Below are 139,179 nucleotides of genomic sequence, written 5' to 3' on the forward strand. Positions count from 1 at the left end.
ATTTCAATTAAACGGGGACAGCTGTTCTCCTGTGTCCCGATTAGTCCCGCGTGGCAATTTACAGATCATCCAGCTTCATTTCAGGTACCAGCGACGACGAGGAAGGGATAATTGAATGGAATGTCAGTCAGTTCAGCATTGTGGTGGCCGTGGGTTTAGGCAGAGGGAGCTTCAGACAGGAACCGAGGAACCTGGATTTGCCAGCAAATAAAGGGTAGAATTTCAGGGACCGCCATGAGATTGCGGTTTGCCTGTAGATAAGTAAGAGTCCCTGCACAGCATGATAAACAGCGTTTCCTATATTTAGCTAGTCAATGTTCTTTCCATGTATTCACCCCTGACCCAAGCAATGATTCTTTATCCAGATCAAAGTTTCTTGGCTTTCTTCAGAGAAGATGAACTGGAGACGGACTCCCTTCGTTTTCTCTGCAGAGACGAACAGAAATGAAGACAGTGAATGGCAGTTTAACAGGTTAAAACAGGAGAATATAATAACCTTCTTTATTCAGCCTGCACTATGCATGCAAGAGATTTCTTTTGGTTTTTCTGGTGTTGCATACAAAGAGGGAACACAGTAACAGTGCATAGAGAGAGGACATGAAACATGCAGAGCAACACGAAGAATGAAAACAGGTACATGAGGGAATGGTGTGGCTAGCAAGGAAATATTCCTGTAAAAATACAGACAGATCAAAAGGAATGAATACAGACAGTCCCCAACTTACGACTGGGTTCTGTTCCGATGGAAGTTGTATGTCGTATGTTGGAATAGGATAATCGCACTGACCACATGTGAGAATGAGACTGGGAGATACGTGAGAGACTAAGATGGTCGTGCTGTCATAATGTACAGTACCTCCCACAGCAATTATTAATAACAACCATGATTATCATCACTATAATTATTATTGTTATTATTATTATTTGCATATCAGACTCTGATAGCAGTGAGATATAGTAGAGGATAAGATGAACGGAAAATATTTAGCAACAATTAGTTGAAAAGCTCAAAATGCAGCATCCAAATACCATGAGTTTACCATCAGGAAACCATCAGTAATGGATTTGCCATCCTGCAATTCACTCGCATAATGCATAGGATCAGCAGTCAGGACTGCACTGGGCTGCACTGTCCATGCTCTACGCGTTGTGAACACAGCACTGGAGTAAGATGCAGGAAAAATGACAGCTTTCATCCTCATATGGGGACAGCTTGTGCTTTTCAACTAATCTGAGGCTGTGACAGGACCTTCAGGGCAAAGCAGTAAGCAGTAAACGCTGCCCATAGCCAGGCTGTTCCCACAAGGTGAGGGACAAAGCTCACTGGACAGCAAAGCTGCACTCCAGCTATCCTGTGTGAGACTCTTAAACTCTTGCCGATTTCCTAAACTTCCACATATTGTTCTCTTCTGTACAAAGATGATATTCCTGCACCACATTTCATTTATATAAATGCTACTCTGGGCTAAAATAAGGAGGATGGGGAGGCCTAATTTTCCCAGCATTTCCCACAGCTTTCACACGGTATATGAGCAGGATAACAGACAGGAAGCATGCCCGTAAGGGACAACATGCACTGTACTCACAGAGTTGGGCGTGAGCGGCGCTCCTACCACGTCGATGACCTGCTCCTTGGCCTCCACCTTCAGGTCCTCACACCCGGGGCCGGCGGAGCCCTCTGCACCAGGCCCCTCGCCAAGGTGGCTGCCCTCACCACCGGCCTTCAGCAAGGCCTCGTAGCGATGCCGCAGCATCTGCTGCTCGTACTCGCAGTTGGCGTGCGCCTGCTTCAGCTCGTAGACCAGCACCAGGTCGCTGCGCAGCTCGTTGAACATCTGCACGATCTCCTCAGTGGGCATGGGGTTCAGATCTGCATGGTGGGGGAACGATAGCCGTTGGCTGGGAAGGCCGTTCTCGAACTCTGCGGCTCGGGCAGAACACTAGGCCAGCTAGTCATGGTGGGGTGATGCAGACACGGCTACTAAATGCTGTAAATAACATGAAACTGAACCTCTAATTAACCTCGTCCTTACAATCAACTTCTTATCAGCAAGACCTGCCAAAGTACTGCAACAAGCAAGCAGAGGAATAATATTGTATATTCTCTTCTAAAAAAGTTCTGATATATATTCTCTGAATGCCTCAAACTATACGCTGAGAACTGTTTCAGTCTAAACGTCCTTGGCCTTCAAAGTAACACATTCCAAGTAAGTTTAAGAAAAACTTAATGAATTTCATAATTTGTTCCTCACTCAACCCAATCTACCATATTGGACTTTTTCAAGGTCCATTGGCTTGTGGCTACCACCCATAAAATCTCCTCGCCTTTCAGATGGAGCAGCAGACCTGGACTTTACAGAATGCTTCAGTATCATCCACCATTCACTGTCTAGTGCCTTCAAGAACCTGTGTGTACCTCAACCCACTGATGGTACCATTTTCAAAATAAATGGGGATAATTGTTCAGGGAGTTGTGAGGCTTTTTCTCGAAGTACTGACAGCCACTGGAATACTAATACTAACAATGAAAACTAACAACAGGGTCGAGCACAGAGTATGTGCTTTAGCTGTATACGAGTAAAACTGAAGCAGACGCGAGTTAACAGGTGACAGTTCTGACTTTTCCCTACACCATTACCAGGAGGAGTCTGGCAGCTGTGAAATCTGAGGCGGACTTTGTTCTTCTGCACTCACCGACTCCCTGCTCCGTTAAGATCTGCTCGATGGCTTTAATCTTCTTCTGTCCCACTGAGCTTGGGAGCTTCATCTGAAATGGAGAGAAAAAAATGCCACAAAGCTGAAATACCCATGCACATGAAAAATGGGGTCAGGTTGTTAGCAACTGAGTTCTATACACTGCACAAACTCATTTTATAATGCTACTTTTCAAATACGTACAAGTAAGACATTGAAGGTTTTCTTTATGTGCCTAATAAAGTCGTTTGTGTTTTCACTGAAGAGTTATGCAGCAATGATCAGAAATACTGCTATGATAATTACAGCCAATCATCAATAAAAATACTCATCCAGGTCCTAATAATAATGATATAGAGTTTCCACAAATGGTCTGAAAAAGATTTTCCAGTGCCAAAGCATTTTTAAAACTTAAGACCATGAAAAACCTGCTGTCTTCCGTCAGCATTTCATGACCACATGCAATGTACAATGTTATGAATTGTTCAAGAAAATCACAATGCATCTTAACTGATTTTAATTACCAAGGTCGAGCCAAATCTCACGTTTTAAGAAAATATAGTTTAAAAAACACATATAAACAAATATAGTTAAAAAAAAACTAACACTCAGAAGATAATGATTGTTGGAACAAACTACATAATAGACTGAACACGCACAAAGTCATACATAACTCACTGAGCGTTTAATCCATCAACATAAGCAGGGGAAATCGGCAATAAAAAAAAAAAAAACCCACAAGGTTTATTCATTGAATCTTAAAATTAGTGGAAGGAAAATGAATCCTGCATTTAAGGCTGATGTCAGCAGCCTGTTTGTTAAGTTGAGTCTAACAGATTATCAGAGAGATTGGAGCAAGGCTCCTCATTTAGCTGTAATGCTTTTTTGTTTCGCACTGAGAGTAATCTGCCCCTGTCACCCTGAGCTATTTGCTTTGAGTTATATTGTAAAGATTAGCCTGACAGCATACACATAACTCAAAACATTCTGTTAATGAGAGCAAAGTAACAAATCTTTTGAATACACCTATTCTAATTCTGCACTATAGGTTTGTTTTATGGTGGCATAGTGGCTCAGTGTTTGGCTCCAGACCCCGCTGTGACTCTGAGAATGATAAGCAGCTAGAAGATAGATGAATGGATGCTTATTTGTATTTGCATTAAGTGCTAAGCTAACCATATTTCAGGAATAACAAATTTGTGCCCCTTAAAAAAAATGGAACCATAAAATATGATTAGATAAGAATTATTTGGCTATTAAAGACAAAAAAAATTGTAAAACTACAAGACAATTGCACTTGTGTATGATGACAGGATTTTGTCAACGTTGATATACTTGACATTAAAAATAAAAAATATTTCACTGAAAAGCAAAAATGACCTTTGCTTGAGGTGGAGCTTTACTTACTCTCTGGCTACGAAGCGTGACACCAGCGGATTTGAAGTCAGGGAACTTGATGCCTGCCGTCTCTGGTAGAGCCTACCACAGGAACCACGGGAACAAAACCAGGGGGTTAGACTGGCAAACCCACACAAACTGCCTACACTTTCATAACACAGTACAGCTACCACAAGTGCACATCCCCATGTATTTGTACCAAGCTTTGGTCCACAACACTCTGGTAAATCGATAGAAGAAATGCAAGTAAGTCACATCCAAACTAACTTCTCAAATTCTAACAGCCACCATTTTCAACCATTTGACTGGCTAATTGTGCAAATTTAAAGATACATTACAACAAACAGTGAAGAGTGGCACTGACTTAACTCCTACACTACTTGTGTCTGTTTTTTTATTGAGGTAGGCCAGATTTATTTAGAGTTTCCATACAGTAAAAAAATTAGGACTCATTTTCATGGAAGAGTCAGAAGAGTTACTCGTGTTCTGGATCATATAGTTTACTATAAAACAGAATTATGCTCAAATAAGAAAAATGTCAACAACCTTCTAATGATTTCAGATGGTCAGATACTTATTTATTTCTATCCTTCATAAAAAACAGCTAAATTAATTGGGAGGAGGGTTAATGACTTGTCTATTTATGGCAAAAACAAACTAACTTCCCAACAATGAATTTAGCCATTACATCCATACAACACCCATCCTACTGTTTTAACTAAATCCACCATATCAAGTGAAATATTCATAACAGATGGAAGCAGACCACTATTTAATTGACTTTTGGATAATGGACCTTTTTAAAATACTTTTCATTCTAGTAACGTGATGCTGACCTCTGACCAATTATAAATGACCAAATTAACACTGCCAGAGTTACTGCTGGCTGGACCTCTGCTCCAGCTCATTAGATCAAACCTGCCTCCTCTATCTTTATACCTCACACCATCTCCTATTTCCCTGGCACATGAAACATCACACCCACATGGAGTACAGGAAAACAACATCTAAAGGTGTGCATGGCTGGTAAACAAACACCTTCTCCTTGTACAAACGAGCCAGCCTGACAGGTGCTCAGGAGAAACCCAGATCAGCTGGAGGAGAGGACCGCTTTGAGGCGAGTTAGGAGAACCGCACATCGGGAAAACTCCACACTCTTACAAAATATGTACATTATTATTTTTGCTTTTCCTTCTGGTTTATGAGAACGTGTAACCAGTCCGAGCCCCAGCCTGGCCGTTTAATTAGTAGATAGAGTGTCATAAATCCAGGCTTCTCTAATCAAATTAGACGTCGTATGTAAATTGTATTGCATGAGTGGGAGATGAGATTTTTCCAATTGCTATGTTTTTGACCTGCCCCTTGTTAAACATTTCTGTCCCCAATAGCAGGCCTGGCTATGCTATTTCATGACAGCTTGTCTCTTGTGCCGGAAATAATGAAAACGGACTTTCCTTGTAAATACGCTGCACACTGTGCAGTTAGAATGTGGTAGACACGACATTTTTAACCAGGTCCATTATAAAGAATTATAATTACAATAATAACAATAATTAACCATTGTGTTGAATACTTATTGGAAAATGTTAGCAGTTCAAGAAAACAGGTTGCCCAAATTATTCAGAGATGCCCGAGAGTAACGGAGCATCCAGGTGTATATGCCATCTGTAGTGGTCAGAGCTCTTTAACTTGATTGATTGTAAGCACACTGAACTAGCTATGCTAAACTGGTGCCACTCATCCATAATGGCTCATGTCGACAAAATTACCACCAAAAAGTTATATCAATATATTTAACCTGGAAATATTACATTACTTTATACTGGGTAGAAAACTGTTGGTTAACAACACTAAACTCACTCAATTTGTGGCAATTAGGCTACTGCTGAACTACTGCTGCAGAGGCATATAGGCTTTAGAGACGAACTTACATTGGGCTTAAGGAGAAGTTCTCAATTTATACAACATTAGATTTCAGTTTTAAGTTTTTGTCCAATATTAACAACACAATGGGTATTCTTTCAATGTAAATGCAAAAATAAAAATGTAAAAACCTATGTTAAAGTCCTGAGAATAAAAACATACTATTTAAATCCATTTCCCCTTAAAAACGTTAGCACAAATTTGGGTGTCAGGAGTCACCGGCGATGCACGGAGTGGGTATAACAATAATGGTGCTGTGGGGGCTGCAGTACCCCAGCATGACGGGGGCGGCCCGTGCCGTTTCCCCAGGTGAGCTGCATGTTGCATCACCTACATGGGCAGCACAGGGAAAGGAGCCAGCAGCTCACCGGTTTCTCAGTCTCCCTCTTCTGGGGAAGCTTCTTCTTCGTGGCCTTCCGCTCTGCCCGCCGCATCTCCGTGGTGGTATCTGCGGCTGTTATGAGCTTCTGCAGGTCCTGAGCTTTCTTCTCTCTCTCCTTCTTCCGTGTCTCGATCTTACGGAGCTCCTGGATCAAGTACTCCTCTTCTGCCACCTGCGAATCAAGCAGAGGTTCAACTCCATGTGGGACTCGACTGTGAGGGCCAGTCATATTTCTTTAATTACACAGAAGAACATAAAATGCCATTTTGCATCACCGAAGAAATCATATCTTTATTAATTACACTAAAAACAAGTCTTCGCAAAAAACACTTTTTTTTATAAGGGCATTATAAAATATCAGCAAACATCAATTCAATTTCATTTTCTACACTGGAGAATTTTCACCTGAAACAACCAATAATCAACTCATTCATTCATCTTCTATGAATACCGGCTGTCCTTTACAGGGTGAAAGGGGCCCAGAACCAATCCCAGAAAAAACAGACACAGGCCAGGGAATAACCCAGGATGGGGCACCAATCCACTGCACATCAACCACACGGTTCGCACACACATTCGCACCTATGGACAATCTGGCAACTTTAATTCACATTTTTGGACTGAGGAACACCCATAGAAAACCCTGCGACAGCATTTTCATTTCTAGATTCGTTCCAGAACCAGTCAATTAATTGTTTAACTGTAGCTAATGAAGCCCTAATCCGAACGATTGCCCAGCATGCAAATGGAAAGCCTGGATCAGGAGCGAAATCCACTGTGTTACATGATTGGAGTAAATATCAGTTCATTCTACAGGTTACTGGCAGGCGGAGATTGCGGAGGATCAGCAAGACGGATACAGAATATAAGGGCTAGAAAAAAAATCAACAGGAAAAACTGCTCTGAATAAACTGGCAACTATTTGACAGTGTAACTGCTTTAAACTATTTTATATAAGGGGGAAAACTGCTATACATAAATAACAATGATATGTATCTGCCATGACCCTCTTATGTCAGTCTGAATTGTGGGTGGATCTACCAAAACGGTTAATGACGGCTGACAGACGCTGCTGAAATACCGTGGGAGGCCAGAGATAAGGCGACTGACAGGCTGTGCGCCGGTGAATCACGACGCTAAGCTGCCGGCTCACTTGCCAGACGTCTGAGTTAAGTGCTTACTGTCTTTCTTGGGAAAGAGATGCTCTCCAAGGCGCGTGAATGACATGAAAGATGATTAATCATTCGAAAATAAAGCGCAGCTATACAGCGCCACGGTCAAGACTTCAAAATATAGAGTACAGCTAACAAAGTAGCTTTTAAAAAGCTTTCCATAACATTTCAATTACTGAATTGATGCATTTCAAAGATCCCATGCATTCTGTACGTGTGATTTGAATTTGATCTCTTTAAAGTGGATTAAAACACTTTAAATAAAACAATTAATTATTAAAGTTCAAATATTAACTTGAAGAGCACATATTCATGATGATCTAAATTTATTCAATATAAACTGGTCTCATTTCTAGCAATGATTGTGAAGGACTAAATGAATTATGCAGAAATACTGCCATCTAGTGGTAAAATAGTCAAAGTAATTACCTACAAACTAATGTTTTTTTGAAATGATAGACTTAAATATCAGTTCATAGTGCTTGAAGAGAAATTTTGGAAAATCATTATTTATACTGCCTTAACATTTTTATTTCCCTATTGTTCAGAGCACAAGAAAGCATACCACTGCTCATTATACAGAGCTGCATAGACCAGCAAAAACTGCAGGCTACATTTTGTTACTGGCTGGTAGATTCACCTTTAGCATAAATAAGCATAAGCAATTGATTTCTGTAAGATCTCATCAGTCTTTCACGTTGCAGAGATTCTGATCCACCCTAATTTCAGTTCGTTGATGTTCGAGGCCACCCGTCTATGTGTGGATGATGTTACTGCAACTTCTGAATTTTGGCTGGACCACAGACAGGCAAACAACATCAGTTGTGAAAGCCCTTTAGGTGAGCCTAAGAGCATGAAATGGCAGGAGCTTACCTGTTCTGGGGTGCGATTGAACAATCTTTCCAGCTGCTCTTTTCTACGCCTCTCATGTCCTGCGTCAAAGACGTAGATTTTGGGCTCGCACCCAGTGGCAGCGCGGATCTTTGACAATTTGGCACAGATGTTGTAGTAGCGCTCTTTCAGGTCTTCAACTGACCGCTTCTGTATGAGTAAATACAGTCAGGATCAGTCGCACATTCACAGACAACCCATAGTCGCACATTGGCGGGTATTGTGAAAACCCAAACATAAGGTTGGAAAATGTGCATATGGTGAGAAAAACTGGGGGGTGGTGTGGGTCTGCACAGTAGGACTCTGTGCCAGTAAGGTGCCACTGGTTCAAATCCCATGACTTCACAACTGGGCCCTTCACTCTAGGGGCAGTAGGCTGTAATGCCAAAATTTGCTCTTGGGTCACATGCATAGCATGATGATGATGCGTGAAAACTACAGTTTTCCCATAAGCGTGAATAAAATATCATTACTCAATTAAGGCTCATCCTAAAGATGTAAAGAGAGCTCCACAGCAGAAGTGCCAGCTGTAGTGATCTCCCTGCCGCTGCCACCTTGGCTTTATCGTTTCACATGCATGGACATATTCCACACCCGCCTCAACCCGTAGGCCCATCAGCATTGCCTACGACTCCTCTCACCCCTTACTCTCTTTAGCCTCCTCCCCTCAGGGAAAAGGTACCGGAGCCTCCAGGTTCGCTCCACAACAACGCTGTCCAACAGCTTCAGGCACCAAGCTGTCAGGAAGCTGAACGCTGTCCACTACCACCACCCCCCCCTTGCCCCCTGCCCCTGGACAATAACTAGTCACTACCTACCAAGGAACTACCTGCCAACTTTTTTGCATTCAATAGCTGCTCTAGATCACTGTGACTGGTTTTAATGCTGTTTTCACACTACTGACTGTATATTGTATTGTATACTGTATAGAGGTTTGCTTATTTTAGTTTTATCGTATTTATCTTATGTCACATGTTTATACTTTTTTCTTTTTTATACTGTATTACAAAGTCAGCATTTCGATTCCCTTGTATGTTATGAACATATATGGAATTAACAATAAAAGCCTATTTGATTTGATTGGATGCCCAGAGACAAGCACAACAGTGGCTCATCTCTGACCCCTACAGTGTAAGTGCTGAACCGCGGCTCCCAGTGCCCATAAAGGACACACTAACCCTGAACTGCTGGTGGTCATAGCGGTCGTGGATCACGATAAAACGCAGATCGAAGCTCTTGCAGAGGTCGAACAGGTGATCTGTCTCTGCTTTGGTCCATCCGTCATCGTGAAGGTACATGAGATACTCCTGCTCTGAGTAGACGGGCACCTGAACGGTCTGGGAGCAGAGGGAGACAAATACAAAATGAGTCTCAATTGATCCAGGTAAACAAATACAAAACAACAAGCAACTCTGTATGTGAATTCATGTTTCAGAAAAATAATGTACACTTCTATAGCAGGGTTCCCCAATTCCGGTCTTGGAGGGCAAGAATCCAACACAGTTTGCAGATTTCCCCGTTCAAACACGTTAGTCAGCTATTACCAGGATTAGTATGTGTGTCTGAGCAGGAAAATCTGCAAATGGTGTTGCAAATTGCCCCCCCCCCCCCGGGACAGGAATTGGGGAATCCTGCTACATGGTTTCATATACCTGGGTATAAATAACAATCGCCTGGTCCTTCTAAAATTAGATACATTTTATATAATATATAATTATATAAATTTATATAAATAATATTGCAAGGGTGGGTCAAAACCCCTGTAATGTGATAGACTGATGAGTTCATACAGAAATCAGTTACACTTAATCTGCTAAAGGTGGTTGTACCAGCCACTGAAACAAAGGGCACGCTAACTTTTTCCACACATGGCTTCTGCAATTTTACATACTTTTATCAAAACGTGTTGTTTTTCACCCGTGGTTAGATTTACAACCTTAGGACCTAGTGAGGACCACATTTTTTAGATATCCTCTGATATACGAAACCATGGAAATGAAAGAGGGTGGATCATCACGCTATTTTCATTTGTACTGATGTGAACTATATTATTCGGTCGCACTTTTACTTGAGGGGCACAAGTAACTTAGTAGCTCAGTTACTACTCTAGTACAAACCACGAACAAACATAGTGACTGCATGAAATACATGACTGATTAATGATGAATGAACACGGGATCAGTACGTAACTAACACTTAGTTTCTGGTCAGTTAATTAATTTAGTAAGAGAGTACAAATACATTGTGCCCCCTCAAGCGAAGTGTTACAATATTAAATAAGAATATTAGCTATTTTTTGTGGCAATGTTAACAAACAAAAAAAAAATACATTTCACACTATACTATCAACACTGGCTGGAAGTTCAATCCCGCAAAACAATGCATACATAAAGCGTACAACAAATACACTGGAAATAAACAAATCAGAGCAGGCTGTCACTTTCTCCTGATATTTAAACAAGTTTCAAACCTTAAGATCCAGGCATTAATGAATAATTCTAACTCACAAGTGGTGTGTAGGCCCTTCCACTCTGACATGCAGCAGTCATTAAACCGTTTCTGTGTACTCCAACTCCATACAAACAACAAGGGAACTGAGAGTGTGACCTTATTAAAGCGGGCAAATGGGTAGTCTTTGCCTTCCTCTGTCAGGCGTCTCCAGTGGTGAAATATGGCGCCATCTCTCCTGGCGGGGTTAGTGAAAGGCATCCACTTCCAGGGACGTACTCTCTTACAGCCCGCTTGGCCTTCACTGTCCGATAGCCCTGCGTGGTGTCGCTAGGCAACAGTGGAGGAGCATCTCTGCGGGTTACAAAATATTTTGATACATGTAATTACTATTTAGGACGGGGAAATGTATAAACAAAGCAGCATTATGAAAATGATCAGGGACGTAATTCAACGCAAAAACAAAGTTCACTCACTTTTTATCTGAATAAAGGAGAGCATAAACCTCTCTGTGCATCCCTTCAGGCCGTTTGAACGTTAGTGTCTCTGTTGACTTCTTTGACTTTTTCTAGAAACATTAAAATACACTCAAAGCAGAGTTTGAACACATAACGTTTAATAGCTAAACATACGAACAATGGAAATAATTGTATGATTATTCTCCAACCTCTTATCTTGGTATTATAAAATATTTCAGTCAAGGTTGGGTGGATGGGCACATAATCCTAATCTGAATCCAAACTGTCTATAGCTACACAAACACCATGCACATACCTGAAAATATGGTTTCATTATAATGACAAGACTGAATATTATGTCTGTGGTTTAATGAGTTGCCATGCATTTTCCCCTAACAGCTGTATAACGGTAAATGACACTGATTAATGCAGGGATTTACGGTACAAAATTCCAAATGTACACAGCTTTAATAAAATAGGAATAGAGCATTTATCCTGCTACACTATTTTATTGCTTCTCCAATGAAGTGTATATTTATGGGAGTACCTATAGTAGGAATTATTGGGGGGGGGGGAATATAGTTTTAAAATTCCCAAGAGTCCCAAACTGAACATTAGATGATCACTTTAGGAAAGACGTTCTTAGTATGACCTGCATTGGCTGGTGTGACATGAAGTTAAATATATAATGGTAGATATATTAATAGCTCACAGAAGGTGAGATGAGTGGACATCATATTTTCCAAATGATTCATTTAATGATTCAGTATAATTTAACACCAAACAAACCCCTGTATGTATATAAGACATGAAACAAACATAAACAGAATAAGTATTTACATCACATCAAGATATTGAAGTAAATTTTTAACTTAAAAGTGATAACAGCACCATATACAATTATATATAGGTGGAAATCTTACTTTATCAGAATTAATGATGTCCTTCTTACTGATGGGTCCCGAGTCATTGTCACCGCCTCCCAGTTCCAGTATATCTCGTACATCTGCACCAGTCGCCATCGTGTACTGAAAGACAACGTTACTTAAATTGCAAGCAGAAATAAATACTGACACAAAACCCAAAATCCAGGCCAAAGTGTCATCAAAGGCTCTCATCACACAATGCGAGACATCTGACAGCTTTGCTACCACAGAAAACGCCCCAACCTCCCACAAACTACTAATTATTCCGAATTAACTAAGTCCTAACCTGTACTCGCTTGATAGCTTTTGAAGTGGCTATTACATTATTACTTTAGCTAATTGCCCAAGTTTTTAACAAACGTAACAGTGAATAAACCAGATTATCAGATATCCATAGCCGCGCTGCTCCAGCCGGGCGGTTAGCATGACGGCTACCAGCCGCGATAGCCTTTGATAAACTACCTCCACTACACGTTTTTCGCTCTAACAAAAAACAATCCTTAGTCCAAAATTATTTATACACATTTTGGTTACACGTGACGCCTTGTTGAAATTATTCTGAATGACCGTGTACACTTTTGTTCGTAACTAAACAGGTAGAGGAGTCACAGAAGCTAAGATGCTAACACGCGCGAGCCAAAACGGTGTGTTAACTTAAACAGAAGATAACTGCACTAGTTTACGTGCTTAAGGTACTTGCCGGTGAAACCAATGTGTGTTTATATACAGTATGTGTTTATATATTTACATGTTTACGGACCGCTCGCCGTCCCGTCCCACAAATGAATGAGCGGAGCACTCCGCCTTTGCTACATCCGCTTGAACAGAAGCCGCTCGATATAAACCAGCTTTCAATTCGTATTTATGTTCCTCTGAGAATGGATTCCGGAAAAACTCTTGCTTTGAAAAACTCAATGGCTTTGGATGTAAAACTCTGAGATTAAACGTTAGCTAGCGATCTGCCGCTTTCATAAGGCAATTTCTAGCTAAAATGCTACTTCAGCGGAGCGTCGGTTTGTCTATGCCAGAGCCCATAGCTTCCGGTTTTAAAATTTCAAAATAAATGTGTTTTAATATTATCTACTCTTATGTTTGTAAGTACAGTATTATGTAAAGTCAGTTGTAAAATCTCTAAAAATCTCTTTACGACTTGGATTTTAAGGGCCCACACTGATTAAGTTCTATATTGAATCCTTGGGCCCACAAGTATGCCTGCTTTAGCTAGTAAATACCGATATCGCTGCAATAAAGCTTACTAGGTAACATTTCACTTGGCAGGGCACAACTAATATAGTAACATGTTATTACTTATGTATTAATTACCCGCAAACTAAGTCTTAGTTACATATTGATCTCATGTAAATTCATCATCAATGAATAATGAGTGTTTTATCTAAATTTGTTACTATATGTTAGTTCTGTACATTCTGTGAACTAGTGAAGGAACTACTATATTTGTCCATGATTTGCTTATGCTTTGTACTTACGTAGTAACTGAATTATTATAAGTATTTGTGCCCCGTCAAGTAAAGCTTACTATCAGACAAAACGGAACACTTTACCTTTTAGATATTGCATTACTTTTTTGACAATATCGTACTCTAACATTATAAAGTAAAGGACTATGTAACACATGAACTAGAAAATATTTTTTATATTTTAAGAAGTATGGGGAGTGAGTAGAGTCTGGTAATTATATTTAACCAATTTTAGGGTTGTTTGATTAGAAGTAATCTTTTTCATTAAGACCCTTCAAATGGTTATCCCCATTACCAGTTGACTTTTATTATGGTAGAAAAATCCCCGAAGCTGTAACCGGAAAGAGGAAACCAGATATCTTTGCTGCTACAATTACTGACTTCTGGGAAATATTTCGAAACAGTTAGAAATAATTCACGCGCCCTCTCTTGACATGGAGTGTGTTATTAGACAACATTAGATACAATAAGTAGTAATATTGACAACCTGAAAAAAATAATATTATAGATGTTTTAATAGTATCAAATAATATGTAGTTTTAGAAGGTATTTAAACTTGTACAGAAATCCATGTTTATTTCCATGTTCTCCTGGATTTCATCACCTGGAATGTGGGTTCAAATCCCACATTTGTTCTGTATGTGAGTTCAGTTTATATGTTTTCTCCATGTCTGGTGGGGTTTCTCTGATTATTAGATTGCTCCTTGCTCCTGTGGTCCATAGACATGAAGTTAGGCTATCACGCATCTCTAAATTGCTCAATCGAGAAATGTCCCAAAGCGATCGAAAAATAAACTGTAATCTGGAAAACTGAAGTAGGAGTAGGCCTATGTCTTACGTAAATAATTAAATCCATGTAGTTAACTGGCTCAGTGGAACCTTTATTTTGGTAGATTCAGAAATGCGTGTAAAATGTATTTAACCAGGCATATTACTAAAATTATTTTACACTAGGATAAAAAGATTTATATAGCTAACAGCGCGGCATCTGTCTCCCGTAAATAACGTTACCAGAAAGGAACTAAGCCACATTTCCGCGTCACAGCAACACAAGAGCGTCTGTAGCAACGGTGAATAAGCCTGTTGCTGGGTTTGCACATTTTCCTTCACCGCTGGACCAGAACAATCGTTCTTAACATACCCCGCTGGTAACATTAACATCTACCTTAGTCTTGGTGCTTTTTAACCTATTTTTTTCAGCAACAGTTTCCGCTTAATTGCAGACAATTGTATGTATCTCATTCGCGTGCTCGACTGGCCATTGTAGGATTTTCCAGCAGTATTTCTGCAATTATACTTTGGAAAGTGGTAATGTGAGTGGAAATAGTACTACTACTTATATACTACATATACATGTATCCACTGGTTAGTAATGCACACCGGGTCACCATTCCAAAATTAATTTGAAGTTAGCAGAAAATGTTTAGTTCTTTCAACCGATAACCGAATAGGCAATTAATTAACCATACTGATAAAATGCAGTATTTAAAGACTATAATGATAAGCCTAACTTAATGAATGTCAATTGGAAATCCACAATATGCCAGGTAGGCTTGACCGTTTTTTTTTTCTTCGTAGACTTGTGACTAGTGTATTTGGTGAAGGTGATGTCCAGCAGAAACCAGCAGGTGGGGATTAAGCGGCTGCTGCAGTTTTTCCGCCAATGGGACCGCGGCAGCGCGGCGGCGCGGAGCCGCATGCTGGAAGCGTTCGTTGGCCGCAGCCTGGGGGACACCGGCCCGGAGCTGGAGCTGCGCTTCGCCCAATCGGCCAGTCTCTTTTTGGCCAGGATCACGGCGTGGATCAGGCTGCAGTATCCTTGCTGACACCCTGTTCTCCGTCTGCAGGGAAATTCGCGGCTATTACCATCTGGACCTTAAAGTGAACGACTCAGTACTTACACATACACATACAGCAGGTTTTACTGTGTAAATAACCATAAAAGACAGAAAGAAACCATGACCATAACTAATTTGTCCTTTGATTCCAGTAATCTACAATTTACGTCTTTTTTGTTATTTTTTTTAATTATTATTCGCATGCGTTTTATATACGTTTTGCAGAAGATCATGGGACACAGATAATGAAAGCCAGCGTCACCAAAAGAATGCCAGATAAAATTTAAGAATAGAAAAATTCGCAAAACTGGACACGCCTAAAATACGGAACATTTCAATGAATATGGCCGCCCAGATATTAAGTTTGAAACTTCTGGTTCAAGACCATAATAATTGCAATAAAATGCTGGAAATTACAGTCCTTTACAGGAATTTCTCAGCTATATGTTTGGGACATACTTGGGGCTGCAGCTTCGAGCTGTGGGTGTCTTTCTTTCGGCCTCAAACAGGTGATTAAAATCGTAACGTCTGTGAAAATGCTTCTTTTCAGAGCTGAAATGAATTTAATGTTGCTTTAATCTTATTCTATTTTTTTTCAACAGTCACCGTTACCTAACTGAGTTTCTTGAAGTGGGAGGGGTTCTCACTCTGTTGGAAATCTTAAATCAGAAACAGATAAAAGATGAGGATAAGACAGAAGCCCTCCGTCTATTGCAGATCATTTCCGACGCTGGTCGGAAGTACAAAGAGCTCATTTGTGAAAGCTTCGGTACTGACCTATGATCGTTTTTTGAAAGCCTTTCAAAAACCACTAAAACGTATTACGAATCACTTCCATATGGTATTTTTCTAACCCTAATCCCATCAGACAGCATTTCTACAATGTAGTGATATTCCCTCACTCAACTGTGTAGGACAAAGTTTGATATTGGGGGGGGGGGGGGGGGGGGGGTTTGGCACATGTTAGTAATTTAGATACAAAAGTGGTGGGGTTGTTTAATGCAAATTAAATTGGGGAGGGGGCTTACACAAGTTCGTTCGCCCCTGCCCTCACTCCCCAAATTCCATGTGATTTGCAGGAGTCCGAGTCATCGTAGAATGCCTGGCCAAGTCCACATCTGTGGACACCAAGGAGACAGCCAGTGTCCTGCTGGAGTCTCTGGCTCATGGAAACTATAAATACCAGGAGCAGGTCTACAAAGGGCTAGTGGCCTTGCTGCAGTGCACTTCCCCCAAGGCCCAGCAACTTGCTCTGCAGAACCTCCGTATTGTACATGTAGGCTCACTGTTGATTGAGTCTGAAGATCCAACTTTTCCATTTTTACTGCATGTCTGTATCTGATGGTTGTTTTTTTCCTGTTCATTTTTTCACAGAAAATTGTGAATTCTGCTCATCCTAACATTGTAGAGCCTTTGTTGAATATGCTGAAGTCATTGAACCTTGAAGTTCAATATGAAGGTAAGTTAACTAAAATAATTATATGGAATTCTATGAAAAATTAAATGTATCAGTGCATAAGCTTGCCAAACTCTTTTATCGGACATGATAGGAAATTATAGTATAAAGTGATGTTACACTGCTGTACAGATAACTTTACCATAGCAAGTCACGTAGAAGGCATTTTGTGTACTGTTATGTTTAAATTCATACCATCCTTCAATTTTATTTTACTTCAGTACAATTTAGCTTTTAAAATGTTCATCATGATCATTTATAGTTGCAACAGTGTATCGCTATTGCTGTCATATATCATTGTATTTGATTGACTTATTGTTGAAGACTGAGCAGTGTTTCTAGTAGTATCTATTGATTTATGTTTTGTTTTCTTTTATGTAACTAAACCCATAGCAGATACATCATACATATAACTAAATTCTGCCTGTGAGTAGCTAGTTAGATAATAATTATTGTGTTTTCACCTTTTTTTGTCTTTGATTCTTCCAGCTATAGAATTAATCAGAGATTTAATGTCATATGATGAAGTTAAACCAGCTCTTCTGAAGGGTCTAGTCGCTTTGTTGAAACCAGTGAAAAAAGAACCACAGCAATATCAAATCCTTAAAGGTCTTTATTTTTGCCTATTTTCTTCATACAGCCGTACTTATAGGAAATGGATACATATAATTCATGTAAATAGATTATACAGTTTTTGGTGTTTAACTACAGTAACTGTTGACCAGTATGTACAATTTACCATATGACTTAATATTGAACCCTGATTTTATACCTAATAATAAACCTGAAAATATTTTTTATATGATTTGTTAAAATATATACAATAGTTCAGCTTTACTGGCTGATATTAAAGTATTTCAAATATTTATTTATTGCTGACATATACTCGTAATAAGGTTATCAGTTTTGCTATAGTACATATACTACTTGATTTTATGTACTGATACATGTATGAACACATAGAGGGTAGAAACCTGGGGGGTGGGGGGAACGTATACCCCCCAACCGATATTTAAGTTGAGTTTATGCCCCCCCAAAAGAAATATATATTTACATTTAAATTAAGTTATGCCCTCTCTCCCAATATCAAACTGTCCCCTTTGCCATTGACTGTAAAGTATGTTTTATTTTAACCACCGTTGCATGTCTCTCCCTTCACCATTCTGTCACTTCTGTGCAAACAGTAAACCTTCTTCCTATTGCAAAATCACTAGGTTTGCTGCAGTCTTTGTGCTTTGACATGAAAGCCTTGTTACAGTAGGCTTTCTTTATTTGAGTACTGCCATGTGTCATGCATGTTGCAAGGTCCCTTAGGGGTCTCCAGCATGGTACAAAGCATAAGGAACTTTCTTAGATGCAACCATCTCTGAAAACATGGCACAAAATTAGATAAATTGATGTGTTTATTTTCTTCTATGCAATACGATGATTTTAGCAATTATACTTGTGTTTTATTGAGATGATATTTTTTTTAGATCCTGAAAGAATCAACATGACGACATCGTTGCCTGTTTCTATTCAACAAGCAGCTGCAGCAAAAGCTATAAGGTAAATGATATACAGTACCAGGGGCGCCGCTAAGGGGGGGAAAGTTGGGACAATTCTAAGGGCCCACGCCCTTTAGGGGCCCCCAGAGATCTGAATGGGTGTGGTAGGGGGGCCCAACCTCATATTTTGTCATAGGGCCCAAAATTGCTAGCGGCGCCCCTGTACAGTACTCTTACTTTGCTTCTTATGTGCTAGTTTGCATAAAACCATTTAGTAACACTTCACATTAAGTGCACCTTTATAATGCATTTATAATGCATTCATAGACCATTAATAAATAGTATGTAAGTAAACCTTAATATGAAGGTTCATTTAATGGTCTGTGAATGCATTATACATGTGTTATGAAAGTGCACTTAATGTAAATTGTTAATAATGTTTGTTATTAATGTATATTAGATCTGCATTGTCTTGATCATGTTGTATGACAAGTTAAGGTATATATACAAGCTTCCTACTGATGTTCATAAATACATTATGAAGCTGCATTCAAACTTCTATGAGTGCATTATAAATGCATCATGAAAGTGTGCTTAATATAATGTGCTACCAACCATTGCTGCTTTAGTCACTCTTTGCAGAACAGGAGCCTGATTGAATTGGAAATTGTGATGATTAAGAAATTACCCCAGTTAATGAAAGGTACGAAATAAATTGATTGTTTAAATATCACTGCACAGGATGCTGTCACAGGGCAGCAGTCAGCTGTCACACGATCTGCTTCACCATGATGTAATGCATTATCTGCTATATGCCATGGGTAACAGGGAGCATGCGGATTCCCAGAAGCAGGCCTGCCTGGCTCTGAAGGTATTGCCCCACTCTCAGTCCTCTGCATCTTACCATCTGCATCCTTAAAGCTAACTGGATTGGATTGTCTGTAGCATAATTTTGCAGTAATTCTTTGCTCTGTGCTGTTGAAGTGCTGTATCAAATATGTTTTCTTTTTCATTTTTAACGATAGCAATTTGTGCACACCCACCCAGTCCTGGTGGAGCATGTACAAGCAGCAATGGGGATCACGTTGTTTGACTTGTTCATGGTGAGTGCATTCTGTAAATTTAAGATTGATTAGATCTATGAAAGTGAAATGACAGATTGCATTGTATGTACAGTATAGTGCTCTCCACAATTATTGGCACCCCTTGTAAAGATTTGTTAAAAAAAAGGGTTAGAAAAATCCACGTTTTGGTGAAGTAACTTCATCTATTACTGAGAAAAATCCAACCTTTTCACCAAAATAAATTTATTCAAAGAAAACCAAATCCTTCATCAATAAATAATTGTTTTCAACAAAAACACGTGTCACAATTATTGGCACCTCTACATTTAATACTTTGTACAACCTCCCTTTGCCAGTATAACAGCACTGAGTCTCCTATAACATTTTATAAGGCTGGAGAATACCAAGCAGGACATACAGTATGAGTCCATTCCTCTTTACAGAATCTCTCTAGACCACCCAGGTGTCACGATCGGGGTGTAGCAGACGGGCGATCGTGCGGGTAAGGAGCAGGCAGGCAAGCGGGATACGGGGAAAACGGGGTTTTATTAGGGGAAACCGGAGCAGGACGGGAAACAGACATTGACAACATTAATGACGGACGAAGGACTCAGGTAAGACACGGACTGAAATAGACAGGACTGAGCAAATGAACTGGATACAGCTGGGTACAATCGGGAGAAAACACGTGGGTAATCAGGGGGCGTGGCACACAGGAGGAGCGGACGAGCCGGGCATGACAGAACCCCCCCCCAAAGGCGCGCTTCTCCGGGCGCGCCAAGGAAGGGGGCGACGGACGGGACACGGGAACCGGGACCTGGAGCAAAGAAACAGAACCATCAACGAGAGACGGGAAACAGGACCGAGGCACAGAACAGGGCAAGCGACAGGACATGAGACAGGAGCTGACAAAGGGCCGGGAAGGCAGAGAGACAGATCAGGAAGGGAGATACAGCGGGAACAGGAGGAACAAAAGGACCAGGAGTGAAGGAAGGGAACAGAGGAGGACGAGGAGCAGAGACGGGAGGAACAAAGCGAGGGGGAGCAGAGACAGGCGGGACCAAGAAAGGGGAAGCAAATGAAGGAGGGACCAGGGCAGGAGAGAAGGCGGGGGAACAAAGGGGAGCCCGTGGGAGCCCCAGCGGGCGACGGGCGGCAGCCGGAGGGGCCGCAGACGGCCGGGAGGCCGGAGCCGGAGGGGACCGAGAAGGGGCCGAGGAGACAGGGCGAGGGACCCGCGGAGGGGCCAGGGAGGGAGCAGGAGGGAGCACCGGGGAAGGGGACGAGGGAGCAGGAGGGGCCCACGGCGAAGGCCCGGAGGAGGGGGGAGCCGCAGCAGGCGGCGACGTCCGGTGGAGGGCCGGAGGTAGGGGCCCCGCAGGCAACCGAGGAGCCGCCGTCGGGGAGCCCGCCGGCGACCGACCAGGCACCGGAGGGGGGAGCGAGGCAGGGCGACGAGGTACTGGAGGGGAACCCGCAGGCGACAGCCGACCCGGAGGGCCAGGAACCGCAGGTGCCAACTGAGCCCCAGCGCAGGCGAGGCAGGGCGAGCCAGGGGGCAGGGCGGGCGGGACCCCAGCCCTGCGTCTGTGCCCCCTCCCCCTGCGGGACACAGACAGGCTGAACTTAGGTCGGGGTCGACGTCGCCGGGGCGAGGGACAAGGGGTCACAAGTTCTGTCCCCGAGGGGTCCCATTCCAGCTCCTCCACCTCCAGAGAGGGAGGAGCTGCGGTGGAGTCTTCGGGGACCTCCTCGGGAACCGGGGCCAAGGGACTTGGAGCGGGAGTAGGAACGGGGCCAGGAAGTAAAGTCACTCGGGGCGCCTCGGGAGCTGCTGCAGGCGGAGGGGGCGCCTCGGGAGCTGCTGCAGGCGCGCGGTCAGGAACAGGAGCGCGGTCAGGAACAGGAGCTGGCTGCAGTGGGGGCGCCTGCCCGGGAGCTGCAGGTTGCTGCAGTGGGGGCACCGGCCCGGGAGCTGCAGCAGGCGAAGGGGGCGCGACTGGAGCGCGGTCAGGGACTGGAGCTGCAGGCTGCTGCAGTGGGGGCGCCTGCCCTGGAGCTGCAGGCAGGGGGAGCTGCGCAGGCGGCTGCGCAGGCAGCGGCGGCCGCACGGGAGCGGGGTCCGCCGGCAATGGCGGCCGCACGGGAGCGGGGTCCGCCGGCAATGGCGGCCGCACGGGAGCGGGGTCCGCCGGCAATGGCGGCAGCGAAGGCGGCTGCGCAGGCAGCGGCGGCAGCGAAGGCGGCGGCGGCCGCACGGGAGCGGGGTCCGCCGGCAGCAACGGAGGGAGGTCCTCCGTACTGGCGATCGCCGGTCTCTTCCTCCTCCTCCGGCGCCTGGTGGTGGCGGGAGGTGGCGTTATGTCCGCAAAGACGGACGGCGGAAGAAAGGCTTCCGGCTCCGGGTAGAGGAAGGGATCCTCGTCCTCGTCCTCACTCGAGAGCCAGTACTTCCACACGGGATCGGGGTCGCGTGTGGTCAGCTTCCGGGCTGGAGGTAGGGCGGGTACCTCCCTCTCGTCCTCCGTCGGAAGCCAAAGCCTGGAGAGCGAGCAGGCGCCGAGATAGATCGGCTCTTCTGGGAGCCTCTTCCTCCCTCTCCGCTTCTTTTTGTGGTCCGTCATTCTGTCACGATCGGGGTGTAGCAGACGGGCGATCGTGCGGGTAAGGAGCAGGCAGGCAAGCGGGATACGGGGAAAACGGGGTTTTATTAGGGGAAACCGGAGCAGGACGGGAAACAGACATTGACAACATCAATGACGGACGAAGGACTCAGGTAAGACACGGACTGAAATAGACAGGACTGAGCAAATGAACTGGATACAGCTGGGTACAATCGGGAGAAAACACGTGGGTAATCAGGGGGCGTGGCACACAGGAGGAGCGGACGAGCCGGGCATGACACCAGGCTCCTAGGCCCTCTCTTTTGCACTCTTCTCTTTAGCTCCGCCCACAGGTTTTCAGTGGGGTTCAGGTCAGGGGACTGACATGACCATGGCAAGCTTGGATTTGTGGTCAGTTAACCATTGCAGGGTTAATTTGGACATGTGTTTCGGATCATTATCCTGCTGGAAGATCCAATGATGGCCCAGTTTGAGTTTCCTGGCAGCAGCAGCCAAATTTTGATTTAAAATCTCCTGGTATTTCATGGAGTCCATAGTGCCATGTGTCTTAGCAATGTTTCCAGGGCCTTTTGAGGATAAACAGCCCCACAACATCACAGAACCTCCACCATATTTTACAGTTGTGACAAGGTTCTTTTCATTGTAGCCATCTTCCTTTTTACGGCAAACCCACTTTGAGTGTTTACTGGCAAAAAGCTCCATTTTCGTTTCATCAGACCTTGAATTTAGATCCAGTCAAAGTTGTAGTAGTGTTTTTCAATTACGTTTGCGGTTAACTGACAGAAAAGGCTTTTTTAAATTCTATCATACCTTCCCAATTATCTGTTAGCATGAAGGTGGCATCTGATGGCTTTTTTGGAGATGTGTAACCCCAAGATTTTACTTTGTCTTGTAATTCACCAACACTGATACTTGGGGATTTTTGCCTCTCTTGCGATCCTCCTCACTGTTCGTGGGGGTAAAATAAACGTGGGTCCTCTTCCAGGCAGGTTTGTCACAGTTCCAGTTGTTGTCCACTTTTTTATTATTGCCCTAACAGTAGAAGTTTCAATTTTCAGGTGAGTACCTATTTTTTAATACCCATTCCCTGACTTATGAAGTTCAGTACACTTCTCCCTCAATTGGTTTGGATGTTCTGTTATCTTTCCCATGTTGATGGATGACTAAGGGAATTTGGGCTCTGTGTCACCTTATATTTGTTCCTCAGTTAATCATGGATGGATGGATGGATGGATGGATGTACGTACATGCTATTAAAAAATCTGAAAATGTAAAATTAATGTTTATGTAATTTTTTTAAGCATTGATTTTGAATTTATACACAATTGTGTAAATGTGCATTGCTTAAACAATTAAATCAACTGTTAATTTGAATTAAACAATTAAATCAACTCATTCTGACACCGTGAGTTTGAAATTCTTGTAATTGTCCTTAAAATCAATTCAACTTATTCTATTTTAGAATAATCCCGAGGCTTTGTACATGAAGATGAACGGCATTCAAGCAGATATACTGGTGTCAAACAAAATGAACATTTCTGAAGGTGAGAAGGTTGTGGGGTACACACTTGACCTTGTGGTGACATTCTTTAATATCATTAGTTTCATTGCTGCATCTGGGCCACGTAAGTAAATTCTGCAATTTAATTTCAATTCTTCAAAAAAAAAATATCAATTAGCCTCCGAGATGGTATACCTGTCAAAGCAAGGTGTACCCGGCAGTTGGGATCCGAGGGCTGGGCTAGACAGCTACACAGCTTCCTATCTGTCTGAGATACGGCAGCATATGAAGGGCGGATATGGAGTTGTAGGCCTGTGGAGTCATGACTGGACCTACCTCTTCAGGGGTCTTAGGCAAGCCTTTCATGGGAGCCCCCCTAATAACACAGGTAACACGGGTGCCCAAGGTGAATATGAATTCTCCCCATAACTAGAATTGGCCATGTTTTTGCATTTCACATAAACATTTGAATTTGATGTATACAAACGCTCCTCTACTTACGAACTTTCAGACATAAGAACGAAGAGGACTGTGAGTTCAAATTGTGTTCAGTGGCCCCCTGTTTCCTGTCAGCAACATCATTTTTTTTTGTGCACGGCACTAGTACGACTTCTGGCTGCTTCTCCCGCCACGCAGCAGCGTAGCGTGAAATTGTTCTTGTAACATAACCTGTGTAAGAGAGGCTGTGTGCTGGTGTGCTTCTTGGGGTGGGGTGTAAAATGTGGACATTTGTGGGTTACAATGCTGTGCTCATGATTGGAAGGTCAGTGGTTCAAATCCTGGAGTCAGCAGGGTGATTTCACTCTTGGGCCCTTGAACAAGGCCCTGAATCCCCAATTGTTCCAGGGAATTTCTGATCCTGCCTTCTAAAAAATATATAAATAAAATGCCTCATTCTGGATAAAAGTGTTTGCTAAATAACATGAATGGAAACAAAAATTTCCAGGGGAGGGAGGAATAATCAGAGCATGCTTGGATTTCTGTCAAAAAATGTTTAGCTAATTGTACTGATGCATTTGTTGAGGTAAAGAGTTGAGTAATTGTTTCCACATTTTCATTAATGTTTGAAAATTGAATAAATTATTGAAAGTAATAACTGCTAATTCTGATCATTGTCCCTTTCAGGTCTTGAAGAGTGTGCACGCTGACAGAACTCCTTTATGTGTTTGCGTGCATTGAAGTCTTGTCAGTAGACACACAACTGACACTTTGAAGGTTTGTTTTTTTAATCCTGGCATTACTTATATAAAGTATACATGAGATGTGTCAGTCAATCCGCATAGTTAACTGCTTATTCCAGCCCACCCAACACAAACAAAAGACACAAACACACAAAGAGCGCAGAAGTGGTTCAGACGCCACCCCCCAGGAGACATGAGGCAACACTGTTACGCATTAAGCCACTGTACTGTACTGCATCTCTCAGAAGGATGCTGTTCGTAGGTATTTTAAGGTGATTTACAGACATCTTGTATTTAAATATATACAGTGTAGCAGATGGCCGGGACAATGTGGTTTACCATAATGCCAAAAAACAGAACAAGTTAAATTAGTAGAAGGATCAGTAGTTTTATTATTTTTTTCTTCTCTTATCATAATAGAATAATGTGACCCAAAAAGTCACCTTAATTCCCCCAGGATGATCGACAGCAAGCTGGTAAAAAGCAGCATGACCTAAAAACTGGAAAAAACTCCTCTTGGACCTTTATGACCAGGCCCAAATACAACCAGTCATTCTTCATTCCATGCCAGTGGTTCTTTGCATCATCTCTACCAGAGGAAACTTTACATTCTCCCTGGTGAAACTCAAGTGAAGGATTACAAATGCAGTGCATTTCCCTGCATTTCCTTTTAATTGGAATTTAATACTCATTATAGTTTATCGTGTGACTTTTATAGAACATTTTATTTGGACCCCAGAAAGAAGTCATCTTAACCACTGATGTTATTAAAATGACAACAATGCTGCTGTACTTATAGTGACCTAAAGTATAAAAGATGTCCAGGCACTGGGGAAAATGAAACTATTCTCCATAACATAATATCATGTTCATTAAACATTCAAGAGAGGACAACATTAAATCAGAAAATAAAGCATATCCAAACACCCTTAAAATATTAGCAATTTATTTACAGTCAAAACATTGTTTGGTATTGTAAATTAACACCATTTAACAAGTTTTAATTAAGGTTTGTTCAGATTAAATATTCAGACAATTAAAACAAGGTAGCTTAAATGTCCAGAATAGGTACATCTGAATTTTACATTAAAAGCTGACAAGCCTGGGATTTTGAGCCACTTTCCACTCTATTCATCAGGCAATCGAAGATTACAATTGTAGTACATTATCTAAACAACAGACTAAAATCAGTTTAGAAAACTGTTTTTTAAAAAATATCAACTGGTATCAAAGTATGATACCCTTTCAGACAGTGAAGCTGATGTATTTTAGCTCCATTATTAACCGTGTAAATTAAGTCAAATTACGTATAAAACAATCATCAAACATGTTTTTGGACAGGTGTGTGAAATTCAGTCAGCTACTGAAATTTATTATCTGCTTTCCCCCCCACAAATACTTTAATAAACTCTACCAGTCTGACAACTCATTTAAATAACTTATTCTAATGGTAAGAAAAATACCAATATACTATAATGGTATGGAAATGAACAACTGTGAACAATTCTTGTTCACATATTTGTATCGAATGTCTTCTTAAGACATTGACATAAATACATGCACATCACTGGAAAAAACCTTTTCCTTTACGTATGAACAGATGTTGGTGTAATTGGGTGGGGTCTCATGCATGCATATATAATTTTGAGGTAACAGAAAGACTTCTGAACAAAAAGGTAAACAGTAATTTTTGGAAGCACTCATCTCACATGATGCCGTTTTGACCTTTGACCCTATACTTATGACCAGGACCACATATGTGTTACGGTCCATACGCCGGCGGCGAATCGGGATGAGGGCAGGAAGTCCGAAGAATTTGTAGCCCTTCCCTCAAAACTTACGGCACGTAACATATGTTTATGGTTGTAATTTTGCAAAGAAAAAGAATGAAGTTTCAGGTCTTAGAAATCCATGCAATTTGATCGGTAACATCCTTGTAAAGCAGTGTGCGTCTTCCTTTAAAGTCCATGACCCACGTCCTGCACAATTCACTAAACATGGCTTTTAGGTTATTTTAGGTGTTAAAAGGTTCAAACATGTCAGGATCGATCTTATTCAAGTTTCTAAAGTGCTTTTTAGAGTGATGTTATGCGAGGCGTATGCAGCAAACATGTTGGACGGATATCCTCAGGTGAAGTTTGTAAATCGTCCCTGTCGTATCTCCTCCTTCTGCATATGCTGGTAACATGACTGCAAAAGAGAACAAAGTCACACATGGATTATGTCTCTATGTATCTTACTCTGTATTGCTTACAGTTTACATTGTGTGCAATCAAAGAAATATATTATCATGATTACATCAATGCTTATAACTATGGAGTTTGATTGGCGCAGTCAGCAAATTAATGTATCTTAAGGAATGAGAATTAATACTGTCATTTGTGTATGGAAGCTTTTAAATTTCATTAAAAATTCAAAAGTACTGCCAAGAAAAGTTATACCTGTTAAAAATGTTAATTCTAGTAAGTCACCAGTGAATGCATGCACATTGAATTTGAAAAAATATTAAATGCCTGTGTCCATTGGATAAGGGAAAGGCCTGAAATTAACTAAAGCTGTATTTCAAAGTGTTTGTTTTCTGACCATTGATTTCCACTTATAAACTAGAATATGACAGAATTAGGACTGTGCATTAACTTTATTGTCTGTTAACACAATTAATTTAAACGGCTTGGCATTCATTAACAGGCTGTATAACATCGATGAAATGGTACGAAGGACAGAGGAAATCAAACTTTTTAAATGAACCTTGTTTGCTTTATTTAGTTTACACTAAAATATATAAGGATAACTGAATGAACCACGTGCTTCAGTGTATTTAATGTGGAAGATGTATATCAAATAAACAATAGAGTTGACTTGCTGTCTATTTTGTCTCCATTGCACATGCATTAATAGCTGGTAGCTAATCCTTTTGATGTTTTAAAGATGCAGCCACTTAACTCTACCTCAAAGGCCGTCAACAGATAGTCAACCATTCCTCCCTGCATTTGTGGGGCCATCATATCACGAATGAAATGCAGCTCTGCCCCGAGGTGCTGAATCCTGTAACAGGTGTGAGTTTAAATTATCTAAGATTTTTGCTAAAATCACAAAAAAAATTCTGAATTTGCCTAAGAAACCTATACATTATAGGTCTATATAAGGTTCATCTACATTAGCAGGAACACATTATTGATTAGATATGTTTTCTCTCAGGAATAAGAGTTTGTCTGTTAATAGTTACCTTGCTCTTGAAACAACATAGATCAGCAGAGGTAGGAGGTCATCCAAGGGCAGTTTGTATTCCCTGTTTAGTATCCGGTTCACTGTTGTCTCAATTTCATCCACAGTGTGAAAAAGGTTGTCTAGTTTCTCCTGAGGGTCTGCTGTTGTACTTTAAGAGAAATCAAAAGACATTGAAAAATGCATTATAAGATGTACAGTATATATAGTTATGTTCAGAAGTATTGACGCCAAGAATGATAACTCTATTCCCATATAGGGTGCAAGTACTTCGCAGGCAAACATCATTTGTTCATCAGACATCGTCATTAAGTCAACAAATAAAGTAACCAACAGGAATGTGGGTTTAAGCAGAAAAATGACAGACCCACCACCATGGGTTTGAAATGACTTCAAACAAACGACTTCAAACAAAGCATGTTGCAAAACTGCAATTCATCTCCAGACTATGTAACTGTAGCAATCCAATTTACCTGATCTTCTGAACGCATTCAATAGCAGAGAGGAAGCACTGATCGTGGACGATTGAATACCTCTAAAAGGACAGCAGAAGAAAGATCCTGCTCAGTGTCAGGAGCTTAGACTGATTACGAGTGAAATTACATACGTACGTATCTGAATTTATGCATAAAGAGAAAACAGCAACACTATTTTTCTTAAGCACTTGTAGAATTTAAGAAAAAGACACATACATTATAAAACTCAATAGAATTAAAAAAAGAAAACAATATATTTTGGTGTATCTATAGGTATAAATACCTATATACAGGAACATGGCAATTTCTTGTCCTAATAGTGCAAATGTGTAATTATTTTAGGTTCTGTATCAATTACCTCAATCCCTGGCTTTATATGCCTACAACATCCATCCATTCATTTTCTATAACCTCTTGTGCTACTCAGAGTAGCAGGGAATCTGATCTCCTGTAGTCTATGGGCACAGGGCAGGTAATAACCCGGGATGGGGCGCCAAGCCTTCACAGGGCAGGGAATAACCCGGGATGGGGCGCCAAGCCTTCACAGGGCAGGGAATAACCCGGGATGGGGCACCAAGCCTTCACAGGGCAGGGAATAACCCGGGATGGGGCACCAAGCCTTCACAGGGCAGGGAATTACCCGGGATGGGGCGCCAAGCCTTCACAGGACAGGGAACGACCCGGGATGGGGCGCCAAACCTTCACAGGCCAGGGAACGACCCGGGATGGGGCGCCAAGCCTTCACAGGACAGGGAATGACCCGGGATGGGGCGCCAAGCCTTCACAGGCCAGGGAACGACCTGGGATGGGGCGCCAAGCCTTCACAGGGCATGGAACAACCTGGGATGGGGCGCCAAGCCTTCACAGGACAGGGAATGACCCGGGATGGGGCGCCAAACCTTCACAGGCCAGGGAACGACCCGGGATGGGGCGCCAAGCCTTCACAGGACAGGGAATGACCCGGGATGGGGCGCCAAGCCTTCACAGGCCAGGGAATGACCTGGGATGGGGCGCCAAGCCTTCACAGGGCATGGAACAACCTGGGATGGGGCGCGAAGCCTTCACAGGCCAGGGAATAAACCGGGATGGGGCGCCAAGCCTTCACAGGGCATGGAACAACCTGGGATGGGGCACGAAGCCTTCACAGGCCAGGGAATAAACCGGGATGGGGCGCCAAGCCTTCACAGGCCAGGGAACGACCCGGGATGGGGCGCCAAGCCTTCACAGGACAGGGAATGACCCGGGATGGGGCTCCAAGCCTTCACAGGCCAGGGAACGACCCGGGATGGGGCTCCAAGCCTTCACAGGGCAGGGAACAACCTGGGATGGGGCGCGAAGCCTTCACAGGCCAGGGAATAAACCGGGATGGGGTGCCAAGCCTTCACAGGCCAGGGAATAAACCGGGATGGGGCGCCAAGCCTTCACAGGACAGGGAATAAACCGGGATGGGGCGCCAAGCCTTCACAGGGCAGGGAACAACCCGGGATGGGGCGCGAAGCCTTCACAGGCCAGGGAATAAACCGGGATGGGGCGCCAAGCCTTCACAGGCCAGGGAATAAACCGGGATGGGGCGCGAAGCCTTCACAGGACAGGGAATAAACCGGGATGGGGTGCCAAGCCTTCATAGGCCAGGGAATAAACCGGGATGGGGCGCCAAGCCTTCACAGGACAGGGAATAAACCGGGATGGGGCGCGAAGCCTTCACAGGGCAGGGAACAACCCGGGATGGGGCGCGAAGCCTTTACAGGCCAGGGAATAAACCGTGATGGGGCGCGAAGCCTTCACAGGGCAGGGAACGACCCGGGATGGGGCGCCAAGCCTTCACAGGACAGGGAATAAACCGGGATGGGGCGCGAAGCCTTCACAGGGCAGGGAACGACCCGGGATGGGGCGCCAAGCCTTCACAGGACAGGGAATAAACCGGGATGGGGCGCGAAGCCTTCACAGGGCAGGGAACGACCCAGGATGGGGCGCCAAGCCTTCACAGGACAGGGAATAAACCGGGATGGGGCGCCAAGCCTTCACAGGGCAGGGAACAACCCGGGATGGGGCGCGAAGCCTTCACAGGCCAGGGAATAAACCGGGATGGGGCGCCAAGCCTTCACAGGACAGGGAATAAACCGGGATGGGGCGCGAAGCCTTCACAGGGCAGGGAACAACCCGGGATGGGGCGCGAAGCCTTTACAGGCCAGGGAATAAACCGGGATGGGGCGCCAAGCCTTCACAGGCCAGGGAATAAACCGGGATGGGGCGCCAAGCCTTCACAGGGCAGGGAACAACCCGGGATGGGGCGCGAAGCCTTCACAGGCCAGGGAATAAACCGGGATGGGGCGCCAAGCCTTCACAGGACAGGGAATAAACCGGGATGGGGCGCGAAGCCTTCACAGGGCAGGGAACAACCCGGGATGGGGCGCCAAGCCTTCACAGGACAGGGAACAACCCGCGATGGGGCGCCAAGCCTTCACAGGGCACACACACACAATTCACACACAGACATGCACACCTAGGGGCAATTTGGAAATTGCAGTTCACCTTAGCATGATTTTGGACTGTGAGGGGAAGTTCCTGGAGGAAACCTCTCAACAACACAGGGAGAACATGCAAACTCAACACACATGGAGCCATATACCTATACCTTCATGTATAAACTATACAGTTCTTATGTCACATTTTAGGTTGCAGATGCACTGGGGTCGGCGATGACTGTAGGGAGCTCAGTTTATTTACCTGATTTGAAGTCAGATGTAGATCTTTCAGTGGCCATAAGTGTCTATAGAAAAGAGGTATGTGAATATGGGTGAGTACAATAATTTAGCTATATAGCATACTATATGGACTAAAGTACTGGGAAGCACCTAATCACTGAATTCAGGCCATTGGCATGGGTGTATAAAATCAAGCATCTAGTCTTGCAGTCAGGTTTGCAAACATTTGTGAAAGAATGGGTTGTTCAGAAAAGTAACTGTCATAAGATCCCACCTTTGCAATACGTCAGTTCATGAAATTTCTTCCCTGATACATATTCTACGGTCAGTTGTAAGTGGTATTATTGAAAAGTGGAAGTATTTAGGAACAACAGAAGCTCATTCATGAAGCGGCAGACCATGTAATGTAACACAGCAGGGTCGCCGAGTACTGAGGGGTACAGTACGTTAAAGTTGCCAACACTCAGTTGACTCAGTAACTCCAGAGTTCAACACTTCCTCTGGCATTAAGCCCAGCACACTGCACACTGGGAATTTCATGGGATGGGCTTCCATGGCCAAGCAGCTGCATGCAAGCCTCACATCTATGTGTCGCAGCCAGGTGTTAAGTGGGCGTCCCCTTGTTCTGGTCCAGTGACTTGGCCGTAGTGCTGTAACTGATGCTCCCTCACAATGCAGGTAATGTGCCTCATTCGGGACTCCCTGAGCAGCTGCTCATTTGACACAAAGTCAAACCAGCGGCACCCAGGGATTCTCAGAAGAGACACAATACCAATGGAGTCAAGTTGTCATCTCAGGTCATAGGATAGCGTCCATGTCTCAGAGCCATATAGCAAGACAGGGAGTACCAGGACTCCAAAGACTGGGACCTTCATCTCCTTACAAAGATATTGGGAGCAATACCCATGTTTTGTAAAACTGATCTTACTTCAAGTGCCCTCCAGTATAAAGACACCAATTTGTCTGTGCATTATGATGTAGCACAATGGCAGAAGGCAGAGGATGAAATCACAGCTATATTTTAAGGAACCCAGGAGCCAGAAAATTGAGGTTCCAGAGTTCATCCTCAGATTCCAACCTCGACAAGTAACAGCAAGATACCTGTACAGCTCCGCCTCTGCTCATATGAACTTTACTACATGTTTTGGATTCCATCAGTCTGGAGACAAACCAGTGCTGGTGCCAGGAGAAATCTGATGGCCAGGATTTACACGGCTGGTGTCCAGATGATGGTAAAAGTTGTCATAGTGGTGACGACGGTAAAAGTTGTCGAGCAACAGCACACCACGGAAAACAAAACACACAACATCTGCGCTTTCATCTGTGATATATTAATAATTATTTTTTAGAGTGTTTTTTTTGGAGTCATTTGAGGGGTGCTAGTACCCCCCCCCCCCCCCCCCCCCCGTGACATAGACACTGAGATAAACAAGCAGAAAAGCAGCATCACGGCTGACACTAATCTCATTGGTCAGCACAGTCTTGCGGTACCATCTGACTGGAAATAGGACACCGATCCCGGAGCACCACTAGTTGTCATGTTGTTTTCCAGTCTGATGAGCTAAAGGAGAACAAGGTCCGAGTGTTCCACTCCAGCTACGAGTACAGCAGATGCTGGCACTCTGAGGAGATGAGGACGGCCTGCTTCTCCCTTCCCTAGCTAAGCTCCTCAAAATATATACAGGTAGTTCTCAATTTATGTAAAACTGATCTACGTAATTCCAGATTAGGCAAAAAAAATCCAAGATACATAGAGTTTACAGAAGCACTAACACAAAACGTCTGTATGCAAATTTTATTAATTTATTTAATAAGTTCTTTAGTACATATGACCAGTACATTTATGGCATTTTGACATCTTGAATAGTATGGGAAGGTAATTCTGACTTATGTAAAATTTGTTTGTGGAATGGATTACATATTTCAGTGTAGTACCACCTGTTCTGTCCTTTTAGATCTGTCCTGTTCTGACTGTTAGATCTCATGTAAGGATAGCAATACTGACCGTTGGACATCGAGAAACTCCATGAGCTTCGTGTCAGACAGCAAGTTCAGGTGCAGGATGCCCTGCCAGTAGCACGCATTGTCCTCCTCATGATATAACATGTACAGCATGGACAGCTCAGGGTAGAACTCTGGCAGGACGACGGGCAGCACCAGCGAGCAGAAGTCCATTTCAGTCTCGCTATAAACAATGGCATGACATTTCATCATTAGTCTACAGAGCACAGCTAGTGCATTTCATTAAATTCTTGACCTGACCTAATATTTAGCTAAAGAAAACCTGGCCCATATCTCAGGGTTAATTCAGCTTTAATAAAATTTTATAAAATCATAAAAAGGCAGAGCCAGCCCAACCCTTTTCAGGGCCCTAAGGAGAATTTGATTGACCTGGTTGTCATTTGTCATTTTCCTTCCCAGTCTGACAGGCTGATCAGATATGGCCTCCCGGTGGCCGCTGGGCCCATAGCAGTCACTTAGTTCGCCCATGCCTTGGGCCGGCCCTGTACAAGGGCTCGCTCAAACTTAATTACCAAGCCATATCAGTTTTCGAGGCATGCACTGGTATGTAAATTAATACGCGTTTAGGGCTGTACACTGCTGTAGCAAATTAAGTTATTTTCAAATACACCATACAATCATCCCAGAAGCAGTGTGCCAGGGGTATGTGACTGGATTACATATTAAAGTATTTGAGAAAAGATGTGCCTCTTTTTTGTGTATAACATTATAGACCATTATACTTTTTAATATATTGTATATTTCTGTCGCATTTTTGGCCTGCTGCTAATAATTTTGCCTTTTTACGTAAACATTTGCGTAAGATTTAACAAAGAAATAAGCAGATTTTCAATTTACCTTGATTCTACGGGTTCAGAGCTTTTGTTAAAAAGCTGAGGAACATAATCCCTAAAACAGAAGAGAGGAAATTAAACGAGAAATATTATAAACATTTTGCATTGTTATTATTTCATTTAAAATGAATTATTTTTATTTTAAAATGGCGCTAACCCTTTAAGCACATTGCAGAATATATAACAGATAAATATGGTCCCTTTGTGTGGGTATGTATTACACTCGAATTAGGAGTATAAGACTCACATAATGATCTCCTGGATCTTCTCCGCGTGGTATTTGACCTCCTTCTGGGCCATCTCCAGTAAATGCTTGTTGGCTCCAATCCCAGAGTAGGCTGCCTGGAAGACCAGGATTTGTGTTTGAAGCAGCTTTCCCAAGGGGTGTCTGGAAGACTGCAGGGACTGCAAAGAAAAAAGACACTTTCATAGAAATGAATCAACGATTTGCTTAAAAGTCAAGCCATTAGAATGATTTAGAGGATTGTACAGCAATATCTGATATGTCATAATATTTCATTTTAAAAATTGTCGTATGCAGACATTTTGAATAGTAGATAGAAGTTGATAGATGTAAGTATGTAAATTGTTACCTTTTCCAAATACTGCTGAAGTTGATCTTTACTCTGCTGAAGTCTCAGTTCCTTTAAGAATTCAGTGTTTGTCACAGCTTCCCTGCTTAAAGTGACATGAGATTAAGGCCTCAGTGAAACCAACGTACTGACAGTATTTAGCCAACATCCTGTGCTGGAGTGCCCTCTCACTGTTGCTCACCAATTCAGAACATATCCTTGGCTAATAATAAAGGTGCCCCGCTCTGTATGGGCAGTGGTGGCCTAATGGTTAGGAAAGCGTGCTTGTGATCAAATCCCCAACCAGTAAGGTACTGTTCCCTGGACTCTAAATAATAGCTGCCCACTGCTATGTAACTTACGGACATATTTCATTGTGGCGTGTCAACAATGACAGTTTTTCACTTATGGCTCCTCTTATGCCGTAAGTGAAAACCCTACTGTCCTGCAGCGTACAGGAGAGAGGCACTTACCCAGTACAGGAATGGTGCTGAGTATAGCTCTGAGAGTCCAGTCCCTCAGAGCCCACCTTTCGCAGGGACCTGCCGCTCTCCGTGCGGAATCCCAGGAAAGCCTCCTCCATTTTCTCAGTGCAATCCGAGCGCAGGTACTCTATGAAGGGGGTAAAGACACCTGGCCATTGCCCCAGAACAAGGAAATCTTGTCCTAGCTGTCTGGGAGAAAATATCCGACAGGACCCTTTGTTTCTCGCCATGATCAAGAGGAGATGGGTTAACAGCCGAGGGAAACATTTTAAGGAGCCCCAATAAAAATAACATTAATTTGAATTTTGAATGAATTCATTTATTTCACTCGTGTTTACAGGTGGCTGCAAGGATTGCATAGAGTAACTGACTGTTACTGTGCATATGACAATAAATTCTTGAATCCCGAATCCTGAATATGAGATTGAATTCGGGATTTCTGAGTACATGTATGCTGGGCAGGTGCTCCAGTATCCTTCCAGAGTCCAAATACATGTCTTGAAATTGCCCATAGGGTGTCAGTACATATCAGTGTGCGTCCTGCTCCGAATTTCATCCAAGATGTGCCTGTTCTTGCTGGGATAGTTTCCAGGCTAGATAATACCTCATACTGGATAATCAGCATGGATATTCGATAGATGGTATAAAAAAAAAAATACATTCAGTATTTGCCTGTATATATCCCTGATTTAACATTCTGTTAGGTTACCATTGGCTGAAAAGGGCAGAGGTGACGCATTATTTAATAATACAGATTACACAACTTACAGATGAGTGGCTACATAGGACATCTCAGTATTGTTAGATGTGTTCATAACTCCACTTGCTTGCAGTCCGTTCCCAAACGTGCTGCTGAAAGTCCCTTCAACTGTAATGCCATCTGGAAAAGTTATCTTTCCCTAAGGACAAGGACACACAGAGCATTATTAACTATTTGGGCTTCACCTCACCATTTAGACCAGTGTTTCCCTATCCGATCCTTGGAACCCCACAGACAGTCCAGCTGGGAGCAAAAATGGAGACTGCCTGGAAGGATGCTCATAGAGAGCAAAAACATGGACCGGCTGCGGGTTCACGAGGACCGGACTGGGAAAAACTAATTTAGAATAATAAATAGTGCCAAAAGACAGAATACTACCTGTCAAATATAGAATCGTAGACAGATGACAGCGTCAAAGAAGAATGGAAATTGAGTCGCTGAAGCTTGTTTTTTAAAGGTTATTTTAAAGTAATTTATAAAAGAATGCAATAGGAAAGGAACTTTGTCCTGAGTTAAACATTCTTAGCATTCTTGTGAATAGACATTCTGAGTTCAGTTTCTCATTTTTTTGGTTAGCATAGCTACCAGAAGAAATTGCACCGAGACTGGAAGGATGACAGTTGTTGGAACAAATTTGAGGTTTAGTCACAAAGATGGCTCAGCTTGAGCATAACAGTCATTCTTCACGTAGAGGCGCACTCCCTATGGCATCTACAAGCTCGTGTGTTGGAGTCCTATATCAAAGGATCTTAACAGCCGTGTTACAGCTGGCAATTGAGATGCTGTATCCTGATAAATATGCCATCCTATAAAATATTATTTTTAATGTTCTGTTTTCTCTGTCACTCGCAGGAATCCGTGACAAATTACATGTAACTTAATTACTGTGACCAAAAACATTTTTTAAGCATTTTCTAACCTTAGATTAGCTGTGCAACATTACAACAGAACATTATTTTTAATCATTTTCTTTAGAAGAAGCTTTTGTCTAAAGTGACATACAGTAATTGTATTTCAACTACTTACTCACCTTCCACAAATCCCCAAACGCCCTTTAGCTAAACTGCTTCTACAATTAATATTGGGCTCTCAGTTTATGAATAAAACTTTTAAAAGTCTGATTCATTGTCTCATTCTTCTTGTCCCAATAAATATGAATAAATATGAGTAAATAAATATGATTAATTTTGAAAATCCACCTGAGCCTCTGTCCCTTGAAGGATTGGAACCTACTTGCACCATTCAACAGTTTCAATAAATAATACAGAACAACAATACATAATTTACTTGACAGGTTAGAGAGAGATGGATATGGATAAAGAGGTCACACCTTTCCTCTCAGCTGTAAGTCTTCAGTAAACTCTCCTTCATAAAGTGACTTATCCTCAGACAGCAAGACACCTTTACCCTTGCAAAAATATACAAAAAGTAATATTGAAAAATCACACAGCACAGAAATAACGCATAGCTTTTCCTTTTTGGTTATTAAAAAGTGTGTGTTTTAGGTTCATAGAATATAAACTTCATAATAATGTAACAACAGCAGTTTGCGTTATCCAGACATTAACTTTAAGCAAATTTCATTTTTATTCCGGGCCCTTAATAAATATAAAACACAGTGAATCCCACGTAAGGCACATGCTCACTATTAGCTTGCCCCCCTGGAAGTTGCCTTCGTAGCAGAGTCCTGACTGCGTCACCACGATACCCCTGCCTTCCCTTTGGTCATCCTTCCACATGCCGATGTAGCGATCGCCACTAGCAACAAATCAATAAACAAATAAAGGAAATGTACTGCTAGCTATTTAACATTATCTATCTATCTATCTATCTATCTATCTATCTATCTATCTATCTATCTATCCATCCATCCATCCATCCATCCATCCATCCATCCATCCACCATTTATGCATACACCACCTGTTAATTTATGTTCACAATATTCTGTTTGTGTACAGTGTACTGTTGCACTACATGTATTGACTTTGCACGTTTTTATTGTTTTGCACTATATTTTTAAATCTGAGCACTTCATGTATCTTGTTGTATGTAAAAAAAATCCCCCCTGGAATCAACAAAGTATTATCCTACCTTATCTTTTATCTAAAATTACAATAAAAGCTATTTAGTCGCCGCACAATATCACTTTCTGTATATTTTACCATGAATGTGAAACATAAAACAAATGACTTGTCTTACAAAATAAACATGTAAGCTTGGTTACCTGTCTGCAGTCTCCATGACGCCATACCCATGTTTCCTGTCATTCTCCCAGTGCCCGACATATCGGAAGAAGCTGCTCTCCCCCCGGGAGCTTTCCAAAATTCCAAATCCGTGCCGAAGGTCCCCCTTGAAGTACCCCCTGTATATGGTGTTGGTGCTGTACCTTCAAAAGATCATGAGATTACGTTAAACAGAACAGACATTAAACAAAGATGGAGAGCAGATCTTCTGCCTCTTAAATACTAGACTGATGTGCTATCTTGTGCATAAACCACGATGAGACAGTATTAATGAAAGACTGCACTATGCACACATTTTTTTCACTGGAGAAGATTTACGATGATGAGTAAATCTGTAGCTCTTTACTGTATGGAGTCACTTACTCACACATTCCGTATCTCTGCTTTTTCCCCTCGATCCAGTGGCATTTGTAACAGTTGTATCCTTCGGAATGGGGAACTAAATATACTCCAAACCTGTATGGATACAGAAGGAGATCCTCGACATTGGAGAGCTCTGTCATCCATCACTCATAGCTGCCAATTAAGTAAAGAGCTGTGATGAGCCTAGAGTCTTAGGAACCACTGGGACAATGGGGGTGGTATGTGGCTCTGTGTGCTAAGCCTCAGCACTTGCGATTAGAAGATCACTGGTTCAAATCCCATGGCGGACAGAATGATTTCATTATCGGGCCTCCAAGCAAGGCCCTTTACCCTAATGCCTAAGTACTCAACAGGCTTTATTTGTGACTTGCCTTGTCCTGAATGTATTCAGTTATAGCTTATAGCCTACAGGGTAACTGGTTTAAATTCTGTTGGAGGCAGAGTGATATCAATATTGAGCCTCAGAGCAAGGCCCTTAACCTTAATTACTTCAGGAACTGGATTACCATGCTTTATCAAAAAAAAACATCTTCTGAATAAGTAAATGTAAAACAACGGAGGGAATCCCCTAGATATCAGTCTACTGGAGGGCATAAAATGGCCCACAGTCACAAATTCAATGGGCAAAAATAGTTTGTTCTTAGGCTATAGTGGGGAAGTTACTGGAAGATACTGAAGCAAACCAGTGCAAACATGACTGATCATCCAAACTCTACACACGTTCAGCTGGAATCTATGCTGCAACCCGAGAGGTATGTGGTCACAATGCTAAAATGCAGAGACTAGCTCATACAACTACAGAGTGCTGGATATGGATCTGGTAAAGATCCGAGACACCAAGATGGCATCATAAGAAAATTAAACGTTAAACAGAGAGCATTCTGGATGTCTGGTTTTCTTTTTGAGATACAAATTTAAACATTTTAATTGAAACTGAACATGAAACAACATGCACTTATCCAGAGAAATGATGATTTTTTATTGTCCAGATGATTATTTATATAAATAAAATCCAAATTAACATTATAAAATAGTAAACATAACCTATAAATAGCCTAACCCATATAGAATCATCTATAAAGTTATAGAATAGTGAAAGTGAACCAATGAACTTTAAGGGCATTAGGCATGTATCCAGATAGACGTTTACTGTGCTCTGATTGCAGTATGTGGCTCTTACCCATGTTCAAGGCCATTCATGAAATCTCCAGTATAATTGCGTTCATCTTCCCATTTTAGTGTCCCTCTATAATGAAACAGACATTGATAATGTTACCTTATGATGTATGACTGTCCCCCATTTCTCTACAGCCATAATTCTATGAGGCAAGAATTCAACCACATTTTTGCATTTGCGGAATTCCTGCAGGTTTGAACCTGCTTGGCCATTCCCCACTTTCAGATATTAACTTATCATAGTTAAAGTACAAGCCCCTGCTGGACAACTTTTACCACTGCCACCAACCCCCCCCCCCCCACCCCACCCCACCCCTGATCTACCCTCATGCCCCCCTGAGAAAATCTTGGGCCTGGTCGTCTGATTTTTTCTGGTGCTGATATTTCCATGGTACGAAATATTAATTCAGCAGTCCCTATTTTGACCTATATTAAAACGTAAGACACTATATGTGGAGATAGCTTTTCTGTAGCTTACTTCCTTATAATGAAGAGCAACATGTGTTTGTAAGTATGTGTACCTCCCCAGAGCTTCACCCAAACGTTACACATCGATTATGATACTTCATGTATGCTAAACAGCATGCAGATATGAGTCCATAGAGGATCATGTTAAAAATCTGCCAAAACTCACTTGCCGTGTGGTTTCCCCTCTTTCCAGTCACCTTCATAGACAGCGTTCTTCAGTCTCCCTTCGTTTTTAAACATGTAAGTAGCCAATCGGCAATTGGGTGGGTTAGCTGGCCGTTGTCCTTTGTTCCCTTTTCCCCACAGGGGAAAGTCTCGCTTCTTGACCAGAGACTGGCGGACAGCCTGATTGAGCTTCCAGTACCACATCACCTTGAATCAATACAACCAGGCAGAAGTCATGAATAAGCCTATCCTACATTCAAACATCCAGCAAAGATGACCATTGCTGTATATTTACTTCTGCCACCTTGACTTACTTTCACTCTGTCTTGATCAATTCCAAATCAAAGCCAGCCCCCCCCCACCCCACCTCATCGGCTATCTCTGACTGCACATTAGCAGCTTTACTTGAGGTGGTCCTGAAGGTCGCTAAGCTGAGCAGTCAGGTCATAAGCAACACAAGTACATGCCTTATTTCCGAATTAAGGGTTAATGTTGTAACACCTTGGGAAAGCTCAAAGTTTATTGCTTATAGCAATGTCAAAATTATTAATCCCCCCCCCCCCCCCCCCAAAAAAAAAGGTATTCAAGGGGTCCATAGCCCTCGATTACTTATTTTATCATGCATTTTAATTTGAGCATCCTTGGTTTTCCAACTGCGTGCTTCTGGTTAGCAGAACAAGATGCTTTGGCATCTCATAAATAAGGAGCTTGCTTATTTCATATTCAGTGCAGTGACTGTTTGTGACTAACAAATAAACATGCAGCTTAAGTGACAGTAAACACCACCACTGTTCCTATCTTGCCACCCGATGACTAAAGCATAACGAAAAGCCAAGAATCTGACAGATTTTGTATTATCTCGTGCCAATCCATTTGAATGTTTCTATGATAATTATATAGTTATGTTAATTTTATCACTCTTACACTGAAAATGTGTAACTGATGACTTTGCAAGTCATGGTGGAATGGTCGAATGATCAAAGTAATCAGAATTACCTTTGATATCATTCCTGACCTCTGACCCATGACCTTTAACCCGAAAGGTATTCTCTACAATGTATGACAGAACAGTCAGACTGAAGGCCGTTTACATGAGAAACTGCTTTTCACTCAGATCATATTACCCGATTATGTGGTTCCATGGTGTGGAAGATCAGCTGGTCTTCAGGAGTTATGACCTTCAAAGATTTGCTACAAAAATACAACGATAAAAAATTCAGAGCATAAATGAAATCATTACAGTGGGGCAAAAAAGTATTTGGTCAGCCACCGATTGTGCAAGTTCTCCCACTGAAAATGATGGCAGAGGTCAGTAATTTTCATCATAGGTACACTTCAACTGTGAGAGACAGAATGTGAAAAAAAAATCCATGAATTCACATGGTAGGATTTTTAAAGAATTTATTTGTAAATTAGGGTGGAAAATAAGTATTTGGTCAATAACAAAAATTCAACTCAATACTTTGTAACATAACCTTTGTTGGCAATAACAGAGGTCAAACGATTACTATAGGTCTTTACCAGGTTTGCACACACAGTAGCTGGTATTTTGGCCCATTCCTCCATGCAGATCTTCTCGAGAGCAGTGATGTTTTGGGGCTGTCGCCGAGCAACACGGACTTTCAACTCCCTCCACAGATTTTCTATGGGGTTGAGGTCTGGAGACTGGCTAGGCCACTCCAGGACTTTCAAATGCTTCTTACGGAGCCACTCCTTTGTTGCCCGGGCAGTGTGTTTGGGATCATTGTCATGTTGGAAGACCCAGCCACGTTTCATCTTCAAAGCTCTCACTGATGGAAGGAGGTTTTGGCTCAAGATCTCACGATACATGGCCCCATTCATTCTGTCCTTAACACGGATCAGTCGTCCTGTCCCCTTAGCAGAAAAACAGCCCCAAAGCATGATGTTTCCCCCCCCATGCTTCACAGTAGGTATGGTGTTCTTGGGATGCAACTCAGTATTCTTCTTCCTCCAAACACGACGAGTTGAGTTTAGACCAAAAAGTTCTACTTTGGTTTCATCTGACCACATGACATTCTCCCAATCCTCTGCTGTATCATCCATGTGCTCTCTGGCAAACTTCAGACGGGCCTGGACATGCACTGGCTTCAGCAGCGGAACACGTCTGGCACTGCAGGATTTGATTCCCTGCCGTTGTAGTGTGTTACTGATGGTGACCTTTGTTACTTTGGTCCCAGCTCTCTGCAGGTCATTCACCAGGTCCCCCCGTGTGGTTCTGGGATTTTTGCTCACCGTTCTCATGATCATTTTGACCCCACGGGATGAGATCTTGCGTGGAGCCCCAGATCGAGGGAGATTATCAGTGGTCTTGTATGTCTTCCATTTTCTGATAATTGCTCCCACAGTTGATTTTTTCACACCGAGCTGCTTGCCTATTGTAGATTCACTCTTCCCAGTCTGGTGCAGGTCTACAATTCTTTTCCTGGTGTCCTTCGAAAGCTCTTTGGTCTTGGCCATAGTGGAGTTTGGAGTCTGACTGTTTGAGGCTGTGGACAGGTGTCTTTTATACAGATAATGAGTTCGAACAGGTGCCATTAAGACAGGTAACGAGTGGAGGACAGAAAAGCTTCTTAAAGAAGACGTTACAGGTCTGTGAGAGCCAGAGATTTTCCTTGTTTGAATTGACCAAATACTTATTTTCCACCCTAATTTACAAATAAATTCTTTAAAAATCCTACCATGTGAATTCATGGATTTTTTTTTCACATTCTGTCTCTCACAGTTGAAGTGTACCTATGATGAAAATTACTGACCTCTGCCATCATTTTCAGTGGGAGAACTTGCACAATCGGTGGCTGACCAAATACTTTTTTGCCCCACTGTATATTGGCACCAATGCATTTCTTAAAACAAATGGTATTTTAACAAATTTTAATTTCAATAATTAAAGACAATGGACATCTATAAGTCTATATGGTTAAAAAAAACACACACATTGCCAAAACAGACTGGAATTCCTTCATATTATCTGTAATTGTTAATCAGGGAAGTGCAGTCGGTAAAAGGTATACATGCTAAAAATGGAAAATAACTTGCCTGCTGTGCATCTCACCCACCTTTCTGAAATATCCATATCTATTGGCTCAATCCAAAGTGTAGTCAGATCATAGCAGCGAACATCAGATCCCTAGAATGCATTAAAAGAGAGAGATGCCGGGTTAACAAATGCACATGTGCCTCTGAGAGCAAGTTAGGGTTAGTGTCACAGGGAAGATCTTTGTGTCTTTTTGGGTTTAACAGCTACTCAACAAAGATGTGATAAAGTTATAATATTTTATTCTTCCTGTCGGTAAAGACATTCTTTTTGCAGTTTCTCTTTCGCATTTTTCATTTTCCTTTTTCTTTAAGTGTCATACTGAAGAAGGGAGCAAGATCAGACAGGTATCAACAGGAAGACAGGCTAGGCTGCTACACAGCTCTATGACATATCCTGATGTTATCATGTTTGAAAAACTGGAGCAGAAATGCGTGGGTATCATACTAATAGCAATTTGTAGAAAAAAATTGCCTGATAAAGATGTTTGGACCTACCTAGTGCATTTCTTTGAATCCCAGCTAACTGAAATTGACGTTAAGCCTAGCTGTACTTAAATTTTGCAGTATTACCAATATAACATTGCAAGTTTGTACCTAAAGCAGTGATGCTGAATATCGTCGCATAATCTTCATGATATAATGCTGGAAAAGCATTGCATCAATGTGTTTACTTGTGAGGAAGAAGTCTGACCTGTAGGTGGATTATAGCGTCATTGCAGAGAAGGATACGATCATGACCCAACCGTCCTGCTGATAAGGAGATGGGAGCATTTTTACTGTCCTCCTGTAAACGACGTTCCGGAGTGCATAAAATATCCTGGTAAAAAAAAAAAAAAAACATAAAATAAAAATTATAATACAGATATGGCAGATGAAGAGTTGATCAAAGGGAACATCGTTAATCTGAGTTTGTTGATCAAAAAACTGTTTTTTCCTGGTGCCTTTGGCAAAAAAAAAACTAAAAACTTGTTGACTGTTGAATTATTTTGTGTTAAGAATCAAAAGTGATGTACCGTCAGTTTCTGGCCCAGAGATTTCCACAGGTCTTTGGTGACAGTAGCTTCATCAAGAACTTGACTGATGTAGCTTTTGAGGTCCATAAATCCCCTTAGAGACACATCCAGTTGTTCATCACCCGCAATCTTGCATAAACATCAGAAAAATGCAATTGTTAATGGAACCTCAACAGAAAAGTCTATATTTCTGTAAACATGTAAAGCTCAAACATATCTCACTTAAAGTTCGTTGAGAGAAAAAAATTCTTTCGTTTCTGATACTGATTCCAGGTTGAATTTATTTCTCTATCACCACTATCAGATGTATGTACTAATTAACTTCTGTTTTCAATGAACACTTAATAACCTGATATCACCATAAATATTGAGAAAATCCTATTGGCCACTCATTCTCTCCACATTGGTCTAGGTATTATAGAAATATACCCACCCATCTTTCAACAGCTTATGCTAGCCAGGGCATTGAGGCCTGCAGACTATCCCAGACAGGTGTTCAGGTCCAGAAATTACAAATCTAGACCAAGGTTTTGTTTCAAACAACAAGTATAAAGTGTAAATCTGTGATCGTTACTCTTTATACTTAGCTAGTTGGTTGAAACAAAACCTTGGTCAGGATTTGTACTTTCTGGACCTGAACTTTCCATCTATGATCCCAGGCAGCATAAAGCACAAAGCTTGGTTCCACCCTGGACAAAAGAGTTGTCCACCCCCAGGGCACACACTCACATGTAGGGTTTACCTATCCTTATGGGGCCCGCTCATTCACTTCTATGGGAAAAATGCTAACGCTAATGACAACCCTAACCCCCACCCTGCCCTAACCATAACCATAAGTAATCAAACAAAATACAAGAGCATTTTTAGTTTTTTCATAGCAGTCACTGATTTTTATAAAATAGAAGAAACCGGTCCCCATAAGGGAAAAAAAGGATATTTATCACATTATGGGGACATTGTGTCCCCATAAGGATAGGTATACCCGCTCACACACACACACACACACACACACACACACACACACACACACACACACACACACACACACACACACACACACACACACACACACACACACACACACACACACACCTGTCGGCCATCCTCAGCGAGAAGAGTGAGTATGCGAGTGTACTGGCTGATCTGCTCCCGGAGACGTTCATGCAGAATCCTGTAGAGGTTTAGTGACACCGAGCTCTCGCATTTCTGCGCACTGATGAACCTCCAGAGGTTCACCTTGTTCTCCTTCCAATATGTACTGCATCAGAGGAACATGTGTGCAAAGAGGAAAAAAGGAGATAAGACACCAGTGCCTAAATAACTCCAGTTCCAGCCTTTTCTGGTGCCATTAAGCTTAATCCTTCTTTTAGACCAGTAACTCAGCCAAGGCATGTACATTATTGACTTATGTGTACTGGAAAGTAACATATGAGTATAATTACTAATTAGGCTGGGTAGTATTTTCCTAAAGCTGTTTATATATGTAGTATGCATAACGTGCAAATACAGTGTGTATGTATGTATGTGACACTTAACCTTTTTCACTTATAGATGGGAACTAATTCTAAAATAATTTTACCTTGTCTTTTTGCCAATGTAGTCAAAGCCTCCAACTACCACAAAATTTGTGAAGGATGAGAAGTACCTGAATAAAAGAGAATTCCATTAATATTTCTGCACATTTCTGAACGGTTTCCACCTTAAATAAAACACCTTCATTGGTGAAGGAGGGACCAAGGTCTCCACTGCAAGCCTGCTCCTCAGTCATGTCCACTACTGAGCAGAATTTATTTATACCTCAAGATTCAGTATCTGGAACAAGATTTCTGTTTCTGACAGACTTTTCATTTACATCTACAAACTGAAACTTCTTTCATTGTCTCCAATGTGGCAAATGACCACACTGCTGTTATTGCACCATAACCTATTGTGTATTTTACAATTCATCTTTTAATACAGAATCATTTCATGAAGTCCTATCTGCAATAAATGCTTTCTTCTAGGAGTAATAAGAGAAGAGAATTGTGTAACACAATAATGCACAGCAATAAGAAGGGTCTCAGCCTTAAAATATCTTAAATAAAAAGTATTCAATAGCCAGCAACTTAAATGTGCAAATTTGAAGGACTGAGTTGAAATTCTTAAAATCCTTAATTTGACAGTAATAAAACACTTTGTGTAAATCAGATACTCGCTATTCCCGTGATGTTGGTGACGTTAAACTGTGAATAATGTGAAGTGCTCCAAAAGGCTCCTTCCATACCGAGTTACCTTTATTTAATTACGGTCGAGGTTAATCTTACTTCCTCTTCCTCTAACCGTGCTGTTTATATGCAGCTACAGACCAAGCAGCATTTCTCAAATACAAAATAAAATAAACATCCATCCATTTTCCAAACCGCTTATCCTACTGGGCCGCGGGGGGTCTGGAGCCTATCCTGGAAGCAATGAAAAAATAAACACTCTTCCTTATTTAGTCTTTAATTTTTCTCAGTTCACCTGTCAAAATCAATGCAGATTTTGAAATAATACTAAATAGTAAAATGTGCATATTGGTTGTTTTTTAATTGCTGGGACTGACTTTCTACAGATTTCCTTTTCTGGTTTGACAGTTTGTGTCCTTTATTGCCATTTTATAGATCACGTTTTTCCTCGAGTGAGAGGCTACAGTGGCTCCTGGGCACACAAATGCCTCAGAAACTCAGCTTTGTTGCCGTCGATCTAATTTCCAATAGCTTGTCCTGTACAGGGTGGTGGTGGGGGGCTGGACAATATTGGGTGATAAAAAAATGGCTGGATAGAAGGACATAAGGAAGGAGGGATGGATGGATGGATGGAAGACAAATGGCTTATTGACTAAGGAATAATGGGGGTCCTGAAGTTATACTAGTTTAGAAACACTGATAAAGGGCAGGGGGACACCGCAGAGGGTCATTCATGACTGGGGGGGCAACTCACACAGAAAATGCAAACTCTGCCAACAGAGCAGGGGAGGGAATCAATAGCCCACCAGCACCGAAGCGCTGAGCCATTCCCCTACGTCCGGCACTTATTCTTGCAGTATAATGATTAAAATTGTTTGGCAGAAAAGACTTTTAGAAGTACCTAAACTGAGGAAGCAGTTGCGTTTTTTTTTTTGTGATAACTGACTACACTGCAGCCCTTTACTTGATACGCAGCACGGACGTTGGATGTATAACTCATTACGTCTTGTTTTTCACTTTATCCATTTTAGTAATCTCTCTCCATTAAGTTATTTTAATTCACAACAGTCTTCCGGGCTTTGTAACATCTCTAACTTATTACCTTATCTCTCCTAATAAAGACATTTCTTGTGTAGATATTACATAATAACGAGTGCAATAGCAGTGGTAGTTACTGTGTATAGAGCTGCTGGACGTTCTCCATCTGCGCGATGATGTACACGTCTCTGCTGCTCTGGACGGCGCCCTGGCCTGTCAGTGTCTGCAGCTGCTTGCACTTCACTTCTGTATAATCCCAGAGAGCTTGGAACTTCTCATTCAGCTGCAGTAACTCAGTCATCTGCATCTGCCTTTTACTTTCCACTGCATCTACAAGACAACATGATGGGTTACGTAAACACGCTTGGGAATATAGTACACATCTCAAAAATGCTAAGCTAAACTGATTCACGCACAACAGACAGTTATGTTATACAGTCATTTTAATGTAGACACGGGCTCCTAAATGAATCATTGGTTTCGTGTTCATCACTTACTGTGGTTGAGTAGGTGTTGGAGAACAGTGACATTCACGTCACTGAGGTACTCCAGAAAAGCTTTGTCAGTCTTTGCTAGATCCTGTCCTACTTTGATCCACTTGTCCTTCCATAACAGAAAACATATCGTATCCATAAGTTTTATTATTAACAGAAAATATAGTCAGAAAATGCTATATAGTAGTATACATATACTGAAATCATGCCAAAGCTAAACATTGAATTGTAAAATAACAATGCATCATGCTCCGTAACAGTGACAATGCTCCGTAACAGCTTGGCAGTTATTTGCTTCATATTTGTATTAACTGCACAGTATTGCCAACTAATGAGCTGATGTTGGTTGACGGACAGTTCCAGAACGTCCTACAAAGATTCAATGATGTTTCGTGGCTAGAGGTGTGTTTGATTTTATTCTGGTGTGATGATGTCATTCAGGAATTTCTTTAGCAATGCATATGGATGCTTTGTCATCTTGGAATACTGCTAGCGATGCCACTATTGATTAAATAATCGGATACTCTATTGATTAACATATAAGACTCACTCAATCACACACACACACACACACACACACACACACACACACACATACACACACACACACACGTAGGGTATACCTATCCGTATGGGGCCCGCTCATTCACTTCTATGGGAAAAATGGTAACGCTAACTATGACAACCTTAACTCCCACCCTGCCCTAACCATAACCATAAGTAACCAAGAAAATGTTTTAACATTTTTAGTTTTTTCATATCAGTCACTGATTTTTATAAAATAGAGTTTTCCCTTAGGGAAAAAAACGGATATTTATCACGTTATGGGGACATTGTGTATACCCATTCACCCACTATATATATGTGTGTGTGTGTGTGTGTGTGTGTGAGTGTGTGTGTGTGAGTGGGTATATATATATATGGTTTATACTCCTTGCCCAGCTTATGCATCTGGCCTTGAGTATGAACGTTTTCCATTTGACCTAATATGACTTGTAGCTCTGTTTGTAATTGTGATTTACTTATTTAAATGTTAATGTGATGTTCCTATTATTTTGGTAGCCCTTGCTCCCCATGAAAGTTTTCTGTGGCATATAGCTTGGCTTACGATATTGCATACAATTTTTAGTGACATTTACCTTCATTTGCACAAGTGACATGTTTGTCCCAGGTGTGAGTGTTGACAGGAGAGAGATTTCATTGGAAAGATTTGCAGAGATGAGGTGGCAGAGGCACGAGGACCAGCGATAAGAGCAGGAACCTCAACAGTCTTCATATGTCAGTAGTGTCTGTGCCTAGGAACACAAGGAACGTAATTCTCACAATCAATATTCTCTCATCTTCTCAATACTGAAGGATTTTATCAGAATATGATCAATATTCCACTAAATCCAACAACAAGAGAATCTCTGAATGCCTACTGTTCTACCTGCATAGCCTTGCATGCTAATCTATCAGCATAATCATGCCTACTAATCTGTCTGCATAACCTTGCACACCAGACTTGCATACCATAGCCTGCACGGAACTGGGAGGATTCTCGATTCCCGGTGCCCAGAGGTGTGAGGCAACAGTGTTAGGCAGAGTACCACTGGGTCACCCCCTCCCCAATAAACCAAAAACATTCTGGAATTGAGCAAAACTCACCCACATTTCCTACTTTTGTTCCTGTTTTGAAATAATTATTGAAATCTATGTTAAAAAAAAGAAGCGGGCTTTTCCTTATGGGGAACAGGTAGGTGGACCAGGCAACTTTTTCTCTAACTTTTGTATTACGTAAAACCCACAGGTGCTTACATATACTCACACCGAATGCCTGCAGAGTAACCTTGCTTAAAATTAATCCTTAATGACAGGTGTGTATGGGGCTTGTCGTTTGCATTCTCTAAGCCCTTCCATTTCACAATCAGTATCAAGTGGTAAAAGAAAAGCACATATTACTGCATAACCACTCCCCTTGATAACAGACAACTAAACAATGCCAGTATTGTCTTTTTATTTCGTATTAAGATACATGGTCATGATGTATTATTGGCTAATCTACTTAAAAAAAATAACAATATCTGGTATTGAAATTCCATATAGGTTTTTAAAATAGTGACAGAAAATGTGAAACTTATAGGAAGAAAATTCTGATTATTTCCCTTTTATTTTTAATTAAGTATATTCTTAAGTTTATATTTTTTCCATGCAAGCGTTTAATAATAATTCACCTACAATATCTGTCAAACCAAGCCTGGCACCGCGTTTCTTCATAGCAGGGGCCTCTGTACTGCTTACTTAAATGTAAAACAGTATTTCTCAAGATGTTTAAATAATTGTTCTCCTAACTTATTATTTATAAATCATCAACTCTAATAAATACAGAATGGACAAAATGGATGTCTTGCACACATACTGTACCGACATAACAGAACTTAACAGAACTAAACAGGAAGCATCATTTTGGTCCTGGGGATTATCAGATATCAGCCCCTTGGAATAATTTCAGTAGCTCAGTAAATGCAAAATGATAGCAAGTGAGCCTTCTGGTGCCATCTTCCATTTTAATGGCTCACTTTTCAAATTCCATATAGTTCTGGCAATAAGATATAGATCAACTATTCCAAAATTCCAACCAACAATGATTCTTTTTTTCCCCCCATAATATTCTCAATTTTCCTGAAGTTTACTTGGAATTTATTCATTTATTTAATTAAGTATTTTAAATGAATAGACTATTGATTTAATGAGGCCATAAAAACATATTCTGAAGCTAAACATTTCATTTCATTCATTTATTTTCCATAATTGTAAATTGACCAGTAATTGTGATTTTTTTTTCCCCCCAAATTCAAGCTTGGTGCAAAGGCATAAAGGTGCAGTTAGTGAACAGCACTATCTCTGCCTCCGAACATGAAATCCTACACTCCATCGAGATGAAGGTCAGGTCAGAATGTTCCTGTGAACATCCTAAACATCAACACTGCATCTTTCCTAGCCTTAGACTCCTAAAAGTATGATTCATTGCTTAACTCAAAACAGCACAGCCTGAAAAACCAACTCTTCAAATTTCACTTTGGATCAAGAATATCAGAAACCAACAGCTTTTATTTATATAATTGAGCATGTTGTTTGACTGACAAAGAAATCTGTGTTCTTGTACCAACTCCAGCATTTGTAAGTGCTTTTCTGATTAAAGTGTGATGTTATCACAAGATGTTTGCGTGTTAATTGAAGTGTTCCTTTGACTGTATACAAAGTCACTTTGCCCACTATTCAATTGAAGAACACTTTCGGACTTTAAGGGGTTAAATCCAAGCAGGTGTAAAGAAAATAAATAAATGAGTAAAAACTGCACAGTGTCATAAAAGCAAAGTAATGCTCAGAGGTGGATATTTCAACTCCAGAGAATAAGAATCCAGACCAGGATTTTGATTCAACCAACCAGTTGAACATAAAAAGTCACAGAATATCTGTCACAGAGTACTCAGCTGGTTGGTTGAAACAAAATCCTGGTATGGATTTTTACTTTCTGGACCTGAAATGTCCACCTCCGGTAATGCTGCATGTTTTTCCAATAACAATCCAGTCATCTAAGAGAAACATCACAATAAATGCCTTACATTCATATATTCTGAGCCTTTGTCGTGATATTAAGTTGCCAAAAAAAAAAAAAAAATCAGTTTTCCCAGCTTATGATTAAAGATGAGCAACGTAAATGCTGATGTATATTTGTGATGTCGACTTTCACTGTCCAGTACTAGTATTGCCTCATTTGCCTATGTCTGATTGCTTTCTCAATATTTAAAGACATCAGTTTCACCTGAAGAAAGTTAGAAATTCTCCAATCTCCAATAGGGGTGTTTTGAAAACAATAGCTGCCCATGCATTTCAACTGGACAACAGACAAATGAGGAGCAGCATCCCCCCCCCCACCCCCACCCCCACACACACACACAAACACGCACACAAACACACACTCATGCACATACACTCCAGGACAGGTGATACACTCCCTTCCCCTGTCCCCAGGAAAAGAACAAGACACATAAATATAACACAGGAACCAGTGAACATTGTGCCTAAGGTGTAAAAACCTAAGACACTTAAATGATCCAACTGGGAGCAGACAATAATCACCCCCCTTAGACCCTAAACAATTTGCGGGAGGAATGTCATGCACACAATGCTAATCATAACTATGCAGCAACTCCTAGTTTCCTTGCTGTTACTTATTATCCTGCCTTTCCAGTATTTTAGTTTATTCTGAGACACTGGATCACAAAGCATTCTTATATTTGATATACAATGACTACAGTTTTAGACGTATTAATGTATGTTTTTCTTCATGCCTGTGAATGGGAAATACAATGAATGAACACGTTTAACAGCTGGTTGACCTTACCATTGTGTACACGTAACGCACACATGTCCTGCCATGCTTGCCTATTGTATGCAGTCTCCCATCTAAAATTCTTAAATTAAGCACTTACGATCAATGATTTGTTGCCCATTCCAGAAGGAAAAGCCTGCGTAAGTCATCAGACACAGGACGTGTCAAGCTGTACTCATGCTGTGCCACGCTAATGGCAGGGTAGGGTAATGAATTTTTTAGGAAGGAAAGCCAGACGCAAGCAAGACCATGAAAGCCCTGCATTCAGATACACAGCTGTGGCTGGACACAAGCCTACAGAGGGAAATAATAACATGTCAAAGCAAGGAAAGAGGTGGGGCTCCGGTTTTTATGGCCGTTTCTCCATATGCTATTGTCTCCTATCCTTAGTCTTTTATAAAGAAAGGAAACGCAAACGACTTGTGTGTGATGTAGCCACTCAGTGTCCGAAAAGGCAGCATTATACTGCATAGTGTATATTCAAAATGTCTATGATTTGATACAAATGGATAATACCAAGGCCATGTGTGGGATGTAGTTTTGCTCCTGAGTGAGTTACTATGGCATCAAATAACAGATGTGTTAGTGCCAGGAAAAAAACAGTTTTTTTTTCGAGAAAAAGTAGAGTTAATTTCTTGAGTGATTGGGGGTTAAGGGCCTTGCTCAGTGGCTTAACACTGAAATCACTCTGCCGACCCAGAAATTTAAACCAGTGACCACTCATAGATACTGAATCACACACCTGTCAGTCTCAGAAAAAACACTGTTGTGCAGTATTCCCAAAGGTTTATTAGAGGATACAAAGAGATATCCTTCCTGAAATTACCCGATACTTAAACCATTCATGACTATAGATAACTAATTCAATTACTTGAGAAAAGTACACTTAATTGTCTTTATTTGTTTAAATATTGAAATACTTATTACTAAACTATGAATAATCCAATTGGGGCTGAGTAATTGCTCATGCAATCACTTTAGATATTGTACTGTAGTTTACATGCACTGCCTTTATTCATCTTTCATATTATTATGTCATATCACCACGATTATCAGGGCATTTATACATCGAGTGCCGTCTGAAGTGCAAAATTTACATTGCAAAGTCAGGAATTATGCACCCATTAAAAGCGAAAAAAGTTGGTGTAAAGAAAACAGTGCTGCAGGGAAAATACCATATTTTACTAGCACTTTAAATCTTTGCACACCAACCATCTATTATAAGGCCTCTTTTACGAGTGAAAAATGATTCCGACTGCGGACTGCCGTAATACACAGGATGTGTGGCCTCAGGAACCATAGAGCCAGTAAAATGAGATCTTTTATCTTTTTTCATTTTAAACTCATGTACAGTACACATTTTGCCACGGCATGTCTGGCATACTTTAAACTAGGCGGCTACTACGCACTTCCTAACAAGTGAATCTGCAAAATGTCCAGTTTATTGCTTCTGTCTTTCTTAAGCTAATTTATATTGCTTATCAGCATAACACTGAGAACCCATTGCACAGAGGGTCAAAAATCGTAAGGAAGCATCTGTAGTAGAGGCCTTTGCAGCAGGATCCCCACAAACACATGATATGGCTAATAGTGTGTGAATCAGCTTGTCCAACGACGGATATTAATATGACGTTTGTTGGTCCATTGTTCCCATAATAGCCTTTGCTGTTCTTGGAAGGCTTTCCATTAGATGTTTCTTCTGGTGGGACTTGCTGCCATTCAGGATGGGTATTGATGTTGGAGTATCAGGTCCCTTTCTGTGAGCTTATGTGACCAAACACTTCGTAACTGAACTCGTTCCCATGCATTTTGACCTTCATAGTCACTTCACTTATGATTGACCCAGATAGCTCCAGCAGTACAGCAATGTGGCAATTTGGCCTGCTGGAAAGATGGTGTAAAATGGAATATCGCCAAGCACTTCTGTATAACCACCCATTCTGCTGCTAATATTTGTTGCAGGAGATTGTGTGACTGGGTGCATAATTATGCACCTGCGTCAGCAACAGGTGTGGTGTAATTAGGCAAATCCTCTAATTAATACCAGCGTCCACATAGCTCTGACCATATGACAAATGCACTTTTTATTGATCACTGGGTGGAAATTCTCTTTACTGCTCCCCCATCTTGTTCACTATAGGTGAGGGCAAGTTGGCTGTGAAGGACCACAAAATAGCAGACCCGTAGCAGCGCCCAGGGTTAAGAACCTTGCTCGAGAGCCCACAGACATGCCAAGGCTGGACTTGAACCAGCAACCTTCTTATCACAGACAGAGAGGTTTAGCCGACAGAATCATGCTCTGCCCAGCACACAACACCCTGATTCTTTCGTTTCCTTTTTATTTCACAAATGGTTAAACTATAATGTAAGCCCATATATATCTTCCAATCACTCATCCAGTACAGGAGAGCCGGAAACCTAAGCAAGTTCAATAGATCCCAATGCAGGAGATACCCTGATCCAGAAACCAATCCATCACAAGACCTCTCACACTGTGGATAACTAACAGATGCTGTTCAATTCCCACTTTTTCTACAATTTGTAGGAGCTGAAATCTCTGAAGACAACTTTCACATCATATATGCACACGAGACAAAAAGGAAAGTGAGAGCAGACAGCCAGTGTATGACGTTGGTGCTGTTCATTATTGCACTCGGTTCTGCGAAGCCCTACCTTGTCCTACGCTGTCTAACCATGTCCCGTCTTGTCTTACTGCCTCTGTCTTGCCCGGAATTCATAGTTCTGTTTTATGCTGTTCAGTCACACATCCCATACTCTAACAACTAATACTACATCACAACTTGTACTTCTGACTATTGTCGTTGTTATTACCAAGGAATCACAATAAACAAATGAGTATTTTAACATTTAAAAAAGTAAAAGCTAGAGTATCCAGAGGAAACACATGAGACACAAGGAGGACATACAATCAAATTATCTGACACCCCAACCCAGGAGGCAGAATATCTGAGCCACTAAGCCAAAGTCCAGTCCACTGACTGGAGTAGCTTTACTTTAAATTTCAATTAAATTACAAAAAAAAAATCTGTCTTCTTAAACTTTTCATAATGCTGGAAATATGTTATCCCATATTTATTATAACCACCAATCTAATCATAGGGTCATATTGAACCTTGAGTCTGTTCCAAGAAGCTTAGTACACATTGCAAGAGACTCCAAATCCCTGTAGATGTGCACCACAAATACAGTAAGAAGGAAAAAGTACTCTACTGTCCCACAGATAAAACTGTACTATTACTGTACTATTACCACAGATGGTAAAAAAGCAGAGAGAATAGTAAACGATTTAGATCTGTCATATGATTATAGTTATCTGTTAATAGCAAAGTACTTGCAATGTTGGTTTTGTTTCCATAAGTGGAACCTTATTACGTCTTTCAGAGATTATCCTTTGACATCTTACGTTCAAGATAGGTTCTTTCTAGGACCTAACACCTTTATGAAAAAGCAGAACTGAAAAATCCCTGTCAGCACTACAGTAAGTAACACTTCCTGTGAAGTTCCCGACGTGACAGCTTCCTAAAGTCAGCATCGTAAGCAGCTTCACGGCTCCAGGCAAGCAGTCAAAAAGGCACCGCTGACAGAGAAGAGGTGAAACATTACTTTACATAGTGTTTCAGTCGCTGTATTATACCTCAAACCCCATTTCATTGATCACTTAAAATTAATAAACAAATTTATTTTTTAAAAGACAGCTAAATTTTACCAGTGATTTGTAAATATTACACTTCAAAATCCTTTTTGCTCATTCAATGCTTATGTGAACAGTGAGCACTGAGCATTAAGCTAAAATAAAGCTGCTTCTATACCACTGGTGACAAACAACACATTTCCCTGCTCCTCCGCATTACCTGAATATTTTGGTGTCAGATTTTGTCTGCGCGCCATCCTGTCCGTCTGAGGTGTTTACTTGTTCCACGTCTAACCGAACTAAATGGCCTGCTGCCCAGCTGAGTCGAGGAAGTCAGGTGCCTGGCTGACAGCGTATCCCAAGGTGCTTTGCACGCATTCTTTGTTGGCATGGCAACAACAGGCTAAACATTCTCAGCTGCTGCTGCTATTTGCCCGAGTCTTCCCTCTCGTTATAAGGTTACTCCCATTTCCGGAACGTTCTTAATGCTTTCTAAATGAACATACTCGCCTGACACAGCATGTAAAAACAACGTATAGTTCCCTGCATGCAGACTCAATTCCCCTTTTCACTTCATGCCTGGTCAGACCTTAAACGACGACTAAAAAAGTAAGAAACACAACAGGGCAAGAATTGTGTGGCTTCCTTCCTGCTAGAGCACTGAAGTGAAAATATTGGTTTGATAATTCCGAGATCTGGATATATTACTGCTTTGAAGATTAAATATCTCACTTATTCCAGTTCTTTTTCTGTCCATGGCATTCCAGTTATGAAACTACTATTTCTCTTGAAGACTAACCACTCAGCATTCACTACAGTGGTCTAACAGAAGGATTTCATACCACCTACAACATGTGTGTATCATGGGTCAAACCCCAGTTCTGTGTGGTCTAATGATAAGGTTGCTCCTCCCCTGTATAAATTATGGCCCCTCTTATCCTCTCCCCCATCTTAAAAAATTATAGATTCAGTGCAGTGCAGTTTCCCCAGTGCCAGTTTAAATTTTTTTCTTTTAAAATGTAAATAGCCTGCAGCCAGTGTAGCATGGCACTGCTACCCTGTTCAGCCCACTTGTAAACATCCTTCCAGTATCTGCTTATCATGTGGGCCAACAGAATAGCTTGGGCTCCGGTTTCCCTCCATATAAGGTATACGGCTGACCTCAGCTTGTGGCTCCTTATCAGAACAGGCGTGTGCGTTTGTCTCTCTGTCCGTCAGTGTGGTCGTGTATATATTACATTATGGGGACATTGGGAAAACAAAAACGGGTATTTTGATCTTATGGTGACATTTTTTCTGTCCCCATAAAGGGAAACTCAATTTTATAAAAATCTGTGAATGTAATCAAAAAACTAAAAAGTCCTGTATTTTGATTGGTTACATATGAATAAGGTGTTTGCGTGTGTGTGTGTGTGTGTGTGTGTGTGTGTGTGTATCTGCGTGCGTGCGTGTGTGTGCTCATTAATGCTATTCCACATACTGGCATCCAATCAAGGGTGTACCCAGCTTTATACCATGTGCTTCCCAAGAAGAGCCTGCAAGTTAACTCTGACTGAAAATATCTTGGAAGACACTCCCAGGCATTACACAGCATGATCTGCATTTCATTCAGCATTAGCTGTATATTCTCTTTTCTCCCCCTCCTTCCCCTTGGCAAAGAGATATCAGAGCTGTAGATCAAACTGCTGGTCACTTCCAAGCCGTATTCATCATAACTGCTCATTAGCAATGAATTTGTGCGTTATTTGCTTCTCCATCCATCTTTCTGCCATTTGTGCTGCTCGGGGTTGCAGGGGGTCCTGGAGCCAATCCCAGGCAGAAAACGCTCAAGGCGACCGAGAAACACCAATTACCTAAACTGTATGCTTTTGGAATGCGGAATGCAACCCATGAGACACAAAGAAAACATGAGAACATCACATAAACAAAGCAGGTGGAATATAAACCCCCCAACCCTTAACTTGTGAGGCAACAGCGCCACCAACTGAGCCATCCTCCACTTACACTTCCTCTTCGTATTCTTGTATGGTGATGTTTCTTCAAGATCTGTGAGGTTATTGTAACATGCACAGTAAACAGTTACACTACATGATGAAAATCTTACTCTGCATATCCTTCTGGTCACCACTAACTAAAATGAAATACAAATGCAAATTAAGGTGATTCAATAAGACAATAAATGTGAGTACAATTATGATAATAAATATATGAAAACAGTGCGATAAGATCATTCTCCTCTGTCTACTGATAGCATTTAACATCTAATTCACTAATCATCTGTTTCAGTAGTATTTATATTTGTACAAGTTAACATGTTGGATTATATTCATGATGTTCGTTTACATACACACACACACATACAGTATACAACTCAACATTAATAGCTATATAGCTGGCAAACTAACATCATTGTTAATTGTGAATACAAAGCGCGATTAATATGAATCTTGTTGGGATATATTTCTCTTGTTGAAAACAATCCACATAAGTCCATTTAAAACATTAAACCGTTCACTGACAGCTGTAAAAAGTAAGGTTTCTATTTGTGATGTGAAAGATGTCTCATTAAATTGTTTTAGGTTAATTAGCTTAAAGTTTGTTTCTGACAAACATGCTTTTTCGTGCTACTGAAACAATGGACTTTTGGTGACGCGTGACTTTCACGTGACTTTCATTGGACCGAGACAATATACTAATAAAACTGACCTTCAGCTGACATCATGTTGTATATATTATCCATTAAAACTAGCAGGTTAGTAATGGCCAGTAAATTCCTCTAGGCAGCGTCAGCCCAAGGCATGAGCCAAATCAGTGGCTGCTTATGCCCAGCAGTTACTTCCCCCATCCCCCACCCCCAAGGGGAAGGAAGGTAACAAATAGCCACTATGTTAATCAAAGATTTCATAGGAGCCAGAAAAGGGTTGGGTTGGCCCAGCCTCTAGCTAAACAACAAGGCTGAAAAGGAAAGGGTTCAGTAATAAATCAATATTACATTTTAGGTGCATCATTATGTAAGAACAGCTACTTAGTAAGAGCTACACTTTGATTATTTAGTTGAGGTATTTCATATTTATTTTTATTGTCATAAAGCCAGTTTAAGCTGCACCACCTACAGCATGTGACTAATCAGTTAGACAGTTTATTACGTTGGCAGTTTAAAAGAAAATGCAGGAGTAAGGAAGGCTACACCCCTGGGTGTGACCTAAGCTGTGACTGGTATAAAACAGCACACACGGATTTTACATCATACAGAACCAGTAAGAAGTTTGGACACGCCTGATTTTAATGCATTTGTCTCTACTTTAGCTATGTCATTCAACATATAGTTGCAGAACAGGCCTGAAGGGAATGAAATAATACAAATCATATATTGTAGCAACCAAAGGAAGTGTTCAACAACTCAAACATTTCTTAAATTTTAAACTCTTCAAAATAACCCCCTTTGACTTTTATGACAGTGTTGCAGACTCTCGGCATTCTCTCAACCAGCTTCCAGATGTAGCCACCTGGAATGCCTCTCCAACAGGCCTGAAGGAGTTTCCACAAGTTCTGGGCACAAACAGGCTACCTTGCACTTACTCTTCAATCCAACTCATCCCAAGCCAGCTCTATAGGGTTTACGTCAGGGGATTGGGGGGGCGGGGGGCAGGTCATATTTCATAGCACTCCATCTCTTTCCTTACTTCTTTACAAGACAATTCTTCCATAACCTCAAGGTGTGCTTAGAGGCATAGTCTTTTTGCAAAACAAATGCCAGTCCAAGTCCACGATTACCAGACGGGAAGGTGTGTCATTGCTAAATGCTGCGGTAGCCATGCTAGCTCAGTGTGCCTTCAACCAACAACGTCACGAGCAGAATAGCCCACAGCGCTCTTCATGCTGCATAGCGGGAACCAAACATGCCTGCAACTAGCGAAGGTTTTGGTATTTTTCTGATTGACTGGCCATCATTTCTGAAGGTAATTATGAACTGAAATTTCTCTTTGCGGGTTTGCAATCAGCTTTGTGAAATTAAGAATAAAACCACAAAATATCAATTTTGGATTAAAATAACTTTTTTTTCAATAAAAGCTTGTTTTTGAATATGAACTTGACTGTTTTTGTAAGAAAGAAAAATATCCATCCACTATGTGAAAGAAAGAGAAATGATTTTCAGTAGGCATGTCGAAACATTTGACTAGTACTACATGAAATTAAATGACACGTTAGTCACATCTACTGTCACTTTACACTGTCATTCAATAGTATGGCAAGAGAAGTGTAGGAAATAATCATGTAGTAATACTAAGGGGGTTACTCTTCTGAAGGTCTGAATTGGCTCTTCAGCAGCATTTATGATTAATGGTAGAAATGCTCTTTCTGTATAGACCATTAAGACAAGCTAAGGCAATTCTTAAAGACAATTTATTCCTATACCATACATACTTTCCTCAGTTTTTAAATAGTTTGCAGGTAAACAACAGACTTATTCAGTATTGTCAGCTCATTGTACAATCCAGGGTGTTTCCCAAGAACTATACAAACATTGGAAGGAAAATGAAAACTGAAAATGAGGTTTCTGAAAACAATTTAAACACCACCAACACTGAAACTGGCTGCATACTTTTGTTATGTAGAGTGTATTTATAGCCAACACCTCCTTAAACTTAGCAATGTTCAGCCAACACTCGATTACATTGGCTAACAGTATTTTCTTCTCATCCGCTATCAGGCCTTTTCCCTTTTGACGCTCCTCAATCACGCCCTTTCTACATTGCTGAAGAACTAGTGAAAGATCTTTTGTGTCTTGGGGGTTGAATCTCACTACCCTTGTCAAGGGCAGCCACATAAGCAGGCATGTTACCCTTATCAGTGAAATTTTCAAGCAGCACACCTCATCTGAAGATAACTGCATTTCAAATACCATACCTGGCTAATCACTGCTTCATCTCCACCAGGCTTCAGATTCGTGTGAAACACACCAGTATCTGGTTCTGCTTCAGCTACCAATAAAGGTGCTCAGGCAGAGAGTGGATAGACAGCCCTACGCCCATAAGGCATGTACATGTATGCATTTATGAGCTAGAGCTTTACATGTGCCACACATGTTCTTTCACATGTAGTGGTACAACAGTGGCAAAACCTTTTTTGCATCAGTATAGTTTTGAAATACTTTGCAGCTTGTCGCTAAGACCACAGCAATTCAGTTTATAGAGTACAGCTTCTGTATCTGTGGGCTACATAGCTCTTGGTATTTAAACATATACAGCCGAAAGTTAACAGCAAAGGAAACATTTAATGTTATGTTGCTGTTTCCTTGAAACCACATGAATGTGAAAATTTTGATTCCAAACAGATTTCAAATGTTAAATCCACTTTAACTAGTGTAGATGAACAAGGCAGGTGACAGAAGGGTAACAAGGCTTGAGAGCAATAAGGGAGAAAAGGCAATAAGGGACTGAGATGTTGCTGGATTTTTCAAGCTCTAGTGCTCCATATGTATCCGGAATAGTCCACCGTCAACACATCCAGCCAATGGCAGTCTAGGGGCTCATTGTTGGCGAAGAGGTGGATGGAAGAGAAAAAGTAACCTTGCTAACAAAACACTGATAAAATTAGCAGACAGGCCTTATACCAAAATACTGCCAGTACAATAAGATCACATATAGGCACAAAGTCATTAGTATGATCACAATCTGTACTGTTTTACTGACATTGGGGATTTCATCACAAACCCACTGGTCTCTTGAAACCCAGTTAAGCCATTTCATTACAACAATTATACAACTATTTAATAATTATTTATTATTACCTAATCAAGAAATACTTTACAAGTGTTCTATTGACACAGTATTTCTCTGCTTCCAGGGCTCTCAGTATTACTTGGTGTTGCTACTTACTGGTCCTGCTCTCTCAATAATTCGCCTTTGGCAACAGAACCTTCTCCAGTCACAAGTTCTGCTCTGTATAATCATAGTGATAATTACATATTCTGGCAGCTAATTAACAAATTGTCCTTTCTACAGGCCTGTTATCTGCCTGAGTGCATCTGAACTGGACTCTGTGAAGTGGGATAGAAAACAAAGATCCTCAACTACACCATCACATTCCACTAACAGAATAATACATCGGCTAATATGACTGGCATATATCCTACAAATGTTGTATTATTAAAAATAATATACGAATAATGTTTTGGTATAGAAAAACTGCAACTGCACTCCGACATTTAAATATGAAGCATGAAAGGATGACAAAAGGAAAAAAAAACATCTTTTTTTTTCCTCCTGAGGCAATTCTACCCTCAACCATTCATTGTTTTTACTGCTATTCAATGCAGCAAACCTTCCAATCGTTCTAGAAGAGAGGGCCAGTAATGGTCACTGAATTGGTTAATTAATAGGCTCTCGACATAAGGGCAGGCTCTGAGCTGGGGGGGAGTGGATCCAAGCAATGCTTCTGTCCCTTATGGAAGAAGAAAGGGGAGAGGATTGCGACAGATGCAAGGTTACTGCCCGGCCTCCAATAATAAATCTCCAGGTTCATTGTGGGTGCATCTCTCAGCAGACCGAGTCAGGAGGCTATAGAGAACGCTGAGACAAGAGAACATGGTGAGGCAGCGGCTCCCTTGTTCACCTCCTACGTTTCTACATTCACTGGCAATGCTACTATCACTCTACACATCCACTGTGGCCGCTCAAGTTCTGGATCCTGAGGTAAGAGAACAGACTAACTGCTCGTAAGGATCTAAGACACCATTGAGATGTAACAGATGGTGAACTGCAGTGGTGTCGTCCTTTATTCAGCTTTTTAATGCAATTTTAGCTACCTTTTCCACCGTCTCGCTGAAGACCACCTTTTAAAACATTTTCCTCCTTCTTCATGTATTTTTTTTTTGTATTTTTTCAGTTTGACCACTGAAGTGTTTTACATATTTATTCATTTTTACCGTCAATTTTTATGCATTTAGCTAACATGTAAAGAAATCAACGCCGCTTGGTTTAAAATATTATTTGTAAATACTAAAGAAAATAATTCATCTTCTGCAATTATGCATAATACCCACATAATATGAGATAATATTTTTATAAAATATTGGGAATTATCTTTGTCTTTGCTTGTGAATAAGCAGGTCTGTTAATTACAAAGCCATCTAGGTGCTCAAATGAGATTCAGCAATGATACAGATGCGGCGAACTGGACATTAAACCGCCATTCAGGTCTTAAAGGCATGTACTGCTCCACCCGTAATTCTATCGTAAGCTACAGCACTAATGTTAACATAAGCAGGAGGGTTTTTTTGCAATTAACAACAATAGTCATACACACTAAATATGCAGATATAAAACAAGAGTAACAAAACCAACTATAAACCAAGACAGCAAAGCTTGTAATATCTGAGAAATTGCAATACAGCATCTTATTAGGTACATCTAGCTATAACCGGGTCGGTCCCACTTTTGCCTCCTGAACCGTTTCAAATTGTGCATTCAGGGAAGCCTTTCGGCACACCACTGTCATACTAAGCTGTTATTGTCTCACTTGTGGCTTTCCCGTCTGGCCATTCTCCTTGGACCTCTCTCGTTAAAAGGGTATGTTTAGCCACAGAAATGCCATTGGATGCTGTTTCTTCATCACATCATTCAACGCAAACAAATGCATAGTGTCATTTGATGTTTCAGTAAGCAGGGGTGCTGAAATCAGGCTTTACAGTCGAAGGGTAAAATTGCGTCGGTGTTGAATTCTCAGGATGTTGACAGGATCCACCATATCTGGAAGAATTCAGGTTTCCAGTACATATTGATCCGTTTTTCCACAGCATTTTAGGACAAATTAAATTACGTAGCTGGACAACACTGGCATTGTACCCTCTTCAGTCTTCCTAACTTACACTACTGCTCAGGTTTGATGTCATTCTCCTAAAATATACAATCAAACAATGCTACTGTAATGCAGGACAATTGATTATTTTACTGTGGAGATACATTTTCTGCTTAGTGGAAGAGATCTAGCTGCTCTAATTGAGTTATTGTTGGACCACAATTTACGAAGCAATTGAATATTGTGACCCAGAAGTCACTGGATATGAGGATTTTTCTTTTATTTCATTGTTATCGGCATCTAGGATACCCTTCATAGCATTTTCTCTGGCATTCAACCTAGACTGATTCAGACACTATGTTTACATTTGTACAATAGAATAAAATACTGTAGGTTAGTATTGGTCAGCCCATCATCTTTAATAATGAAACTAGATACAAAAGATTGCTCTAGTATGAATGCTAGCATTTACAGGTCATTTCCGCCTTTGAATAGAATTGTCAGCTCATTAGGTAGCACTATTGCTTCTTCAGTTCACATCCAACATCTGCTCTGTGCTCACACAGTCTCCCTGTGTCACAAAGAGTCCCTTGGAGTACCTGAGATTCCTCTTGCTGTTCAGAGACAGTGTGTGCCAGTGGCATGCAGTGGGCTGGTATCCTGACTTACCCCTGAATTATACAATAATCTGACAGAAAATAGTACATAACCACTTACACTGCATACTGTAGCTCTGCTAAAAACTGTAAAATCTCTGCATTTTTATTTACTGCCGGTTTGCACGCCCTGTTACTGTGATGTTAAGTGTACGGTATGTCACTATACGTTGCCATGGAGGGCCCCATGCCAGGGCCATGGAGAAACGTTGTTTTATCACGCTTTATACATGTATGAAGCTGCTGATGACAATAAAGTACCCTTGAACCTAAAATCAATCTTGAATTTTCCTTAATATTTATGAAAAAGAATTAATTATTCATTTATTCATTCATCTTCCAACCACTTATCTTAAAGAGGGTCATGGGAAAAAAATGTATAGATTGTCCTAAATATCATTTTAAATAAATCTTATTTTTCCTGTAGCTACTTTTTTCTAATAGAAAAATGATATCATTCTATATAACACCTGTCATTTTTTTTCTTCTTCTAGTTTTTTACAACACGGCCAACAAAGAAGAGGACAGAGCCTGTTACATCAGAAACTGTTGTGTTTTGGGGTCTGCGCTTGTGGCAAGTCATTGGTGTCTTTTCAATATTCGTACTTTCAATCAGTAAGTCCATTTTAACAAACAATTACCAGTTATATTTAACAGCAGAGTGAAGCCATGGGTAGTACTGTTACCTCACACTTCCAGGTTAGAAAGTTCCTCGCTGGCCTTTGCATTTTCTCCCTGTGCTGTGTGGGTTTCAAACAGATACTTCAGTCCAGACGTGGAGTTTGGTTATCTGGCATTTCTAAATGATTCTGCCCTCTAGTGGATAAGCAGTTGAGAACTAGATAGATGTTCAGGGAGGCTGTCTTATTTTCATTATTAGATTAAACCATTTAAACATAAATACACTATTCTTTTCGTTTAATAAAAGCTTGTAAGCGTTTTCATTAGCAAGGCATGCAATTTTATTATAATATAAGAAGGTCATCAGTCGGCCCTGTAGACAGCATGGTTTCCACAGCCCCATTCTCAGTCTCAATCAGCATGTCTATGATAGCATGATTCCACCAGGATTATGGCTGAGTGCGCAGTCCTCCATTACTCAATAAGATACTCACCCAAACACACCTCAAAATAGTGCAAGAATTATCTGCTGAAGGCAAAAAAACGAAGAGCTACTCAGACCTTCCGGTCTCTAGACATCAACCCCATAGAACTTAATTAGGCCAGAAGAATCAAAACAAGGTAACTCATGAGTGATCCCCATCTCTGCAGAAGAGCCATGGGTTGATTTTCTGCTGAAACATGTTAACCGAATGCCTTGTGTTTGTGAAACTGTTATCGAGCTAACTGCTGACTGTTTTGCCAATAAACAGAATATCCTTGCTGACTTTACATTAAGTTTTAATACTAAAACAATGATTTGTTCAGAGGGGCGGCATGGTGGTGCAGTGGTTAGCACTATTGCCTCACACCTCTGGGACCCAGGTTCAAGTCTCCAGCTGGGTCACATGTGTGTGGAGTTTGCATGTTCTCCCCATGTCGTCGTGGGGTTTCCTCCGGGTACTCCGGTTTCCAAAAACTTCCACAGTCCAAAAACATGCGGAGGCTAATTGGAGTTACTAAATTGCCCTTAGGTGTGAGTGAATGGTGTGTGAGTGTGCCCTGCGATGGGCTGGCCCCCCATCCTGGGTTGTTCCCTGCCTCGTGCCCATTGCTTCTGGGATAGGCTCCGGATCCCCCGCAACCCAGTAGGATAAGCAGTTTGGAAAATGGATGGATGGATGATTTGTTCAGCTGCACAATTGTGGTGCAATACTGATACCAAAACAAACTCCGACAGACCAGCAGAAATGGCTATTTTCTTCTGAATGACACAGAAAAATCCTTAAGTGAATAGAATACTAGTTTGAATGCTTAAAATGTTAAAAACACTCTTCTGATTGAAAAAAGTATTTGAATTTTTCCATACTTTTGCAAATATGACTCAATCAATCTTGCCAGCTTAAAATGGGACACACCACACACATATTTCCATCTCATTAAGCCCACAGACAAATTTTGAAAATGTAAGTCATTTTTAAACTTGGTCTAGCTAAGTTTATGTCACTGCTTAAGCTGCTATGTTTCTGTTTTTCTTCACTAAGTAATAACACTGTGCTGCATCTTCAAGTGTCGAATACCGAGGACCAAAAAGGAGATTGAGGCCCGGCAGGCCAAGCGGCAGGCAGCAAAAAAGTATGCCAACACTCTAGAATCCGTGCCACCTCTCAGCGAAGTCACTGAGACTCCAGGGGGTAAATAATGTGCTTTATAATCTATCTCTACTAAAAACCCTATTTCTATGTTTGACTTGAACAATGGATTTATCGTGATTGTCATTTTGTATTCCTAACAAACTGAAACAGCATGTCATCACGTCATGATATATTCTTATTACATCGAATTAAATGTACAGACTTGGTTATAATGTAACTGTGCAATTAAACATGCAATGCATATTGTCTTTGTTTTTCATTGAAATTATAATATTAGCTGTGGCGTGTTTGAAAATGTTACAGTACATAAGAGCAATAGAAAGGAAACTCCGGTATACTTTCCTCTTCCCCTGATACTGACCCTCGCTTTCACCTGCTCGTCCAAGGTACAGTGGACAGTATCCCACTGCAGACAGTCTCTGGAGATGTGCAGGCCCGCAGCGGCAACCAGCTCCCTGTAGTTAGGGAGGAAGAAGAAGCGATTCCCACCAGCTAAGCGGAAGCACAAAGCCCTGTTCTCTGTTGCCCTCTGTAGTAGCCCTGATGGGAGTCTTTTAAGAAGGGCTGTCTTTACACATAAGCATAAAATAAAGAGTTTCGTTATGATAATATGCTGACAAACTACTATTTATATAAAGCAGTATCTTATATTTTACATCTGTGAATAAACTAGGTGCACAAAAAACTAATGGGGAGAAAATGGGGATTATACAGTACCACCGAATTTAGATTAAAGTGTTAAATTGTGATACATTGTACCCTACGTATTTGCTTGTACGGCTTGTATTTTCTTCGTCCCTCGATAATTTTTTTTTTTTAAATAAAACTGTTTGTTCTCCCAGTATTTTTATTTTACTGACTTCGGTCTTGGGGAGTGTACAGTCACGTTCTGCGGTTTCTTCCTCGCTCCTGCCTTTGCCAAGCTGTCTGTTTAAATGCACAGAAAACGAAAGAATAAGCAAATCTGCTTAAATTAGCTATATTATATAGCTATATATATTTTTTTATGCAATAAAGGCTTATACAACGCAGAGGCTGTTACACGAATTGAGCTGCAGACATTCGAATATAGCGATCATCCACTGATTTTAGCAAAGCAGTTGTCAGGAGAAATGACAACAGCGCCGGTCAGGAATACAGAGGGGTTTGAAAATAATAAAGAGCGCATAGCTTTCATTTTTTATGAATGCTGTCAAAGATGCTTGCCTTGGTTATTTCAGGACGCTGTCACATGCAGTGAGAGGATAAATGACGCCTTACAACACGCGGAAGCCGGTATAATCACGTGCTGTCAATCCCAGCTTGGTGTCACCCAATGGGATGCGGGCAGTATCATTCTCCCCAAAGATATTTTCCATTCTTTTTATCTCCCCAGTGCTTTTTTTCTCTCTCCCAGTACCACGACACATAAAAACATATTTATTGGCGTCATAATTACGTTGTTAGAAAAACAATCCAATCACAGCATTCATTTCTTTTCGGGCAGTAATGTGGACCAATGAAATTGTTCACGGGCTTTCGTGGGCGGACGGTGTCGTGTTTCCCTGGAAACGGCGGTGGCTGCCGTCGGATACCCCAAGACCTGGGAAGCGTTTTACCAAGGAAAGGCGGGACATCCTACCTTTTCTGCCGGCCAGTGACGGAGGGGGTTTAGTAATGTCTATATCACGGCTGGATAACTATTCTGCATTTCAGTTTTTTGATTAACTTTTAAAATGACCAAAGTCGTGGAGGAGGTGGCAGCATCCTTAGTAAGAGAGTATCTCAGCCGGAAGGTAACGACACTATGGTGTGGGAAGTAAATGCTAACTAACTGCTCTCTCGACGGGGGGGGGGGGGGGGGGGGGGGGGACACTTGGCTCTTGGTAATACGAAAAAAAGTCTTGTTTTAGTGTTTGGACTATATGCAGGTCATGCTAACTTCGGGTGACAACATGCTGAAAAGGCAGAAAATGATGCTGGTCAGCTTATCCTCTGGCATATGCTTGGAAATAAAACAGGCAGATTTCTCACTAATATGTATTTATCTGGTATGGATTTGGACAAGCATGCAGAGATGTAGTGTTTCTTGTAAAACTCATGTTTATGCAGTAACTGTCTGAATCACTTTACATGGAAAGTGATATTTTCATTGATCTCTTGCTTAAAATAAGTTATTATTATTATTATTATTATTATTATTATTACTACCACTAGTTTACTTAGTTGACACAAAAGAGGAAATTTACAAAATGGTGTCAGGTTCAAGGGTGAAGGTTGATTTGAATGCATGATGCTTTTGAAGGGTCTGAAGAGGACTCTAACCTGCATGGATGAAGAATTTCCCCGGACTGATTCAAGTATAAATAACAGGGGAGATCTTCGTCACACTCTGCACATTGAAGCCCTTTATAAGAAGAATAAGGTAGTAACAAAATTGGATAATGATAAAGTACATTGATCTGTGAGCACATGCAGTGCCATTATATTGTTATGTGGTTGTTCTGTATGTTTCATTGGAAGGCAGCACCATTATTTGATGGCTTATTGTTTTTTCTTTAATGTTTCAGTTGCAGGAATTTCCCCTAAAATCAATGTTGGAGATTGTTGTGAAAGAATGCATCAGGAAGAGTGGAGATAATTCTGCAGTGAATTGCTGCAGTGATGAACAGCTGTTTTTGAAAAAGTCAAACCCCAGTGTAATGTCACACAGCAAAGTGAAAGATGCTTCTGACGATGAAAAAAACAAACAGAGAACAGGGTAAGATAAACGTAGCGATAAAACAGCATCGTAACTCTGGGGGAGGGACACTGCTCAGACAATGTATTGCATGATTGATTAGCAAGAGGTGCCTGATTTTACTATTTGTCAGTGATTATAGATGAAGAATATGATACCTACAATTAAAATAGTTATTTCAGTTATTTTGTACATCGTTGTATATAGCAGCGGTGTCCAGGTCCAGTCCTGGAGAGCCCCCGCCCTGCACAGCTTAATTCTCTGCCTGTTCTACCACATCTGATTCAATTGGAAGAAATTTAGCAGAGAAGTATAATCGGGTGTGTGAAATGAGGAGACACCCCTACATGTGCAGGACTGGAGTTGGAGACCCCCGATATATAGTTTAAACATTCTAATTATGTTAATGTAGTGTTGCGTGAATTTATAGAGATATTTTAATCAGTTATTTTCCCTGATAGAAAAGCCAGCATGTAATTTGAATTGGTATTGATTTTTTTCTTCCTTTTTATACTGCTTAGGGATAATCCTAATCTCTGGCAACATAAAGGCCCTTTAAGTCAAACATCGGAGACTTGCAACACAAAGCAACAAAATCCTTCCCTGGGCTCCAGTTTCACACCAGAAAGTGACCAAATATACCACCCAGTGCCATTTAGTCAAGAAAGCTGCAATGTTAGCTGTAAGACTGCACCCTCAAAGAATGACATCACTGACGTGCGGAAAGGCAGAACCAGTCGCATAATGCGTGGGATGATGGCAGGCCCAACTGCCAGCTACGCACAGGTAAGCGGCCTGAAAACCGTAACGTATGAAACACTTTTTGTCCGTGTTTTGTAAACTCATATCTAAGTGAACCCCCCTCCCCCAATAGGAATGTCACAAAAAAAAAGAGACTCGCAGGTTCTGTGGTTCCAGTGTTGCTGGGGCAAAAGATGAAGGCAGCAGATTTGATATAATGAGCTTGAGTGCTCAGTCAAACAGTGCAGGAAGGAGGGAACGTCCTGGCCAGCTTCCTTTGGGAGCAGAACGTCAAACGCAAGAAAGCGTTCAAGAAAATGTAAAACCTTCCATTCTCCTGGGCGGCCACATGGACATCAGAGGTAGTTTTGAAAGATTAAAGATGGATGACAAAAACGGGGACAGAAGTGACAGACCAGAAGTGAACAGACGCCAGAATAAAAAGTAAGTCTTCAGTTTTATGTTGCAGGATAGCAGTAAAACTAGTGTTTTATCATTAGAAATAGATGAAATTAGGAATGTGGCATTCTGCAATGAAATCTTTTGTCTTTTCTTTTAAGAAAAAAATCAGCTACCAATTCCAAAGCACCCAGTCTTCATCTCCAAGCTGATATGACGCTGGGTATTCAATGATTTTTTTTTCCCTCTCTTCAGTTTTGGAGTTTTCCATTTTTCCTTGTGAACACAGTGTACACAGAGTCTCTTAGAATAATTCTTGTATTCCATCACTAGTCAAACACTCAGTAGTAATATTTTATCTATTGTCAATTACCTATTAATGCCAGTTAACAATAAAATGAGTCTTTGTAGAAAGTAAACTGTTGTTTGTTGCAATTTTTGCAAAAGATGCTTTATCTTAAATACTAAAATATCATGTCATATTACTGTCACATGATTTGATTAGATGTCCTGTGCTTTTGCAGATGATTTTAATTGCGAAGAGGACCTTCACAATTTATCTACTGGTCCTGTCGTCTCTTCTGGTCTTTGCACAAAGGCTGACTTGCATTCCATTGACCAGAAAATGGCTATCGTAAGTGTAGAGGTTATACATTGTCAATGGATAACGTTAAACGGCCTATCATCTATAGATCACGCATGTATTTATAAACAATGGTGCATTTGTCTATTGATCCACTATAGACCTTAAAGGAGCTTCTCTTCGGTTCTAAGATGAGCTGTTTTAATGAAGAATGGAAAGCTCAGAGTTTCATATTTTCAGATCTACCTGATCTTAGATATGGGATTGTACAGAAAAAGGTGAGTCATTCATTTCAGAATGTTATGCCTTTTTAATATTCACTTTTCATTGCTTTCATCCATGTTTGTATAGTCTGTGACGATTTATTTTTCTAGATGTGATCTAGTTGTATCGCAGCAAATGTTTAAGCTTCGTTATTTCAGCTCTATCCCTGAGCTCAAGTTAATGGACGAAGAGTCATCCATCTTAATTCTTAATACTTCTGATCATTATCTTTAAATAAAGTTAAACTATGTCATGTCTTTTTGGAAATCATTTTTATTAGCTAATGCTTGCTTTTTCCTACAACTACATTTCTGTCTGAATGATATATTAGTGCATAGTGCCTAATTATAAAATAAAAAAGTAAATACCTATATGATAGGATGTGTTTTCAAATTTAGCGTTTTTAGCATACATATATCATAACACGACTTTTAGAAAAGCTTGCCCTTTCCTTGAATCAGTTCCCGAATGAGTCCAGGTGAAGGCTCTGATTCCTGATTGATTTAGTATTTTAATTGCACTGTCACTGTAGATGAAGGGGGAGAAGATAGATTAAAGAATGATTTTTAAGGCCTGAGATATACCGTATATCAAGCAGGAAGAACATCAAACTATTGTTACAATGAGTTGAAGAATGTAACTTTTGACCAGTTAAGGTAGGGAAAAATGATTGCCTTTAGTGATGAATCCTGTTCTGTTGTCGTCAGCTTGTTGCCAGGAGGAATGCGGTATAGAGCAAACCATATGAAACATTGGTCAGGCTCGTGGTAGTTGGGTGGTGTGTTTTCATGGCATGCATCAGAATGGTTGATAAAAGCAGAGTGGCACTGAAATGTTGTAGGATATATGAAAATCATTCGCTTCTCTTCATGCTAGCTGTGCACCCTTCTGGATTTTTTCACCAGGCTAATGGCTGATACTTCACAAATAGAAATGGGTGTAGGAATCCAATACCAGCCAACTCAGCAAATCCTCAGATGGCACTGGAAATGGTGTGGGCCATTGAGCTCAGTCCCTGATGTACTAATGGTGTTCTGAGAGCAAAAGTGGACGCAGTGCGCCCCCTAATGTTTCTGACAGTCAGTGTACATGCCCATTCTGTGTTTCTAGTCTAGCGTTTTTATAATATACTTACTGCATGATAACATGATATATTATAATGTAATATTTAATATCATTAACATTGTAAAGTATATACTTAAAGGGAGAATATTAGTATATTGTTTGTCATACTTACGACTCTTAAAAAATAAGCATTTCAGCAGTATCTGAGTGCAGAATTTTGACAGATTTTTCCAAATGTCTAAATGGATCTGCAGCTTTGTGTTCAAAGGATCCCGGGGACCCTGAGCATGATACGTAGTTATAAGATGGATGGGTGAACGTGTGAAATGGATAAATGGATCTTTCAAAGAATGGAGGTAGAGACAATGTAGCAGCTAACATGGTCAAACGAAATATATGATTTTTAATCGTTTATTGTGCTTAGGGAGCACACCGTTTTTCTAAGACACTCATCTGTAGTAGGTTACACTGCAGCTCTTATGCAGCCCATAGCAGAAGCCTTACCGGCTGAGGATATATTCTGTTGCCGTTAGTCGAAATATTCCAGCCAATATTAATTATGACAGCCAAATTTGTTGCGCTGTGGTATAGTACAGTGTATTGCTAGTATATATGCTTAGTGTTGTATAGCAGTTGTGCATAAAATTCACAGTTATTTAATCTGTAATTTTAGGATTCAACTTCACCAGCCTTTACGCATGGGTGTAGAGAAGCTGACCTTTGGAAAGGCTTTACCATACCTAGTGACACACAGCATTTACACTGGGGTGCTGTGTACGTAGCCGCTATTAATAATTGTGTACACAAGCGATCAAATGATGAGCTGCCAAATATATTAAAATATGCAAAGAAGGTCACAACAGTCTCCCTCAGTTTTAATGCAAGCGGTGAGGAAAACTAAGCGCACTCATGTATCTCGGGACTTCCTCGAATTATGACAAAAAAGCTACCATTATAACGTATAGAGAATTGTCTTTTCTGTTTAATTTAACCACGTTAGTAATTCAGCAGGTCTGCAAATTGCTGGAAGTCTTGCAGTTCTGTGAAGGAACACTTGTAGTACGTGTCTTTTCCAGGGTGGTCCTTGTGGAGTGCTGGCTTCCATTCAGGCCTGTGTTCTGCAGAAGCTTTTGTTTGAAGACGCGAAAGATGACGTAGGCTATCAGTAAGTGTGCGGTTTTCCTGAGTTTGCTGCATTTCAATGAGCATGTACCCCAATCCAGGCTTAGAAACCTTAGCATCATATAAACAGTTGTGATGTTTTGGTCCATTACCAAAAAGAAAATAGGTGTCCTGTTAAGCCGAGATGCATATTTGATTAGTCATGTCATGTTTAGAAGACAAAGGTGAAGTGGAGCTAAAATATCAATGTGAATTTCCCTTCAACAGGAGGCTGCATCCTTCCAGTGCAGCCCGTAGCAAGAGTCTTCTTCTGGCTATAGCTGAAATCCTGTGGAGAGCAGGGAAGGGGAAAAGAGCAACTGTTGCAATGTATGTGGCATGAATGTGCAATTTCCGTTACATTCGCTGTCAAAAAAGTAATGAATGTAACTGTATGCTGGTACTGAACTATGCGGGAGCTATAATTAAATGAATATTCATACTTTTTGTGCAGAAAATTCCCAATAATTTTAAGATGATGTAATAGACAAAAGCAATATATAGATTTTAGTATAGTTTTATTTCATAAAATTACTCTTATTTCTATTAGTATGGGGTGAGTTTTAGTAGGTAGAAGTATGTTTTCGAAAAGAAAAAATATTTGAAATGGAAACCACGATATCTTTAGCTAGTGCTACAAAAATGTACAGTAGAATATCATATTAGCCTTATTAAAATGATTAACGTGTGCTTGTCTCCATTACAGATCTTCAGGAAGAAACCAGTTCATTCCCACAGGAAAGTATAAATCTGAGGGCGTTTTGGAAATGGTAGCGTAATTTAACCTTTCCTGTTCACGTTTTCACAGATTCCTCCAGCCAGTTAGCTAAGGACCACCTTACGCGCATTCATGCCCATTGAATTGACTTTTATGCAGTGTGAATTAAAGCAACCCTGCTTGGCTAGCTACCCAGATTAAATGTAAACTATATATTATTGTACATATTAATCAGTCTATTAACTAAAAGGTTGCCTTTAACATGGACTAAGATAAAGCAAGATCTAATCTTAATGGCCTTCGAATTTCATTGCATTGATTGGTGTAAAAAGGTCAGATGACATAGAAATATGCAGCTATCTGTATTGATGGTAGAGACCAGTTTGTGGGGAACTAAAAAGCATTAGTGAAATCAACACCTTATTTTATTTTACACCCATAATTATTTGCCAAAACAATACTAATTAATTCCAACAAACAGTGGGCTCTCTGTACTGGGCCCTTGTAATTATCTATCAGTTATATCATGTCTTTGGACTACCATAGATATCATAGATATGTTTCTCTACTGTTTTCTGCTGTAACTCCTCTGGGTTTTAGACTTTTTTTTAGAGTGTCACTAACTATTTGTTATAAATGAGCTCCGATCTGCTGATGATTGTCAATAGCTTGTCTCTTATGTTCCTTTAGATAACATTTATTAATGTAAACAGTTTTGAGGACTTAAGCTTATTCCTGGATCAGCACATACAACAGGTGAAGTAGAAAAGAACATTTATTATCTTTTTACAAATATTCATCTTTTCAACTCTGTATTTTTATGGGACTGAATTGAATGATAATCTAATAAAGCCTTTCTCTCTAGTTGTTACTGTAAGTTTTATTTCTGAATCTTTGTGACTGTTTAGTACTAATACTGTTATCTGCATTTGTAAATAACTATATGACTGAATAATGCAAAATGATTTTCTTTCAGTTTGAGTCTGGCCCCTATGGATGCGTTTTGCTTACTGTATCGGCCATTCTTTCCAGATCTGTTGAAACGTAAGTACAGTGTTTTATATTTTAATAGAGCTGAGAATTGCCAAAATTGCACCTTTTTGGATAAATGTTAGGGGGAGCACAGCGGCTCAGTGGGTGGCGCTGTTGCCTCACGCTCCCCATCGTCGGGGGTTTGCATCCTGTCATATATTGTAAGCACCTATGAATAGAAACGGTGGAAAGAATTTTGTCTTAATATGTGCAAACGTAATGGTTTCCAATTCTACAGCTTTTCTGCTAGACTGTAAAGGAGCTTTATATGATTTCCCTTTGCCCAAATCTGTATTATAAAATTATCCCACATCCATGCCTTTTTAAATAGTATATGCGATATATTTAGATACAGAGCTGGCCAGGAAACCACGAATGCTTGTTTGTTTAACCTTTGCTGAGCAAATGCTTACCTGGCCTGGATTCTGAGTGTCATGTCTGGTTTTTAGCGTCAGAGCAGATTTTGACATGCTGACCAACACCCTCATCGGAGCTCATGGCTACTGTACACAGGTTTGTGTCGATGTAAACACTTGTAGCATTAATGGTTAACAGGAGTAGTACAGAAGTCAAGAACTCTCTCGTACAATCTGCTATCTAATGATTGTGACAGGTTTTTCAAATTACCATCACAGGAAATACCATCACAGGAAATATTCTGACTGCACAGCTGTCACACATATGTACACATGCCTGTAGAATGAAATGAATTTGGAGGTGGGGGGCAAATTTCAAGAGGTGTTCTCTAATTTTATACCTAGCTACATGTCTGGTTGGGAGCAAAAAAAAATTGGCAGGGGTTCAGACCTGTAATTTTACTGTGTGGCTACGTGCCTGCATGTCCATACATTGGGTACTTTTGTAAAGATGACTGTGAGATTTCAAATTATAATTTGATTTCATATTTATAAGTCATTGTTTTATTTAGTGATTAGAACTGTTGCCGCACAGTGGTGGATTGGATTTCTGCCCAGAGCTGTGTGTGCACGCGCCATTTTCACATTCATGAATCTGCCTGGGTTTATCTCCCAGTACTCAGCTTTCCTTCCCGTAGTCCAAAACATGGCTCTGTCAGCCTAAAAATCTTGTAAGGCCATCGATTCAAATCCACAGAAGGTGATAATTTAGAAAGGAATGAGCTTAAAAACTCCATCAAATTGACACACTTGTCCTGTCATTACTACTGTGATATTTCTTCATGTTGAGATCGGCCTTAGCTAGAATCTCAGATTGTTTGAGTGTGAGGTGTACGCTGGACACTCTGCCGGTGCATTGCTAGTCACATGCAGACACACACAACAAGCGAGTTACAGATGCTATTTAGCATAACTGCATGTCATTGGGCTGTGGGAGGAACCTGCCTTACTAAGGAGAAACACACGCAGAAGGGCATCAGTGCACACATTCAAAAATTAAATGGGATTTGAACCCCCAGCTCTGGAGGTATGAGGCAGCTGTGCTAAAAACCATAACTGCTGTTCTCTGTGTGTCTCATCAGAAGGGTACCTGTGGCTTGTGGAATTTGCCATTTTTAAAAATATCAGTACATTGATTTTTTTTTTTTAATATTTGTTTTGTAACTCTTCTCTTTTTAATGATTATAAGCAGCTGCACAATGTATTATCGATTTTCTCTTTTGGCATGAAGAACACAGAACGATGTTTTATGCATTGTTTGTTCTCACAGGAGCTCGTCAATCTCTTGCTTTGCGGAGAAGCCGTTTCTAACGTTTTTGATGATAGTTTCGAACTTGACTCCGGTAATGGAAACACGACCGTTCTGAAGGGAATTAAAGAACCTTGTGACATTGGGTTTCTGTCTTTGTTCGAGCATCATAACATCTGCAGGGTAAGCAGTGCGCCGAGTGCAAATGCCAGAACTGCATTTGCAGCAGTGGTACCATAGATATGTGTAATTACTCTTCTGCTTAGCAGCCCATTCTTTAGCTGGTATAGAAGAATGTATTTGATCACCAAATATATGGGCATTATATATCAAGGAAAATCCACATGCATATCAAGAGAGCACACAGTATGTAGGATGGCTGTCGTCTTGGTTTAGGTCCCATGATGCACTGAATGTGGCATCAGATTTGTGCAGGTGACATTGTGAGAGTTTATTCGTTTATATAATCGATTTCTATTGTATAAAGTGTGGTGACCCATTAAATGCAAAAATCAATTTTCACTAACATCCTGATGAAATCTAGCTGTTAATGAATGTCCTGATGAATCACCCAGAATCTACTTTCATTTAACAGTTATATATTTTCAAAATATATAATTAAAAGGCAGTGTCTTCTGCTGGTTGAATATTCTTATGTTATGTAGTCTTGTAAACATTGACGCTCCCCTTATTTGTAAATGCAAGACAATTAAATATCCAGGAACTAAATGTTCTTTTGCTTCCTTGTAGTGTATAGTAGTGTTAAATTGTTAAGACATTGTAAAACACTTTACAATGGAATGCACTCCTTGCAGATTTTACCACCAGATTAACCATTCCTACAGGTTGGGACTTACATGAAGACTCCCAGATTCCCCATCTGGGTGGTATGTAGCGAAAGCCACTTCAGCGTGCTTTTCTGTACACGAAAGGAACTGCTAACTAACCCGACCATGGAGAGGAAGTTTGATCTGTATTACTATGATGGCCTAGCTAATCAGCAGGAAGAAATCCGGCTTACCATCTGTAAGGATGAATTATGTTTTTATTCTGAATAACTGCACTATACATTGATTTATATTCATTTTTGGCTTATCCTTAACTGGAATGAGTCTGCTGGAACAAGATATGGGGCAAAAAAAATATTTTTTTAAGGGCAGATACCCAGATCATGAGGCCACAAAGGAATGGTTTTCAGGAATAAGAAAATAATCCAGTCACAGCAAGTGGTCTTTATGAAATTGAATAAATAAAGGGACAAGACAATCAACCAGTCTGCTGGTAATTGCCATAATTGGTAGCTACTTGCATGAATAAAGGTGCAGGTTTATTTAGACTTGCATTTGACAAAATATATGTTTGCAAGACAGAGTGAAGACAATCATGTCACTACCATGAAACTTGTAACTGCCATGAAACTGTGGGAGGTTATGCTTTTAGATGACCATTGTTTGAAGACTTTTTCTTAAATTTCCTTCTCAAAATATGTTTTTGATGGTCTACTTTTGCCTAAATGTGTGTTATGATCCAACCATGGCAACAGATAAGGTCTACAGTACATTCAATTCATCACATTGCATCCTGTACTTAATTGTCATCTTTTTTTTTTAAATAAATAACTTATTCCTTCTGAAGTGTGTGACATTAACAGTACTGTAAATTTTAGTCACAGGGTCACCCAAGAGTGGCTCTGAAGATGCTGACGTGGATCTAATCCCACCTCTGGAACACTGCATTAGGACGAAGTGAGTAAAGCCAGTCCTGTTCTGTCGTCATTTTTAATGACTGCTCCTTACTAACCTAACTAACTCGCAGCACAGGCATTTTCACACTTTATCATTTCATGACTTTGAGACTTTGCATATGTTACTGTGGTTTAGTAAAGTCTAAATATCTTTGTTGATCATTAAAGATCTCAGTAATTCAAGAAAATCTGATATCACTTAAAAAATGGTCAAGCACAGTTTATTGAAGATAGTTGACTGTTTTATAAGTATATACTAACAGCTGATTTATACGATTAAGAGATTTATTTTTTGCCACAAGATGAACAAGGTGAATTTTAACCAGAAACTCTTTCTGCCCTTAGATGGAAAGATGCCATTGTCGACTGGAATGAGACAGAACCTATACTATAATTTTCTGCCGAATTAAACTCCAAGCTGCCATTGGTGTAATTGGAAAATTTTAAAGACTTAAATTATGTTTATGCTTTGCCATTTTTTGCAGTGGAATTGCCTCAATCTAATCATCTGAAATCTACTACCATGCAGCCCCTTTGTGTCCCATTATCCAAATGGTTTGTTGTCAAGATAGCAGCTAAGCTGTTAAGGACCACTGGCATTTCTAAGCATGGTTGTTACGTTTGGGATGTCCTAAGTGCTGGTCTTGTGCTCCATGGACAAATTACTACTGTGCTATTTGATAAAATTTATTATGTTTAGATTAAATTTCAACTGAACAGCTGTACAATAAAACCATTGAAATGATTCTTTTATGCATAACTGCGCTGCAATGTGTTGGTTTCTTAATTTCATAAATGTAAAATGTTTCTTCATTGTTTGCCTTAGAAAAAAAGAAAACAACTGAATTCTGATGAAAATTGTTCTGTGGTTCATATAAACTTTCAGTCAGTACCTTTATCCACCAGAGAGATTCATCCTAATTTCTGCATCTTGTTGACTTTGTTCCTGGTCTTGGCTACCTGTGTATTATAAATGTCATTTCTGCAGGCCAGTCAAGACTTATTTCATCTCAAATCCTGCCATGAACAGAAGTTCTAAAGTTTTTTGTTTCGTTTTAATTGACCATGAACGGAAAATCCCCATTCTATGTGCTGTTGCCCTGTGAAAACATGTAAAAAAAAAAACTGCCTATAATGTGTAAATGTGTTTTTGCAGTCTGTCAGTCTGTCTGTTAGTCTGTCATTCAGTCAGTCATATGATTTAAGTTTCTCTTTAAACCCCATCATAAGCAGAGGTCAGTGGCTGCCCTGAGTATCATTAGTTACCATATAAGTTGTGCTGTCCAGTGACTTATGAGTATGATACCCTGCGTTTTTACTTCTTTCCCTTTTTAATACGCCCCCTCCTCCCCCCCCCCCCCCCCCCCCCCCACCGCACCCTTCGGTATATAAATTCTCCTGGAGAGGATTACTCATTAGAGACAGTGGAGGCAATTCCCAAGGACAGTCATGAGTAAAGAGCTGAAGAGTAAGACGTTCTGGAGGGCTGCCTTTGCCGAGCTGCTGGGTACGACCCTGTTCATGTTCCTCAGCATCTCTGCTGCCGTAGGAAACCAAAACAAAGATGGTCCTGATCAGGAGGTCAAGGTGGCCTTCTCTTTCGGCCTGGCTATAGCAACCTTAAGTCACAGCCTGGGCCATGTGAGCGGCGCCCACTTCAATCCAGCCGTCACCTTGGGGCTGCTAACGAGCTGCCAGATTAGCATCCTGAGGGCCACGATGTACATCCTGGCACAGATGCTGGGGGCGACCGTGGCCAGTGGCCTTGTGTGCGAAGTTAAACCGAGCAACGTCAGTGGGCTGGGCGTCAACACCGTGAGTATGGCAGCTTTCCTCTTTATTCTTATGGAAGATTTTTATTCGTAAGAAGATTTAGCCAAGTATCAATTTAGAACCTTAAATTATACATTTCTTATGCATTATAAACTGAATGGCTCTCATAAAGGACATTTCATGTTGGCACTATGAGAATATATTAATATTAATCTTCAAAATACATATCTGCATCAGATTAAAATGAAATATGTTTTCGTATCTCTCATCTTGTTTTCTTGTGAGACACACATATACAGGTGAGAGCAAGGTTTGGGGTTAGAGCACAGGCCATTTAAACAGCAGCCCAGGAGCAGTTTTGGGGTTAAGTGCCTCACCAAAGGGCCCCAATGTGATTGGATCTCTGCTGCCCATGAGATTTGAACCAGCAACTTTCTGGAAACGGGCGCCAAGGCCTAACCCACAAAGCCAGCCACTGCCCCAAATGGAATCATGTTTCCTCTGTGCTAATGTGATAACCACTGTACTCTGAAAACCAAGAACAAGTATCAGAAAAAAAATCCATTCTAGCCTAGTAAATAATTTACTATTTTCTTTTTTTGCAGCTAAACAGAATCACCCCAATACAAGGCATTGGCATTGAGCTACTGGCCACCTTCCAGCTGGTCCTGTGTGTCATAGCGACTACCGATAAGAGGCAGCCTGGCACGAGGAGCTTGGCCCCGCTGGCGGTCGGCTTTTCAGTGTGCCTCGGGCACCTGGCTGCAGTACGTCTGTTATAAACCAGCAGAGAGTAATATTAGCTTGTTGATATTGGCCAAATATTATACCAAGCTTACATCATCAGTCTAATTTTCCAACAATCAGTACAATGCAAAATCAATCCACTGTAGGTCATAGCATAACACAAGTGCACATCTACACAATGACCTTATTTCAGGCAGGTACTGTAGCTGAGGTTGTGACCTTCCTGTTTCGCTCTTTCCCCAGGTCAGCTACACAGGTTGTGGGATAAATCCTGCTCGCTCCTTTGGCCCAGCTGTTGTTACGGGCAACTTTGAAAACCACTGGGTAGGTGACATTTTCCATAAATAAAAAAAACAAAGAAACACATAATTCAGATATTCGACCCCATATTGGTCACTTTTTCCCTTCAATAAAGGATCGTTAACAAACTAGTGCATATATATAACAACACGCTGTATGTTACATTTCTGTGAATGTCACATTAGAGCTTACTGATGTTTAATGTTGGCTCTTACAAACTTACAAACTCAAATTGAGTAGGAATTGGGCAGTGATACATTTACACTCTAGTTTATGGTACAATGGCCATTTTGGTTAAAAATACGAAGAATATATCCATGAATGATATGACCCCTTTGCAAGTACAGGTCCCGTTATGTGTGGTTCATCTCTTTTGGGTACCAAAAATAACTGAAACTACTGGCATTATGTATCATGTAACATATCCTTGACAATGTACCGAATCTCTCAAAAGACATAATCTAACAGTGAGTAGCTATCATCAGTTCCTGCTTATTTGCAGTCACTTTGACCTTCTGTTTTAATTATGCAGTGCACCAGTTATCCTGCATTGTAAATGTGTGCTAGCTATTCGTTGCGGCCTGTTTAAACCCAGCCATGCTGTTCTGGTCTCAGGTGTACTGGGTGGGGCCTCTGTGTGGAGGTGTGATGGCTGCCCTCGTTTATGACCTTGTCCTATGCCCCAAACAACATTTGTCTGACCGTGTGACGGTTCTGTTCAGTGGCCGAGGAGGGGAGTGCAGCATCAGCAAGCCAGAAAAAAGGGCTGAAATTGAAGTGCCAACCAAGGTCTGAAATATCGTTAAGTGCCGTATTATAATTTATGTATTAGCATCACGTGGTAGTCATGTTTCATTATGTGCTTTGGAATTGGGGGGTTAAGGGCCTTGCTGAAGGGCCCAACGGAAACGTGTCTATTCAGCTGAGGATGGGATTCAAACCAGCAACCTTCCAATAATGGGCACAGAAGCCTAATCACATAATCACACACAACAGTAAACAACAGTGAACTGGTTTAAGACAAATAAATGACTTAGCAGTATGTTTTTTATATATATATATATATATATATATATATATATATATATATATATATATATATATATATATATATATATATATATATATATATTTTTTTTTTTCTTTTTCTTTTAAGGTTGCTTTTAAAGTTTTCATTATGTAATGTATAGCTTCAGGATTAGTGCCCTCAGTGGATAATTTGTTACTGAAAATACTTTGGTTGCTAAAAATAAGGAATAATTCAATTTCTATGTTACACAGTAAATTTCTTTATGACCTGCAGATTTCTTATTGGTTTCTGTCAGTACACAGTATGTGTTAATGTATTATACTTTGGGAAACAACATTCTTGCGTTATGGTATATTTTACTTGAAAAAAAATGTCTCTGTGATCTGTTCCGGTTTCTAATTCACCGCTTGTGTTATACAAGGACATATGAAGTGTATATTGTGTACAATGAAATGATGAAATGATGCCACTTGAATAACTGATTTGAAATACAATGAAATGCAATCAAACACCCTTAATCAGTTTGAAATATAATAAGGAAAAACATAAGGTACATGCAAACAGACATTGTTCCTCATCAAGGTTATCATCTCGAGACAGTAGGGCCCACCAAATCCTTTGCCATCCAAAACTTATTACATAGATGTATTATTGCATCACAGGTGCTCTCAGTAAATGAGTAGCTTGGATAAATCAAACCAGCAAAGAATGACAAAGAATCAGGCTTAACACTTAATACTAATGTTCGTGAAACACACATTACGGCAACTTAGACTGATTTCCCTTAAGAAACCGTGTTTTCTCTGGGCTGCTTGTGGACGTTTGATTAGCAAAATGACCTTCCGGCTTGCAAAAGCATTTCACACCACTATACTACTGCAAAGACAATTGTGAGGTTCCAGCTTGAAGCAAATTACTTTTTGCTAACGTGCCGATTTACTCCGGGCTCTAGGGCTTTATGATAGCCAGATAGCCACATGCTAACAGCATCATCACAGCTCTCACCCTGGTATAAAACATTTCCACTGGAAATATAGCAGCCAGGTACACTTATAGGGTTTAGTGCACACACATTGTGTCTATAAAGGAGTTACTGTTACTGCTGTTTTTATCTAAAAATGCTGAGCAGGACTACCAGTATGTTTTCTAGTTTTGTTTTGTAGCTTTTTATAATTATTAGAAAAGTTGCTGTTTATAAACAATTTATAAAGAACCAACAAATTCACCTTTTCTGGTAATCTCTTTTTTATTTTGCCTATTTACTTGGTATTTTAGTAATTACTTTTTGTGCTGGGCAAATTTCTCACAAGAAAAATGGAAGCACGACTGTCTAATTGCATTCAATAATTAAACAATAAATGATTACACTGATACAACTCAGTCATGTGTAAATATTGTGCTACTTGCCAATGATTAACAGAGTTTCGATCCCCAATACAATAAACTGCATAGAATAAAGAATTATATAAATAATTAAGTAGTCAGTGTTAAGAAGGTTAAAAACCTCGCTTGAGCCATATTGAGTGCAGTTAGTTATAGTTATGTATATGACACAATTGGGAGGACGCCCCAAGGGTCCTTACAGGGGTGTGGGGGTGATGCACTACAACATCATGGAGAGAGAATTAAACAAAAACTGGGAATAGACAGAAAACAAAATGAAAGAAAGAAAGTCAGATGACAACGGAGGAGAGGAACCAAAAACTACCAAGTAGGGAGGAATAAACCCCTGGGGGTCCTAGGCCAACTGGCTGCCCCCCCCCCCCCCCCCAAACCTGCTAACGTTATAGGAAAAACAAAGGTGTAGACTGAAGAGAGGCTGGTAAACCATTCCACAATATAGGGGCCTGTAGCAGAATGCTTCACTGCCCACTCTCACTTTATTTATATGTGGAGTGACAATGAAACCTGCGTACTGTGATCTGAGTGGGTGATGCAGCTTGTAACCTAGAACTCCTTTCAGGTAGGCAGGTTCTAGACCTTTAAGTGCCTTATATGTAAGTAGGAGAACTATGAAGTCAGTCCTGAACCTAACAAGGAGCCAGTGCAGGGAACTAAGAGCAGGGGTCATGTGTTCCAACTTCCTGCCCCCGGCTGCTGCATTTTGAATGCGAATACTCTAACCTACTGTATACAAAAATCAAAACCAATTTCAGAAAAATAAACTTAAATTCTAATATTTTTATGCATTTAGACAATAATCACCCTAGAAATCATCAACAAACTCAAAAGAAGCTAAAAATGTTGTGATCTAAATACAGAGTTGACAGTTTTCATAAAAATATAAATAAAAATACATATAAAATACATATAAAACATCTGAATAAATAATTTTAAAAATCAGCTTTCCTGGCGAAAATGACCATGAGTATGATTACTTTACCATCTACTTTTCAGTATAAAGCGCACCTTTGTAATCAAGTAAGAACTGCATGCCATGTCCAATAAAAAAGACGCAATATTTCGATTTTATTCGTCTTTAGTTCCATCTGTCGGTCTTAAGACAAACTGCAACTGGTCGCCTTATTATCTAACTATGGGTGTTGCGCTCTAAACTGCACCCCCGCCACGGATTACCTTCCGTGACGTAATCGCTACATTGAATAGTGAAAATGATCTGATTTCGGATTACTTTTGGTGTTTGGGTTCGATGTCCTCATTTACATGTGTGACGGTGCCGAGTATGAAGCTAATCGCCGCATTTTAGGTCTGAAAAGATTATAGAATATAAAAAATATTGAAGCAGAATGACCAGTAAAGTGTCAAAAATATTATTCAAGTAAATGAATCGCTTATTGTGACTGGATTCGACTGTATGTATTTGCACAAACTAGCGCTGTCGAAAAGAAAAGCATTAATGTCGCGTTTGAATGAATAACTGCACATTTGTAGCATTTTACGGGTTATTAATCAATGTTTTATTGTAAAATAATTTAATAAAGTGATTTGAGTTTTTTTAGAACACAAAACCTGTTCACATATATATTTTAAAAAACTGTATTTGGTGGGATAAAAGATTACCAGCAGCCAGTGAATACTATTTCGTGGGATAGTAAACGGAAACGGTAACGACGCTCTCCCTTCATGATCATTTATTAGTAACTAGCAGAGGACACTCACTCTTAATTTCTGTTAATTAGCATTAGTGGGCACATAACGGTAAGACTGAAGTTAAATCGCTGAAGGTAAAATTCTCTTTAATAATTAACTCAAAAATATTTTTACATTTACTCTAATTTAATGAGAAATGACACTTCCATTATCACCTCGGATTATTTAATCCTAGTCTATCAGGAAAAAACGTTTACTTCATTTGTGATATTCGCTAAAGCTTCCTGTTCTACACATTGTGTTAATGTCCCCGGTACCTTATAAAAAGGAGGATTTATGTTTGTAACAGCGCCAGGAAACTGTCAACAGTTCATATACATGCTGTACGTTTTAAAATTGAACATATATACTGCAAAGTAGTGAAGTGCGTAATTGATAAGGAAACGTACGCGCACCTGGCTGTATATACATTACAAAATAATAATGCGATAAATGCATGCAGTATATTACGGTGATGTGTGACCCGATGCAGTTAATAATGTGTCATGATAAAGTTCCTTTAAAATGATTTTATTTTCAGTATTTTTAAGCCTATACGACACTGTAAAACAATAATAACAATAGCAGAAACAGGACTTCAGAGGGCATGCGATTTGTGTGCTACCGCGCATTAGTTAAATAATGACCTTAGAGCCGGCCAGTTTATCTAAAGGACAATACACATAGTTTACTAAACTTAAGAAATTCCATTGCTCCCTATCTCATTTACAGCAAACTGATATTTTTTCCCCAGCGTATTACATTTCCCTCCTATCCTCACATCTTACTCAAAACATCCACCTCTTCCCATTCCCTGAAATGTATAAATATTAACACATTTACAGCTAAGGTCGTGTAATTCATGCTCTGCAGATGTTCTCCCTGGATGCAGATGGCGTCCTGTCAAAGGGGAGAGAGAGGAAACATAGTCTGACACGACTGACACTGACAGCAGTGTAATTTAAATCTAGCTTTAACAGAGTAAAATTGTTGATCTTCAGTGTAGATATAAATACTGGGATCAATAATATCTTGTGCTGTGCCTCTTTTATCTGTTGCAACACAAAAGCACAAATCAGAATATATTTCCCTATCTGTCTCCCCATCCTTTATCGCACGGAACTGCTGAATACAGTGCAGCAGGCTCTCTTTCCTCTATTATGTGCTGTGTGTCTGCAGGGCACTGCTCTGCTCGTTATCCAGAAAGCTGTCAGCAGCTAATGAGCCTTTGTGGGCCTGTCAGGAGCCCCCTGTCAAGCAGATGTGAATCTGTAAGTAAATAAGTAAGTAATATAACAAAGGCCAAACTTGAACTGGGGGAGAGGAAATTTTGGAAAAGAGATAAATATATGTTTTGCATACAGGTGTTGCTAAAACATTATGAAATGTCATTTTTGATTTAATACCTTCCTAAAATGTAACAGAAGCACTATTTCTTTAATATATATTGACTAAATATCTGTAGATGATTGGATCGAGGAGTGTGCTGATGGTATAAATTGCCAGTGCTTTAAAAATAGTAATTTATTGCCCATGGACTGTTTTGTGGCTCAGCATTGATGTAGCCATGCACCTTTAGGTTGTGGGTTCATTTCCCCTGCTGTTTTTTGTGTTCCTCCAGCATTCACAATCTGAAGTGCACTGCTATAGTGAATTAGAGTCCCTAAAGTGTGTCTCAAATGGCGTTCTGTCTGGTACAAACTCTATGCCCAATCCATGCAGGGTAGTTAAATTTTCACCGTGGCCCTAAAGTGGATGAGTGTAGACATAGATTTACTTAACAGAGGGCCTATTCTGGCATCAGCGTGGACATTCAGGTGTTGCAGATGTAACTAACTCTTCCGTGTCCCCTGAGGCGGGGCCCCTGATGTTTGCCATGGCCCTAGGGTAAAGCCTAGGACAGCCTATGCATTAAGCCACACCTGGATGAGTGGCTGTGGGAAACCAATTAATTTGAAGTATTAGCAAGGGTTATGAACAGGGACCAGGTCATAGTTGGTGGCTGGCCCCCAGAGTGTCCCCTCCCTGTCACTGGTTCAAAACATATTATGGGCTAATGAGAAGGTTGTCACATCTGGATTACATATAACCCCTCTTATGCCCCCCCCCCTTATGAAATCCTAGAAGAGTATTTATGTATTCCATATAATAAATTAGAATTAAACTTCCCTTTAAGTATCAGTCCTATTCTCCGACTGATTTCCAGTCATGTACTTACCCTTTTCAAAACCAGCCAGAAAAGTAAAAGCCTTAATAATGCACAGCTTGTGCTCTGTAATTATTTATGATGTAATTATTTAGTCATTTCTATGTACTGATCCCTTTAAATACACTTACCATATTCACAGAATTTATTGAGTGCTCTCTTTTTTCTGCATGAAATGAGCTGCAATATACCTTGAGCATTAGTATTTCCTATCAAAACAACACACTTATTACCTGCTAAAAAAAAAGCATTAATTCGCCCCACGACTTCAGTATGACAAGCAAGGCGGCACTAGCTATTCTATGACTGACCACCCCATTCTGAAGAGGAATTCTGGGAGTTTTAATATAAAGTCACAGGGCTATACTCATCTGCAGAATCAAAGAGCTAAAAACATGTTGGAAAGTGATGTACTTTGTGCTCTTATTTGGAGAGCTGCATTTCTAATGACATACGTATTGAGTTGTACAGTCAAGCAATGAAACCTATCCATTCAACGGATATGGGTTAAACAGTTAAACAGGTGATCCACTCATTACCCTGCCACAACAGACTAGAATAGTGAGAAGAGGCGTGAAAGCTCTAGAAGGTTGATTTTATAAGTGTGATCTGCCACAGGGAGTCACAGCCCGTACTGTGTAAGGTCAGCTTGACTGGACAGCCTCTGCCTGCCATTTAACCTTACACAGTAGATTAGTTTGAAACAGATTATTAGACCCACAAAACCTGAGCCCTCAATCACAAAACATCAGTGTGGGTTCCCATCTTACGGACAGCGAAGAAGATCCATAAAGTTTCATTTGGAAGTGAATGAGATGGCTTTGGGGTCTACGAGTGGGCTGAGGAGCTTTCTGCCACCTGTCTGGGAGGTCATGGTCACTCTCATTCTTTCTCAGTTCCAGCACTGTCGTCTAATTCACACAGAGACTCTTTATAAATCATTTATGCTCTCTGTTTGGTCTGTGTCCTCTTGGCCACAGAGGAAACTTTGCAGAAGCTTTTGATAAGGAGACTAAATATTTACCTGGAATATGCAGGACTGCAAGTCTCAAGGTCCTTGCTCAGGGGCAATAAACACTTCTTTAGTTATTGGGATGTCAAAGAAAAAGGTTCTTGTGCCACAGCACCGAATAGACACTAATAACAGCCATAACATTTAATTATGTTTTGTAATGATTCAGCTCTTCCAAAGTATTTAAATTGCATTGTTTGCTTGGTCAAAATACATATCAATATAAATGAGCCAATCACGCCAGCATTAGTAATGGATTCTCCTTTTCTCTGAAGATAATTTTTACAGGCTTCTCATTCTTCAGGTAAGAACATGAAAATGTCTTTAATTTGTAACCATGCATTTTGTTTTATAAAACAGAAAAGAGCATTTGTGTTGCCTTAACATGTAGATTGTCTGATTAGTATTAATAATGATCAATGACGCACAATTAAGACACTTGCAGTTTGATTCCCATGTTAATATACAGTTATGTTCTTTATTATTTGATTGTATGTAGACTGAGAAGTGAATAATATGGAGAGCTTCCTCTATAGGTGGGTCCTACTGGAACAGTGAATGATGGATTAATGAACCGAATGAACCGTAAACGAAAGAGGGGTAATGAGGGAATGTATGGCAAATGCATTTTTAAAACGCCACTGCATTTTCCAAAAGCAAGTATTTGTTCATTCATTCATTCATTCATTCATTCATTCATTCATTCATTCAGAATCCGGAACTCACTTTATTAGCAATGTATAAGGACAAACCAGGATTGGTTATAGTCTGGTACTAAACATGAAGTACAGGGCAAAAATTACAGTGCTTGAGGAGAAACATTTCACAAGACATAACCAGTATGTGAAAAAAAAATACAATAGATATTACAGATTAACAAAAGATGACAAGATTAAAAGAGCATTCAACATTAACAGAGCACACAAGATTAACGGAGCATACTCTGCAAGACGTCTTCGAATAATAACATCAGAAGAAAAAAAACAGTTGGTCAATGTAGAAGTGCAAATTAAGCCAATAGAGGTGTTTAAACATGGGGTTAAAAAGTCCCTCAAAGGTAAAAGCGAATGGTCCCTGGGTGAGTGAATGTTGTCTGGGTGGTGGGATTTCTGAGGTACTAGATGAGATTATTTAGGAGCAGCATGACTGCAGGAAAGAAGTTATGGAGGTGTTTGCTAAGTCCAGATTGTGATGCACTTGTATCTCCTCAATGGTAGAAGTTTGGTGAAGAGAAGACTGCCTGAGTGGAATCAGCAGCAATCTTCCCAGCTCTACTTTTTGCCCTGGCAGTGAGAAGGTCTTCTAGTGTTGGCAGCCAACAGCCTGTGATTGTCTCAGATGAGTGGACCACATGTTGTGACCAGGTCTTGGAGAGGGCGGAGGCAGCAGACAGGTGATGAAGGACATCGCAGTACTCTCAGTGATGGCAAAGTAAAAGTTCAGTAGGATGCATTGCAGGATGTTGAGCTTCTTGAGTTGGTGTAGAAAGCTTTTTTGGTGATGGAGGTGATGGAGGTGACTTCCATGTCCCCATTGAATGTGTTTTTGGCGGTGGTCCCCAAGAATCTGAACGACTCAACCACAGAAATGGCCTGACCATTAATATCGTGGGGAAGGCAGGCATGGAACTGGTGCTGGAAGTGGACTCTCATTTCCACTGTCTTGACCACGTCGAGTTCCAGGTTGTTGCTGGCAAACTAGGCAGCCAACTTCACTGAGATAGGAGGCCTCATCGTTCTAGGAAATGAGTCTGCAAGCTTTAAGATTTTGACTTGTCTGCAGAGGTCCAGTTATTTGTGTAAAGTGAAAACAGGAGGGGTGAGAGGACACAGGATCTTGGGGGTCAGACAGGTGTGGGCCCAGCCTTACATATTCCTTATTATTTATCAGGAAGCTGCTTATACACTGATAGATGCTGGGGGGGGTGAGTGAGTCTGCACCCAGGATGGGCACATTCTCATACACACAATCACACAGTATGCACAACTTATGGGTGCCATTCGACTAACTGCATATTTTTGGGCCATTTGTGGAAACCCACAGGGATAGAAGGGAAACATTTTCCTATTCTGAAGGCTTAGTGGGTAGGTAACACTGTGCCCTCGCACCAGAGTCCATGGGTTTGAGTCCCAGCCTACCTGTTTAAATGAGTTTCCTAAATGAGTTTGCCTGTGGTTGCTTTTTAATAGTGATATGCTTAACTTTGCACATGTTCTCGTCAAATAAAATGATTTTTCTTTATGAAGATAAGATTTGGTATTCCAAAAGTCTTCTTCCAAAAATTAATTTAATATTGCCTGTACAGGTACTGTACAGTACATACTAGATACACTGATCATTTAAAATAGAATAGACAAAATATCAAAGAAAAGAAGCAGCTTTAATTAAAATGTTTTTCTGTCCTTGATTTCATACAGCAGACACATAAACGAGGCCTAGTTAGTCATGCTGCCATTTTTCTGAATGCAGAGTTGTTATATGGAAAAATAAAAAGTTCATTATTATATTAGAGGGTGATGTGTTTTTACTTTCTTCGTAAATATAAAGATACCTAAACCATACCATTACTGTGGGACCATGAAACATACCAAACTGTGGGAAAACTGTATTGTTTCAACCCTACTAAATCCGTCAAATAACACTGCAATTTCAACTGCAATATAAAAGGACTGGACTGGACTTGTTTGTCCAGCACATCCCACAGCCGCTCAATTGGACTGAGATCTGGGGAATTTGGAGGTCAAGTCAACACCACAAACTCTTTTTCATGTTCTCCAAACCATCACTAAATGATTTTTGCTGTGTGACTGGGCATATTATCCTGCTGAATGAAGCCATTGCCATCGGGGGAATAGTATTGCCGTGAAGGGATGTACTTGGTTTGCAACAATGTTTAGGTAGGTGGTACCTGTCAAGGTAACATCCACATGAATGCTGTCTCCGTCGGTTTACCTTCTTCCCATAGTGCATCCTGGCACCTTTTCATCCCTAGGTACATGATGCACAGACCCCTAGCTGTCCGCATGATGCACAGACCCCTAGCTGTCCGTATGATGCACAGACCCCTAGCTGTCCGCATGATGCAACAGATAACGTGACTCATCAGACCAGGCCACCTTCTTCCGTTGCTACATGGTCCAGTTCTTATCTTTACATGCCCATTGTAGGTGATTTTTGTAGTGGACAGGGGTCAGCATGGGCCCTCTCTCCGGTCTGTGGCTATACAGTCCAATACGCAGCAAGTTGTGATGCACTGTGTGATCTGACACCTATCTATCATTACCAGAATGAACTTTTCCAACAATTTGAACAACGGTATCTCTTCTGTGGGATCAGACCAGTCCGGCTGGCTTTCGCGCTACACGTGCATCAGTGAGCTTTGGGTGCCCATAACTCTATCGCTGGTTAACCGGTTGGCCTTCCTAGGACCACTTTTGGTAGGAACTGACCACTGAATGTTGGGACTCCCCCTTAAGACCTGCCGTTTTGGAGATGCTCTGACCCAGCTGTCTAGTCATCACAATCTGGCCCTTCTCAGCGTCGCTCAGATCCTTACGCTTGGCCATGTTTCCTGCTTCCAACACATCAACCTCAAAAACTGACTGTTCACTTGCTTTACATAAAAATAAATATTAAGGTACACAAAACAAACCAGAAGTACTATAAAAGCTAATTATTAATTATGATATCATTTCACATCTTCAGTAATTTAAATTACATATTAAATATAAAGATGGTTTGCTTGCTCCTGGGACCTACAATATTTTGAATGCAGTAACTTCCTTTGCTGATAATCATTACCTCAGACGTTGTGAAGGTGCTGATCGGGTTTCTCACTAAGGTGCAGAAGGAGTATAGAAGAGTTTAGCTGCAAACTTAAAGAAGCATTTGTGCAATGTTTATTTTCTTGTTAACAAAGCTTTGACTGACAGATCAGTCACATTTTATTTCATTTACTCTAAATGTACTTTGTAGGAAAAAGTCTTACAAATGCAGAAGTTGTCACTTGAGTCAGAGAATGGCGATATTTTACAATTTTTATGTCATTGTACAGTGAAGATAGTAGCTACCTCAGTAAATGCTTTAGGTGGTTGCTAGTGAATCCTGATAATCCCTCTTAAATGAACCTCTGACCTCAGTACCAATCCATGCAGGAGTCTCAAACGTGTTTGTAATAAATGGAATTTACTTTGGGGTATCATGCAAAATGATCAAGGACAATTAAGACAATCGATATAATAAAGTTACTACATGAATAAAGTGATGCGCCTAGTGCAGATAATGAACATGGAGAAAATTCAATTAATACAAGTAAATACCAGCAGATATTTTGTACAATCTACACTGAAGGTAAGTCTTGAATGTTCTGTTTGAATTGATTGAACCTTTTGAACCTTAAGTCGTCCACCGCAGTAAGTAAATTCCAGAAAACAGCCCATAGTGCACATCAGGGTGCACTCAGCCCACCCCAAAGTATTCATAAAAGCCGTTAGGCAGATAAAGTCCTGCAAATGAATTTTCGTCCTGTCAAGACCACATGCACGTGTTTCTGGGGGAACCGTGCTGCCTTCTCTCACCGCTGAGAACCATTGGTTATCGATGGTGCTTTTTTAATATCAAGCTCCTACAGAAGGAACTTGCAAACATCTCAGTAATGAATACTGTTCATAGGTTGCCTTATCCCAAGGGGAAAACATATACAGTGTTTAACCTCCATAGACGACACATGCCCAGGCTCGTGTGTGCTTTTGTTAGGAGATAATTCCCTCCTTTATTTTCTGCTAGGCTTTAGTAGAAGGTTAAATGGCCTTTCCTCTAAATCCATCCACTCAGTTGGTTGTGCGATGAGGTCAGTGTTCTGGTTAGCCCTATGAAAACACAAAGGTTTGCCTCCTAATGGATTGACACTGTAATCCTACAGTGACACACTGGCCACTATTAGGGCAAATATCCCATTTAAATCTTCCCACTGTCTCAAACAAAAATAAGTTTTATAACTGGACAGTAAAGACCCTGCGGTTTAATGATGATGGCTTCTTCATCTGCTCGAACGTCCCTTTTGTGAATTCCCGGCCCACCTTTCCCCCACCCCCAATCCTCTATTGAGTCACTAAGGACCTCATTTGCATTTAGCAATGGCATTCAGCTGGAATGCGGCCTTTTGTTTGTGTGGGCTGGCCAAGCCACTGACCCCACCCCCCAAACCCCCCCACTCCACCACCAGCGTGCTCTCTTCACCGGCTATGATTTGCACTTCAGGACCCAGGGTTTGGGGTGGGGTGGGGGGCAGCCCATGTATAATAAAATAGAATGTGACTCCTGGTTTTCCTTATAACAGGGAAAAGTGGTGCTCTGTGTCAAAACAAACAACAAACAAACAAGCAAACATACAAACAAACAAAAGTAGCTACTGTTATATTGTATATTTCGGCTTCTAAATATCTGACAGCAATGCACTATTTCTAATTATGTCTAATTTGTGTACTTCACTTTCATATACTGCTCTGTAGCATTTCATTTCAAATGCAGACGAGTTCAAATTAAATCAGCAGAACCATACCATACTATAACATTGGAATTCTTAAAATAAAAATGCTTTATACCACTTTCCACAAATGCATATATACAGTGTAGTGATTTGTGTTGAATTTTGTAACACACATAAATAATCTAATTTATATCTGATATAGATACTGAGGACTAATTTGGGGAAATATTAAACACATTATTTATGCTTCTCATGTTAAACTCAGTGAAAGATAAGAAGACACCGTCTTTGGGTATGAGCTAATCTCAAGAATTTTTCCTAAGACAAAAGATTTAATTGTATTGATAGCTTTGTTATAGTTTGAAAGAAATATTGTTTTCTCTACTGTGAAAGATGTATTGTTTTCTGAGGGCGTCTCTGTAATAGAGGGTGAGTTTACTTTGAAAGCCGGTGTTCTATCGACCAATGCTGCCTATCGAAATGTGCTACCGAGCCCTTCTGCGCATGTGCAGTTCCACCGTCTTGGGATTCATAACCATGCCCATCTAAGTAGGATATTCTATATTAAGTGTCTGTTAAAATAAAGTATAAAAACAGGTTCCCCTTATGTCATTTTATACTGGAAGCATACTGGTTATCCTGTATTATTAAGTAAAGTTTTATATGTTAACATTTTTTAAATGTCAATAATATATTAGTAATTAAAATGCATAAATGAAGATGGCATAATACAATGACAGTTATACCTCCAATCGACAAACTCGCTACGGTAACCTAACTCGACAAAGCAGCTTAACTCGTCAGAACACTGGTAGTGAAAAGCATTTCTCTGGTGTCTAGCCTTTTTGTGATGGGATCTCTGTAGTAACCTAAAAACAGAGAGTGACTAATGCATTTACTGTGCAATGCACTGTGAGCTAAATTACACCAGGACCCTTTGCTGGGAAAATAACAACAACCAAACAAAAACCTGCACTGCACTTTAATACTTAAGTATTAAATAAGCATTAATGAGTAAAAGTGCAATATTTTATTTAATTTCTTCTATGTAAAAAGAGCCATGGTATTTTAGAAGCTAACAGAAAAAAAGCTTTCTGTGAAAAAATAAGTGAGCCGTGAGGTTTTGTACCTCAAGTAACTTGTGTTGTTATGGACGAAATGGCCTGATCTCCTTCTGGGATCTGCTGCATACAGTAGCATTGAGTCATGGAGACCGCTTTTCAAACAGAGCCGCATTCCAAGGCTTTAGCCCTCACCTGTCAGCAGGAGGCAGGAGACACATGCTTCCCTTTGTTTGTTAACACCCTGGCTGAGTGCTGTGTTGGTGGGTGGGAAGGAGGCAGAGCAGCAGTCACACTGCCCGTTTTTTGTTGTATTTTATAACTAAGCAGGATCTTTTCAGATTGGGAAATCTAAGATGAAATTCATTTAGTTCTGCTTCAAATGGCATACTGTATGCATACAGTAAAATTAGGGGATTTTAATCTTTACAGAAGCAGTTTAAAATAATAACGTAATAATTTTGTGGTGGTATGTTTTTAGCGGTCAAACTGAGTACAAAGATGAGGTTGTTTTGTTGCTGTTAGTTCCTGGTCCTTGTCAGTGTCTTGTGGAGATTACCAGAGGTGGCAATTTCAGGTCCAGAAAGTAAAAATCCAGACCAGGATTTTGTTTCAACCAACCAGATGAGTACTCTATGGCTGTGACTCTTTACTTAACTGGTTGGTTGAAACAAAATCCTGGTCTGGATTCTTACTTTCTGGACCTGAAATTGTCCCCTCTGGGGATTACCTATGAATTGGTGAGGTCATTAGTGGGATAAAGTGGTCATACCACTCAGTCACTCTGTTTTGTAATTAATTTATAATTTTAATGTATATGTAATGTCTCAAAGACCTTCTATTGTGCAGATTGGCACATTTTGTTGATAAAGGGAAATTCAATGCATTAACACTGAATGCACTAAACAGAGGCTTTTAAATAGGAGGCACTCCTCGGCCCAGTGACTTTCTCTCTGTTGACTCTGGCCTTGCATTGTTTGTCTGATAAATTCACAGAGGCATTGCTATAGCAGAGGAGTGGAGATGGCAGTCTTTCTCTGTTCCAGATGATGCTTTGCTTGTTTTTAGTGCATAAAATTACTCTGGCTTTGACTGCAGCTGTAAACAAAGATCGTAAGCTTGGAATCTGGATGTCTGTTTGTGGCTTTTACTTGCATGCAATGTTTCCTCTCTTCTGCTTTAATTGATCCAGCAGAAAGGTTGTGAGATACATATCGTACCATGCAAAAGTGTTTGTTTAAATGATCTTCATGTAAAACTATGATAACATGTCTGTCAAATTTTCAGAACCTCTCCTAAAGTCTTTAAGTCATCCCAGTATTTACAGGAACCGTCCAATACACCTGTGTATGTTTTTATGTGACCACTAGCCCACCTTGTTATGCTAATCAATACCATACTGACTTTAATAAAAGGTTAATTAATTAATCGAGCTGGTGGTGAAATTTAATTAAGTATGGAATGGCAGAGGTTCCCCTGAGGAGAGGTTTTGGAACTGAGATGGTGTTCATCTAGCCATCTAGCAAGATATCAGTAACTTTACGGACAACTAAAGAAATTTTTGTTAGTTTTCATTGTCCTACACTAAACTTGCATATGTTCTAATGTGAAATTGTGTATTTTCTTCTGAATCAAATACAAGCTTATCACCCACATTAATAAATTACAAATCACATAAATTTACTTTGACTGCCTAAGATTTTAGCACATATGTCATGAGACACTGTGCTTCAGTTGTAGCTCATGAACATCCTGGAATTCTACTTTAACATTCTCCCACAGATCCTGTCAGTTGTCCAGGTCTGAGGTAGCAAAGCATCCCCAGATCAGCATTCCCAGATCAGCATCCACAGACCAGTATTTCCAGACCAGCATCCCCAGATCAGCATCCCCAGATCAGCATTCCCAGAGCAGCATTCCCAGACCAGCATCCCCAGACCAGCATTGCCAGACCAGCATCCCCAGACCAGCATCCCCAGATCAGCATCCCCAGATCAGCATTCCCAGATCAGTATTCCCAGACCAGCATTCCCAGATCAGCATTCGCAGACCAGCATCCCCAGACCAGCATCCCCAGATCAGCATTTCCAGACCAGCATTCCCAGATCAGCATTCCCAGACCAGCATTCCCAGACCATCGCCATGTTAGCATGAGGGTCCTACTGTGCAATGCTCTCTTTGCTTTTCACCACACATGGTGGGACCCATGTCATACAAAAACTTGTACTCCAGACTTATGTAATCAAACATTCCCCCAAATGTATTAGGGTTCATCAATGTACTTTTTGGCAAACATAAGACTAGCATTTATCTTCTTATTGAGCAGCCATTTATATCCTGCTCATGCGTATCCTGTATTTTTTCAGTCTGATATTGGTGTTATGAAGATTCACTTGTATTTAAAATTTGCACTTATTCGGGTTTTGAGGCTCCTGTGACTTAAAAATGCTTTGTGACCCTTTCCAGACGTATATGACCTTGTTGAAACTTTGTACTAGAAACTTCACTCTAACAGCAACAGTCAAACTCAGATTTTTATTGAACTGGGCTGTCTGTAGTGAAATCTGGTTGTGTTCAAACAGCTTTTTCTAATTGTCCCTATTATTGGGTTGATTTAACTAGGTAGCAAATACTTTTTCACACAGTAGCAATTGTGCTGGATAATTTGCTTAATTATATAAATGACATAAGTTTAAAAAAAGTGTGATTGGTCCCATTTGATGTTAGACTTGTCAGAAGATTTGAAAAGATTTAGTGTGAAAATATGCAATATGAGAAGAACAACCCCCCCCCCCCCCAAAAAAAAAGCTCTATATTGCAGTTTCATTGCACTATGTTCTAAATGTGGGAGATAAGATCTTTAATCATAACCTATGAAAATATGCCATATGCCATAGCTGTATTGTAATATGAACCCTCTGTTTCTGAGTTCAAGAGAGGATCTCTGATACAAGCAAGATTAGACACTTTAGCCAGATGACAGAGTTGAGCTCCTGACATTTATTGCTGAATTGGAATCCAGGAAGATTCTCAAATGTGAGGTGTTTCCAGGAGAGATGGTCTCAGCCATGCCAACAGATGAGGTGTGAATTTTGACTCCGCATTCTTCTGAAAGTATCATGATATTGCTATGGATTGTCCCCCAATAAAAAGAGAGAGTGAGGGTGGACTTTGGGGAGTAAAACAAGTAGGAGGTTTGTGTTATTTCTTCATGATGGCTTTAGCTTCCATTGGGATTTTGCCTGTAGAGTCGGAGGAGAACATCTCTGTAGGAACAGGAACAAGCAGTCGGAGTTACAAGAGAAGAGGTCCTTTCTTCTTCATTATGCAGTACAGTCCCACAAACATCTGGCAATGGTGTGGTTCACTGGGGCGAGATGAATGGATCCTGAGGTCACTCCCCTTCAGGAGCAAATGGCAGAGATGAGGTGGGACATGGGGGAGGGTTTCTATGTTATGCGAAGAGGGGAAGAAGGAGAGGAGGAGGGTGCAGAAGCAGTGGGTGGGGGGATTGCTCCTGGATGGAAGAGGAGAACTGGAATTCACTGTCAGAACGAAGGACTATAATGACCAGGCAGGTGCTGGAGAAGTAAAGCTCATGAACAAAAATTCACTGTTTGCTTAGATGGATTTTTTTCCCTGTGGAAAATATATAACTGCTTCATCGTTTTTTGAAGGAGTTAAGTAACCATTGAGGATAAGTGGACTGTGGATTTTGAAGAGATTGGCAGGAAGGTATGCAATTTTGAAGTATGTCTGTAGGCTTTCTGTTTCCTGTATGTGGTATTACTAAGATGGACTTCAAGAAATTGTAAGGGAATCATTCGCTTTTCCACTTTTAGAACATTAGAACATTTTCTCTGCAGGCTCTCAATTTTAACCCGTACAAAATGAACTAGCTGTAGGCACAACTTCTTACAGTTACTCTCAACAGTGAATATGCCTAATGGCTGTTTTATTGTGGTAGTTTGATGGAAGTGTCAGTATGATGCATTTATGCACATTATTCAGTCCCGCAATAATTTGATAATGCTGACTTGGTGTTATGTCCAGACTGAACCCTAGACGTGGTGGTAACACTTGGCGTGTCAACATTTAATTTTAGCATCAAGGCTACCTTGCAGGAACAACAAGCATGTGCAGTCACTGGGCATGCATTAATTTCTAACCAATACTTTACTAATCATACAAATTAAAGGCTTGTGATAGTGTGGTGGGGTGTTAAAATTTGGAAATCAGTAAGTGTGCCGTTGTCTGTCTTTTATGTTTAATGTAATTATGCAGATTAGGTGAGGAAACAAAGGAAGGATTTTAATGGAGAAAGGCAGCTTGTCATATCAGATGGGAAGGAACTTTGGGATCACTCTCCCTTTGCCCAAGTGTATGAATTTTGCCAGAAGAGTGATTGAGCTAAAAGTCAACCCAAATGTCATGATTACCAGTTCAGTGTGCAGGACACAGGCATCAAAAGCATGGCAGGACATGGTTGGCTGGCCATTTGTGTTGGGTCACAGGTCCTTTGGCCATCTGGACATCAGCCAATGAAAAAAAGACCTAAGACTCCCAGGATTATAAACAGTATAATTTAATTTTGGTTTGTTTCATCATATTTTCATGCTTGTCTATGATTTGGCTAGTTTGGCAAAGGATACTCTTTAAAATCCATAAAGGCAGGTGGTTAGACCAAGGGGAGAAAGACTTACTGCCCATTACACTAATATTAAGCTGTAAAAATGTATCAGGAATAATTTTTAAAAAATGATACGCATGAGTAAGTCCTAATTTAGTAAAAACAAAAGCAGTATGCATACTGTTCTTCAGGTGTACTACTCAGGAGTGCTGTGAAAGGGTCATTTTTATACATTTTGATTCCCTCTGAAACATTACTAAGTGTATGCAAGGATATTTTGGTAACACTATAGTTAGATCCCTTCTAAATTGATTATAACGGTCGGTATACACTTTGAATTGCATTATGAAGGTATTTATAGTGCATTGTAGATGACAGCTTCATAAAACATTCATAATGCAAAAAAACATGGCTACATTGTGTTAAAACTTTTTATAAATATTGATATCCATATTTATAATGCTTTATGAATGCAGTAGAATATATTATGAATGTTTTCATAGACTTTCATAGACATGATATTCATAGAAAGTGTCACTGAAAGTTTTTTAAAAGAGGCTGCATTGCATGAAATTTCATTGATATTTTCTAATGATATTTTCTGTAATATCATGCTCATTTAAACATTTTTTTATTTCTTTTTTACTAATGTGGCCAGTCTGCTCTCGATAGCGTCAACAATCAGTTGCAAATATATTTTTTTGAATGTCACACTAGTCATCCTACTTAAATTTCATGAAATCACAAAACAGCATGGAGTGTGGAGTGTGCCTTTGGGGTAATTAAAACATGCAAATTTCTTATAGTCTTTGAGAATAACTTTACTGGGTAGTTTATTTTAAAGAGAAATGATTTTTTTGTGTTTCGTTTTGTTGCAAGGAGAAGTGCTATTCTACAAAGGACACCCCAGGGACTGAACATACGTTTAACCTCATGTAGTATATATTTGTTGGCATTAAGGATTGTTACAGTGTTTAACATTCAAGTAAATTATACAATTATTAATTTCAATGAGGCAAGTCAAAAATTGGAACTGGATATTCGTACAAATAGTATTTAGTGATATTCATGCATATGGCACTATGATGTAAGCGTTCGTGTTTATAGTTGCATATTTTTAGGACGTGTCCATACACACAGCCCAAAAGTACTGCTAAGCAAAACTGGCAAGCTTCTCATGCTAATTAACCTCTTTGTAGGAATCACAGGGTCTGCCATCTAACGTTAAACACCAGCAGCATAGAGCGGAACTGACCATGTGCCAAGCCTGAAACAAACATTCAAGGTAAAAAGCAGAAATGCACAAAGAAAGATACCACATTTATTCTTTTGGCTTTAGCGTAAAAGGTAAAAATAATCAGTTCCCTAATCCAATGAAGAAATGACATCTTACATTGTTTTAAAGAGTTCCATTGATAACCGTGCATTTTGTGTTTTTATATTAATATTGTATGATGTTGAATTCTTAGCAAGATTATTAAACTCTCAGTAAGTCTTTGCTGGGAAAGCTGAGCTGTGATTGAGATGTTTTTTTTTTTTTTCCGTCATGCTTTTATACATTGTGTAAGATTGCAGTTTATACTGTAGCTATTGGGTTGTGATTTTCAGGCCAGGGTTTGCTTATAGCTATCAGTTGATGTCACCCAGGGTCTTGATCCTTTACTTGAGTGAGCCCTTTGTCTTTCAAACCCAGGCATTGTGAATGAGATAAACTGGGCCTTCTGTTCTAACTCAGGTACCAGGTCTTCGGAAAACAACAGGCAGAAGACCAAATTCCGGGAGGGTAGAAATGTATACAATAATGTTGTAAAATAGCTGTATTTAACTAATGGTATCCATAAACATGTTTATAAGTATATTACATCTGAAATAATAAAGGGTATTTCCAATGTGGTCGATTTAATGTGCTACTTGGATCTCACAGAAAGTTCCATGTACAGATATCAGGTTTTTAAGTCCCCTAGTAGCTAATTCTGTTAATGAGATTTATGCTTAGAAATGATGTAGGTAATATATTGAGCAAATTAAGGAAATTACCAGTCTAAATGCAGCCTACATTTGGTGCTGGACGAAAAGTGATTTGGTTTACAAGGCCTAGAGCTAATGTGCCTGAGGAACTCACAGTTATTAATAAATAAATAAATATATATATATATATATATATATATATATATATATATATATATATATATATATATATATATATATATATATATATATATATATATATGTATATATATATATATATATATATATATATATATATATATACACACACACACACACACACACACACACACACACACACACACACACGCACACACACACACACACACTCACTCACCGGCCACTTTATTAGGTACACCTTGCTAGTACTGGGTTGGACCCCCATTTGCCTTCAGAACTGCCTTAATCCTTCGTGGCATAGATTTAACAAGGTACTGGAAACATTCTTCAGAGATATTGGTCCATATTGACATGATAGCATCACGCAGTTGCTGCAGATTTGTTGGCTGCACATCCATGATGCGAATCTCCCATTCCACCACAAGGTGCTCTATTGGATTGAGATCTGGTGACTGTGGAGGCCATTTGAGTACAGTGAACTCATTGTCATGTTCAAGAAACCAGTCTGAGATGATTCGAGCTTTATGACATGGTGCATTATCCTGCTGGAAGTAGCCATCAGAAGATGAGTACACTGTGGTCATGAAGGGATGGACATGGTTAGCAACCATACTCAGGTAGGCTGTGGCGTTGCAACGATGATCAATTAGTACTAAGGGGCCCAAAGTGTGCCAAGAAAATGTCCCCCACACCATTACACCACCACCAGCCTGAACCGTTGATACAAGGCAGGATAGATCCATGCTTTCATGTTGTTGACGCCAAATTCTGACCCTACCATCCGAATGCTGCAGCAGAAATCGAGATTCATCAGACCAGGCAACATTTTTCCAATCTTCTATTGTCCAATTTCGGTGAGCCTGTATGAATTGTAGCCTCAGTTTCCTGTTCTTTGCTGACAGGAGTGGCACCCGGTGTGGTCTTCTGCTGCTGTAGCCCATCTGCCTCAAGGTTCGATGTGTTGTGCGTTCGGAGATGCTCTTCTGCATACCTTGGTTGTAACGAGTGGTTATTTGAGCCTTTCTATCAGCTCGAACCACTCTGGCCATTCTCCTCTGACCTCTGGCATCAACAAGGCATTTTCGCCCACAGAACTGTTGTTCACTGGATGTTTTCCCTTTTTCGGACCATTCTTTGTAAACCCTAGAGATGGTTGTGCGTGACAATCCCAGAGGATCAGCAGTTTCTACAATACTCAGACCAGCCCGTCTGGCACAAGATGTGGCCCATGCCACGTTCAAAGTCACTTAAATCATCCTTCTTCCCCATTCTGAAGCTCGGTTTGAACTGCAGCGGTTCGTCAACATGCCTAAATGCATTGAGTTGCCACCATTTGAGTGGCTGATCAGTAATTTACGTCAACGAGCAGTTGGACAGGTGTGCCTAATAAAGTGGCCGGTGAGTGTGTGTGTGTGTTTGTGTGTGTGTGTGTGTAAATACATATATATATGTATTTGTATGTCTTGCTTTGCGAGGGCGGAGTTTGAACAGAGGAGCAGAAGTCCAGGGTGTTGGGGAAATGACGGCTTTATTTGGGGAGAATACATCCACAAACATAAACTGGAACGCAGGCCTGACGTCATGCGACATTAATGACCGGACTGGGGAAACATACTTTAACAGGGACTTAAATAAACAGGACTAATAAACAACTAGAAACAGCTGCTAACACAAGGATTCCATATGAGGTAGAGAGGGGGCGTGGCACATGGGAGGATCGGACAAGCAGAGCGTGACAGTATATTACAAATAAGAATTTCTTACGTTCTCCAAAAAGTTACTGATATCTTGTTGGCTGGCAAGAAGAACTTCACTTTGGTCCCAAACATCTCCCCAGAAGCACCTTAGTCATTTGTGTATTAATTACAATTCATAACCAGCTCACTTAATAAATTCACTTAATTAGTTAAATAACTTGATGAATTGATTGCTCAGTCAAACATGGTATGGTAGTGGTTGAGTTAACAAATACATGGGTATGTTTTATGGTTATTGCAAAAACTGGGGTGACTTTAACAGAAGTTTTGAAATGGCTGGTACTATATGCACTGTACGCTACGTATGTAATGCAGTAGCAGTAGTATATTATGTATTAGAGCATGTGTATTTCAGTTTCTTGTGGTCTGTGCTTAAAGCAGCCTTTTCTTTAGCATAAACACAGCACAGTGAAGAGATGATTGCTGTATTACTTGTAATGTTGTTCCTCTTTTAGTACCCTTCTGGTTTTCTTTACAGATAATGGGGAATTCATATGCAGGGCAGCTGAAGTCCATGCCCTTCGAAGAGGCTCTGCACAACTCCATCGAGGCCTCCCTGCGCTCCAGCAGTGACTCCCCTCAGCCTGTGTTCTCACAGCTCTACCTGCACCAGGAGCCCTACCCCGGACAAGGTAGGCCGCAATACTGAGCATTTTTATTAAGCCTTTAGCAGAAATATTCAGGGTGTGCCTCAGCAGGTTAGGATGTTGTCCCTGTATTCAGAAGCTTGCTGGTTCAGTTGGGCTGACGGATTTCGCTGTGGTGCCTCTGAGCAAGGCTCTTAACCTCCCTCCGATTACTCCAGGGACTGGCTAATCCTACCTTCTCAATTGTGACACACTTTGGATACAAGCATGAGCTAAATAAATAAAATGTAAATGCACTACGTGAAGGAAGATTTATGCCTGAGACTATAACATTGTAAAGTCTACACTGATTGTCATAGACAGGGAGGTCCACTTCCTGTACGGCGAGAGGATGGGCCCGGAACTGGCTAACAGCCAGGCCTCCAACAGTACGGAAAATGAGGAGGACCTGAAGGAGGAGGAGGCGTCTGGCACCAGCAGCCCCCCAGTAGCATCCCACCAGAGGCCTGGACCGAGTGGCACCTGCCTTACCGATGGTATGCCGCACGTCCTGTGGTTCGCTGGCTCCACGCCATCATGTGACTTTCCTAAGCTGGCTGTACATATGTTTACAGATTTAGAATTAACCACTAACACTGCGGCAGATGAGGATGCATTTCGTGCTAATTTTATACACTCAGTACCACTATATCTACTCTAAATATATCTACTTGTTAAAACAAATAGCCCACACTAGTTTAACAGTGAATTGAATACAAATGGCACACAGACAGGGCCAAGAGGGTTGGTTACTGTTTGCATAAGCATTAGAACAGCTACGATCCTTGATCTAAGCCATTTTGAATGTGATGTGACTGTTGGTGGTTCCAGCATCTCAGAAATGAGAAAATCGCCTCCTGGGATTTTCACACACCAGGGTGTTACAGGGAATAGTGTGATAAGCAGAAAAAAACAACAAAATCATTCAGTCATCAGCAGTTCTGTGGTTGAAAACACGTTGCTATTGAGGTCTCAGGAGAGTGGTCAGACTCTTTAATGCTAGCAGGAAGCCCACAAGTGCAAGAATTACAGCTCAGTTCCACAGTGGTAAGCAGGAAGGTACTGAATGCATGACCCAGTTGTGGCCCGGGGGGGGGGCTTGGGCCTCTCCGGCGTGGGTGGGGCTCTCTACCGGGGCCTAGTCGCACCAGGCCGCCTGGGGTCCTAGGGGCTCTGGCCTTGGCTCGTACGGGAGCGGCCGCGCCCTCGCAGGGTCGGTTACCTGTTGCCTCTGGTTCTCTGGGGCTCATGCCCTTTTGGCTGTGGGGGCTGCGTCTGGGACTTCCCTCCTCCCCCGGCTGGAGCAGGGGGCGCGGCTATAATTAGGACGTGGGGCCCCGGCTCTTCCGTGCTCTTTGGGGGCTGCGGACGTCCTGGTCCTCCCGGGCCTGTCTCCGACCAACATTCCATGTTGAAAATGCATGGACACAACACACACAAGCAACACACACACGCACACAACACACACAAGCAACACTCACACGCACACAACACACACAAGCAACACACACGCACACAACACACACAAGCAACACACACACGCACACAACACACGCACACAACACACGCACACTAGCCTGCATCTCGTCTACACAATTGAGCACACATGTACGTATACTTGCACGCATCCATCCAAGCACACACTAAGATTTTATATGCTTGTATAGTTGTGTTACTTACTTCACTCTTTAATTTAGTTTGTTCCTGAATTTATCCATTTCTGAATTCATCCACTCTTGACATGTTTCTCACCTACTCCTTTTTTCTTTTTCCTTCTTTTTCCGTCTTTTTTTCCCCTCCTAATCTGTCCCTCCTCTTCGGCCAGCTCACCCACTGCAATATTTTACATGTTTGGCACAGCAGTGCATTCAGACCATGATTCTGCTAAAGCTGCCAGACAGGACAAGGGGGAGAAAAAACACTTATTACAGTGGTTTGGGAGAATACTCAGTGATACTACATAGGCCTCTGAGTGCGTATATGCTAATACCTTTCTAACTTACTCTCATCCAATATGCTAATGAATACAAATTGCAATCTATTAAACATAATGTCCTGAAATAGCAAATATGACCATGAAAGTATAATCCTGTCATTTTAGGAAACACTTGCTAGGCACCTACATTTCAGGAAAGGCACGTCTAAATGCCAATGAGTTAATGATGCAAAAGTATATATACACAAAAATTTAATCAAATAAAGTATATCATCAGTGGGGCAGATATGTCCCATAAGTCATGTAATGAAAACATTTTTTGCACCTGCACCTGTATCTTCAGGGTTTTGTCAAGCTGGGAAAGACTTGCGGCTGGTCTCCATGGAGACAGAGCACACTGAGGTTCCTCTTGGGTTCGAGCTGGTTGGTGCTAAGACACCCGGCTTTCCCGATCACCTGCTAGTCTGTGCAGTCGACAAGCGCTTCCTGCCGGACGACAACGGAAAAAATGCACTTTTAGGTCAGTGTGTGGCCGTGTAGTTGGTTCCCCTTAGTTTGTAAGCTCATTTAAAACCGTGATTTTGTACACTGTGTTCTGGCATAGCAGTAATTGGGACACATCCCCTCTTCTGCTCATATTTTCAGTTAATGTTTCAAGCTTAAATTAGGTTTGCTGAATAATATTTTTTTGTCTTTGACCCATTTTTTAGGATATTACATGTTAGCGTGGGATTTTGATCAGTTATTCCTCATATCACACCAGGTAGCTGCGAATAGTAACAATATGTGTTTTTACAGGCAAATTTAATTGTTTCCCGCAGGATTTTCCGGGCGCTGCGTTGGCTGTGGAGAAAAGGGTTTCCGCTATTTCACTGAGTTTTCGAACCACATCAACCTGAAGCTGGTCACCCAGCCCAAAAAGCAGAAGCACTTGAAGTACTACCTGGTGAAGAATTCCCAGGGGGGGCTTTGCAAGGGCCCCCCCATCTGCTGGAAAGGTGAAACAGGAGCCTGTTTATTCTGAGGCTTGGGCCTGTATTGGGAAGCTAAATTTGTTAGATAACAATATAACTTGACCGATTTAAGGTACCCTAATTAAATGGGCTTTACCTTCGTTCTATTACATTTAGCCCAGACTACTTTAAATCCAACAAGTTATCCAGCTAAGCAAGAAACCCAACTTTGTGGTATAGTCCCCTGGTTTGTGAGCAATAAACACCAGTACAAACTGCCATTCATCATTCATCTTAGCATGCACCACTCAGCATTAGTCACGCCATCACACTGTGAAACCTAGTATCTGATTGGTTTTCATTTTGTGCAACTGCTCAAATCTTTAAGGTAGTGTTTCCCAACCCACCACCCCTCCCCCCAACTCCACACTTTTGCTTCCTCCCAGCTCCCAGCCAATCAAGAATTGGCTGAATACCTGCTTCAGATGTGTTTTGTGAACTGGGAGAGAATAAAAATGTGAATTGTCTGGGGATCTTTGGGGAGTGAATTGGAACATACTGTTCCAATAATTGGAACATAATTGGAACTTATCTCTGAGCCATATTCAAGTATCTGCACTTGTGGAGTTTGAATTTCCTCCATGTGTCATCATGGGGCTTCCCCCGGGAACTCCTGTTTCCCCCCACAGTCCAAAAACATCCTGAGTTGAACTGCCCGCAGGTGTTCCTGTGTGAGTGAATGGTGTGTCAGTGTGCCATGCGATGGGTTGACGCCCCACCCTAGGTTGTTCCCTGCCTTGCACCCATAGCTCTGGACCCCTCATGACCCTCAATAGGACAAGCAGCTTGAGAAAATGGACGGATGGTATTAAATCCGTCATCCCTCAGGTTTGCATTTCAAAACCCATTAGAGCTCTTAATTGCATAACCTTACATGCGGCATTTAACAGCATCTGAAAATGCTGCCCCAAGGTTGTGATTGTATATATAGTAAGGACTGCATTGCCTGTGCCTTTTATTCCAGACTGTAAAATGAGGCAGTCTCCATCATTGAAGCCCAGCTTGTGTGCGTCCCTGTCCAACAAGGAGATGGGAACCAGCAACAGTCATGGATCTTCACTGTTTTCTCATTCAGGTGGTCTGCAAAAAGCAATTCTTAATTAAAGTAACTTAGAAACTGTGGAAGATGCCTTCCATAATGGAAGGAAAAAAAACATCCAAAGGTTGAACCAAAGGTCTCTTATATTGAATCACATTTTTAAAGATCGGCCACTGATGTATTTCTGTATAGTTGTCACACAGAAGGCAGGTGAGTCATTCTCAGTAATAACCACCCCCCCCCCCCCCCACAGATTCCCCTCTAAGCCGCTCCTCTTCCAGCACCTCTGCCAGCATTTTGGGGTGTCAGGAATCAGCCAGAGGGAGCAGGAAGACCAAGGCCCAGGCACTGACCCCTCCCCAGGGGATCAAGACCTTACCAACAGATTCAAGTAATCTTTCCACGCACCAACGTACACATTTAAATATTCCATTATACATGTGTAACACATTTCCTTCATACATTTATTCAGCATGGTTATTTATTTATTTAATCATGGTCACTCTGTGGATAACATTTCTGGCATGCACCCCCCTGGGATATGGGCTGGAATCCCGCCATGGCTGTGTGTGTGTGTGTGTGTGTGTGTGTGTGTGTGTGTGTGTGTGTGTGAAGTTTACGTGTTCTGGGGATTGCAGCCCTTCCGCAGTGCAGAGACGTGCCGTTAGATAAATCCTGTGGCTGCCCTGTGCTGCCTAGGACAGGTTCCAGGACGCCCTGTAACCATGTCTAGAATAAGTGGTTATAAGATGGATAGATAATATTCTGGCGACATGATGTGTGTTGTTGCTAGGCAACTGAACTTGTGACAGTATTGTATCCATATCAGGCTTTTATTGACGTTGTACGGGGAGAAAATGGTTACTCAAAGCATTCGGACACTGATATGGACATTTGATATATGTTATGGGATAAGATCATAGATTCATTGTAGACCTTAGGCATTAACTAAAAGAAAAAACATATCTAACCCTAACCCTAACTTACCCAGCATAGCCACTATAAGGTACAGCAGCATTCTTTAGTCTGAGCACTGCATATGTACCGGTATATTTTGGTAGCAATGGAGTCCATGTAAGGGACCAAAGGGTAAGCATATAAAATGATGGACACCAGTGTAAATCTGACTATATCAGTTTACATATAATCAGTATGGTAAGTGTAAATTCTACAATGTAAAAAAATGCTTAACAGAATGTCTGAATTACAAATAATTTATTTACTCAGTTACTACTCAAGAACAAATCATGATCTAATGTATTTCCTCTATGAAATACATGAACCACCATGAGTGATTAATGATGACCGAAGATGGCATCAGTACGTAACTAACACTTAGTTACTGGTTAGTAATGTACTACAACATTACTTGTGTCCCCTCAAGTGAAGTGTTCCCAGCGAAGCTGTGGTGTTAGAGCTGTAGATCACTGACATGAACCTGAGTAGCAGTTTGCTAGAAGATCGATGCCTGTTCATGGTCCAGCTCCCACTGCGCTACGAGCGAGTTCCTCAGTGAGTGGACTGACCACCGAAGGGCAGCTTGGCGTACTTAGCCCATCAAGTTCCCCCATTAAACGGCCACAGAAGATAACTGGGAGCCCAGGCTACCGTAACTCAGACCAGTGGGATTATGGTTCAGGTAAATGTTTCCCCACTTTAGTACTCTGCAGAGTCATCGTTCTGAAAAGTCATTATCAGTGCATGTGCATCAGTTGTATGTACATATTATAATTTATTAATTTATTTATTTATATTTGATCCTCTTTTATTGATACGGTGCCCTACACGATTACTGGCACCCCTGGGAACACAAAGTAAATGAAGCATATTTTCCATCTAAATTGTACATCTTTGAGTTGATTGGAGAGAATAGGAACCTTCAAGCTGTAATCCATGACTTCATTATTAACTGGGGGACAAAAATGAGGTGACACAGGGGCAAATTCCTATGGTCGTCCATTAACATGGGAAAGATAAGAGAACGGGGCAGCATGGTGGTGCAGTGGTTAGCACTGTTGCCTCACACCTCTGGGACCCGGGTTCGAGTCTCCTCCTGGGTTACATGTGTGTGGAGTTTGTATGTTCTCCCCATGTCGTCGTGGGGTTTCCTCCGGGTACTCCGGTTTCCCCCCACAGTCTAAAAACATGCTGAGGCTAGTTGGACTTGCTAAATTACCGTAGGTATGCGTGTGTGAGTGAATGGTGTGTGAGTGTGCCCTGCGATGGGCTGGCCCCCCATCCTGGGTTGTTCCCTGCCTCGGTCCCATTGCTTCCGTGATAGGCTCCGGACTCCCCGCGACCCAGTAGGATAAGCGGTTTGGAGGATGGATGGATGGATGAAGATAAGAGAACATACAAACCAAATGAGGGAGAAGTGTGTTGCCCTTCATAAGTCAGGGAATGGTTATTAAAAACAGCTACTCACCTGAAAATGCCCATTTGTACTGTTAGGGCAATAATAAAATAGTGAACAAGAACTGGAACTGTGACAAACCTGCCTGGAAGAGGATTATTTTGCCCCCACGTACATTGCGGAGGATCCTGAGAGGCAAAAAAAATCCCCAATCTTGGGGTTACCACTTCTCCAAAGCCACTATACCGGCAAAGGGGGGCTGTACTTAGCATTAAATGCTGGGGTGCCAATAATTGTGGCACATGTGATTTTTCTTTTTAAAAATAAGCATTTCTTGATGAAGGATTTGTTTTTCTTTGAATACATTTATTTCAATGAAAGGTTGGATTTTTCACATTGTTTTTTTCAGTATGAGATGAAGCTACTTCACCAAAAGGTGGATTTTTTCTAACGTTTTTTTTTACAAATCTTCCCAAGGGGTGTCTTTATGTTTTTTGTTTACTTCAGCTCCTTCACCCATGACCTCTGGCCCCCCGAAGAAACGCCATCGCAGCTGGTGCTCTGACTCCCCCTATGGTCACCCCACTGCTGCCCCTGCCCCCGCTATTCAGCCATCAAGCCAGGCCTCAGGTCAGAGACGGCCTCAAGAGGAACTCCTTACCTGTCCCATAATGGCACCTATAATAACCAGCTACTACCTATATATATATATGTATGTATATATATATATGTATATATATGTACATATGTATATATGTATATATGTATATAAGACGTCATTGGGTTACCGCATGATGACGTCACTGGGCTATCGAGACATCGATGAGTTAACACATGAAGCCATCATTGGGTTATTACATAAACATGTCATTGGGTTATCAAATGAAGACATCATTGGGTTACCGCATGATGACGTCATTGGGCTATCAAGACATCGATGAGTTAACACATGATGCCATCATTGGGTTATCGCATTGGAGCATTCCTAACTCAGATGAATTTTCTGTTTGTGGCTCCAAAGATGCTTCATCTGCAAACCTCACACTGCAGAGCCACTTTCCACGAGTCCTGAAGCCCCAGCCCATTCCTTTGGAGGAGACGGTTATCGTCCCTGATAACTTGCTGAACAACATAGGAGTCCGACCTGTTATCCTTACAGGTACAACCCAAAACGACACTTTACACTCTGAATTCAAACTCTGCGGACCGGGTCGAGTAACTGTACCACCATCAACAGTTCGCGACACCAGCGATTCTACGAGGATCTGTGACTCCTTGTGTTAATCCATTCATATTTATCATTTTATTGTTGCATATTACATGTAGGCTACCCAGTGTGTCTGATCTGAACTATTGCGGACAGTGTTATTCCGGGGAAAACGGCATGGTAACATAGCCTACAGTTGGAGAGAATAAGCTGCAAGATCTTTCATTGGCTTGGCTAAAAATATTAAAAACGTAATGGAAAAATAGTGAGACTAATGAGTACATACAAAAGTTGGAGTATGAGCCCAGGAGTTATTTATATTTTTATTAAATTTAAATGCAAGTTTAACATAACTTCATGTGTCTGCAAAATCAAAGCTGGTGCTCCGCCTTCTGGTGATTAAAAGGTTCTACAAGGGGCGCACGCATTCTACATACTACATACCTCTCCTGACTCAGCTAAAGATGAAAGGCATTTTGTGATGCCTTTCATAACTCTTTTGTGTACAAAATGACTTTCTTTCATTCACGAAATACATTCCGACCACAAAATGACTTTCTTCTGTCGACGAAATGAAAACTGCTGATATCAATTCTGTGCACAAATTGCAACATTCCTTTTGATTTCTGTGCACACAAAAAAGTGAAGTAATTTTGTTTTTGTTGACAGAATGCAGCAAGGCATTACTTTATTTCGTCATTAAATAATGGTTTTTGTGGCACAGAATGTATTTTGTACACGAAAATGAACGTTTGACACCCCATAATTCAGAAGCATTATTTGCTATGGGTTATTACATTTCTGGTTTGTGTAGTACTTACTTGTAGATAAATATAAGATAAGATAAAATTAGATTTTATTGATCCCAGGGGGAAAATTTTTATAATTAAATTCTCCTGTCATACTTGCTCCTGATAGTGAGGAAAGAATTTGTTTGGGGATTTGAATGAATATGAGAGACCAATCCTTGGTAGTATAGGCGGAGCTTAGTGGTGGTGATGTCATAATGGGGCGGGGGCTTATATGGTGTTCCTTCACGATAAAGGGGGAAGTGTGACCCACCTTAAAACTATTAAAACAATTTACACGTTGTGTTTGTGATAAGCGGATGTGGAGTGGGAGGGGGGGGATTGGTGACCTAGCTCGTGAAGGAATTCCATATAAGCCCTGCCCCTTTTGACATCACCAGCCTCTAAGCTCCGCCTACACTACCAATTATTGCTTTCTAATATGGGTTTAACAAAATATGTCAAGATCAGTGAAACAAAACAAACAAAAAAACAGCCCTTGCACTATGGGAAAAAGCCAAAAATAGAATAACTGCATTGGGTAACAGAAGCAATACTACTGTGTCAGGGATGAAGATCTGTGCAAAGGGAAAGTGGCCCCACACCCGCTACATCACTGCTATGACGTACAGACCTGTCTCTGGTTTCAGGTCATGGCTCTTTACCTTACTTCTGCGGCAATGTAGAGGACATAGTAGTGTGCCCCCTGCTGCTCGGCATCTGTAAGGGCAGCCGACTGGGCGGGGAGACACTGGGCACCCCAAGCAGACCACCGCTCAGCGTGGAAGCCATGATCTTGCTCACCCTGCAGTACCTCGTAAAGCTAAGTAAGGCTCCAAAAATCCTCCTTTAGCTGGAGTGGCATCTTATTTATGTGATTTAGTTTCCATGTGAACATAAATCTTGCAGCAGGGAAACAGGTAAAGCCTTTTCATTTGTTAAATGATTCAGGAACACTGCAGTCAAGTATGTTTACAGCAGTATTTTAAATCTAATTGTCATTTTAGTTTACGTGGAAATTATTGCATGTATCTCATACAATTGTCCTTCGTAGAAGTGACATCATGTATTTAGTTAATTTAATAACATTGGCAAAGTACAATAGACGTGACATGGACTGTCAGCAGTAGGTTCACAATACATGTTCTCATGTTTGGTTTCTTCTTTGTAGATCCTGACCAAATCCCTCTCCGTGAGGAGTTTGAGCAGATTTCTCTGAAGGCCATGCTTAACAGACACTCGGGGGACGATGGCCCAGATGTTATTACGTCCACCCAGCTCTCGTGGTTGGCCTGCCTGGCCGCCAGCGTCTCTCGAGACTCCGTTCAGATCCTGGTCACCCACAATTCTCTTGGGGAAGGCATATCCGAATCCCTGCACTCTGTGTGTCAGGGCTCCCGTGACCAGCGACTTCCTGACTACGTGATGATCATCTGTTCCTCCAGAATCCGTGGAAATGAATTCTGTGTCTTGGTCCTGGGTCAGTTATGCCGCTCTACAGCATGTCTTTGGAGAGAAACAGTTGAAGCATTTTAAAAAAACACACATACACATACGTAGGGTTTACCTTATGGGGCCCGCTCATTCACTTCTATGGGAAAAATGCTAACGCTAACTATGACACCCTTAACCCCCACCCTGCCATAACCATAGCCATAAGTAACCAAGCAAAATACAAGAGTTTTAGCATTTTTAGTTTTTTCATAGCAGTCACTGATTTTTATAAAATAGAGTTTTCCCTTATGGGGATCAGGAAACCGGTCCCCATAAGGGAAAAAAAAAACAGATATTTATCACATTATGAGGACATTGTGTCCCCACAAGGATAGGTATACCCGCTCACACAAACACACACGCAAACACACACACACACACATTTTATAGCTGTCCAAACCTTAGCATTCTTTTCTACCTATTTTTTGATGCTGGTTTGGGAAACCAAGTGCAAATCTTTTATTTAATGTATCATAATATAAAATTTTAGACTAATAATGTATGTGTAGAACAGATACATACATAACTGAAACTTGTGTTATAAGGATGTGTTCTTTTCCAGGTAAACACCAATCCAGAGCCCTGGCAGAACGCATGCTGTCCACAAATGAGTTTCTGAAACAGATCAGTTACGAGCTGATCACCGGGAGAATCGATATTCTGGCCTCGCATTTCCAAACAGCCTCTTTAGGTAAACCAGATTATACATGGTTACTTAACCATGATCTTTTCTTGCATAGTTAAATGTGCATCAGAGTGATCTATGATGTAAAGGGGGGTGTATGGCTCAGTGAGTTAGGATGCCATCTCTGTGATGTAAAGGAGGCTGATTTGAATCCTGATACAGCTCGAGTTACATCACTATGAGGTCCTTAAGCCCTAAGTGCTGCAGGGATGGCTTGATCCTGCTTTCCCCACCCCCCCCCAGAAAATATAGGTTACTTTAGATAAAAACATCTGCTAAATAATTAAAACCTTAGTGTTGTTTTTGTCCATGTGCACATAGTATTTTTGTTATGTCAACGTATCTTGCACCCCGGTCCATGGAGGAACGTTGTCTCCTCCCGCTAGGGACGTCTGCACAGCTGCTGATGAGAATAAAAATACCTTGAACCTTGAATAAAAACGTAGAAACATTCTAGGAGGAAAGCTAGCTACTGTAATTGACAGTGTATTTAGATACTACCTAGATGTCAGTGACATTGGCTAGTGCCTGCTTTCATTGCAGAGGGCCAGCTGGACAGGCAGCTTGCAGCATTTCATAGGAGATGGGGGGACCAGGTCACCCAGCCATTCCAAGGGGATATTCAGGATGGAGTTCATTCCCCTCAGGCGGCTGCAGTGATGCCCGCCCCCCATCCAGGTGAGGAGCGCAGCCCCATGGTTCCTCGGGGTTATTTTTGTTCTTATCTGCCATGTTTTTTTGCCTGTGAGACCCGTGGTTTAATTTCATAATTTATTATACCTACTGTAATGCATTTGGCAAGAAATTAAGCAATATAAAAATGCAAGATTAGTGTCAAACTACAGTATATATAAAATTTAAATATTGAGCAAGCTATTGCAAATTTTAAATGAAGAAAGACCTCAGACCTCTTTGTACAATTTCTGAAATGTGATTTCTGTTTTGGGGGTGATGCATCGGTTAGCACTGTTGCCTCACACTGCTGGGACCTGGGTTTGAGTCTCCGGCAGCGTTCTGTGTGGAGTTTGAATGTTCTCCCTGTGTTGTTGTGAAGTTTCCTCAGGGTACTCTGGTTCCCCCCTCATAGTCCAAAAGATGCTGAGGTTAATTGGGGTTGCCAAATTGTGCCCTTGAGAGGTAAAGTGGTCTATCCCATATTTTTGACCCCTACCGACTTTTTATTGAATATTTTCAATTGGATAAGTTGTTATTTAAGTCATACCTCTATGCTATATTATATCAATTGTAGGGTATAGGCACACTGATTTTTTTAAAAAAATGTCAACTTTGGAGCTCATTTTCTCAAAACTTTGTTTTTATGGGATAGTCCACTTTACCTCTCAAGGGCACAATTGTGTGTTGGTGTGAGTGTGCCCTACGATGGGTTTCCCTGCTTTGCGCATGTAAGTCCTGGACCTCGTGTGACCCTGAAAAGGACAATTGCAGAGGGTGGATGGATTTATGTTTTATGCAGTTATTTTGAGGACTAATAAAGCTATTTTTTGGTGTATTTCCCATGATCCATTGGCAGGCCTGGTGAGTAAGGCATTCCGGATGTACCCCACCCAGCTGGATGTTGCCCGTCGCCTGCTCTCACAGGTCTGCTCCATCGCTGATTCCGGAAGCCAGAGCCTGGACCTGGGCCGCTTCTCTCAGGTGGACTTCCTCGCTCTGCTCCCTCCATCCAAAGTGCTGGCGCACCAAACTGCACGCCGAATCAGACAATCAGGTGGGACGGCCTTCACTCGATAGTGAGAAATATTTTTGCATACATATTTAAACTGCTTATCCAGCAGAGTGTTGCAGATGGTGCTTGGAGGCTATCACAGAAACGATTCTAGTCGATCACAGGGCACACACACAATGGGTAACAACGGTTAGCCTAGAAACCAGCTTGGTGAGTTAGGGCTCTGGGCTTATGATCGGAAGGTTCCAGCATCAGCAGAGCAACTTTATTGTTGTACCCTTAACCTCAGTTGCTCCAGGGACCGGCTGACCCTTACATGTTGCTGTGGATAGAAGCATTTGCTAAATGAACATCTTGGGACTGTAGAAGAGTACCTGGAGAAAACTGGCACAACACAGGGAGAACATGCATGCTCAACACACTCAAAGCAGGGATGAGCTTTAAACCCCAAACCCAGGATGTGTGAATCAGCAGTGCTGCACACTCAGCCACCCTCCACTTCTGTTTTATGTTAATAAAAATAAACTGTATATCTCCCTCCATGACCCACCCATCCATCCATCGTCCAAACTGCTTATCCTTCTGGGTCATGGGGGGTCCGGAGCCTATCCCGGAAGCAATGGGCACGAGGCAGGGAACAACCCAGGAAGGGGGGCCAGCCCATCGCAGGGCACACTCATACACCATTCACTCACACATGCACACCTACGGGCAATTTTAGCAACTCCAATTAGCCTCAGCATGTTTTTGGACTGTGGGGCGAAACCGGAGTACCCGGAGGAAACCCCACGACAACATGGGGAGAACATGCAAACTCCACACACATGTGACCCAGATGGAGACTTGAACCCGGGTCCCAGAGCTGTGAGGCAACAGTGCTAACCACTGCACCACCATGCTGCCACACCCCCCCCCATATGACCCTGTTCAAGAATAACGGTTGGAAAATGACCAGATGGACATCTCAAAATCCATCCATGCATCCATTTTCCAAACCGCTTATCCTATTGGGTCGCGGGGGGTCCGGAGCCTATCCCGGAAGCAATGGGCACGAGGCAGGGAACAACCCAGGATGGGGGGCCAGCCCATCGCAGGGCACACTCACACACCATTCACTCACACATGCACACCTACGGGCGATTTAGCGACTCCAATTAGCCTCAGCATGTTTTTGGACTGTGGGGGGAAACCGGAGTACCCGGAGGAAACCCCACGACGACATGGGGAGAACATGCAAACTCCACACACAGGTGACCCAGGCAAAGACTTGAACCCGGGTCCCAGAGGTGTGAGGCAACAATGCTAACCACTGCACCACCATGCCACCCCCCCATCTCAAAATCATTAAATGAAAAAGGTTTCATGACCATGATTAATATAATGGATGATGCTGGTGTTAAAGTCTGTGACTTGCTATTTTTTAGGTGTCCTGCTTGATCTTGGTATAGAACAATCCTTTTCTGACCATCAGATACTGGATAAGTACATTGTCCGTTTGGATAATGATGCACATGAAAAGATTGAGTCCTTCATGAGGAAGGTGAAAGAGAATCCCTACATACTTTTTGTTCTCATCCATGACGATGCACATGTGGACTTGACTAAGTAAGTATTTGCCTTCACCAGACATCTCATTATCAATCACGTACTGTCACTATCCAAGCTCCTTAAAAATCCACTGTGGATTTTTTGTGGATCTCACTTGCTGAGATTGATGGGAAACATTGCTTAGTACTGCAAAGGGTTGGCGCTCTGTTCTGCGTTGTTCTCTGTCTTGCACCTGTAGCCTCTGGGATAGTGTCCAGGTTCCCTATGACCCTGAATAGGACAAGTGGTTATAGAAAATGGATGGATGGATGGATGGATGGATGGATGGATGGATGGATGGATGGATGGATGGATGGACGTTGCTTAGGAATCTGTGATCTTGTGCGGACATTCCTAAGGAAGAGCATCCATTTTATGTCACTAGATTCATAGTGATTAAGGGTTTGGGTCCTTAGCAGTTCAGCAGGCTTCAGTCTTTTCGTGCATGTGTTTGTTCTTCCTGAAATCCCAGCAGAATCACAAGAATGCTCTCAGGAAAGCACGGGAAAATATGATCTAACAAAGTGCTCCACAACACAGTCTTCAGGGAGACCTAGACAGTCCACAGTTTTGCTTCCTCCCAGTTTCCAGAACACCTGTACCAGATGTTTGGTGTTCTTGATTGGATGGGAGTTTGCGGGAGCAAAAATCTAACAAATGCTCTTCTCCTGTTAATTATTGTGTACTATTGTCATGATTTTGAGTCTGGAGTCCTTTCCTACTAACAGTCTTCATCAATCATATCGTATCGTAGATTGAAACTTGTGTCCTGTTTTTCCACATCCTTTCAGTGTCCTTGCAGGGTCTGGGTGCCAACTGCAGGGCCTAACTGATCAAATCATCAACTGTTCAGAGGTTCTGAGTTCAGTGAATCTGCTAGTGCTGCAGGTCAGCTGTTTCCCTGACGCGCTGCAGCCCCATGTCATTCTGGACAATGAGATTTCCTGGTCCTCTGCAGACATAGTGAGTTTTCCATTCTCTCTATCGGGACCAACTCCAAAAAGCTACTACTTTTCATTCCTTTATGTTTCTTATTGCATTGATAATCTTCTTGCTGTTATGTTTGTTAATAATAATAATAATAATAATAATAATAATAATAATTATGATAATAATAATAAGGGGGGCGGCATGGTGGTGCAGTGGTTAGCACTGTTGCCTCACACTGAGACCCTGGTTCGAATCTCCGGCTGGGTCACATGTGTGTGGAGTTTGCATGTTCTCCCCATGTTGTCGTGGGGTTTCCTCCGGGTACTCCGGTTTCCCCCCACAGTCCAAAAACATGCTGAGGCTAATTGGACTTGCTAAATTGCCCGTAGGAATTGCATGTGAGAGTGAATGGTGTGTGAGTGTGCCTTGCGATGGGCTGGGCCCCCATCCTGGGTTGTTCCCTGCCTCGGTCCCATTGCTTCCGTGATAGGCTCCGGACCCCCCGCGACCCAGTAGGATAAGCGGTTTGGAGGATGGATGGATGGATGGATGGATGGATGGATAATAATAATGACACTTTTATTTATCCCTGTGGGGAAATTCTCTTTTTGCTTACACCAAATTGCTGTCCAAGACGTACACAGGCAGTTATGTAGGTGGCAGCAAGCTTAGCGGCTTGGCATTGGTGCTTTTTTGTCCCTTATGTTAGTCACTTATTGCAGTGATACTGCATCAATCCTTTGTGGTTGTTATTGCATTGATTCTTTTCAATCCTCCATGTTTGTTATTATGTTGATACTCTTCATTCGTTTTTGCTTCTTAGTACATTGATGCTGTTCATTTATCTATATTTGCTATTGCATTGATACTCTTCATTCTCTTATGTTGGTTAATTAAAAGAAACACAACCAAGTTTGGTGCTATGATGGTTTGGCACTTCTTGTGCCCGTAACTTCCTGGATAGGCCCCAGACCCCCAAGACACTGCATTGGGCAAGTGGGTATGGATGAAAATGGATGAATGAATAAACAACTAACTATGTTGTTTTTCTAGGGTTCTCCTCAAGAAGAGGAAGTCTACTTTGGTCTGGACAGCTACAGGTGCTCTTTGGGATGGGGCGTGGCCTGCCCCATCCTGCGCTCTGATGAGGCCTTTGAGAAGATGGCCAGCATCCTGCTGGAGAAGTGTGTGGTCTTTCTTGTAGCAATATGCCTCGTTGTCATGTAATTCAGAGTGGATAAGATAAAACAGATTGGGTGTAATTATATTGTGGATATCTTTAAATGTTACAGTGCATAATGTTATAATGCTGCATTATGTAATAACGCCGCATTATGTAATAACTCAACAAAATGTAACAAATTTTCATCACATAATGAAATGTAATTACACAATGCATTGTCACACATCGTGTGACACATTATGTAATAACTCATTATGATCGAAATGTTAGAAATCTGTTGACTACTTGACTATTGCAGCATTACCCTATTATTATCATCATCATCATCATCATCATCATCATTATTATAATCGTTATGATCATTAGAACTGCTTAAAGCTTACATAATGCGGCATTATTACAAAATGCATTGTTACAGGGTATCGTTATACATATTATGGATATCTTAGAACGGATATCATCATATCATGGATGTCTGCCAATTTTTTTTTGACTGAATTTTAAGAAAGTCTTTTAACACCAAGCACGCTCTCTCCCAGCCACCCGCGTCTGCACAGCATGGTCGTCCGCAGCTACCTGCTGATCCAGCAGTACGTCGACGCCATGGTGTCACTGGTGGCTGTCGGCTCTCTGCGGGATCGTGTGACACCGGAGACGCTGGGCATCATGGATGACCTCATCGACGCCCCGGGCCGCAGTGAGAGTGGGCACGGGCCCATGGCGCTGATCCGCGTGCCCTCTCCGCAGCTGGCCGTGCGAGCACGTGAGCGGCTGAAGGAGGCGCGAGACAAGCTGGGCCTGCAGTTTCGCTTCGAGGTGTTGCTGGGAGGCCCTGAAGCCGAGCTTTGTGTCGCGCCCCATTTCCTGTCCCGTCTTAAAGTGAGTTTGAGGGAAAATCTGTACCCCCAGTGCATATTAACATTTGTGTAGCAGTTCAAAGTAAAGTGGGGATCAGAGAACCAGATCAGCCAGTACCTGGAGCAATTGGGCCCAATGTTGACATTACATAGCCAGCCATGGGACTTGAACTACCAACCTTCTGATAATGGGCACAGAACCCTAACCCACAGAGGCACACAACACCTTATAGAATCTCTCATTAAATTAAAAAAAATGGAGGAGTCGATGCAGGGCCGTAACCAGGAGGTCAGAAGTGTTAGTCCCTCATAGGTGTGCCCTGTAATGGATCATTATTATTAGAGTTGCTGAAAAATACTGAAAACTTGACCCCAGTGTCCACAGTGGTACGTACAGGCATGAGTTTGTAGTACCAATAATGTTGAAAAATTTACATTCGTTGAAGTCCAAGTACGAATTTCCCTTCATTCAGTTGCACAAATGACAGGTAACTCGGGATGGATAAGAACTGGGCTTATGGGGGATGTGTTTCTGCTAATGGGGATTTTCCATGCTGTGATCCAGGCTTGGCGGGGCTGTGAGAATGTGGACTGGGTCCCGCACACATACGAGGACCTGCAAGGGCTACCCTGCATCCTCATCCACACCGGGAAAGACCCCCTGGGAGAGACATTTCCAAGGTAACATAGATATTCTGTGATCTAGGTGCTGTGCTGGTGCTACAGAGCACCAGGGTTACATTAACAGGGGGTCTCTGAGCAGGGTTAACACCAGGGTTACATTAACAGGGGGTCTCTGAGCAGGGTTAACACTAGGGTTACATTAACAGGGGGTCTCTGAGCAGGGTTAACACCAGGGTTACATTAACAGGGGGTCTCTGAGCAGGGTTAACACTAGGGTTACATTAACAGGGGGTCTCTGAGCAGGGTTAACACCAGGGTTACATTAACAGGGGGTCTCTGAGCAGGGTTAACACCAGGGTTACATTAACAGGGGGTCTCTGAGCAGGGTTAACACCAGGGTTACATTAACAGGGGGTCTCTGAGCAGGGTTAACACCAGGGTTACATTCAGTGGTAACTGAAATGTTAACAGGACTGATGTCTCTGTTTGGTGATTTTCCAACACACACCAGAAACACACAGAAAAAACTCTCATTTAAGTGCCTTTACCAAGACTGGATATCTTCATTGCTAGTCTAAGCACTTACTTAATCAATAGCATGAACACTGTAACAAATAAACAATAGGATGATTATCCAAAGTGTTGTAGATATCAAGGGCATTGTAGTAATAACGTATGCAAGATAATCATATGATGCTACAGGGGCACTGACCCCAGCTGAAAGCTGATTGGCCCCCTTCTCTGTCACTCACCAAACCAAAATATACCATTGGCAAATGATAGGATTTACCCCTCCCATACCCCACATCTTAAAACCCCACAACAATGCTTAGAAAGTGACAATACATGTGCATGTTTTTGCAGCTCCCTGAAGTACTGCGACCTGCGGCTAATCGACTCAAGCCGCCTGACTCACACGGGGTTAGAGCGGGAGGTGGGCCTTGCCTGCTCCTACGTCTCCCCAGGAGTCACAGTGGGGCCACTCAAGGAGGTCATGTTGGACAATGACCTACAGATGGAGCTAGAGAGGCCACCAAGCAACAGCAGCGCTGTGACAGGAAACTCCAGTGAGTGCAGGATCTGGCACCAAACACCTACTGTATCAGAAACCTGGACCTTCTACAGCTGAACCACTGAATCAGCTAATGAGTCACGGAGCATGAATAAAGTTCGTCAGCAAAGCACTTGCCAAACTCCCAGATGCACCCAAACATCACACATACATCAGTCACTCTGTGGCCCACTCGCTGTGAAGCTCTGGAGAGCCGTTATTACACTTACATATTTCTTAGACACTTTTACCCAAAGCAGCATACAATTTAGAGACTGGGGTCAGACAGTTCCTAGAGCAATTGGAGTTAAGAGCAGCCCTTGAGGGCCCAACTGTGAAATCACCCAGCTAACAACAGGATCGGAGCCAGTGATGTTCCAATCACTGGAACTGCACCATAACCTGCTAGGCCACTTACCAGCCGTTATTCTTCTGCAGAGTCTTTTTGCGTATTTCCTCTGACTCACTGGTACTCTGTTTCCCAAGATATTTCATTTAGACGTAATCAGCGCCAGACTGTTTCACAATAAACCAGGCAAATACCATTTACATGCTCAAAACTCTGGAAACAACCGAGGCTTGAAGTGAAATCACTCTGCCTACCCTAGGACTCGATCTGATCACTGGCACAGCGTCCTAACCCACTCGATGCCCTCAGAAATAATTTTTCATCACGTCCTTTTCACAGGCTCCACCACCGACAATGGCGTGAGCTCCTCTGGTCTCCCTGACTCCATTGTTAAGGGAGGGGGATCGCCCCAGAGGGATAAGCATGAGTGTGATTCCCACTTGGCTGGGCATAGCCTTGTCCCTCAGTCGTCCTGCTCCAGCACATCCTCCTCTTCATCTGCTCAGAGACCCAGCCAGTCGTCCCAGTCAAGCCACGCCTCCCTCACCTCACCGGGTCCAGTTCCCTGTACTCTCATCCTGTCCTGCGCTGCCTACAACCTCCTCGCAGGGACATCGGGGCTCCTGCCCCCTGCTGACGGGACCTGGAACAGTCCCACCCATCTTCCCTTCCTCCAGAACCTCAAGGGGAACGAGCGGTCTGTATGCTTCCATGAGCGCGCTAATCCCCCTCAGAACCATAGCGATTACAGCAGCCAAGTGGACCAGAAGACTCAGGAACGTGGCCACCCCCGGCGCCTGCTGCTAACTGGGCCTCCACAGGTATGAAGGGCTCCCCCTACTGTGTAAAACATGCAGCACACGCTTTATTGCTTTGTATATTTTTTGTGATCATTTGTTTTCAGAATAGAATTTAAAAACATTACAATTATTCATACATTATATACAATAATGAACTTATGAATGAATGAATTTATGTCCTGTGTTATATGCCATTCCTGCATTGTATGTGTACACTAGTACACATTCACATTTAAAAAAGGATGCGTGCGGCAGTCGATTGTTGTAACATCGCAAATGCGTATGTATTTTAAGTGCATTTGCACCGATATGAGAAGAAATTATCGTACATTTTAACCTTTATATACTAATTCATACTTAATTTGCGGTATAGAGGTTAAAATGCACAATAATTTCTTGTCATATCGCCGCAAATTGCCACACACATCGTTTTTAAGGGTGAATGTACTTGCGTACCAGTTATGTCAATCCCCTGCTTATATGTTTTTTCCTTAAAATGATTTTTTATTAGGGCTTCTGTTGTGACCCATGGATATTTTTGAGGGGATTTAATTCACAGAATGTGTTTTTCTTTCTTTTTATGTATGTGCAATATTCTGTGTGTGTGTGTTTTAATCTGTGTTGCTATGCAACTTAAAATGTCCAAATACGTTAATATTTTACTTTGAGTTCTGAAACAAAAATAGTGTTATTTGTAAATGTCATACTGTAAATATGAAAGTACTCATATAGATACTGTAAGAGAAGTACAAGGGTAGCTCATTACAGCCTCCTTCCATATGGGGGCAGTGTGACATGTCAGGCTGGTTCTAACCATAGATTAGCTGAACAGTTTCACGCAGTGATGTAATGGTGATGTTCCAGGTGGGGAAAACAGGTGCCTACTTGCAGTTCCTCCGCATTCTGTCCCACATGCTGATTCGCCGGCTGGAGGTGGATGTCTATGATGAGCCAGAGCTAGAGTCAGGTTTGTGAACGCAATCTTCATGCATGCATGCCAACTCACCCATCATAAGAATCGCTGTATGATCAAATGAAATTAAGCTTCTCTAATGACACTCTGATAACCAGAAGGTTTTCTGATAACCACGTGTAATTGTCTTATAGAACTTCAAGACTCAGAAGTTGCACAGAACATCTGTGAGAAGTGGCCAGATGTAAACATTATCCAGAGTCTACCATTTGACTTATCTCCACGAGATCCCAAGTTCCGTATGGCCAGTCCTCTGTATGCAAAAGTAGAGTCCAAGGGTACTCAACCAAGAAACCATGACAGTACAAAGAAACGTAAGTCAGAGATGGCCTTCTATAACCAGACATAAGTAAATGATTCCAGAGTATTTGAAAGCATAGATGACAGAAGCTGTTATGTGTTTATTTGTATATACCCGTGTCTCTGTACAGGACAGAAATTTGCCATCAGTCCAGATGTATCTGCGAGGCGTGAGACTATATCGGTCATGCTGACCAGTTTTGCATCCCAGAATGCCTTTCACCACTGTGAACAGTGTCACCAGTACAGTGAGTGCGGAGCCATTGTTCCAGTGAGTTTCCCTGCATAAATGTTCATAGTTACTTGAATACAGTGTCATGAATTCAAATGCCTGTCACGTCCTTCAGGCAGAATGCATAAAAACAACAAATAACATAAAAAAATTGAGGACGGCTAACGAGGCAGAACAAATGAACTGACACTCATTATAAGAAATCTAGCGGCACGATCAGTACCCTTTTGCCTTAAATATCACTCACAGTGTGACTGGGAGATTGTATGTGTTTCTGTGTGAATTAGCATCCAGATGACACCCTACACATCTTCACATTCTGCTGCTCCATGCTGGGTGAGGAGGTCCAGCTGCAGTTCATCATCCCCAAGGCAAAGGAAAAGCACTTCTTCTTCAGCCAGCAAGGCAAACACCTGCAAAGCATGAGACTGCCTCTTATGTCAGACAAGGTGAGTTCTGCCTCTAGACCTGGGGCAGGGAGCCGGCACAGTCAGCGGCTGGAGATGTGAGATACTGAGAATCGCAGTGTAGTGGTAGTAGTAACAACAACAACAATAATACATATTTTAACTACTTATTTAGTACAGCTTCACAGGCTATCCCAGGCAATGTAATAATAGAACAAAACAGAATAGAATACAATACAATACAATAGAAACTATTAACACACAACCAGGCTGCTGTAAATTTTATTGCAGTTCTGTTTAAACTCTTACTATTATGCTAAAATTGTTACAATACTGAGCGGGATCTGAATACTTAGGTGCAAACAGACAGGAATGCATATATACACAAATATGAACATACATGTTGGCATTCACAAAGAAATAAAGAAGCAGATAAATATGTGAGAGTGTGGAGTGGACAGAAATATGAATGAGCACGGATTATAGTGCAGGAGTGTGTACTGCTGCGTGTCACAAAAGACTCGCTTAGGGTGCAGTGAGGCCATGTTGTCCAAAGACAGGACCTGAGCTCCAGCAACACCTTGGCTCTACAGTGTCCTGATAGCAGCCGTCTGCTGCATGGAAGCAGCTGGAGAAGGTCGTGAGGAATCTGAGACATTCTTGTTGACCTGTTTAGTTTTTTGGATGAAGCTGGAGTTGAGGGAGCAGAGCTCAGTGCCTGTAATCTTAGAGTAACTGGAAATAATGTACTTGCCTCTATATTAGACTATAAAAGAGGAGCTTAAGGTGCCTTTGATAACGAATATATATGGATCCTGATTAGAGATGTTTTTGGTCTCTGATTTTCCTTAAATGTGGCCTCCTTGTCCTTTTCTACATATGTGTTTTGTGTTAATGGGATCTTCGAAGTTCTATGCAATCTTCAAATCAACAATGATCTTATAGAAAGGCCATGTTGAGTATGAAGTTATTACTAATACTCCAGGTGATGGCTTAGTCTTCTCCACTTGATACTGTCAGGCGATGCATCTACATTTTTGGTCATTTTAACAAAGCTGTTCTAAGACGTCGGGCTATTTGTGAACAGAGAATAGAGGAGAACAACCTCCATTGCTGATATCTTATATATCACATGCATGCACTGATGTTTCTGGGTAAGAGGATCCAGAAAGTAGGTGGAAGGGTTCACGTTCATGCCCATGAGGATGCTGAAGACCCTGAATGGACTAGGAAACATGGCCATTGTACCAATAAAGATAAGGAGAATTCTGCTTTTTATGCAACAGTGATCAGGATAAGTATTTGGGAGATGAATGCTGCTCTGATTTTGTCATTTGTATGTTGTGAATTCAAAAGTTAATTTGTTACCACTGCTTTTCTTTCTTGAAATTAATTTGGCAAACATAGTCGTTGTTCCTTTTTCCACATGATTTATTTCCATTACGCTTTATAGCGCAAGCTTCTAAGGATGATTTATCTGAGTCATTACTGCCTTATGCAAAGTCAACTCACAGAGAAAATGCTGCCTTTGTTTGGAGCAGGACCCCAACATGGTAAAGAGCCCGATCTTCACCCCCACCACTGGGCGTCATGAGCACGGCCTACTCAACATCTACCACGCCATGGAAGGCGCAGCCCACCTACACATCCTGGTGGTAAAGGATTGTGAGATGTCTCTCTACAGGAAATACTGGCCTAACCAAACCCTGCTGGTGTTGCCTGCTATGTTCAACAGTGCTGGAGTGGGTGAGTGCAAGGAAAAAACAAACTTAATCTTTTCTTTAACTGATGGCGACGAAAAAATAGCATCATCCAGGCGTTTAGGTTCATGTTGTCCGTAGAGCTCCTGTGAATAATCGAACTGAATTGTCTCCGGCAGAGCATAATAATGACATGCTAAACGGTGACATTTCCACAGAGGGAGAGATACGTTCTGGAAGGATGCTCCTAACTCTACCGTTAAATGGGTTTGTGTTCTTGCTGTCACAGGAGCGGCCCGTTTTATGATCAAGGAGCTATCGTACCATAACCTTGAGCTGGAGCGCAATCGGATGGAGGAGCAAGGAGTAAACAGGCAGGACGTCTGGCCCTTCGTAGTCATGATGGATGATTCCTGCGTGCTGTGGAACTCCCACCCCATACAGGATCTTAGCGGGTACTGCAGTCTGCCTGCTATACTGAGAAGTGCAGTCGGAGTAGCCAGGGACGGGTTGCCAGTCAGGAGGTGGTGGTGGTGGTGGGGGGGGGGGGTCATTGGATTGACCAGCTAGATTTATTACATTTAATCATTCCATTTTTTCATAAGACAGGACGGGGCCCCTGTTTCGCTGGGTGAGGCCCCTGATTTTGCCAGCACCCTAGGCTATAGCCAAGAATATCCTATGCATTAATCTGCCCCCAGAGGGCACTACCACGACACACATACAACAGCCACATTGCACTAAAAGATGGTGTAAGACATGAATGAAAGCTGACTAAAATTAATTACTCCATCACCTAGTGTAAACAGGGCTATTTTTACTGACCTGTGAGATCATTTAAATGGAAGAAAAAATATATTTAAACCTTGTGGTACATTGTGGTAAAAAAAATTTAATTACAAATACAACTGCTATTTCCATACTGGCACACAAAAATGAGATTTTGTGCTGATTGCCGTGATTGGGGGATGCAGCCCTTGGGAAAGCACTAAGAGTCATATTCTAATCCTTTTCAATCTTCACAGTAATACAACAGATGTGCCCCGTAGCTTCAAGAATGTCTCGCTGAAAACCGTTCTACAGCACATGGAGGCCACGCCCAACATAGGCCTGTATGCCTTGTGTGGCATTCGCAAGTGGAGCAGTGGTCTGCTCCCCCCACCCACGCCCTTCTCTCGCTGCCACGTCCACGACTTCGTCATGCTTAACGTGGACCTGACCCAGAATGTCCAATACGACCTGAACCGCTACAGCCACGAGGAAGTGGACTTCAACCTGCGCGCCAATGGCAGCAGGCTGCTTATCTGCCGTTTCAATCACTTCAGCTTCATGAAGAAACACATTACCAGCGGGGGGCGCAAGGACATTGTTATCAAACCCAAGCTTCTGGTAAACAGGCGCAGAATCAGTCAACATGCATCATAGTGATACGCACCAGAAGCACAATACTGTGCAAAAGTCTTAGGCAGTCAAAAGAAATGTTTAAAGCTGTTTATCCGGGTAGTAAGTGCATATTTGCTCAGAACAAAAGACACAAATTAACAATAGAACATATGCAAATTTAGAGGAACGATAAAAATTTGTAAAATTTCTTCTGTTATCCAGTTGGATGGGTAGATGAACACCGCTTCAGTTCCATAACCTCTCCTCAGGGGCACCCCAGCAATTCCATGTATTTGTTAAATTTCACCACCAGCTTGTAACATTGATTAATTTAAGTAGTTAAAAAATAGTCAGTGAGATATTGATTAGCTCTACGGGGTGTGCTAGTGGTCGAGTCAAAAAATACATGGGGGTATTGGATGGTTGCTTGAAATACTAGGATGATTTTAGCAGAGGTTTTGAAATGGCTAAGCTAACCGACTTTGACAGAAATAATAGCATAGTTTTACACCGACATAAAGATCATTTAAACATCATTTTCTTTAGTTGCCTGAGACTTCCGCACAGTACTGTATATGACAATGTAGGCTTAGTAATGCTTTTTGTTCTCATTATGTATACAGAGGGGTGGGCTTGTTCTTTCCTGGCTCCACTTAAAACGTCACTCTGGGGCTCCTGTCCCACCTCAGATATTTCAAAATCTTAATAAATAGCTAGCGAGTAGAGTCAGAAGATCATAACTAGCCATCGAGTTAGCAAAACATGCTTCTTTATTATCTGCTAACTAAGGAATGTATTTATGTAATATGTTGTCTAGTGACCCATCTGCTGTGTGTATTTTATGTTGATCTAGGTTAGTACTGGAATCTCCCACATGCTCCAGCGTGTGTGATCAGTAGCTTGTTCTCCCTGACAGATATCAGAAGGCCCCAATCCCGTCAGCCCCTTGCAGTATGTGTGTGCCCCAGACAGCGAACACATGCTGCTGGCCGCTCCAGCCCAGGTCCTACTGGAGACCTTCCTGCAGCATAATGGCAGCAAACTGTTCCCCAAAGCTGTGAGCAATGGCACCAACCCTCTGCTGTCTGTCGACAGCTACCTTAACATTGGCCCAGAGGTAATCGGCTCAGCATCCCAGAACATGAGAAATGTCCTCCTTCTAGAATATTCCATTACCCTTACTGAGGGAGGTTTAGGACACTGTGTTTGTGATAAGAATGTCACAGGTTCACATCCCAGGATCAGCAGATTGATTACACTGTTGGGCCCTTAAGCAAGTCCCTTAACCCCAATTGCTCTAGGCACTAGTAGGCTGTGGTTTCTCAATAATACGTCACTTTGGATTAAAATCTCTGCAAAATATTCATTTGTATATTTAATTGAATTACATTTGGAAATCCTAATAAGTGTAGTGTTTTTTCAGTATCACTTGCTTAGGTGTTGTAACTTTTCCAAATAGGATGTTCATCAGTTTTTAAAAGTGTCTTATGTTCTTACTTGTTTGTTCATTATTCCTCAGATTGCAGTATGCTACCTCAGCTCCAGGCCGCACTCAGTCAATCTGGACCACAAGGGCCTTGTGTTCAGTGGACTCCTCCTCTACCTCTGTGACTCGTTTGTGGTGCCCAGTTTTCTCAAGAAGTTCAAATTCCTCAAAGGTAACTAGCCCATGGGGTTGATTCCAAATTAGTTGTTGATCTATCATATCAGTATAAACCACGACCTGCTCATATGTTAACAGTCCAGGTTGTGAAGAGTTTCAAAGTATGAACAGATATTTACTTCATACTTAAGGCACACAGAGGTTCTGGAATATGGTCCCTGTCTGGACTGGGGACTTCTGTTGCTCTTGCCCACTTTCCTGTGTGGCTTTCACACTACACAATGGGAACTGGGACCATACCACTTAATAAGCATGGGAGAGTGAACACAACAAAAGTTCCTGGTTCCAGAATAAAGTTCTGGTTCCTGAAAAAAGTTAATGCAATGTGAAAGCGCCCTTATTCAGCTTTAGGCTCCAAAGAAATTTGAGCTTCAAATTTGAGCCTGCTGAGGTTAGTTTGAAGCACTTTTAGCAAGTCATATGATTGTTGTTTTCATGTGAGTGGTCATATGACACAAACAACCATCTCTGTTTGTCTATGGTCAGGTGCTACTCTGTGTGTGATCTGCCGAGACCGCAGCTCCTTACGGCAGACCATCGTGAGGCTGGATCTAGAGGATGAATGGCAGTTTCGTCTGAGAGATGAGTTCCAGACAGCCAACGCCAATGAGGACCAACCTCTCTACTTCTTGACAGGTCACCACATCTGACACAGGGAACAGTTTGAGGGCCCATTCACACTTCTCAACTGCAAATCATAGTTACATGCTGAGACAGAAGAGAGCTGAACAATCTTCTCCCAAAATATCACCAAAGAGGCAGATCGGTTCTCGCCTTTGAAGGTCCAATGAGCTCACTGAGCCATGTCTTAGCACAACGACCATGTCCCACAAATAGCCCAAACCCCTAGGAATGTGTGTGTATGATCAAAAAATGTCATTTCTATTCTTGATTAATCATTTTTTAATATATAAAATATTTATACAGCTAGATATTTACTAAAGAACCAAGGTCCATACCACACTCAGGACTATAGCAGTACTGTTCCATGAGGGATTTAGATCTCCCACCACCTGTCATTTGGCTATTTCCCTCATGTACCCCATAAGTTATTTTATGCTCCAGCCTGATGAAAGTGCGGAATGGACGCAGTAAGTCTGAATGACCGGAACCGGTGAAGTGGGGCTGAATTGAATAATTTTTTATAGCTATTCTTTTTTTAATTATTCATGATGGTTTGACAATGGTATATTTATCTAAATCTGCAGGAGATAACCACTGATCTGCTTGTCTCAATATTCACTTAGTCTCAGGAATATAATTATGGAAACACTTCCAGTTTTTAGAGATTGGAGAACTTTATTCAGCTGTTGCCCCAGTTACTTATGTAATCTTCAAATGTATGATTTTACAAATATCATACTTTGGACAATTAAATAAGTAACTGGAACAACAATTGAATAAAGTTCTACAATCTCTAAAAACTAGAAGTAGCCACAATTTTGGCTACTAGTGTAAGGCTGATTAAAGGGAATGTAGCCAGTGATGGGTGAGGCACCGGGCACCCCATCCTGGGTTGTTCCCCACCTTGACCCCCCCCCCCCCCAACCCTGAATAGGACAAGCAGGTACGAAAAAATGGATGGATGGATGGATGGATTAACAGGAACTAGAAGTAACAAACCAAGTATGGCAACCCACATGGCTGTTATGCTTTACCCATTCAGCACCAGCTGGCTCCAATGATTCTGTCAGTCAGACAGCCTCTTCCCAATACAGCTTTATGCTACTGTACTAGTGTAAGTCAAGGTGCTTCTTTAAATATGGACTCAAAGCATCGCCTGAGTACTTTTTAAATGCAATATTACTATACATGACTGAACTTTATTGATATTGTACAATGCTGTCACTGAACCCTGTATTTGATTTAATTCCGGGTAATAGCTTTGTGGAACAATATGCATTTTAGGTGCAGTGGGCCTTTGAATTCTTAATAAGAGTCAGATGGTGTGGAATAATTAGAGAGAAATTTTTCAAAACTCAGTCCGTTTGTTGTTTTTGAGATGAGACCACCAATGACCTAAAGTCTGGCTTCCTCATCATATGTACATGTAATGTCATCTAATGAAGAGCTTTTGTTAAATTTTCAAAACTAATTGAAATACTTTTGAACTTTTTCCATCTAAGTCTCCTGTGGACTGAGTCAGTTTCAGAACCTAACCTAAGTCTGTTATTGTACTAAGTAAACTTGGTATGGATTAGTATAAAGTTCTCATAAAAATGCATTACTTGTTTAAAATTGGCATAAACGATGGTAAATTAGTATAAACTATTTTAAGGTTTATTACAGGGAATGTTCATTGCACAATCTTCCCATGAATGTTGTTTAATAAGTACCAAAGAGTTTGCCATTGTTGTCATGGTTTAAACTTGTGCAAATACAGGGTCAAAGACAAAAGTATGTAATATACTAAAGAAACGTTACCATTTATAGGCTTTATATAAAGCTTTTTTTTTGCCAATTATTTCTGCGCTTTAAGCCATCGTGCTACTTCCAACGTAGAGTACTGTGCAAAACTCACAGGTGGCTGATGAGAATGATATTTAAAGCTATTTATCTGAGCAGTATGTGTGTATTCACACTCAAAAAAATGTTCAAAACTTTTTCTCCGAAAAGTTATGATAGCCTTTGGTTCCCAAAGCTCTCCTCAAGGGGACTTTCATGAATCTATTAAAATTCTCCACCAGCTCACTTAATCAATTTAGTTAACTATCTCAATGTTATTGATTAGCCAAGCAAGGTGTGCTAGTAGCTTAATTAAAAACAATCATGGGTGTGATGGATGGTTATTGAAAATACTGGGATGACTTTAGGAGAGGTTTTGACTGGCTAAACTGACACACTTTGACAGACTTATCATTATACTTTTACAACATGAAAGAAATGTAAACAATTTTATTTAGTAGCCTAAGACTTTTGCTCAGTACTGTAAAATGTACCTAACATTTCACCATTAATGTATTTCGCTGTCCCTTTTCTCAAAGCAAATGCATATTTAAAATGAGTATGAAATTACTTAATGAGGAAGTGTTATTTATTGTATTAGATTTTGTAATAAATATTAATTTTGTATGATGCTCTGACTGTATTAAGTAGGATATTCCTACATTAGCTCTGCCCATCATAAAGCCTGGTATATGTAATCTTCTAGGCTGTAGTAGATGGAGTTAACAGGAATGTTTGCACTATACAATCTTTTAATCCATCTATTCCAGGATTGCTATAATCACATCAGCAGATCTGTAAAGTTATGAATCTTGGAATGTTTTTTTTATAAGAGGGAGTAATAAACATTTAAGCACACACCCCCTGCAGTTTTTTGCTGTAACTAGCTTATAACAGTAATACAATTATTAGATACCTGAATTATGTTCGTGATGCATTGTTTTGTATATGTGTATATAAATGTGCTTCAAATGGTGATAAAACACATTGTTACTTGTTACAATAACAATAAAGGCATTCTAATTCTGATTCTAGATATAACCAATATAGGGAGAGGTAAGGAGCTTGCGTTGATTTCAGTGTGTTGCCACACCCACCACATGATAAACCACCTCAAGGATGAGAACCTGAGTGCAGCCACGCAGCAGGTGATACCTCCTCACCACAGTAATCTGAATGGAACAGTGTCTTTTCTTCCAGTAGCTGGCGTGCCAATCCTGCCACCAACCCACAAGTTGTTTCCTGTAAGTTGGAGGGCCTCCTTATAGGGCTGGATGTAGATTAACATCATACCCAGGATGAAGCAATTACAGGTTAAGGGCCTTGCTTAAGGGCCCAAAGGAGTAGAATCACTCCAGGCATTCATGGGATTTGAACCAGCAACAGATCCCTAGCCTCAGAGACACCACTCTGCCCAATATAGAAATACTGAAATGATGTCTGAGGACAGTCATTAGTTTTAAGTTATCTAATGTTCAGTGACAATGTTGAAGTGTGAGATGTGAGGCTTGGGCCAAGAAGTGAGGAAGACATCATTGAGAAAACCATCTTTGCCATTAAAGCTCAAGGGGCAGCCCATAACACTGAGGTCAGCCGACGTGCTAAAGCTGACTGATTGGTCTCTTTGCTCAGAACCACAAAGACATTCAACTGATGACTGACCCATGATGACTGATGACTGATGATGGTAGCCCAGTGGGGAAAGCAGAAGAGTAATGCATACATACATCAAGTATCAGTTTTCACCAAGATAGTTTTCAGCATGAGACAAATTAGATTTCATTATCTTTTTGTGCAATCTGAATATACTGTACACATTTGGATATTTTAAATGCATTATGCCCTCTGGATTATAGGTGACCAGGACATGGGGGGAGAGCATGTAATAAATATAAATATAAATATGGTTTAGCAAGCACTTCAGATATGGCATACATGTGATACTATAGACTGGAATAGCATATATCAGATTTTGGCGCAAGAAAATATGAACAGGAAATGGAAACATCACATGGTTCTGACGACTAAGCTACTACAATTACTTACCAACCTACTAGAATCTCCAAAATCCATAAAACAAAAGGATTATTCAAAAGGATCACGTTGTCATGTAACAACATTAGGTATTTCTGATCACTTTTACACAATACAGAAATACACACATACTTATACACAACCATGATCCCAAGGTGTTGGCGCGACTATGTGCCTTATCAGTGCATGCTGCCCAACCTGACCCGATACACATACATACTGCCCAACTCAGCTCCTGGAAATCTGCCGCCCCACAGAGCTTAGGTGTAGTCCTATTGTAACACACAGGATGCAGATAACCAGGCCCTGCAGTAGCATCTCAGTATAAGAGCCAGCTATGCTGATAAGGTGTGTTACATTAGGGCTGCACCTAAGGTATGTGGGGTGGTATATCATCAGGAGGAGAGTTCGGCAGCCCTGACATACAGTACTGTGGAAAAATCATAAGGAGTCAAAGAAAAATTTAAGGCTAGTTATCTGGGTAACTAGTAAGTGTGTATCTGCTCAGAGGAGAAAAAAACAAACAAGAACGTATGCAAGTAACACATTACTGTTAACACATTACAAAAGTAACAAGCATTTTTTCTGTTCTCCAGACGTTACTGATTTTTTGTTGACCTTGGACCCCCATTGGTTTCTTTTCTTCTCCCTCCTTGGGAGTTTCTGGTTCCTCTCCTCCATTGTCATCCACTTATCCTTCTTTCATTTCTTTGTCTTCCCTTTTCCCTGTTTTTGTATTACTCAGTCTTATTGATGCTGAAATATATCACAGCCATGTAAAATTCCTTGGGACAACTCCGCTGTGAAAGGTGCCATATACGAATAAACTGGACCATTGGATAGCTAGATGAACACCACTTCAGTTCCCAAACCTCTGCTCAGGTCAGCCAGTCCATTTATTTATTAAATTTCAACATCAGCTAAGTTACCTTCATTAATTAAATAACATGATGAGGCATTAATTAACCAAATATAGTGGTCAAGTAAAAAAAAAACATTTGTGTACTGGGTGGTTGCCCAAATGCTGAGGTGAGGTGATGCTGAGGCTAACACACTTTAACAGACAAGATCATAGTTGTATACCAACATGAAGACCATGTTAAACACCATTTTCCTTGATGCATAAGACTTTACTGTACTGTATATATATCCATGGCACTTTGTACATTAAACAAATGTCTTTTCTTGCATTTAACTATAATTAGTGCATCCAAGAGTAGCTTCACTATTAAGTTGCAAAGTTCACCATGCTACCCCTGAAAAGAGAATCCTTATTACGCTTGCATAATGTTCATTCCTATCTTAAAATTCTTAAGGTTTAAACTGTGCAAACTCATCAGCATCACTCTTAGCCCTGTAAAACCCAAATATCCATCCATCCATCCATCCATTTTCCAAGCCGCTTATCCTACTGGGTCGCGGGGGCTCCGGAGCCCATTCCGGAAGCAATGAGCACGAGGCAGGGAACAACCCAGGATGGGGGGCCAGCCCATCGCAGGGCACACTCACACACCATTCACTCACACATGCACTCCTATGGGAAATTTAGCAACTCCAATTAGCCTCAGCATGTTTTTGGACTGTGGGGGGAAACCGGAGTACCCGGAGGAAACCCCACGACGACATGGGGAGAACATGCAAACTCCACACACATGTGACCCAGGCGGAGACTCGAACCCGGGTCCCAGAGGTGTGAGGCAACAGTGCTAAGCACTGCACCACCATGCCGCCCCTAAACCCAAATATAAACCCAATTTTTTTTTCTCCTTCCCGATGTTGTTGTAGGAGGCCTCTGATGCGGAAATTAAAGAGTTGTTTTTTTTTTGTTTTAGTTAGTTTTTAGGGATATGTTGTAATTTTGCATGATGGGCCTAGTTGAGAGTACTCACACACTCTAAACAAATATAAACACCTAAGAGTTTAATTGCAAGCTTTCCTGCTCATTTACCACCATAAATCTATACATTATGAATAATAATTGAACACTTGCATTTTTATCAATTATGATTTATTGATAATCATAATTTAGAAAACAGGACAAAATTGTAGTTAGTCGACTTCTTGGCTGAGATCCTATTTGGTGGACTCCCATCACCTGAAAGTGGCCTCTTCTGTGCATTCAAAGGGCTCTTACTGCCTGATGATGATCGCCCTCTCTTTAGTCTGTTGGCAGCAGCATTCATCAATATGAGAGAGCAAGCGAGTTGCTCCTGAAACTGCTTCCTGTTCAAAATCACCTTCTTAGGGATGCTGAGAGCTTTGCAGCCCCATTTGTAGAGGAGCCAGGTGTTGATCACAGCAAGGATAATGGTATGCCAGAAGATGTATATATACCAGTGGCATGATGTTATAGGCAACTTATATTTGGCTGCAAATGAGTCCAACAAATCCACACCTCCCATGGATATATTGCAGATACTCACGATGTAAAGGCCTTTCAACTTCAGTGCAGGTTCTGGTGGCTTTCTCCCAACGTTGAATTCTTTGCACAGGCTCTGGGCCAGCAAAAATTGACGCAAGTGTAACCACCCTGCTTTCATACCATTTGACAGCACAGATGATATGGTTCACCTAAAATCTGGCATCAAGGCTTCCTCTCCCCTTTTTCCTCAAGCTCTTCTCATCTTCAAGGTTACAGTTGGGTAGTCATACTTGCCTGGCTGTTCCCACATAATGAATTCCACAATCAAGGAGCTTAGCTACCAATGGGACAGAGGTGAAGTAGTTGTCTGTGAAGATCTTGTGGTTCTGACCTTTTGGGAGTGTGGAGGCAAGCTTCATCACATCACCTGACAATCCAAGTTCAGATTTGGCTCCCATCAACACTGCCTTGGTACACATCGAAGTCACAGAGCATGCCAGAGATGCCAATTCTTACCCAGTTTGAACCCCCATGGGTGGGGCTTGCCTCACATATATTGCTTGATGCAGCTGAATTTCCCCTAGAAAGGAATCATCACCTCATCCACAGAGTTGTGCTCTTCTGGTACCACCTACGAGAATTTCTCTCTGAATGAATCAAGCCATAGTCTATGCTTCCAGAGTTTATCTTTCACCATAGGCATTACATATATATTATTCTATTCCGGGTTTTCTTTATTTACATATGTGAATATGAAGTGTTAAGTCCCCATGCAATATGTAAAGTGCATATGCTATTTTGACTACCAACCTCAACCAACGTTGTAGAATTACAACATGGACATAATAAGCTCAAAATATTCCACAGTAACTTAGTATCGACATGCTCTAGACCAGGGGTGGCCAATCTTATCCGCAAAGGGCTGGTGTGTGTACAGGTTTTTGGGTTAACCTGTATGTCAGCTGGTAAAACCCAAGTATGAGGACTCTTCAGGCAATCAGTCCTCTAATTAGTAATCAAATTAGCGAAAACCCGCATACATACCGGCCCTTCGCGGATAAGATTGGCCACCCCTGCTCTAGACATTGTAATAAACACATAAAATAATATTTCAGGTTTTTTTGCTTACTTGAATCTTGTTATATCCAGTCCAGTAAAACAAGGGGATGAGCTTCAAGGAGCGGTTACAGGTTGAATGAC

General features: G+C 41.2%; 7 protein-coding genes across 18 annotated transcripts; 5 read left to right on the plus strand and 2 right to left on the minus strand.

Moving 5' to 3' along the window:
- Window positions 1-281: 281 nt before the first annotated feature.
- Window positions 282-13,337, minus strand: dmap1 (DNA methyltransferase 1 associated protein 1). Its single transcript, XM_048988916.1, is given in 12 exon segments — window positions 282-426; window positions 1,587-1,870; window positions 2,695-2,767; window positions 4,102-4,173; window positions 6,384-6,569; window positions 8,443-8,610; window positions 9,639-9,797; window positions 11,068-11,201; window positions 11,204-11,262; window positions 11,385-11,476; window positions 12,290-12,394; window positions 13,053-13,337. Coding segments are annotated over 11 exon segments (1,386 nt in total). The 5' UTR covers window positions 12,389-12,394; window positions 13,053-13,337; the 3' UTR covers window positions 282-366.
- On the plus strand, window positions 12,916-27,779 carry armh1 (armadillo like helical domain containing 1). 6 transcript variants are annotated; one of them, XM_048989374.1, is made up of 12 exons: window positions 12,916-12,984; window positions 15,349-15,583; window positions 16,049-16,117; window positions 16,211-16,377; window positions 16,688-16,884; window positions 16,983-17,067; window positions 17,554-17,673; window positions 18,540-18,612; window positions 19,293-19,422; window positions 19,577-19,654; window positions 23,702-23,783; window positions 24,866-27,779. In XM_048989374.1, exons 2-12 carry the CDS (start codon window positions 15,378-15,380, stop codon window positions 24,886-24,888), a joined length of 1,230 nt encoding a protein of 409 aa, XP_048845331.1. In that variant the 5' UTR covers window positions 12,916-12,984; window positions 15,349-15,377; the 3' UTR covers window positions 24,889-27,779. The 6 variants fall into 6 exon arrangements, with proteins under 6 accessions (XP_048845331.1, XP_048845068.1, XP_048845247.1 ...); XM_048989111.1 differs by lacking the exon at window positions 12,916-12,984 and adding an exon at window positions 14,145-14,411; XM_048989290.1 differs by lacking the exon at window positions 12,916-12,984 and adding an exon at window positions 14,145-14,407.
- On the minus strand, window positions 25,851-67,858 carry LOC125716307 (ALS2 C-terminal-like protein). 3 transcript variants are annotated; one of them, XM_048988567.1, is made up of 28 exons: window positions 67,820-67,858; window positions 67,321-67,414; window positions 49,361-49,516; window positions 48,225-48,330; window positions 47,865-48,057; window positions 46,065-46,130; window positions 45,578-45,743; window positions 44,486-44,614; window positions 44,164-44,289; window positions 43,493-43,563; window positions 41,540-41,606; window positions 40,417-40,622; window positions 39,787-39,852; window positions 38,607-38,699; window positions 38,225-38,386; window positions 37,646-37,757; window positions 37,330-37,407; window positions 36,008-36,138; window positions 35,228-35,428; window positions 34,776-34,860; window positions 34,430-34,587; window positions 34,187-34,237; window positions 33,333-33,512; window positions 31,350-31,392; window positions 28,620-28,681; window positions 28,148-28,297; window positions 27,870-27,966; window positions 25,851-27,111 (listed from the first exon to the last, which is right to left on the minus strand). In XM_048988567.1, exons 3-28 carry the CDS (start codon window positions 49,379-49,381, stop codon window positions 27,049-27,051), a joined length of 2,883 nt encoding a protein of 960 aa, XP_048844524.1. In that variant the 5' UTR covers window positions 49,382-49,516; window positions 67,321-67,414; window positions 67,820-67,858; the 3' UTR covers window positions 25,851-27,048. The 3 variants fall into 3 exon arrangements, with proteins under 3 accessions (XP_048844524.1, XP_048844612.1, XP_048844439.1); XM_048988655.1 differs by lacking the exons at window positions 67,321-67,414; window positions 67,820-67,858 and adding an exon at window positions 56,469-56,610 and having other exon boundaries at window positions 34,776-34,857; XM_048988482.1 differs by lacking the exons at window positions 67,321-67,414; window positions 67,820-67,858 and adding an exon at window positions 56,469-56,610.
- On the plus strand, window positions 62,837-67,534 carry LOC125716801 (transmembrane inner ear expressed protein-like). Its single transcript, XM_048989590.1, has 4 exons — window positions 62,837-62,943; window positions 65,199-65,319; window positions 66,849-66,998; window positions 67,346-67,534. The coding sequence occupies exons 1-4, from the start codon at window positions 62,890-62,892 to the stop codon at window positions 67,453-67,455; spliced, it is 435 nt and encodes a 144-aa protein (XP_048845547.1). The 5' UTR covers window positions 62,837-62,889; the 3' UTR covers window positions 67,456-67,534.
- A 703-nt stretch (window positions 67,859-68,561) lies between the features above and the next one.
- mindy4 (MINDY lysine 48 deubiquitinase 4) lies at window positions 68,562-79,908 on the plus strand. The gene is made up of 18 exons (XM_048988776.1): window positions 68,562-68,734; window positions 69,244-69,363; window positions 69,509-69,699; window positions 70,200-70,464; window positions 70,553-70,863; window positions 70,980-71,041; window positions 71,343-71,452; window positions 71,563-71,679; window positions 73,807-73,895; window positions 74,120-74,221; window positions 74,598-74,661; window positions 75,300-75,365; window positions 75,586-75,653; window positions 76,091-76,154; window positions 77,328-77,489; window positions 78,152-78,332; window positions 78,973-79,051; window positions 79,396-79,908. The coding sequence occupies exons 1-18, from the start codon at window positions 68,675-68,677 to the stop codon at window positions 79,442-79,444; spliced, it is 2,160 nt and encodes a 719-aa protein (XP_048844733.1). The 5' UTR covers window positions 68,562-68,674; the 3' UTR covers window positions 79,445-79,908.
- Window positions 79,909-80,499: 591 nt separating this feature from the next.
- Window positions 80,500-82,885, plus strand: LOC125742316 (aquaporin-1-like). Its single transcript, XM_049014225.1, has 4 exons — window positions 80,500-80,865; window positions 81,429-81,590; window positions 81,814-81,894; window positions 82,486-82,885. Exons 1-4 carry the CDS (start codon window positions 80,500-80,502, stop codon window positions 82,663-82,665), a joined length of 789 nt encoding a protein of 262 aa, XP_048870182.1. The 3' UTR covers window positions 82,666-82,885.
- A 7,067-nt stretch (window positions 82,886-89,952) lies between these two features.
- Window positions 89,953-134,612, plus strand: LOC125751458 (GREB1-like protein). Of its 5 annotated transcripts, none has more exons than XM_049030287.1 (31): window positions 89,953-90,601; window positions 104,750-104,903; window positions 105,218-105,394; window positions 107,177-107,353; window positions 107,655-107,831; window positions 108,811-108,921; window positions 109,139-109,276; window positions 111,746-111,868; window positions 112,260-112,397; window positions 113,884-114,060; window positions 114,405-114,713; window positions 115,290-115,418; window positions 115,956-116,090; window positions 116,944-117,141; window positions 118,524-118,704; window positions 119,478-119,649; window positions 120,670-120,800; window positions 121,339-121,678; window positions 122,222-122,337; window positions 123,145-123,347; window positions 124,020-124,501; window positions 125,345-125,447; window positions 125,588-125,767; window positions 125,885-126,024; window positions 126,273-126,434; window positions 127,934-128,138; window positions 128,382-128,547; window positions 129,118-129,481; window positions 130,392-130,592; window positions 130,995-131,133; window positions 131,625-134,612. In XM_049030287.1, the coding sequence occupies exons 2-31, from the start codon at window positions 104,753-104,755 to the stop codon at window positions 131,786-131,788; spliced, it is 5,589 nt and encodes a 1,862-aa protein (XP_048886244.1). In that variant the 5' UTR covers window positions 89,953-90,601; window positions 104,750-104,752; the 3' UTR covers window positions 131,789-134,612. The 5 variants fall into 5 exon arrangements, with proteins under 5 accessions (XP_048886244.1, XP_048886263.1, XP_048886253.1 ...); XM_049030296.1 differs by lacking the exon at window positions 89,953-90,601 and adding an exon at window positions 101,585-101,672; XM_049030306.1 differs by lacking the exon at window positions 107,177-107,353.
- Window positions 134,613-139,179: the final 4,567 nt, after the last annotated feature.

This window comes from Brienomyrus brachyistius, chromosome 1, assembly GCF_023856365.1.
Source record: "Brienomyrus brachyistius isolate T26 chromosome 1, BBRACH_0.4, whole genome shotgun sequence".
Taxonomy (NCBI): Eukaryota; Metazoa; Chordata; class Actinopteri; order Osteoglossiformes; family Mormyridae; genus Brienomyrus; species Brienomyrus brachyistius.

Bases quoted from the DNA above. Each gene is read 5' to 3' on its own strand.
- armh1 (XM_048989374.1), top strand. From the start codon at position 15,378: ATGTCCAGCAGAAACCAGCAGGTGGGGATTAAGCGGCTGCTGCAGTTT. The intron at 16,885-16,982 runs GTAGGCTCACTG...ATTTTTTCACAG, and splicing joins AGAACCTCCGTATTGTACAT to AAAATTGTGAATTCTGCTCA. The intron at 17,674-18,539 runs GTCTTTATTTTT...TATTTTTTTTAG, and splicing joins GCAATATCAAATCCTTAAAG to ATCCTGAAAGAATCAACATG.
- LOC125742316 (XM_049014225.1), top strand. From the start codon at position 80,500: ATGAGTAAAGAGCTGAAGAGTAAGACGTTCTGGAGGGCTGCCTTTGCC. The intron at 80,866-81,428 runs GTGAGTATGGCA...CTTTTTTTGCAG, and splicing joins GTGGGCTGGGCGTCAACACC to CTAAACAGAATCACCCCAAT. The intron at 81,591-81,813 runs GTACGTCTGTTA...CTCTTTCCCCAG, and splicing joins GCCTCGGGCACCTGGCTGCA to GTCAGCTACACAGGTTGTGG.
- LOC125716307 (XM_048988567.1), bottom strand. From the start codon at position 49,381: ATGTCACTTGTGCAAATGAAG. The intron at 44,290-44,485 runs GTACATCACTTT...TTTTTTTACCAG, and splicing joins CTCTGGGCCAGAAACTGACG to GATATTTTATGCACTCCGGA. The intron at 38,700-39,786 runs GTAAGAGCCACA...GTATCCATACAG, and splicing joins ATGAATGGCCTTGAACATGG to GTTTGGAGTATATTTAGTTC.
- LOC125716801 (XM_048989590.1), top strand. From the start codon at position 62,890: ATGCTACTATCACTCTACACATCCACTGTGGCCGCTCAAGTTCTGGAT. The intron at 62,944-65,198 runs GTAAGAGAACAG...TTCTTCTTCTAG, and splicing joins CTCAAGTTCTGGATCCTGAG to TTTTTTACAACACGGCCAAC. The intron at 65,320-66,848 runs GTAAGTCCATTT...TTCTTCACTAAG, and splicing joins AATATTCGTACTTTCAATCA to TAATAACACTGTGCTGCATC.
- LOC125751458 (XM_049030287.1), top strand. From the start codon at position 104,753: ATGGGGAATTCATATGCAGGGCAGCTGAAGTCCATGCCCTTCGAAGAG. The intron at 111,869-112,259 runs GTCAGAGACGGC...GTGGCTCCAAAG, and splicing joins GCCATCAAGCCAGGCCTCAG to ATGCTTCATCTGCAAACCTC. The intron at 124,502-125,344 runs GTATGAAGGGCT...GTGATGTTCCAG, and splicing joins TGCTAACTGGGCCTCCACAG to GTGGGGAAAACAGGTGCCTA.
- mindy4 (XM_048988776.1), top strand. From the start codon at position 68,675: ATGACCAAAGTCGTGGAGGAGGTGGCAGCATCCTTAGTAAGAGAGTAT. The intron at 68,735-69,243 runs GTAACGACACTA...ATGCTTTTGAAG, and splicing joins GAGAGTATCTCAGCCGGAAG to GGTCTGAAGAGGACTCTAAC. The intron at 77,490-78,151 runs GTAAGCAGTGCG...CCATTCCTACAG, and splicing joins AGCATCATAACATCTGCAGG to GTTGGGACTTACATGAAGAC.